The 144,179-nt window shown below is 36.3% G+C and overlaps 6 protein-coding genes, 4 long non-coding RNA genes, 1 other non-coding gene and 2 pseudogenes across 17 annotated transcripts; 8 read left to right on the forward strand and 5 right to left on the reverse strand.

The window, feature by feature from the left end:
• Positions 1-21,614: 21,614 nt before the first annotated feature.
• On the forward strand, positions 21,615-23,392 carry LOC142623585 (UDP-glycosyltransferase 91A1-like). The gene has a single exon (XM_075797024.1). It carries the CDS (start codon positions 21,666-21,668, stop codon positions 23,085-23,087), a length of 1,422 nt encoding a protein of 473 aa, XP_075653139.1. The 5' UTR covers positions 21,615-21,665; the 3' UTR covers positions 23,088-23,392.
• A 16,646-nt stretch (positions 23,393-40,038) lies between these two features.
• Positions 40,039-42,339, forward strand: LOC142626275 (uncharacterized). The gene is made up of 2 exons (XR_012842485.1): positions 40,039-40,431; positions 42,017-42,339. It is a non-coding gene; the product is annotated as an uncharacterized LOC142626275 (long non-coding RNA).
• Positions 42,340-42,804: 465 nt separating this feature from the next.
• Positions 42,805-49,809, reverse strand: LOC142626021 (uncharacterized). The gene is made up of 2 exons (XR_012842439.1): positions 49,499-49,809; positions 42,805-43,084 (listed from the first exon to the last, which is right to left on the reverse strand). It is a non-coding gene; the product is annotated as an uncharacterized LOC142626021 (long non-coding RNA).
• Positions 45,003-46,221, forward strand: LOC142626398 (uncharacterized; annotated as a pseudogene).
• Positions 46,997-47,629, forward strand: LOC142624034 (uncharacterized). Its single transcript, XR_012842263.1, has 3 exons — positions 46,997-47,014; positions 47,107-47,338; positions 47,417-47,629. It is a non-coding gene; the product is annotated as an uncharacterized LOC142624034 (long non-coding RNA).
• A 1,425-nt stretch (positions 49,810-51,234) lies between the features above and the next one.
• On the reverse strand, positions 51,235-53,064 carry LOC142623471 (UDP-glycosyltransferase 91A1-like). Its single transcript, XM_075796896.1, has one exon. The coding sequence runs from the start codon at positions 52,877-52,879 to the stop codon at positions 51,461-51,463; it is 1,419 nt and encodes a 472-aa protein (XP_075653011.1). The 5' UTR covers positions 52,880-53,064; the 3' UTR covers positions 51,235-51,460.
• A 5,078-nt stretch (positions 53,065-58,142) lies between these two features.
• On the forward strand, positions 58,143-61,641 carry LOC142624169 (uncharacterized). Its single transcript, XR_012842295.1, has 3 exons — positions 58,143-58,401; positions 59,618-59,679; positions 60,979-61,641. It is a non-coding gene; the product is annotated as an uncharacterized LOC142624169 (long non-coding RNA).
• Positions 61,642-64,032: 2,391 nt separating this feature from the next.
• Positions 64,033-66,603, reverse strand: LOC142625285 (uncharacterized). Its single transcript, XM_075798969.1, has 4 exons — positions 66,245-66,603; positions 65,214-66,180; positions 64,610-64,955; positions 64,033-64,448 (listed from the first exon to the last, which is right to left on the reverse strand). The coding sequence occupies exons 1-4, from the start codon at positions 66,601-66,603 to the stop codon at positions 64,033-64,035; spliced, it is 2,088 nt and encodes a 695-aa protein (XP_075655084.1).
• Positions 66,604-75,806: 9,203 nt separating this feature from the next.
• On the forward strand, positions 75,807-83,133 carry LOC142624719 (RNA-binding KH domain-containing protein RCF3-like). 4 transcript variants are annotated; one of them, XM_075798438.1, is made up of 8 exons: positions 75,807-76,482; positions 77,003-77,407; positions 77,504-77,776; positions 78,069-78,269; positions 78,380-78,462; positions 81,225-81,320; positions 81,534-81,645; positions 82,595-83,133. In XM_075798438.1, exons 1-8 carry the CDS (start codon positions 75,922-75,924, stop codon positions 82,736-82,738), a joined length of 1,875 nt encoding a protein of 624 aa, XP_075654553.1. In that variant the 5' UTR covers positions 75,807-75,921; the 3' UTR covers positions 82,739-83,133. The 4 variants fall into 4 exon arrangements, with proteins under 4 accessions (XP_075654553.1, XP_075654555.1, XP_075654554.1 ...); XM_075798440.1 differs by having other exon boundaries at positions 75,827-76,482; positions 82,602-83,133; XM_075798439.1 differs by lacking the exon at positions 81,225-81,320 and having other exon boundaries at positions 75,829-76,482.
• A 6,036-nt stretch (positions 83,134-89,169) lies between these two features.
• LOC142625286 (putative mitochondrial protein AtMg00310) lies at positions 89,170-89,976 on the forward strand. Its single transcript, XM_075798970.1, has one exon. It carries the CDS (start codon positions 89,170-89,172, stop codon positions 89,974-89,976), a length of 807 nt encoding a protein of 268 aa, XP_075655085.1.
• Positions 89,977-90,117: 141 nt separating this feature from the next.
• On the forward strand, positions 90,118-94,999 carry LOC142623764 (uncharacterized). 4 transcript variants are annotated; one of them, XM_075797218.1, is made up of 4 exons: positions 90,118-92,116; positions 93,164-93,227; positions 94,254-94,518; positions 94,648-94,999. In XM_075797218.1, exon 1 carries the CDS (start codon positions 90,247-90,249, stop codon positions 90,760-90,762), a length of 516 nt encoding a protein of 171 aa, XP_075653333.1. In that variant the 5' UTR covers positions 90,118-90,246; the 3' UTR covers positions 90,763-92,116; positions 93,164-93,227; positions 94,254-94,518; positions 94,648-94,999. The 4 variants fall into 4 exon arrangements, with proteins under 4 accessions (XP_075653333.1, XP_075653331.1, XP_075653334.1 ...); XM_075797216.1 differs by having other exon boundaries at positions 94,254-94,498; XM_075797219.1 differs by having other exon boundaries at positions 94,254-94,474.
• LOC142623763 (1-deoxy-D-xylulose-5-phosphate synthase 2, chloroplastic-like) lies at positions 92,815-96,977 on the reverse strand (annotated as a pseudogene).
• Positions 96,978-102,425: 5,448 nt separating this feature from the next.
• LOC142626601 (small nucleolar RNA R71) lies at positions 102,426-102,534 on the reverse strand. Its single transcript, XR_012842588.1, has one exon. It is a non-coding gene; the product is annotated as a small nucleolar RNA R71 (small nucleolar RNA).
• Positions 102,535-144,179: the final 41,645 nt, after the last annotated feature.

Here is a 144,179-nt window from a genome sequence, read left to right on the forward strand (position 1 = left end):
TCATCCACCCATTCTCCTGGTGACGAAGTGGAGAGTCATATTGGAGAGAAATGTGAGGAAGTAGAGGGTGACAACAATAATGATGAAGGAGGAGAGGTTGAAGAGGACGCAGGAGAAAATGACGAGGGAAAGGGTAGTGGTGACGAGGGAGCTCCTAAGGAAGGAAGCTCTGGAAGCCCTGGTGATGGTCACACTCATCCCTTTATTCTCCCTAAGATTTGGACTGTGAACGACTTTAACCCGACAATGACGACCAAAATATTCAACGGCTTGAGAGATCGTTTCCAAATTCTTGATAACATTCCAATCTGTCTACTGGGGAAGTATGAAAAATGCTACTCTAGTAAGACCACGGACGTTGATATGTACCATGCCATGTTCGCGACAGGATTGAGACTTCCTTTGATGGCATTACATCATCAGTCGGCCACCTACCTGGGTTAGTCCGTCAGTCAAATTGCCCTAAACGCTTGAAGTAATCTAGGGTCATCTTAGTGGAAGGAACCGTCAGTTAACCCTAGACGACTTCTTTTGGTGCTATAAACCCCAACACATCTCCTCGTCCAAGGGTATATACCATTTTGCAGCAAGGCAGAAGACATTTAGGCTAGTGTTAGATACGCTTGACTCCAATAGGAATTGAAAGAGTTGATACTTTTTTGTTCAAGGGACGGATTGGGTGTACCGTTGGGATGAGTGGGTGACGATGCCTCATGGTTTTGAAAATACTTGAGGCATCATCAAAGATTCAGGTTTAGTACCGTCTATGTCTTATAATGCCATCCACTTTTCCTAACTTATACCACATATATGTTGATTCATGGTTTTAATGTCATCAACTTTCTCTTATTGTCCAACCAGCATTTGTCCACATATTACAGGCTAGCAGGAAGCCTTTATCTATCAGGTTCTAGAGATCCCTCTTGACGAACATAGGTGTCAGGACATAATTACCCTTGACACTTTGCATGCTTTCTGTAGTGGTCCCGATTCGACACTTGTAGCTTGCAGACTAGAAGCTTACAACCATCAGTGTAAGTAATATTTTTTGTTTCTTTCTTCCTGTTGTCTTTGCCAGCATCTGCCTATCTAACATTCATCTTTTGTCCTTTACAGAAATGAAGGCAGTGAGGCAAAGGGCCTTGGTGAGGGCAGCTGCCGCAAACAAGAAGAAGAAAGAGAAGGATGGAGCTTCTTTGTCTACTCCCAAAGGCGTTAACAAGGTGGCGCCCAAACGGAAGAGCGATGGGAAGGATGACCGTCCTTTGAAGAAAGAGACAGACATTACTATTGGTGATGTGAAGCAGAAGAAGCTGTCGCCTCTTAAGCCCACCCATGCAGTTGGTAAGGGCCTGATGACAGAAACCGGCCCCGTCAGTAAGGGCACCTGTCGTCTTCTCACGCACAAAGGCTACGCTGTCAAGATGGTCAAATCAATCATCAAGGAGACGGACATATATGTTGATTCATGGTTTTAATGTCATCAACTTTCTCTTATTGTCCAACCAGCATTTGTCCACATATTACAGGCTAGCAGGAAGCCTTTATCTATCAGGTTCTAGAGATCCCTCTTGACGAACATAGGTGTCAGGACATAATTACCCTTGACACTTTGCATGCTTTCTGTAGTGGTCCCGATTCGACACTTGTAGCTTGCAGACTAGAAGCTTACAACCATCAGTGTAAGTAATATTTTTTGTTTCTTTCTTCCTGTTGTCTTTGCCGGCATCTGCCTATCTAACATTCATCTTTTGTCCTTTACAGAAATGAAGGCAGTGAGGCAAAGGGCCTTGGTGAGGGCAGTTGCCGCAAACAAGAAGAAGAAAGAGAAGGATGGAGCTTCTTTGTCTACTCCCAAAGGCGTTAACAAGGTGGCGCCCAAACGGAAGAGCGATGGGAAGGATGACCGTCCTTTGAAGAAAGAGACAGACATTACTATTGGTGATGTGAAGCAGAAGAATTCGTCGCCTCTTAAGCCCACCCATGCAGTTGGTAAGGGCTTGATGACAGAAACCGGCCCCGTCAGTAAGGGCATCTGTCGTCTTCTCACGCACAAAGGCTACGTTGTCAAGATGGTCAAATCAATCATCAAGGAGACGGACGTGGAACTGTGTGTTGAACAAGAGACAGGGGACTTGGTGGCGTCAGGCCTTTTCGACCTCTTAAGGGTATGTTCTCAAACTCTCTTACCCCTTTGTTTATCCGTTGGATGATAGTTATAACTCATTTTCAGGCCCTGGTGTGCATGAAGGCCCTACAAGACAAATGCATCGCTGAGGAAGGGGTGATTGCTTACCTTAGGAAGCGTAATGAAATGCTGACTAACGAACAGGATCAATACAAGGACGCCCTTCATACTCTCAATAAGAAAGTGATGAAGCTAGAAGAGAAGTTGAAGGAGGAGACCCATCAGCGAGAAGAGGAGCAAGAGGCTAAGGCGGTCGTGGAGAAGGAGCTGAAGGCTCTTCTGGGACAGGTCAAGATGGCCAGGGCTGACGCCGTAACAGAATTCAAGGCTTCACAGCCTTTTATCGGTGCCTGTGCCATCTATTATAGTGACGAATTTGAGGATTGCCTGAAGTAGGTCAAGTCTGTCTACCCACACTTGGATTTATCCAAGGTCACCGTGGACAACCCCCTGCCTTCTACTCCAACTGGCAACACCATCCTTGAGAAGAGTGATGACTCCACTCAGTCAGAGCGAGATCCAAAAAATGATGGCGTTGTTCTGGCTCAGCCTGTTGTAGAGAACCCCGTCACTCCCTTGATCCTGTCCACTAAAGCCAAAGATGCTAAGAACCTTTCTACCCAAGACCCTCCACCTAAAGTTGACGAGGACCCTTTGGCCAAGAACATCCAGGACCCATTAGTTTAGCTTTTTTATTTTTTAGCAACAATTCATGTACTTAGTCCTATTTTCAGACAATATTAAGTGCCTTTCTGTTTTTGGGCGTTGTTTGTAAACACTTAAATTTATTTATGGTGCATTATTTTACATTCGTCGCTTTTAGCATGTGTTGATTTTTTGTCTTTCGATATGCATGTCCATTCATCCCTGATGCACTTGTTTCTCAAGGGACTTGGTGATGGACCCGTCTACTTTGGTGCACTCGTCCACCAATAGGCCGATTAATGAACTCGTCCACTTTGTTGGTTTACTTGTGGACTTAAACAATTTCAAGGTATCCTTGTGGGGTGAACTTGTCCACTTTGTGGACTTGAATATTTTCAAGGTATCCTCATGGGATTAAGTCGTCCACTTTGTGGGCTCATCCACTTTGTGGATTTTATAGTAAACTCATCTACTTTGTGGATTTTTTATTTTTCAAGGTGTCTTCATGGGATGAACTCGTCCACTTTGTGGACTTTGTATTTTTCAAGATGTCCTTAAGGGATGAACTCGTCCACTTTGGGGACATTATAATCAACTCATCCACTTTGTGGACTTTGTCACTAATACAGTTTTGTAGAAGCAAACATAAGTTATGTCTAAATAACTCCTCTTATTGAGATAAATGTATGCATAAGTAAAAAAATGGTCTAAAATGAATAAAACTCAGCCCTTTGGGCTTAAAAAGTACAGTAGATAAGAGTTAACTAAAGAAATAACTAAAAGAAATAAGATGGAAATGAGGAATAGCGTCTTTTATGCTGTCTTCTACTGGTAGTACAACCTGAGATGCTCGGCGTTCTATGGATGAAGTAACTTCTGCCCGTCTAATGTCTCCAAGTGGTAAGTTCCTTTCCTTTGCCATAACGTGACTCTGTAGGGTCCTTCCCAATTAGGTCCAAGCTTTCCCTAAGATGGATCTCTTGTGGCACCCGTCACCTTTCTCAAGATGAGATCTCCGACTTGGAAGTCTCTGTGTCTAACCTTGGAGTTGTAGTGCTTGGCCATGAGGTCTTGGTATCGAGTTAGCCTTTGCTCAACTGCTACCCTAACTTCGTCCACTAGGTCAAGCTGTAGACACATAGCTTCATCGTTCTTTCATTCATCATAATTGTCTATCATGTAGCTTATAAGTCCTATCTTAGCTGGGATAACTGCCTTGCTTCCATATGCTAGTCGAAACGACATCTTTCCTGTAGGTGTTTTGGCAGTTGTCCTGTACACCCATAGTACACTTAGCAACTCCTTTGGCCATACACCCTTCACCCCCTTGAGCCGAGTCTTGATAATTTTAAGCAAGGATCGGTTCGCGACCTCAACCTATCTGTTGGCTTGAGGGTGGGCGGGAGAAGAGTAGTGGTTTTTAATTCCCAACTACGAGCAAAAAATCCTAAAAGAGTCGTTGTCGAACTACTTCCTGTTATCTAAGACCAAGACTCTTGGGATCTCGTAGCTGCAGACGATGTTCCTCCAGAAAAAACTTCGCACGTTCCTTTCTGTAATGGTGGCTAAGGCTTCAACTTCTACCCATTTGGTGAATTAGTCTATGTCGACTATTAGGAACTTCAGCTTGCCTCATCACTATTGGGAATGGGCCCATGATGTCCAACCCCTATTGAGCAAAAGGCCATAAGGCCGTCATTGGGGTGAGCTCTTTTGTCAGCTGTTTGATAATGTTGCTGAACCTCTGACACTTGTTGCAGGTTTTGACATACGCCTAGGCATCCTTCTGCATAGTAGGCTAGTAGTATCCTACTCGAATTAGTTTGTGTACTAACGACCGTGACCCTGAGTGGTTCCCGTAAATCTCTTCATGGACTTCTCTCATGACATAGTCCGCTTCTGCGTGGCTCAAGCATCTTAGGAAAGGTCGGGAGAAGCCTCTTTTGTATAAGATGTCCTTCATTAAGATGAACCGTGCTGCTTGGACCTTCAGCCTCCTTGCGGCCTCTTTACCATTGGGTAGTGTGGCGTTTTTCAAATAGGAGACCAAGGGTGTGGTCCAGTCAGTTTTGGAACCTATCTCTTGCATATTGATGGAATCTATTAATGGTGAAGACTAGATAAAGGAAAGTACCTCTCTAGGAAGGGTCGTGCGTTCTGTTGATGCGGCATTGGCAAGATGGTCGGCTCGCTCATTTTCTCCCCTTGGGACTTGAACGATTTTGACCTGCAGATCGTCCACCCTTTTCTTCACCTATTCCAGGTATTTCTTCATCCTCTCACCCTTACATTCATAATCACCGTCACTTGGTTTGTAACAACTTGGGGTCGCAATGAACAACCGCACTTGTGGCCCTTGCAGCTTTAGTGAGATTAAGTCCTACTATTAGAGCTTCGTATTCCACTTCATTGTTGGTTGTCGGGAAGTCTAGACGAACCATGCATTCAATCTCGTCCCCCTCTAAAGAAGGAAATACAATACCCGCTCCTCCAGCCTGTTTGTTGGACGAACCTTCCATATGTATTCTCCACTAAGGATGCTTTTCTACCCCCTGGCCCTCCATGTTAGTGAATTCTGTAATGAAGTCGGTGACCACCTGCCCCTTAATGGCAGTGCGCGGCTTGTACAGTATGTCGAATTCGCTCAATTCTATTGCCCACAATGCCATCTGTCCAACAACTTTGGGATTGCTCACTGCTCTCCTTAGGAGTTTGTCAGTCAGGACGATCATCGTGTGGCCTTGGAAGTATGGTTTGAGCTTACGAGCTGCTGTAACCAAAGCGAAGGCAAGCTTCTCCATTGGTGGATACCTTCCTCTATACTGTGGAATGTCCGGCTTGTGTAGTATACGGGCTTCTACACCCTGTCTTCTTCTCTGACCAAGGCCGCACTAACAGCAGCTGAAGATACTGCCAAGTAAAGGAAAAACTCTTCCCCTAGTTCGAAGGGACTTAGCAATGGTGGGGAAGAAAGGTAGGTCTTCAGATCCTCGAAGGCTTGCCGACACTCGACCGTCCATTCAAACGATTTCTTCAACATACGAAAGAAGGATAGGCACTTATCCGTCGCCCTTGACACGAATCTATTCAGCACCGCTATCTTGCTGGTGAGGCTTTGTACTTCTTTCACATTCCTTGGTGGTGCCATCTCCATTATGGCCCGAATCTTGTCCGGGTTAACTTCAATACATTTTTGAGATACCATTAATCCCAAGAATTTTCCAGGTGTCACCCCAAATGCACACTTGCTTAGATTAAGTTTCATGTTGTAAGAGCATAGGGTGTCGAAGGTTTCCTGGAGATCATCCAAATGGTCATCCTCTCTTCAACTTTTTACCAGTATGTCGTTAACATAGACTTGGACGTTTCTTCCGATTTGACGGGCAAACATCTTATTCATAAACCTCTAATACGTTGCACCAACATTCTTAAGGCTGAGCGGCATTACTTTGTAGCAAAAAAGGCCTTGGTTGGTGACGAATGAAGTCTTTTCTTGGTCAGCTTCGTCTAATTTTATCTGGTTATAGCCAGAGAAAGCATCCATGAAACTCAGAAACTGGTGTTGAGCTATCGAGTTTACTAAGATGTCAACCCATGGGAGAGGGTAGCTATCCTTAGGGCCTACCTTGTTCAGATCTGTAAAGTCTACACACATCCTCCACTTCTCGTTGGCTTTCTTGACCATCACCATGTTGTCCAACCAGTTGGGATAGTAAACTTCTCTAATGAAGTCTGCATCTTGCAATTTGTAGACCTCTTCTACTATGGGCGAACACTCGCTTCTTCTGACGGACGGGGGAAAATTTAGGCAATACATTCAACCTGTGCACCAGTACTGATGGGTCAATTTCGGGCATGTCTTCATGACTCCAGGCAAAGACATCCTGGTTCTCTCGTAGGAATGATGCTAGTGCTTAGAAAACTGATAGACTGGCGAAAGTGCCGATCATGGTCATCCGTTCAGGCCTAGAGTTATGAAGGGGTATTTCCTCTAATCCTTCAACGGGCTCTATCATTGCCCCTACTCTTCTATGTTCATTGTCAATAGATGATCTTCCATTTCCAGCATTGTTATGTAGCACTCGCACGCAACTACTTGGTCCCCCCGCAATTCTCCTACTCCATAGTTGGTGGGAAATTTGATCATCAGGTGGTAAGTCGAAGTTACGGCCTTCCATAAGTTGAGGGTGGGTCACCCTAAAATGGTGTTGTAGGCGGATGAACAGTCGACACAAGGAATGTAACATCCTTAATGTTCTGCTAAGGATAATCACCAACCGTTACAGGCAATGTGACTGCTCCGAGGGGGTATACCTTAGTCCCTCCAAATCTAACGAGCGAGGCATTGGTCGAGACCAATCGTCCTTTATCAATCCTTATTTGCTGGAACACCGGGTAGTAGAGGATGTCGGTGGAGCTTCTGTTGTCAACCAGAACTCGGTGTGTATTGTAGTCTCCTACCCGTATGTTGACGATGAACGCATCGTCATGCAAATGGTGGAGATGTCGAGCATCTTCTTATAAAAACTCAATGATGGGATTGTCGATCTGAGCCATCTTTGGCACGAAGCCTGTCAACTAGATGTTCTGAACCATCCTGAGGTAATTCTTACGTGCCTTTTTAGACAAGCCGAAAGTCATGGTGCCTCCCACAATCATTTTTATTTCTCCTATTAGTGGCCTAGGACGCTCGTTTTCTAGTCGAAAAGCCTGCTCTTTTGGTGGGTTTGCTCCTTCCTTGTTGACGAATCTCTACAATTTTTTTTGCTTAATATGAGCTTCAATTTGTTTCTTCAAGTCGTAGAAATTGGATGTGTCATGACCATGGTCGCGGTGGAAACGAAAATATTTGTCGACCTCTTATTAGGATCTCCCTTCAGCTTGCTGGGAAACGTCAGGGTCCTTTCGTCTTTGATTTGCATCAGGACTTGGTCGATCGAGGCGGTCAGTGGAGTGAAGCTTTTGAACCTCCCTGTGGGGGGCTTGGAGCACTAGTCCTCCTGTCGTTCTCTGATCCTGGCCATCTTCCACCCCTATCTTGCCGGACGTCCTCCTACCTTTCCCTCTTCTTGAGCCTCTTTTCTCAGGCCAGCAGCGCATCTTCCGTGTTCATATACTTAGTTGCCCTGTATAGTACATTTGACATAGCCTTTGGGTCATTTTTGTATAGGGAAAATAGAGAGGGCCTCTTTGTTGAAGCGGGTAATGTAAGACTTCAGCGTTTCTTCCTCTTGCTGCTTGATGTTCATTAGGTAGGCAGTGGACTTTTTGTACCTATGTCCCCCGATGAAATGCGAGGCAAACTATGCGCTCAACTCCTTGAAGATGCTAATGGAGTTTAGCGTCAGCCTGCTAAACCAAACCCTTGCGAGTCCCTTCAATGTTGTGGGGAAGGCCCAGCACATGATCTCATCCGCCACTCCTTGCAAGTGCATCAAGGTTTTGAAAGTCTCCAGGTGATCTGAAGGATCCTTAGATTCGTCGTAAGCCTCCACTTGTGGCATGTAGAATTTTGGTGGAAAGGGGAACGAGGTAACGGACGTTGGGAAGGGTGAATTCGTCTGATGGACCAACTCGTCAAGGTCGCTTGATACCCATCCTCTAAGAGCGTTCATCATGAAGTCCATCCGTTCCTTCATCATCTGCATCTCTACTACCAAGTGCGGTGGCGGAGCCATATTTGTGGCGAATGGTCGACTTGTATCCTGTCGTTCTTGCCTAGTTGGGCGTTACTGCCCTCCGGCCCTTCTTGGTTCCTCCTCTCAGCGTTGGTTCCTTCCTAGTCCTCCTCCTGAGTGTTCAGTGCTGCATTCCTCTAGCACAGTTGCTCCTCTAAGTCATGATTCTGCTTAGTGAGGCATTCTACAACTGCCGCAAGAGTCTGAACCTGTCTTTCGAGGGTAATGGTACATGGTTTGTGACCTTGATTTTTGGTGGTGGTTGCCATTAAGTGAGTAAGTACCATGCAACTCTTTGTCTCGAAAGCGGTAGTACGGCTTACTTCCTAATTCTTTCCCACAGACGACGCTAACTGATGATGCCAAAAATTGTCAATAAGCTACACGGTCCTCATGTGATCCAAGCAAGACCTGCATAACACAAAGAGACTAAGAAAAACCTACGAAGAGTACCAATGTGGTACCAACCAAATACCCTTCGACGGTCAAGTTAGAAAATTTTCATAACTCTAGAATGCTAGAGTTGAGGTGAATTATATGTACCTTAGTTTGTGAGGGCTCTGAGGTTTTTATATTAGAGTAGGGTTGACATTCATTCCTTGGCGAACAAGATCTTTCCTTGTAGAGAAAATTTTCAGTAACGCGCGTATCTTATGGGACTCTTTCCTTGTAAAGATCTTCTCGATTAGGGTTATTCGTGGGGCACAAGATGTTTCCATTTATACCAATCCGTGGAGTCCAAGCAAAGTCATATTGGATTCGTCAGGAGCTTCCTCGTTCCCGTCAGCTTACCCCGTCAGCTTTTCATCTCGTCTGGATGCTTAAGTTGTCAGGTCCAAAATGCCATTTGCTAAGAGGACAAGTCGATGGGTAAAGATTAGGATCGTTGGCCTTGTGTACACGCCAAGGCATAGCTGATGAGTCTATTGAACCCGACGGGCCCATCCTTTTGATACCTTTCCAAAAATTACCCTTGTCAGAAATTATAATCCTAACTTGTTTCACCCTTTCTTAAAAGTTACCATGACTTTTGAGTGGAGCTGTGGTGTGTCTTTATGTTAGAACTCATTTCTTTCTCCCTTGTGTGTGTGTGTTTTTGTTTCTCAAAAAAAATATATATATAATCTCTAGAATCTAATATTATTTCAAGTCTAAAACTCAAAGTTGCAGATCCATAAATATTCATAATATAGTTTTAAAATTGTTACAATTGAATACTTAATAAGTTTATATTAATAGCAATGAAAGAAAAAAAAATTCACTCAAATGAATCTATTATCCAATGTGGCAATATCAAGATTGGAGCCAAATAATATATTTGTGTGCCAACAAACATGTGCTTGAGCATTTGTCTCTATATATGGGTCCGGTTAATGTGTACTCTTAGGTCATATATTAACCATTCATTTTGAGAATTTTTTTATGAAAAATTGAAAAAATTGTTAAAACAGTAAATTACTTTTTCGTTTTTTCATAAAAAATTTCTTAAAATAAATTACTAATATATACTTTAAGAGTTACTAATATACATCTTGAGAACACGCGTTAATGAATTCCTATATATATAATGTTGCCTGGGATGTGGTTCTTCTGCTCCTATGCATGGAACATGGTGCTAGAAATATAGAAATATATAGAACACAGAACAAGGTACAACAAACTGATAGATATTATTATATTGAACAAGTTTTTTACAGGACTGGAAGACATAAGCTGTAAAATATTACACAAACTGGCTGACTCTCTAAACTCTCTAACTTTTATTCTCTTTTCTGCTTTCTTACTCTCATTCACTCTACTGAACTAATGATACAAACGGCCTATTTATAGGCAAACATTTTACAAGAGGACGAAATAATTTACAGTAACAAAGTGTGAATTCTGATTTCTTGCAAAATTATCTTCTGACAATATGAATCATGGAACTAAAGGAAAGGACTAGTTATCATGCATGGAAACTTGAAAGAAGTGTGACGGAAATGTAGGAAGAGAGGATTATGGTAATAGGGATCATCAAAGTCAGAGCAATTCTAGAAGCTATAGGGAGTCATATGCTTTGTGATACTTGGACCATTGACCATCATGAGCATCATTTTTCAAAATTTCATGCCAGGATTTGTTAAAATATTTATTGTCATGAAGAAAAGTGTATGAGTAGAATCGTGGTTCAAAGTGAATGCACAAGTAGTACTCATTGAGTAAATACCACATGTAAAGATAATGCACAACATTCCATCGTGTTATCCAAAATGCAAATGGGGTTTTCCATGGTTGCTCAATATCTGGGAAAATGGCAAGGAAATGGCTCTGGTTTTGTTTGAGGTAATTATGGAGGACTTGGATGATTCTTTTGGATCTGGCTTGGAGGGTTAAGGTTTTTATTTGATCTTTTATGTCTGGGGGAAGGGTTTCTATTATGTCCATGATATCATTAGAGGATGAAGTAGAAGGGTCAGAGGATGAAGAAGGACCTGAGGATGAGGATGGATCTATTATTGGGTATACACACAAGGGTGGAGGAATTATTGTGGTATGGAGGACATTACCGTCCATTGATAATGGTGACTGCTATGTGAGGCTGCAGAGTGTACTTTGCTATGGATCTTGTCAATTTTTGAAAGAAACTTTCTTTGATTGCATAGTTTTTCCAAAGCAATAAGGACATGCTGGGACGAAACTAATGTAAAAGACTAAAAGACGAAGGATAACTAAAATACAAAGAAGGACAAAACTACAAAAACTAACTTAATTCATGAAGTAGGAAGCTACGGGAGGAATGTGGAATTGGTGGAATGTGAATAAGGACGACTTACAACTACAAGACGAACATATGAAGGTGTAAGAAGATCATGGAAGCTTATTAATGACATATATTGCTAAAATACTATAGAAAATAACTGCAGAATATGAGATAGAACACAGAACAAGGTACAACAAACTGATAGATATTATTATATTGAACAAGTTTTTTACAGGACTGGAAGACATAAACTGTAAAATATTACACAAAGACGAACAGAGGAGGGTGTAAGAAGATCACGGAAGCTTATTAATGGCATATATTGCTAAAATACTATAGAAAATAACTGCAGAATATGAGATAGAACACAAAACAAGGTACAACAAACTGATCACAATCACAAACACCCCACCATATATGGCCTGTGGGTGATTTTCCTTCATAAACAGGTTTTCCATTTTCTTGGAACGCTTTGATCTGAAGACCATCAAGACCTTCATATGAAACTGGCTGGATCATAGCTGTTTAATGGTAAGGGTTGGGAATATTCTAACCACGATTCTACTCATACACTTTTCTTCATGACAATAAATATTTTAACAAATTCTGGCATGAAATTTTCTTTTCACTTGATGATGATTATTCTCCCCAAGCCTTGGCAGCCACGGCTTATTCAACCTCAGAAGATGAATTAGATTCAAGCATTACTGATGATTCAGATCCAGAAATCCAAACCATATACACATCTCAGCCCCTTATAGCCCCAATAATTGGCCCCGCCCCAATAATTGGCCCCACACCAATAGCCCAAGTTCACATCCTCCTTGATACCTACTCTAGACCCATTCCAGTGATAGCCTTGTTTGACACAGAAGCAGCAGCAACAATCATTCCAGACCACCATTATCAATGGACGGTAATGCCTTTTGGCCTCAAAAATGCTCCATCCCAGTTCCAAAAAGCAATGGTAACTCTTTTCCAACCACTATTGTCAAATGCAAGCTAGCACTGATTCCTCCACCAGCCTTCGACAACTGTAAAGCAAGAAATCAGAATTCACACTTTGTTACTGTAAATTATTTCGTCCTCTTGTAAAATGTTTGCTATAAATAGGTCGTTTGTATCATTAGTTCAGTAGAGTGAATGAGAGTAAGAAAGCAGAAAAGAGAATAAAAGTTAGAGAGTTTAGAGAGTCAGCCAGTTTGTGTAATATTTTACAGTTTATGTCAGTTGCCCAGATATAGTTGCCCAGATAATTGCCAACATACTCTTTGACACTAGAGGGTTGAGAAGGACCTAAAAATTTTTTTATGGATTTATTGAAAGTTTTTTGGGGTTTATCAAAGGGACAAAACTAATGTAAAAGACTAAAAGACGAAGGATAACTAAAATACAAAGAAGGACAAAACTACAAAAACTAACTTAATTCATGAAGTAGGAAGCTACAGGAGGAATGTGGAATTGGTGGAATGTGAATAAGGACGACTTACAACTACAAGACGAACATATGAAGGTGTAAGAAGATCATGGAAGCTTATTAATGACATATATTGCTAAAATACTATAGAAAATAACTGCAGAATATGAGATAGAACACAGAACAAGGTACAACAAACTGATAGATATTATTATATTGAACAAGTTTTTTACAAGACTGGAAGACATAAACTGTAAAATATTACACAAACTGGCTGACTCTCTAAACTCTCTAACTTTTATTCTCTTTTCTGCTTTCTTACTCTTATTCACTCTACTGAACTAATGATACAAACGGCCTATTTATAGGCAAACATTTTACAAGAGGACGAAATAATTTACAGTAACAAAGTGTGAATTCTGATTTCTTGCTTTACAGTTGTCGAAGGCTGGTGGAGGAATCAGTGCTAGCTGGCTTCTGCAAAATTATCTTCTGACAATATGAATCATGGAACTGAAGGAAAGGACTAGTTATCATGCATGGAAACTTGAAAGAAGTGTGACGACAATGTAGGAAGGGAGGCCAAGACAAGAGTGGGTCCAAAGTGGGTCCCACGTTTTTGTTTTTTTGTTTTTTTTTTTTGCATATATCTTTTGTACATAATTTTCTCTAATCATTTCTTCCTTGAAACCATTCTTCATCAATGTCTGCATCTGGATCATGATTATGGTAATAGGGATCATCAAAGTCAAAAGGACTGGGCATTTCCCAATGATGTTGATAAGGCCATTGCTGTCGGCAAATATCTGGATCTGCTGGCACAATCTCTGGGAAGATTCTTTGATTGAGGGATTTTGCCATAGTGAGTGAATAGTGACAGGATATCCAAGATACATCCGTGTGTCTGTGAATAGTTCCGTCGGCATTTGTTACCCAATGAACATCTAGAGGGTGGACAATTCCTTCTGCTTGAACATTATTTTTGGAATTCAACTTTGCAACTATACATGCTGAAGTAATTTTTTGACCAAACCGGGGGTGATCTACTTTGTGATACTTGGACCATTGACCATCATGAGCATCATTTTTCAAAATTTCATGCCAGAATTTGTTAAAATATTTATTGTCATGAAGAAAAGTGTATGAGTAGAATCGTGGTTCAAAGTGAATGCACAAGTAGTACTCACTGAGTAAGTACCACATGTAAAGATAATACACAACATTCCATCGTGTTATCCAAAATACAAATGGGGTTTTCCATGGTTGCTCAATATCTGGGAAAATGGCAAGGAAATGACTCTGGTTTTGTTTGAGGTAATTATGGAGGACTTGGATGATTCTTTTGGATCTGGCTTGGAGGGTTAAGGTTTTTATTTGGTCTTTTATGTCTGGGGGAAGGGTTTCTATTATGTCCATGATATCATTAGAGGATGAAGTAGAAGGGTCAGAGGATGAAGAAGGACCTGAGGATGAGGATGGATCTGTTATTGGGTATACACACAAGGGTGGAGGAATTATTGTGGTATGGAGGACTGGAGGCTTTCTAGAAAGGTAGTCAGTGATAAGGTTATCTGTACCTTTGATGTGTTTGACTTGGAAGGACCATTGTGAAAACCAATTTGACCATCTGAGTAACTGGGGATGGGGGAGCATTTTTCTTTTGAACTGGAGCATTTTTGGGAAGGAAGACATATCCATCTCTACAAGAAAATTGTGACCAAGGAGGTGAAACTGGAACTTTTCAATACCATGTTTAACTGCCAAAATTTCTTTGAAAGTGGAATGATAATGGAGTTCTGAAGGCTTGAATGCACCGCTTTTGTATCCACAAATGATTCTTTTTCCATTAATTTCTTCAAAGAGAGCTGCTGCCCAATACTCATCACTTGCATCTGTCTGTAAAATCATTTTTCTTGTTCCTGGGATCAGCAAAGGGGGAAGCTGTTCTGCTAATTTTTTCAACTGTTGAATTGCTTCTGTATGAACTGAATTCCATGCTGGAGGAGATTTTTCAACAACTTGGACAAACAATCTCTGTGTCTGGAGATTTTTGGAATGAAATCTGACATGTAGTTAACAATTCCAAGAAACTGCTGGATCTGTTTGGTGCTGGTGACTGTATCTGGAAATTCACTAAGAGAGACTGCTATGTGAGGCTACAGAGTGTACTTTCCATCTAAAATGTTTACTCCTAGGAAATCAATAGAGGATACTCCTATGACCATTTTCTTTTCTGAAAGCATTATCCCTTGAGCTTTCACTAAATTGTAAAATTCAGTGAGCAATTTTTCATGAGATTCTGCATCTTTTGAGAATAGGAGGATATCGTCTACATAGATCAGTGCATTTGACAACAGTGGCTGGAAAAGAGTTACCATTGCTTTTTGGAACTGGGATGGAGGATTTTTTAGGCCAAAAGGCATTACCATCCATTGATAATGGTGGTCTGGAATGCAAAAAGTTGTCTTGTATCTTTCTTCTGGATGGATTCCAAGTTGCCAAAATCCTGATTTGAGATCAAACTTTGAAAATACTTTGGCATTGGAAAGATGCTGGAAAAGAGCACTTTTGTTTGGCAGTGGAAACTTGTCATCAGCAAGGAAATGATTAAGATCTTGGTAGTTGATTACCAATCTGAGCTTTCCACAAACTTGTTCTGCATGCTTGTTAACATAGAAGGCTTCACATGCCCATGGAGAAGTTGTGGGTTCAATGAGGTTTTCTAAGAGAAGGGTAGCTAACTCTTGCTTAGCTAGGGACAAGTGTTCTGGGTTCATACCTCTATGACTAGCTTTTGTAGGGTTAATATCTTCATTCTTTTTGAAGGGAAGGGTTATGAAAAAGGCTGGGTTTTTCCATAGTGGTTTTGGGTTTTTGAGAAGGAATTCTGAGTGAGTGGCTGCACAACATTCATTGATGATATGGGCTTTCAAGGAGTCAAAGGGGTTTATTGAAAACAAGTGTGGTACCTGGGTCCATGTGAAAAAGTGTTGTTTATGCAAGAGGCCTTTTAAGGACCATCTGAGGTTGGGTATCTGGTGAAGGAGGTCAAATCCTATGAGGAGATCTCTGCCTGTGAGAGGGAATCCAAGGACTTGGTGTTTAATGGTAAGGGTTGGGAATATTCTAATGTGAATGGGTTTACTTTTCTGGGTAATCAGAAATGTTTCTCCATTGGCTGCTCTGAACATTTGATGATGGGGTATCCAAAAATCTTCTGGTAAAATCTTAGGATGAAGGATTGTTGCTGCTGCTCCTATGTCAAACAAGGCTATCACTGGAATGGATCTGGAGTAGGTATCAAGGAGGATGTGAACTTGGGCTATTAGTGTGGGGCCAATTATTGGGGCTATAAGAGGCTGAGATGTGTATATGGTTTGGATTTCTGGGTCTGAATCATTAGTAATGCTTGAATCTGATTCATCTTCTGAGGTTGAATAAGCCATAGCTGCCAAGGCTTGGGGAGAATAATCATCATCAAGTGAAAAGAGTGATTCAACATCTGAAAATGGGGTATCATCTGCATGAATCTGGGCTTGCTCTAAAAGCTTTGCTGCTTTTGCTTTCTTTGGACAATTTTTTGCAAAATGACCGAGCTTTCTACATACAAAACAAACTTTTGAAGTTTTTCCTTTGAATTGCTTTCTTCTGAGAAACTTCCATTTCTTTTTTCTGAAAAACTTCTTCTTTGGATGAGAATGCTTCTTCTTTCAAAAATACTTTCTGTAATGATCTCTTCTCTTGGTTGGACAAGAACAAGTTTTATCATAGCATTTAATCTGCAAATCTTTCCTTTTGCAATTGTCTTTGAGCTTGCTATGGATCTTGTCAATTTTTGAAAGAAACTTTCTTTGATTGCATAGTTTTTCCAAAGCAATAAGGACATGCTGATAGATTTCTCCAAGAGAGGCTTGCTGCAAGGTGATTTTTGAAGATTCATCATGCGAAGAGTTTCATCACCAAGTGGTTCTGGGAACGAATTCAAGAAAGTGTGCTTGGAATTGGCATCATCCATGCCATTAAAGGCATACTATCTGCTTGACATTTTGTCAAAGTGTTTCTCCAAATCTTTTCTTTCAAAAGAACAACATTTCATCAGTAGGAACTCATCTCTGGCTACTTCAATGTAATGTGCTAATGAACCAAGAAATTCATTATGGAGGATCGTGAAAAAATCCTCGAGTGTGTTACTCTGGGCTGCTTGTCTTTGCCTGTATTCTCCAAGATTTATCCACCATTGTCTCAGTCTACCTGTGAGTCTTGCTACAAATTTGGCAATTATCTGGCAACTGTATTGTTTGGGGCTTGAAATTCAGCTGTACACCATGAGTACATATTGAAAATCTCGTCATGCCATTTTGAAGGAGGACTGTTATCAAGGGTGAACAGGTGTTTTGAATCTGTGGTTGATGAGTAGGTTAATCTTGTGTGGTGATCAGGGATGACAGGTGGTGTAGGAAATATTGGTGGTGGTGGTGGAGGTTGTTTAGGGCGAAGGACATCATCTTCTTCTACTACTTTTGGATCAGTCATAAAGACTTCATCTAAGTCAAGATCAGACAAGTCTAGATCTGCTTCATCACTGACTGGAAGAACAAAGGGTTTTGTCGGTTCTTGAAGAGTTAAAGTTCTGAGAAATGATGATATCGAGTTTGGAGGATCAGAATTTATGGCTAACAAGTTCATATATGGGGGTCTGGAGGAAGCACCAATGGTTGGATCTGGTGGTTGGTATAATGGTTCCTTGTCTTTTTTGATGGGAGGAGGTTCATTTTGTGGTTTGGTTGGAGGTTCAAGTCTGGATTCTGGTTGAGGTAGTGGTGTTGGGTTTGGTATGTTGGGAAAAATTCCACATGGTTTAAAAGGGTTTTGAGCTGGATGTGTCATGTTTAGTGGCTGGAGGTTTTGGTATGGGGAAACTGGGGAGAATAGTGAGGGTACTGGTATGGACAGATCTTTATACAATGATTGGCGAGGTTGGTATGGCATGTAAACTTGCATTGGAAGAGCTTGAGTAGCTGCTTTTTGTGAGTTCTCCAAAGACTGGAGTTGTATTAACAACTGCTTTTTTTCTTTTTCTTTTTGCCCAATGAAGGGAAAGGATACAGACAAATCCTTTACTGTAGAAACAATTGTCTCCAATTCTTGTTCAATTGACTTTATCTTCTTCTTCAAATCTTCAATGAGGGAATTTGAGGATGAAAATGTATTGGTTACCGCTTCAGTCAACTTTTGTTGGTTGTCAAGAATTTTTGAAAGGATTTGATTCTGTGCTACAGCAATTTCTGCCTGCCAATTAAGGGCTGCTTCAGCTGATGAGACCTGCTTTTTACTTCCATCTAGATTGGTTCCAACAGGATTTTTTATCTTCCAAACATGTTTAACATTGACTTGTGGGTGGTCAAAACTTTCTAAATGAGGAAAATTTTGTGAGTATGAGGGTGATGCATGGTCAAACATGTAATAAGGTAAAGGCTTTTGTGTATGGGTTTGACTGGGAGGCTTGGGTCGACATTTTTGTATTTGGGGAAGGACTTTCTGGTAATATGGTTTAAGGGTGGTTTTTGGTTTTGTTGGTTTTGTTGGTTTTGATCATGACTTTCTTTGCATGGGGAAAGGGATGGAATTTTTTGTTTTCTGGATCTGGGGTAAAGGACATAGTAATCAAACCTTCCTAAAGGTTCTCCAAGGAGGTCAACTTCTGGGTCTCCTGCTTCATATCTTTCTTTGAGAATCTGCTGGGAAGACTTCTTCTTTCTTCTTTTCTTATCTTCTTCAAATATTTCTTCTTCTCTGCATTCTTCACAATCACAAACATCCCACCATATATGGCCTGTGGGTGATTTTCCTTTATAAACAGGTTTTCCATTTTCTTGGAACACTTTGATCTGAAGACCATCAAGACCTTCATGTGAAACTGGCTGGATCATAGCTGTTGGAAAGACTGTCACTTCTTCTTTTTCTGGTGTGGTTGTCATAAACCTGACTTCAACATCACCATTTTGATTTCTGATGAAGAAAGGAGTGTTGGACTGGATTGGCTGAGATGCCTGATGGAGAGTCTCATATTTTGTAATCCATAACTCTAGAAAGAGTTTTTTCATCTGTTCTTTGTCCAACTGTCTTGGAACAAATGTGCACATAGGCGTCATGCTTGGATCAACTTGGATCAAAAGAGCATCATTGGACTGGGCTATTTTTGGTATAGCTACATCAAAAGCATGGTTTTGGAGTCTGTAGGCAAACTGATAGTGGAGTGTGGCTGCAAAAGTATCAGGTATTTGGGAGGCTCCTGTAATTTGAACTTGGACTTTAAGAGCATCACAAAGGTGAGGGTCTCTGAGAGACATGTTGAAATTGGGAAAAAGGGTGACAAAGACTGTTCCTGCATTAAGTGTGGTTTGGACAGTACCTATAACTACATTGTGATATTCCATAAATCTAGAATCAAGAAGAGCAATTCTAGAAGCTATAGGGAGTCCTTTTCTGCCATGAAAGGTGAGTGCAAGTCTTACTGCACCAAAATGGAGGTGAGTATAACCTTGTCTTTGCCATGGGATGACAAACTCTCTAGGAAGGGCAAGAGTGATGAAATTTTCTTTCTCACTGGCTGGGATATTAAACTGGTCAAATTTTGAGGCTTGGACATACTCTTTGACACTAGAGGGTTGAGAAGGACCTAAAAAAAATTTTATGGATTTTTTGAAAGTTTTTTGGGGTTTATCAAACACAGTATAGGGATTTACAATGGGAAAATCTGTAATAGGTATTTTACTATCTTCAGGAATATGGGATATTTCATATAAGTATTCTAATCTATTTGCAGTAGATTTTCTAAGGGAAAGATCACAAGAAGTGGTAATGGTATCAGTGACTGCTGAAGATGTGACTACTGAGGATGATGAACTGGAACTGGCCATGATTGTTTCTAAAATGAAGAACAATTTTCCTAAGATCTGACAGGACTAAAGCGCCACTCCTAGGCTCACATCCACTTGGATAACTCAGGAAAAATAATTCTTTGACACTTTTAGTACAACTCCTTAGTTTTCTACTTGATTATCAAATCCCGTTTTCTGATGTGATTATCACGGAGGATCCACAATAAGTGGCAACTGTTAATCACAAAGCATACTAATCAGGACAATAATTCAAGTATACTAATCGAAGGAGAGAGAAACTGATTCTGAGGCTTTAGCAGTTTTTGTAAAAGATTGCATGTGTATGGATGATGAGTGCAACATGTCCCATGCATAGGAGCAGAAGAACCACATCCCAGGCAACATTATATATATAGGAATTCATTAACGCGATATATATATATATATATATATATATATTTTAATTATTTGTGATAGAGTACCTGACCAGTATGACTGCAACGATGGCTTCTGCTGGAAAGTAAGCAACATTAAAGAATCTCAACCCCACCACCTTCAATAACATCAAGTAACTTACAAAAATATATTCTTGTATACCGTGTAACGTCACGTTTTCGGTTTATAAAAATACAGTGTGTAAAAGAAGCACCCCCAATCATAAACTGTAACCAAGGGAGAAATTATAAAAGTAGCACGATCTTCATTCAGATACTTGTCAAATATTGATATCCAACCATGGATTCCATGATAGTGAGCAAAGGTATTTTTTCAGTATTAATTTCAAAGCGATTTGAGCACTTTTGAGTTGCGATTACTTCCAAACTATTGTGAACTCTTTAATTATCCTTGGTGACATATGTCAGGCTCATCATTGGGACAAGGGACCAAAATTTATTAATGAGGTACAAAATGAGGTGTCTACAATAAGTTCCTGTGAAAGCTTCTAGCTTGAAGTGCTAATGTGGAAATTTAAATAAAATTTCTCCTATCATGAAATAGTGGAAATTTTTAGAGCAAGATAAAGAAAATTATTGAGAAAGTAGTGAAAATTTCTTCTATCAAGAATGTGGCTTGCATATGTCATTATGGTTTGCATTAAGTCACTACAAGTTATATAAATTGGGGATCAAATCATTCTCCTCATCTAACATTGACAATATCACTTTATTTAATTGCATTAATATACATTAAGTAATGAAATGTCAAACCAAAAGATTTACAAATAGTAAATTGTTCTCATAAACTATCATGAATTGAAATACAATTAGTTTTTACCAAAAGTAAATTGTTTCACAAAAAATAACATATAATAAATCAATAATTACATTTTTCTAGCAATATAAACTAAAAAACAGGTATAATGCACTATCGCTATCCTTAAAAGGATGGGTATCACTAAGCAAAATATTAAACCAAAAGGTTGATTTTCTTCTAGCTACCATTAAATCTTGGTCTTTCTCTTGTCCTTCTTGCTTCCACTAGTGCTGAAATATTACCTCTTGGCAAGCGTGCTCAATAATCTTGCACTCTAAAGTGCTGTGTCCTTTGGTCTTGTTCAGCCAACTGAAAAGAGACGAAAACAAACAAGGAAAGTAATTGACCATTTTAGCCATTAACCGGCTGCATTTGTTTGCGATTATGACTATAAATAATTTTTGTTATGCTCAAAACTCTCAGAATTAAAAGGATATTAACAAGTGGCATTAAGTACAATTTATTTGCTTAATTTATTTTATTCATTCTTTTTAAACAAATTGTCATTGATTTGTTTTTGTAATTGAAAAAAAAATTATTTGAAATATACGGGTTAACTTGACTTGACCCGCAATCCAATTGACCCATTTTAACCCGTAACTCATTTGATTCGCAAACCTGATTAACCCGAAACGCCTATTTTGCCACGTTTAATCATATGCCACGATACTGTTGTAGCAAGAAATTTTTTAAAATTGTGTTCAAACTTTTCAATAATTGTGAGACAGTTCCTGACCAGTATTAAAGAATCTCAACCCCACCACCTTCAATCACCGTTCAAATAATCATATAAAGTGCAAACAAGGGAGCAATTATAAAAGTAGAACGATCTTCATTCAGATTTCTTGTCAAATATCCAACCATGGATTCCATTTCAGTGCCTTGCGTTTCCATGCCCAACGACAAGAAGCTTCACATAGCCCTTTTCCCATGGCTAGCCTTTGGCCACATGATCCCCTACCTAGAGCTCGCCAAGCTCATTGCTCAAAAGGGTCATCGCATTTCCTTCATATCCACCCCGCGAAACATTGATCGCCTCCCAAAACTCCCTCACAATTTGGCTCCCCTCATAGATTTGGTTATGCTTCCATTACCTCACGTGGACAACCTCCCAGACAATGCTGAAGCCACCAGTGATGTCCCGTTAGACAAGGTTCCGTACCTCAAGAAGGCCTACGATGCTCTCCAAGACTCCATGACTCAGTTCTTACAAGACTCAAAGCCAGACTGGGTTCTTTACGACTTTGTTCCTTACTGGTTGCCAGGTATTGCCCGCAAACTAGGCATCCCAAACGCTTTCTTCAGCATATTCATTGCCGCCACGCTAAGCTACATTGGGCCAAAAGCCTATTTTAGTGAGCGCAAGAACCCCGAGGACTATGCTTCGCCACCCAAGTGGGTCCCATTCCCAACCACGGTGGCATTTCGGTTCTTTGAGGTTATGAAAATATTTAATGGCGGCATAACCAGCGAGGAGTCAAACGTGACAGATTTTTATCGTTTCGTGGAAGTGATGGACGGCTGTGACATAATGGTTGTGAGAAGCTGCATGGAGCTCGAGCCAGAGTGGCTACAACTGCTGGAGGATCTTCATCGGAAACCGGTTATTCCGGTTGGTCAACTTCCCACTACAGTGCACGACAGCGGGGACAACGAAACCGAAACTTGGCTGTGGATGAAAGAGTGGTTGGACAAGCAAGCCAAAAGTTCGGTAGTGTACGTAGCATTTGGGAGCGAGGCAAAGCCTACTCAAGAGGAACTCACCGAGATAGCTCTTGGGTTGGAACAGTCCAAGGTACCCTTTTTTTGGGTACTAAGAACTCGATGTGGGACAGTTGATACTGGGTTGATTGAGTTGCCAGAGGGGTTCGAGGAGCGAACCAAAGGACAAGGGGTGATTTGTACGAGTTGGGCACCTCAGCTCAAGATCTTAGCTCATGACTCTGTGGGTGGCTTCTTGACTCACTCCGGTTGGAGCTCCGTGGTGGAGGCACTTCAGTTTGAGAGACCTCTCATAATCTTAACCTTTTATGCAGACCAAGGAATTAATGCTAAGCTTTTGGAAGAGAAACACATTGGGTATTTGATACCGAGGAACGAGCAGGATGGTTCATTTACTAGGGACTCGGTGGCAAAGTCGCTAAGGCTGGTGATAGTAGAGGAAGAGGGGAAGATGTATAGGGACAAGGCTAAGGAGATGAAGGGACTGTTTGGAGACAAGAAGAGTCAGGATAAGTACTTGGATAGCTTCCTTGACTACCTAAAAACCCATCGTCGTCTCTAAAATGGGATCTGAAAAGTGAAAACCTTTGCAGTCGAATAATTTCTAGCCAGTAGCCACCAGTGGGCGAAGATCTCAAAAACTTCAATAATTATCTTCTTTTCTTTACGGTAAATAACTGGTGGTAACTGTAACTTTGTTTCAATGTTTATTTGTCTCAATCACTCGTATGTGTTTCAATTACGAGTGGGTTTGTTTTCCATTTCAAGTGTATTTGCATAAAAATTGAGGTTGCAGGAGATGGTGAGGACCTTGTAGCGGACTCTTTTTGTGTTACTCATAAAAGACTAGTACTGGATCTCCTGAAATTTGTGTTGTAGTTGCAAATTGCATGTGGATTGTTTTCCTCCTTTTCCAATACAAATCCAACTTACCACCATATATTCCACCATTTTGTGAGAGACCTCGAAAGTGACTCTAAAAAAAGAGAGATTTCTAGAGTGATTTTTAAGTCACTTCTCTTTTTGGGTAAGTAGGATAGAGTTGTCACTTTTTTTTTGCAAGTAAAAAAATAAGAAAAAAATAAATATAAAAATACATGACTAGATGGTTCTTTTATCGTTGATTGAATAAAAAAGTACATATTTAAAAATTTGAAAATTACATGGTTTTGGATCCTAATTAAAAACTACCAAAGATACATGATTTTTTGTTCTAGTTACAATCGATCCAAAATAAAAATAAAAAACAAAAGACAAGGCATAGATCTACCTATTCAAAATGACTAAATTCGGAGGTTAGGTTACCGAATAGGAAAATGTTAGGCTCTCATTTCTATGCATGCTATGAATGACATATTGCGTATATGAACAAAACTAAATCACATGAATTTATTTATGAATGCATCATCTTCTTTGTACAAAAAATTTAGATCAATTTTTGTGATTAAAATTGATTTTGGTTTAGAAAAATTAGATCTGTATTTGTATATGTAAAAAAAATAGTTTTTGTGAAGAAAAATCATATTTGTTTTATTAAGTAAGACAAATTTTTTTGCTAAAAAATGTCAGATCTGTTTTGGAGCTAAGTAAAAAAAAAAAAAAAAAAGTTTTTGGTTTGTATGTAAAAAAATCAGATCTATTTTGTAATAATAAAGAAAAATCAAATTTGTGTATTAAAAAAATCATATTTGTTTTTATATGTTCAAAAAATACGAAAAGATTTCTTGAGAAAAGAATTTCATTCATGAAATAAATTAATGCTACATCAAATTTGGAATGTGATTTACTTCCTTGTAGTACTTTAGTGTCATACGTTTGTAAATAATAAGGTTGTTTGTTGTTTGTAGTTAGTTACTAGCTTTCTCAACTTGGGGCAGCCAAGCAGGTAGTTAGTGTTCATTTGGTTGGAAGAGTGGAAAAGTAGGAGAAAAGAAAATGGTGGGAGGATGAAAAAGTGGGAGGATAGAAAATATTTTAATTTCTCTCTTTTTTCTTTTCTTTTTTTGGTTGGGAATGGAAAAATGGAGGAATGGAAAAAGTGATTTTGTATAAATTTACTCATACACTATTGTTAAAAAATGATAGTCAATTAAAACAAAAAAGTGACAAAAAAAGTAATCACCTAATTTATTAAAAAATAAAAATCATGTACCCATAAAAAATCATGTCTAGTTAAACAAAAAGAAAAAGAAGAAAAACAACACAACTATCACACCCACAGCCCAAGAAAAAAAAAAAAAAAAAAAGGAACTAGACTAATTGCCTATGTGCAAGTGCACATGGACATTTTTGTCAATTTAGTAACCACATTTTCTCCCTTCAATTTGCTCCCTATTTTGGGGAGAAAACTTTTTGGTGGATCCGGGAAGAAAACACTCAGGCCTCTCATTTATTTTTGTTCCTCCCCACCCAACCAAACACACTCTAAAAGAGTTTTCTTTCTTATTTTCTCTTCAAAGTTTTCCATCCACCTTATTTTACCTACAAAGAAACACATCCCTTAGGGACAAGTTATTAGTTTTGTCACGAAATTCTAACATACTTTCTTAGCTGTTAGTTTGGGCTTGTGCGAGCTGGCAACAAGCCATGTATTAATAGAGAATCTGTGAGTTCTTAAATCCAGCTTGTATAAATAGGAAGCAACTCAGTTTTGATGTAAATACATATAGAAAATGTTATGGCTACAAACTATTTTACAATTTTTTTATACAGACTGTTGATGTAGTGATTGGTTATTGGTAAAAAAAAAAAAATGTTATTAGCAAATCCAAATGGGAACTAATAAGCCTAGTGCTTTTTCTAAGAGAGTGCTCTTGAAGAGTTCAGGGACGGAGCTAGCTAAATGCTTAAAAAAATTGTTATAGCTTTAGTTTTTAATCTACTATCCTTTTGACCCAAAAAAAAATATATATATATATATATTATAGCCTAAACCTTCATATTGTAGCTCTAGATTAACCCAAAGATAACCATATTTTTTATCCAAGCGATTTATAAAAGAATATATGTGTGTGTGTTTATCCCAAGCTTCTTTGGGGAACTTCATCAAACACTTAAAACTGCAATTATCTTATGCTAATACTTTAAAATAAATTTCATAAATCAATTAAAACCCAGACAAATAACCACAAAAAGAATCAAAATTTAATGAAAATTTGAATAAAGAATGTGTTCCTTTTGTGAAAGCATGAAAGTATTGAACAAAAATAGAGCATGAAATTTTTTTTAAAAAAAGCTTTATATATTATATATTATATACTTCTCTTTTTCTCATTTGCCCCCCCCCCCCCCGGCGGTCCAAGCATAGTTCCGTCCTTGGAAGAGTTGTTCTCTATTCTTAGACTTCTAAGTAACTTTGCATTTGATTTTATTTCAATTTCTGCTTGCCAATTGTTTTAGGTGCATCAATAAGGAGGTGTCATTTGAATTAGGACCCATTAGTTTGTTTTCTGCATGTTGGTTTTTACTTATTGAGAAATGTATAGTGTTTACTATTAAAATTTTGATAAATTCTATAGAAAGTTGAATTTTTTTTCTCCTCTTTGATTGTACACATCTTAGACATGCTAATTAAAGAACAGTAATAACAAAGAAATAAAAGATATTACACACATGTTGTTACACACACATGAAAAAGCAAATGAACGTCATCGTAAGTTTTCTAAATTAATTAGAATTTGTTTAGTAGTAAGTTGTTATATTAAAAACTGTAGGTTAGATTAACATAGTTTGACATTATTTGTAAGTTTAAAAACTCTATAAGGTTTTTATGGTATCTATATTCTATACTACTAGTAACAAGAATTCTCTGTTGGATTTGACTTTTCAGCTATATCAAAATGCCCCCCTTACACTACATTTAGAAGTATTTTTACTTGAATAGTAAATGCTTTGTAAGCTATAAAGTGATTAAAAAAAAGCATATTTTAATGGTGGATTCTGGATAGTTACATTATTCATTCAAGATGTTGGAATTAGTGATGCATGAATTTGTAGATAATTTAGTTTTGCTTTATAAATCATGCAAGGGTAGGAAGATCCGTAGATATGAATCTGTTCACCAAAATAATATAAAAGCATGCATTCCTATCAAAAGGGGGAAAAAGAGAAGAAATTATTGTCCCATTCCAATTTTGTTTTCCTTAAAAAGACATATTCTATATGTAAATTTATTATTTTGCCTAAAAAGAGTATAATAATGTAATGAAATCTTGTAATCAATGAAATTATAATCTCTAGAATCTAATATCATTTCAAGTCTACAACTCAAAGTTGCAGATCCATAAATATTCATAATATAGTTTATAACTCAAAGTTGCAGATCCATATATATTTTTGAACGTGAGGCGACGTATATGTATCATATGTGTCTGTCCTAAATTTTATAACTTCTAAATCAAATTCTAATCTGCCACTAGGATAGCTTATTGTAAGGGGTGCAACCAGTGATTAAGCCCAATCAAATGAGGAATGGGCTGAAAAGCAAGTCCGATGCAATTAATTTGTAGAGGTGAATTATCAAGGTCAACCATTCGTGCCTTAACAGCTTCGCTTGGATAGTCATTGATTCTTCCTTGGATACTTGTCACATCGTTGCTTTGCTAGTGGTGGTAGAGTAGGATGCAGGCTGTGGGGGCACTATTCAAGGGCTATTCTGCCATTAATGTGGCAGATTGAGTTGGTACAATGCATTTAATACGGAGGTTATAAGTACTTTATCTAGAAGTTTCCTCCTTCTCTTACTTGCACATCTCTACTTCCTTTCTTGGACCTCTACCTTATGTCCTTAGTAGTTTGTCTCCAATCTCCCAAGGAGTGTCCAATCCTTAGGTTCCTCGGGTAGGCTGTCTTCCTTGGATTCCTTGACTAGACTGTCCTGATTATGTTGGGCTTAATCTAATGAATAGTTGGACCCAGTTGCTCCTTAAGGTGAACCCATTTAAGGATCCTCCTTTTTCGGGCTTCCTCCTCCCACACTTATTATATGTAAAAAGTTGTTAATTAAGTTTTTATAAATTTAAAATTCTACTTCTATTAAAATTTCCTTACCAAAATTTTTAAGGTAATTTCAAATAAAATTTAACATTTATTTTAATTATTTCAATTATATATCATAATTTTGTATTATAATACAATAAAATTTACACATATATCACATATGGTGGGATACTTTTGATTATGACAAAATCATAGCCCAAGTCAAAAAAATGAATTCCCTCTACAAGGAGTTCGAATTCAAAAATCAATCTCATAGTTAACCGTTAAATCTGTCCTAATCCAAGGAAAGTCAAAATAAGATCTCAAAGAACTTGCTAGGCAAATAATGCTCCAAGTCACCCAAATGGGAGATGATCAAGACCGCTTCTCCGGCTTTGTCAGAGGCATCCTCCTCTAGTTAACAAGCTAGAAGAATTGAGCCCAACATATATCTCAGCTCGCTGTATCAAGATTCCCAAGACCCCTATGATCTTAGGGAAGATTGAAAATTTTGAAAAAAAATAAAGATTGTTTGTAGTTACTAGCTTTATCAGCTAGTACTTTAGTGTCATATATTTGTAAATAATAAGGTTGTTTGCAGTTAGTTACTAGCTTTATCAGCTTGGGGCAGGCAGTTAGGGACAAGTTGTTAGTTTTGTTACGGAATTGTAACATACTTGGTTAGCTGTTAGTTTGGCTTGTGCGAGCTGGCAACAGGCGATGTATTAACAGTGAGTCTGCTAGTGCTTAAGCCAACTTGTCTAAATAGGAAGAAACTCAGTTTTGAGGTAAATGCAGATAAAAAATGCTAGAGCTACAATTTATTTAAATTTTTTTTTTTTTACAAACTGTTGATGTAGTAATTGATTATTGGTAAGGAAAAAAAATTATATTTTTAGCGGATGAGATGGAATTAATAAGCCTAGTAACATATCATTTGATTTGATTTCAATTTCTGCTTGCCAATTGTTTTAGGTGCATCAATAAGGAAGTGTCATTTGAATTAGGACCCATTAGTTTGTTTTCTGCATGTTGGTTTATACTTATTGAAAAATGTATAGTGTTTACTATTAAAACTTTGATAAATTATATAGAAAGTTGTTTTTTTTTTCTCCCTTTTGATTGTACACCTCTTAGACATGCTAATTAAAAAGCAGTAATAACAGAGGAATAAAAATATTACACACATGTTGTTACACACACATGAAAAAGCAAATGAATGTCATTGTAAGTTTTCTAAATTAATTAGAATTTTTTTAGTAGTAAGTTGTTATTTTAAAAACCACATGTTAGATTAACATAGTTTGACATTATTGTAAGTTTAAAAACTATATAAGGTTTTTATGTTATTTATATTCTATACTACTAATGATATGATTCCTCTGTTGGATTTGACTTTTCAGCTGTATCAAAATGCCCTCTTACACTACATTTATAAGTATTTTACTTGAATAGTAAATGCTTTGTAGGCTTTAAAGTGATTAAAAAAAAAAAGCATATTTTAATGGTGGATTCTGGATAGTTACATTATTCATTCAAGATGTTGGGATTAATGATGCATGAATTTGCAAATAATTTAGTTTTGCTTTATAAATCATGCAAAGGTAGGTAGATCTGTAGATATGAATCTGTTCAAAAAAATTTTGTTATATTTGTATCTTATCATTATCATTACGATTTGGGAAAAATGTCTATACAACCCCCTAGACTTTTATTTTAGCTAATTTACTCCATAAATTTTACACAATTGCCAAATCATTACTTCTGCCAAATAAAATTTAGATTTTAAGTTTTTATTTATAAATTATAGTTAGAGATATTAGCCATGGGAAGCCATAAGTGTTAGTAAATAATGAATGACTAGGATGTTACAAAGGGTATATGAGAAAACTATATTATAAACCCAATTAATGGTTAAGGAATGAAATGGCAAAAGGACAAATAAAATAGTCTTAGTAGGACTCCAATTTACATGTGACACAAAGTTTTCCTTTTTTGAATCTTGTGGTGCAAGTACTAGGTTTAGGGTGTTCATTTGTTTCGTTTTGGTTACACTTACCTGTTTTTGGTTACACTTACCTGTTTTTGGTTTCTAAGTTGTGCATAGTCTAATAAATTTGTTTTTTATTTTCTCTTTTTTGTTATGTAGGATCATAATATGTAACTACTTTGAGTGGCATGATATTGAATTCATGCCAAGGATCAAACATGTTAATAACGGACTATTGGACTCTAATCGAAAGATGAAGAACGAAGCTGCAATGCATTATATAAGACGATCTCTAAGTGGGATTGTGATAGCCTTTTTGTTTGGGTCAAAGTGTTAATGATGGAAGTCGTCTTTACTTGCAATGACCGTCTATGTAGGATAGATTAAACAAAAAGGGGGCGTATGATGTAATATTCCTACATATTTAGATTAGATGTAGTGTAATATAAAAATGTTCACAACTATGTAATGTTCAACTTATATGAAATTAATGGCATTCTACTAATGTATAAGTTTATGTGAAAGCTTCTACTTGAAGTGTTAATGTGGAAATATAAATAAAAAAATTTCCTATCAGAAATGGTGGAAATTTTTAGAGAAAGATAAAAGAAAACTATTGAGAAAGTAATGAAAATTTCTTCTATCAAAGAGGCCAATATGTGGCTTGCATAAGTCATTGTGTTTTGCAATTAAGTCACTACAAGTTATATAAATTGGGGATCAAATCATTCTCCTCAGCTAACACTAACAATATCGCTTTATTTAATCGCATTAACATACATTAAGTAATGAAATGTCAAACCAAAAGGGTTACAAATAGTAAATTTATCTCCTTAAAATAGGTATAATGTACTATCACTATCCTTAAAAGGATGGGTATCACTAAACAAAATATTAAACCAAAAGGTTGATTTCATTTTAGCTACCATTAGACCATGGTCTTTCTCTTGTCCTTCTTGCTTCCACCAGTGCTAAAATATCATCTTTTGGCAAGCGTGCTCAATAATCTTGCACTCTAAAGTGCAGTGTTCTTTGCTCTTGTTCAACCAACTGAAAAGAGACGAAAACAAACAAGGAAAGTAATTGAAGGCATTGAAAGATGAAGGTTTTAGCCCACAAAAGCTAGTAGAAATGCATCAAAATAAACTTGAATTATCATCTAGAAGGAAAGGAGAAATCAATTCAGTAGAGACTGCAATGCCATATTTCATAATGTCCAGTAAAATTAGATTGGAAAGAACCTTAGTTTAATGGTAATGTTGCATTACAACAACATAATTAAGCTCATCTACTCAAGTAATAGCTAGATTTTTTTTTTTTTTTTAATGGTAGCCTAATTTCTGATGTTTAAAATAATATAGGTGACAATGCGACAACTCAAATTTTCTTATGTCGTTGTTCTTAAAAGAATCAAACATTAACAAGTATCAAATTTTAAGAAGTTTACATGTTTTAAGAAGTATCAAATTTTATTAGAAGGCAATAAATCAAGATTCAAATCAATTTGCATGGTATATGTAACAATTTGTGAATGATGCAATTATATATCTTGTAGCTTAGTTCTCTTTATACTCAACATTCAAAACTATAGTCGTATTGTTTGCATACATTAGTGGTAATCATTGGTGATTGTATAAGGTCAAAAAGAAATCAACTCAAGTTAGTCATCCGACTAAACCCCAATCATCCGATAGGGTTTAGTTGTTCAACAATAAGAACTAAACCAACAAGGTTAATCAAATGACCGACTGATAGGCATCCAAGTCATTCGACAACCCAAGTAGAAGGATGACATTGGGCATAGTTCCTCAAATATACAACACTCCTCACTCCAAGCTTGGTTATGTGGAAAGTCTAAGACATGAGAGTTGTTATGTCACCAAGGAGGCGTCATGTACCAAGGGGTCGTCAGGTACCCTTCTTGATTATGTGGAATGTGATTTTCCACTCCATGTTGTACTTTAAGTGTCATACGTTTGTAAATAATAAGGTTGTTTGTAGTTGGTTACTAGTTGTATCAGCTTAGGGAAGGCAGTTAGGGACAAGTTGTTAGATTTGTAACAGAATTGTAACATACTTGGTTAGCTATTAGTTTGGGCTTGTGCACGCTAGCAACAAGACCAAACTAACAAGAGTGCTTAACCCCCACTTGATGTAAATACAGATTTATGCCTAGTACTTTTACCAAGGGAGTACTCTTGAAAAGTTGTTCTCTATTCTTAAGCGTCTAAGTAACTTTGCATTTTATTTGATTTCAATTTCTACTTGCCAATTGTTTTGTGTTCATCAATGAAAGAAGGTATCATTTGAATTAGGACCCATTAGTTTGTTTTCTGCATTTTGGTTCTTACTTATTGAGAGAAGTATTATAAATTTGCAATTGATTTAGTTTTGCATTATAAATCATGTAAAGGTAGGTAGATATGAATCCGTTCACAAAAAGTTTGTTCTATTTGTATCTTATCATTATCATTAAGATGTATTTGTTAATGGCAAAAAAAAAAAAATAGAAAAAAGAAAGTACTAAGATTTAGAGCCTGTTTGTATAAACTGTTTCAAACCGTGCGTTTTAAAAACGAGCGTTTTTAAAACATGCGTTTTGAAAACACTATTTTAAAACCATATATAAGTGTTTGGTAAAAATGTGAAAATATGTTTTTCTATTTTTAAAGCCACATTAAGCATTTGGAAAAGCCGTTTTTTTTTTAAAAATAAAACTGTTTTGGGTGTAAATTCCAAGAAAGGACTTAACTATTTTGTTCAGATTATTTTGTCATTTTTCCAATGTTTTCTTCAAACTCATGTACTATTTAATAAGAAAAAACTAATCTTATCCAATCCAAATGGTTTTGATCAACCCCATCTATCTGATTTTTTTTTTTTTTAACTTCACAAACAGTAAAGAAACAGTAGCCACACCAAACATCCAACCAAATTTTATTCTAGTACCATCACCTACCTCAAATTTAATGAAGCAAGAAAACTTTGTCCACCCTCTCTGAATATACTTTCATAAGCTAACCCATACGGCCCATTAATAGACTTGGTACACCACCCACCCCCCACTGAACCATACGTTTGGTTTAGAGACTTGGTATACCAACAAAAAACTACAAGAATAAATAAAAAAGGCATTTAACTGTCACAGTTTTGAAGCATGCTAAAAGAATACCACAGGGACAACAACCTTGAAGACAATAGGCACTATTACCATCCCATCTAATGTGCTTCTCATATGTGTGATACAACCATTCCCCTAGGGCCATGTCATTGTTCAAATTTTAAATAACTAACTTTTAGACAAAAGTTTACAGGATCCAAACAATGGTGACCATTCACCAATGCATAATGCCAATATTAGATGTAAAGAAAATTTTAAATTTAACTTTCTCTCATGATAGAAACACAAATTTTACGCCATCTATAAAGCATCCACAAGTAGAAAGGATATGACCAGCTGTAACATAAACTGACACCACCCAATCATTAAATCTGTCTATTGCTTTCAAAAACCTGCATAAGAATGTAAGGAAGGAGATTGTTAGGAGGTACACTGATGACAAAAATAGGTGCAACACTATAATAATAGAGCAAAAGCATAGTTGTTATCACATTGACATATTTATATCATGAGGAACAAAACTCACATGGCACTAGTAGTCCATGCAAGGTCCTGAACAATACCCAAAGCGGCATGTGATATGAACTGATGCAGCTGAGAAACATCTTCTCTCTATTACCAAGAAATACAACACAACAAATAACTTTAAAATGGCCATAATATACAACTCATATGGTAAGCTCCAATAAAAATATTAAAATCAATTAAATAATAAATAAATAAAACCAAAAACGAATCAAATTAATCATGATGATTAAACAAACCACGCTTCATACATTACTCTCATGGATTCACCCTAGGCTCTAAAAAATGATAGTTGCAACTATTATACCAAGGGGAATTCATTAGAACAATCAACCAAGGTGTCTTAGTCTGGATAACTTTTGGTAGTTCCTCTTCAAGCCATTTGTATTGAGGGGTATATTTACCTAAAAAAATGGTAATGAAAAGTAAATTTATTATTTTTGCTTTTGTTGCATGAAATCCCCAATTTAATTGAGACAAAGCCTTAGTTGAGTTGAGCTAAGCTACATTGAGTTTGGCAAAATGAGACACTAACACATGCCATCATCGGATGCTAGCTTAAATAAAACACTATGGTAGCAATCTTGCCATTTAACTTAACCACATAAATTAGGAAGTCTTGATCATTACATTCTGTCATCCCCTGTAAAAACATTATTTTGTTTGTTTCTTACAGCATTTTGGGGCGAAACCGCATCATTGAGGATGTAGTCCTAAAAAACTGATATACAATGTCAGCGAAAGATGCTTGTAATGTTATAAACATTGTATATGATGTCATTATGGAAACCAAAATCAAACAAGATCCCATATTGATAATTGAGGGGCCAATATATATATATATATATATAGTTAGAAAATTTTGCCAACATTTGATCCCAAGGTCATGACGTTTTTCTTTGTGTCTATACCAATTATTCATTATGATAAGCCAACTAAAGCATTAGAGGCTATTAAAGAGAGGAAGGCCAGACTTGACCTTGTTCCGATAGACGTCTATATGCCCCTTTTTTATGGCAAAAAACTAAGATTGAAACATATGCATAATAATATGACCAAGAGGCATGAACAATTATGCTTACAAGACAAAGCCCAACATACTTTCTCTACCCACCACTTATAAACAACCACAATCTAGAATTTCCAGCAAATTGTTTGTTTCAATAAATAGTATTCTTGCTTTTTTCCCCTTTGTTATCAGAACTATGCCCACTACAAGCACACAAAGATACACATCTAACCCTCAACTCCCCAGTAGCACACATAAATAGATTCCAAAATCTGTCAAACTCAGAAGAGCACTTCGCATAGACTGGACACAAACACTATACTAGAAGTGCATTTACAATACCCATTAAGCTTTTTTATCACTAAAGAATGTTAAAAATTGAATTTTTATCAAAAGCCCATAAACACAATCCTGATTCTTAAATGAGAAACATAATACAGAAAACTCCTGTATCCATTTATTCCCAACCCACCCAAAAAAAAAAACACAGGGGTCTAATTCCAATGGTATCTATGTGTCTACAAATATAAAGAAATAATTATAATCAAAACCCAAAATGGGCAGGTCTCAAAAACAGCCAAAAACCCAAATAAATCCACAATCCATGAAGAAACAAAAACAGCAGCAACAACAAATCCCTCAACCAAAGTAAGTTCCAAAATTTTGATTTCAAATTCAAACAATCATGTAACCCACCATGCAAAAAAACCCAAATCTATAACATAAATTCATCAAAAGAGAAATAGAGAATTGTTACCTGGCAAGTGAGACGAAGAACGAAGACCATAAACAAAGCAAAAGTAGGAACAGAGAATAGAGAGCCCATGGAGATTGAGAGAATAGAGTAGCATATATGCATGGAGGAGTATAGACTGACGAAGAAAATAAAGGAGGAGATATACATGGGGGAAGGGATAAAGCTGATATTTCTTATGGTATTGGCGCTATTTTGATATTCTGAAGAAAAAAATAGCAATAACTCAATTTGCGTTTTCTAAAAAAGCAGAGCTTCACAACCTATCCAAACAGGCTCTTAAAAGAAATAGAAAATCCTCTAAACATAATCGACGGTCGTATTAGAAGAAACTAGTCTCTTAGCATGCACGTTGCACTTGCTTAAAGGTTTTTTTAAAAAAAATATTACCTTCCATTAATCTCAATTCAGGGTTTATATATATATATATATATATATATATCTCTAAACTCGGTCCATTTCAGTCTATATTGGTCCACTTCAATCTATATCAGTCCTATTTAGGTCCATTTTGGTCTATATCAGTCCATTTCGGTCCACCATAGTCTTTATTAGTCCATTTCGGTCTACTTGATCCATTTGGTCCACTTCAGTCTATATCAATCCATTTGGTCTTTTATGGTCCATTAGTTCTACATCAGTCCATTTCAGTCCCTTTGGTCCACTAGCTTTATATCAATCTATTTTAGGTCACTTCAGTCCAATTTGGTCCATTTGGTCTATTTGGATCCTTTCTGTCCACTTTGGTTTGTATCAATCATTGGTCCAATTCGATTGTTATGAACCTAGTGGTTCCTAATGGAATTGGATAGGAATTATAGGGGGATTGATGGAAATTGTAAGAAAATTGACTTAATTCGAGGTAGTCACCCTCTAGAGAGAGAAAGAGATGCATTAATGCACTAAGAAATTGGTTTATTCTTCAATCATGGAAATATGATTACATGTAGGTATTTATAGAACCATAAAACTATTCTATTAGCCCACATGCCTTATCCTAATGGTCCTATTATTCTTCATGTACATTAATAATTCCAACATGTGTTAAATGTGAATATGTGATTAACATGCTTAGGATTGTAAGTAACCAACCAACTAACTAATTAAATGCATTCTATATACAAATGTGGGTTCCTAACATTGGTCCATTTGGTCTATATCAGTCCATTTGTTCTGTATCAGTCCATTCAGTCCACTTTGGTGCACTTACTTTTTTTTTTAATCAAAAAATTTTCAACCTATGATGTCCACTCTACGATAAATTTCTCTTTATTATCGGGTTAAGACACCTAACGGTTAATGGTATAGGCACTGTTCAAATGTCAAATCTCTTATTCAATAACAAGATACTTTACTAGTTAAGCTAACTATAACCCTTTCAGTGCACTTACTTAATATTAGAAAATTATGATTTCAATGTTATTTCAGTGTTTATTTTTTGGAGCTATTCTCATAACACTTTTGGTTGTATCAATAGTCTGTAAGTGCGATTGGACAAACGTGTAAATCTCAAATTAGAATGAATGGAAAATTATAAGACTAAACAAAACAAAAAATCCTAAGAGCGTATGCGAAGCACATATAATGGTGCTAGTTTAATTATATAGATATAAGCATGGATATGAATAATGTTAGGGGCATTACTTTTTACGCCAATGTTAACAATATTGTGATTGGAGCACTATTACTTTCATTTTGACCTACAACTAAAACCATTTTTATTATGAACAAATCACGATAGAACATATTAGTAGTTGTAAATTATATTGTGTGTACTTATTGTATAAATATATAGAATCTACTTTTTTTGGGGAGGGGGGGGGGAATTTTACTTTAATTTAAGTAATACAAAAAATTTTAAAAGTTTAAATTGTCCTTGGATTAAAAATTATTTCTATAAGTTTGTAATTTTGAAATGTGTGAGCATACTCTATTACGATTAAAGTAACGTCATTTTTACTTATTCAATTATTGACACCGCTTTTATTATCCATAAATCACAACATATCATATTAACAATTGTGAAAAATATTGTGTCCTTAAATATAGATTAATTCGACTATAGTTGAAGTTCTACCAAATTTCAAGAAGTTTAGATTATCTTGGAGCCCGTTTGGATTGAGGAGGAAGGGAGGGAGAATAGAAGGGAGTAGAGTAGAGTTAGTTGAAAATAAATTAATTTTGGGCCAACTCTATTCTACTTCTCTCTCTCTCTCTCTCTCTCTCTCTCTCTCTCCAAATGAATCATAGAAGTTAAGTATAGAAGTTTGAAAAATTTTGAAACACACAAGCAGTCAACCAGTTTTCATATAAAATAAAACATGAGGTTAATTCTCATTAAAAAAAATACGAATGAGGCAAATTTGTTTTAATTAGTTGCTATTCCTTCTTTAACTTTCCCTCCGCGAACAGTTTAGGGATTAATATACCTTATCACTAGTATATACCTTTTGCCTTTTCTAGGGTTCGTCTAATTGGAAGGGTAAAAAAGTGGGAGAATAGAAAATGGTGAAAGGATGGAAAAATGGGAGGATAGAAAATATTTTAATTTATCTTCTTTTTGTTTGGTTGGGAGTGGAAAAGTGGAGAGATGGAAAAAGTAAGTTTATATAAATTTATTCATACACTTTTGTCAAAAAATGATGTCCAATTAAAACAAAAAAGTGACAAGCAACCAAAAAAAAACCTTCACCCAATTTATTAAAAAATAAAAATCATGTCTAGTTAAACAAAAAAAAAAAAACTATCACACACAAAGCCCAAAAAAATAAAAAAAAAAAGAGGCAACGTGCCACCCTTGCCCAGCAAATCAAAAAATTAAAAAACCAACGTGCAGAGGAAAAAAAAAAAAGATAGGAAATGGACATGGACATTTTTGTCCATTAAACAGCTTCATTTTCTTCCTTCAGTTTTCTTTCCATTTTGGAGAGAAAACCTTTTGGTGGGCCCGGGAAGAAAACGTCTGGATCTCATCATTTATTTTCCTTCCTCTCCATCCAACCCAACACACTTAAAAAAGTTTTCCTTTCTATTTTCTTTTCAAAATTTTCCATCTACCCTATTTCACTTCCAAACAAACACATCCTAAAAACATGGTTTTGAAACCCGGACTGTTCATTAAACCGTAAAAATGAGAAGTTCAAAGTTTTTTAGGTCAAACCGAGATTGAATCGTAATGACGTCATAATTAATTTAATAATTAATTAATATGAAATAAATATATACAAGTTAAAAATCTCAATTAAAATTTTATCTAAAATGATTTAGTGAAACCTAATGCCGGTTTGGCAGCATAATTTTAATACAATTTAACACATTTTAAACAACATTACACACTTTTTCACTCACACGTATATCAAAAATACTCAAACAACATAACTCAAACTACTCTCTCAAACACCCCCATAAACTACCACTTAAAATTTATTTTGAAAATATTGTAATTATAATTTATGTCATTTCTCTTTCAAAAAAACACTTTTCTCATATAACAATATCTTTAAAATTATCACATTAATATATTTTAACTCTTTAATATTGGCAGGTACAATTACAAAATTCCAACTATCAAGGTGGCTTAGCTGTAAACCATTCGGCACAATACAACCTGTACAAGTACAATCAAAACAAAGACGTGTTGGTGTGGAAGGGAAACAAGTCTCAAACATTTTCGGTCAAATCGGCGAATGGAGTAGCACAGAGGGTGCTTAACCCGACGGATCAGTGACGGAACTATATATGGACTTAGGGGCAGTGGCCCCCAAAATTTTTCAAAATTTTTTTTAGTATATATTTTATATTATATATATATATATATATGTGTGTGTATGTATGTATGTATGCATTAATTCTAGTAATTTGTTTCAGTAAATCTGCATTTTGCCCTCTCAACAATATTATTGATCTTTTTAAAGGATATAAAAAAATTTATTGATCTAAAACCTAAGAATAAATTTCACAAGCTCAACAACAAAACAAACCATGCAAGACATAAACAAAAAATAAAATAAAATAAAAAATTCCTAAGCCAATTCTAACTAGTCTAAATGAACACCCACACACATTTGACACTACACAAGACACCCAATTTTTTTTTTTTAATCTTAACTTTCTAAATTGAGAAGTGCTACATCCACAATATTTTCACAACAAATCACATGTTGTAAGTTGTTATTGGTTATAATTTGAATCCACAACTTAAATTACTTTTTTCCCCACTTATAACAACCAATAACAACCTATCACTTCTGATTTGTTGTGAAAATGTAGTGAATATATTGTGGATATAGTATTTCTCTTCTAAATGAATGCTTACTTAGACTTTCAAAAAAAAAAATTGTTTATATTTTTGCCCCCCTTAACTCTAAGTCCTAACTCTGTCCCTGCAACGAATGGTGATCACTTTGTGGCGTCTGCAGATGAGCGTTTATGGAAGTCAACGTGGTCCCTTAACACTCTCCCAAAGGTACGGAATTTCCTATGAAGGGCATGCTCAAATATGAGCACTTCTGGTGCCACACCATTGGCCACAAGTCGCCACATGTAGCGAGTTGTGGTTGATAGAGGGGTGATGGTGGGACACTCCTCTACTAACCATAACTCACCACATAGGCGAGTTGTGGCCAATGGTGATCCCAGAATTTTTCCCCAAATATCTTGCCAACCCGAGACCACTTGTGCAAAAAAAAAGTGCAGTTGTACCCTCTGTGCAGTATGCCACCAACAAAGCGAAACAGTGTGTCACATTCTGTGGGAATGTCCTTTAGCTCGTAATGTGTGGGCCCTAGTCCAGGGAAAGATCCAGAAAAGCTGTGCTCATGCCTCAGACTTCTTCATCCTAACGTGGGCAAGCCTGTGTCTCATCAAAACAATATTTGTTACGTGCATGCCATATACTCCAAGCTATCGTTGCCCAGTGTTCCATCTCTCTACGAGGAAGTCTCTCGAGCATACTCCACGTTAGCGAAAAATATATCTTGTACCCGGCGAGAAAGTATATCCTGTTTCAGTAATACCAAGTCAGCATCTAGTTTGGTGTTTCTTCTCCAGTAAATGATTGACACTTGTCCAACAAATCCAACTCAGTTTACTCCACCAACAAAAAATGAAAACACAATCTTACCCCTGAAATGTTTTCAAAGCCCGCCACTTATTACTCTTTTAGCTCCTACAGTCCTTCTTCCTCTTTCAAAATTTTTCCCAAAATCAAACCTTGAAATTTTTTCAAACCCTTGCCACTTCCAGACTCTCTCTCCCTTTCAAATCTAATTCCCAAAATCAAATGGATTACTCCTCAGTCCTCTCTCTCCCAAGCTCCCTTCCAACCACAATTACCTCTTCCGTTCCCCTCCCCCCACCTCCGCTATGGGTTCTCACAGCCACTACCGAGCATCACCGATCCAACGAGATCGGCCTTTGTATCTTCTAAAAACTCTGAAAATCACCTTTACTCTTTTTCTAGCGTCACCTTCAGTTTGGAGAACCTACCCATTTTCTCACCACCGATTTCGACACCCAGCAACGCAAATGGGTAATTTTTCCTTTCTATCTGTTTCTTTTAAGTGCTTATTTCACATCTTCTTCTTCATTTTCTTCTTATTTCTTTGCAATTAATTACGAGTTTTTCACTTATCACAAAGACTAAAAAAAAATAAAAGGCAAAGGAACATTTGAGCGTGGAAAGGAGAAAGATAGGAATACTAGAACTTGAAACATGTTGAATATGTGATAACCTGAACAAGATATTTATTTCTGATATATATCCCAGCTTTTGTGAAACAAACAGCTGAAAAATACTCATCAGGGTATTGAAACTAATCTGTATCTCTTTGAATTTGGTATTGGTACATGGACATGATGCTTCTGTTCTGTTGGGTTTGCTGAAGGAATTCATTCCAATAAATAGTCTCTTTCTAAGAGTCTGCTCTAAGTTATTCAGTCTATCTCTTCCTTTGTCTTTTCTTAGCTTAAGTCTCTGGTTCTGTTATTATAAAATTATGAGTTCTGTGTGTTCAAGTTGTTCATTCACAATATTCTATTTTTCATTATTAGGCTAGACTAGTAATGAATTTATAAGAAAATGCTCTTGATTTAGCTGGTGACAATGATTAAAGTCAAAATCATGAGAATGTAATTTTGGGTGAATACTATGAAATTAAACTTGGAGTGCAACTGAGTTCTGAAGAAAACCCTTGTGATCTAAAAAGTACAATAAATTAAAAGTTCTACCATTTGGACAATTTGAAAATAATCTTGGAGATGGCCTTCGGATTTTACATTTTCTTTTGTTTAATTTTAACCTCACAAAGGACTTCTTTTGTTCAATATTGGCAAAATCATATTCAATTTTTTGATGGTAAAGGGAATGCTAGTTGTGGGGCCACTTGCTTCTTACTACTAATAGTATATTTTCTTTGCCTGAAACCTTGATTTAGTCATGCTGTGGTCTATTTAATTTTCTTGATCATGAACTTAAATACAATTTGATATATTAAGTCCTTTAGGAACAAAAGCAGCTCTAGCACATATTAATTTTCTTGATCATTGTTAGAATTTTCAAATCCTGGTCCTTAGTAATAATTATCTTGTTTGTGGTAGTTTGTGTTCCAGCTCTTTATTTCTGAATTTGATCTCTATAAAATTTGAATGTCATTGGTGCAAGAATGTGATGTTTTTGTTTTGTCGAGCTTGCCAAAGTAATTGATTCTATGAGATAGTGTCTTTCTAAGACCTTCCTCTAAGGTATAAGTGCTCAACAACAAAAAATTTCCAGTCTTCTCTTTTTAGTGTTAGCTTGGTTGTTATTATGAAATGATTATACCCAAAGAATGGGTATGAGATCTAGTTGAGTGTGCATGTGTTCATGGTTGGTTGAGTTATTATGGAAATTAATTATGAGAAATGCTAACGAGTGCTCTTAGGGCATTCGTTAACAATCCACTTAAGGAAAGTTTTGACATCATTTTTATGAGAAATGAAAAAAAATGTCAAAATATTTTTTTTTTTTCCTTTTTCCATAAAAATTTTCTTTAAATGGATTATTAATCAATGTTCTAAGGGCATTCGTTAGCATTTTCTAATTATAATATTTAAATTTCAAGTTGTTCGTTTGTTAGGATCATTATGGAAAGCATGCTGGTACATATGTGTGGTTGGGATGATTGCTGAGATGAGTTGCTGCCTACTGCTGAGTTATGTCCTGTGAGCTTTTGTGCTTGTGATGCTTGAGTTGATGTGCTGCGAAGCATTAGCTTATCTCTACCGTTACTTGAAAGTAATTGACTAAGTGGCTATTGTGTACTTGACTTTGTTAGGGTGATAGTCATTGTAATTGTAACAAGTTGCTATAATTGTATCAACTAGAATATTAGTTGTGTATTTTTATTGTTGTTCAGAGCAAAATTTTGCCAACTAATTGCATATTCTCAATTGAATGTTTTTTTAGTTGAATCATAATTTATTGTATTTTGGTGTTACAACGATGATTTGACCAAGCTTAAATGCTTTCTCAATTTGTTGATGTGCAATCTTATGACATTGGAAAAAGGAAATGGAAGTTTTTGAGTTTGCTTTCTGCTGAGCATAATTGTCTAAGATTGTTGGTTTCCAATAGATGATTTGGTCACTTGTCCAAGACCTTTTGTGATTGAGAAGTTAATGCTTGGACATTATGGATAAAGAACTGAAAGGTTTTAGAGAGTGAAAATGAGTGATTGTAAAATTATTATAGAGAAATCAAATAGTTTTTTTTCTTAATTGTTGCTCCCTTTGCCGCAACTACAACATCTCATTATACAAGCTGCATCCTGTAAAGAACCTAATTGGTTCTTGATGAAAGAAATGGTTCTTGGAAGGAACCAAATTCTACAAAATAGAGAGTAAGAAGATGGAAAAGTGTTTAGAATAACAAGGAAACTTAACTTATTACATTGATATTTCTTTATTTACAATGCAAGACCTTCTATACATATCATTACTAAAGCCCAACTGGGTAGCAATTTCCATTCATTGCCAAAAGATCATTACCCACATTTCTTTCCATATGATCACCATAATTCTGCATTAGGAAAATTGATCAAACAAAAAGCTGAAATGCGTAGCAAATTTTGTAAAGGATCAATGAACAACTTTCATTAATAGATGACACTTGATCAAATTAATTGATGTCGCATTGAGTATATCACCTCAAATCACACAAAATAATAAATTATAAAATGATCCTACACCACTTCTAAATAAAACAACCACTTTTTGTTTGCAAGGACCAAGAGAAGGATCCATCCCCACATGGGAGACATGAAAATGAACAAATTCATTCCTATTCACTTCCCCAGCTCAAACCTTCAAACTAGTAAAACCATTCTCATTGAAAAGAGTAAGGGAATGCCAATCCAAGTGCCCGTTTGGTTGGGCTTTTAGGACCCAAAACGCATCTTTTACATAAAGTTAGCAGTGACTGGGTGTTTGGTGAAGCCTAAACGCAACTTTTAGATAAAAGTTGCGTTTTAGGCAAAGGCAAAAACGCTGATTTCTAAAATGGTGGTCTGGAGGTCCATAAGCAAAACGCCTACCAACGTTTTCAGGTATCCGTTGAGCTGAGACCTAAAATTACCGAATCACCCTCTCATCTCATCTCTCTGCTTCACTGAAATTTCTGTGTAATTCCTCTCATCTCTTCTCTGCTCTGCCTTCTCCATGCTGCTACCGATCTCCCTGTGGTAAGTCATCTGTGACTTCTTCTTCTTCTTCCTCTTTTGCTTTCTTCTTCCTCTTCTTCTTCGTCCTCTTCTTCTTCTTCCTCTTCTGCTTTCTTAGTTTTCTCTGATCTATAATTTTTTTTTTTTAATTTTTTTTTCTTATCTGAGACAGTCTTTTTGAAGGTACGCATTTGATCAAAAAAGCACCAAGCAAGTAGTCCCTGCTACCAAAATCCACCAAGTACCAACAGTGATCCGAATATATATATATATATATATATTTTTTTTTTTTTTTAAGATCTGAAACAGGGTGTATTTGATCTAACTTTATTTGTAACTTTTTGAGTTTGTGAGGGTTTGGAGATTTAATGATGACCCATTTGGTTCTTTAGTTGATTGGGTTTTGAAATTTGTTTGTTGATTGGGTGTATTTGATCTAACTTTGTTTGTTTGTTTCGGTTCTTTAGTTGATAGTGTGTTCGGCCAAAATGAAATAAAGCCCCATTTGTTTCAGATTTTGTTTTGGATTTAGAAATTGTTGCAAATGGTTTTGAAATAAAGCCCCATTTGTTTGTTTGGCCAAAATGAAACCATATTATGATTTATTGATGTTCTTTTTTTTTTTTTATGTTTATGAAACTCTGCATGTGTCTGTGCTTAGCTTAGTGTGTCATATGTTTTGTTCATAGCCTGGAAAAAAGAGGGTTTAGGTAACAGTTTAGTCACTCTATTTTGAGTTTGTTATATTTGAGTTGGTTTGTATTGCATTTAGGGGAATTATCATTGTGAATGTGAAGTTACGTCGTGTGGGAAAAAAAATTTTAGATCTGAACAAACAAGGTTCCAGCCTCTGCCCAGCAGCAGCAGCTGCATTAGTGTAAATTGAAGTAAGAACAACCCAGCAGCTGCATCACTTGGTTTTTTTTTCATTAAAACACCATACATCAATGTAAATGTAAGAAGTAAGAACAACTTTTCATGAGTAATTAAATAAACTCAATGTTAATTGAAGTTTATATAGTGCTCTCATTGTAGCCATATAGTGCTCTCATTGAAGTTTATATAGTGCTCTCATCACGTTGCCGCCGGGCATGACCTATCAAGAAGAAGCGCAGCCAGCAGCTCATCACTGCCGTCACGGGTGTGCCGGGCATGCCCAAAGAAGTTAAAGAACTCGCTTCATCACTCGCTCGCTAAATGCACTGCATAATATACTTCATATATTCTCTAGGAATGCACTGCATAATAAAAAAATATGAACTAGTTACTTGAGCAAATTGACACATATTTAATTATTTTCACTCATTTACGTGTAAACTTATTTTTTATGTTATTGATTGTGCGTTTTTTGCATTTTTTACAATCTCCTATTTTTTGCATTTCTTATGGTTGGTTAACTTTATAGATGGGAAAAAATACCACTTCCAACCCCGAGGTAAAAAAGGCTAGAGCAGATTGGGATATTAATCCAACGTGGACAACTACTTTTTGTAACCTTTGTGTGGAACAAATTCAAGCTGGGAATAGAACAAAAGGTGCTGCCTTTAGTACCAAAGGTTGGTTCAATTTGGTGACCAAATTTTGTGAGGAGACCGGTCAAAACTATGATAAGGACCAATTAAAAAGTAGGTGGGATGTATTAAAAGGTGATTGGAGAGTGTGGGAAAAATTGAGGAATCTTGACACAGGTTTAGGTTGGGATGCAGTGAAGGGAACGATTGCCGCTCCTGATTGTTGGTGGAACATGAAGTTGAAGGTGAGTTGAGAATTTTATTAATATGTAGTTAGTTGGAGATATTTTTTTTTTTTTTTTTTATTCTTATATGAGTGAAATTACAATTACATTTTGTAGGAATTACACAAAGCTAAAAAATTCCGAGAGAAAGGTCCACAGAATCTAGAACAACTTGAGATAATGTTTAGGGATGTTGCAGCAACTGGGGTAGCTGCATGGACCCCTTCTTCAGGTACATTACCTCCAACAATGCCAACAGAGGGCGCTAGTGATTCAGATGGTAGCTCTGAATTTAAGGATAACCAATGTGACATGAGTTTAGACATTGGTAGTTTGCAGCAAGGACATACTAGTCAATCACGTAGTTCAGGACAAAAGCGAGCTAGTGAATCAATACCCTCACAGAAGAAAAAGAAGAAGATAGGAGGAGCTGCAATGTTGGACAATCGTATTAGTGAGTTAATAATTGTATGTTAGAATAGGTCTGAAGGTACTTCTCGACAGTCACCAAGTTCAATTGATAATGTAATGGCGATTGTGAGAGCACTTCCTGGAGTGGATTTTGCGTTTGTGGTTGAAGCTTCCATTATCTTACTAAAAAAGTCACGTAAGGAGATGTTCCTAACTTTCAAGAACCCAGAGTCACAACTGCAGTGGCTACAAACAATGATTTATAAGCAGCAGAAGTGACTAACCTGATGTGGTATTAACTATGTTGTATTAGCTTTAAACTAAGTTAGCTATGTTGTATGAACTATGTTGTATTTGCTATGTTGTATTAACTTTAAACTAAGTTATGTGATATTTAGTATTAGCTTTGGACTAATATATGTGTAATGCAAACATATTTGAAATTTTCATTACAGTGTTATGTACTTGATGTTGTGAATTGTCTTGGTATGTTGTGAATTGTCTTGATTGAATATCTATTATTTTGTTGTGTAGCTGAAACCAATATGGATGATTATAATGGTACTCATGAGAGCGGCCATTTTATGGAACTATTAATGGATGGGGATTACAGAAATTATTGTGATGATCATGATGGTAGTGATTATAACAATGTTGACAATAATAATGATGGTGCGGACAATAATAATGATGGTGATAACAATGATAGTGATGATGATGATGATGATGATGATGAAAGTAGTGACAGTGATGATGACAGTGACAGTGATTCTGACAGTGATGATAGTAATGACAATTCTAACGAGGAGTTTTACCAGCTTGTGACAGTTACCTGTGAAGCAGTTGTGACATATTTCAATAAGTACATTAATAAGACTCCTTGTTATGATTCTGAACAAATGGGGTGGGATTGGCTGAGACGCTGTATGGAAGCTAATGAGACTTTGTGTTACAATATGTTTAGAATGAGAAAGGAGGTGTTTCATAATTTGTGTCAAGTTTTACGTGACTTTGGACTTCAACATTCAAGGAATATAAGGTTAGAAGAGTTAGTGGCAATCTGTTTAGTGATACTTGGTCATGGAACATGTAACCGAATGGTTCAAGAATTATTTTAGCATTCGGGTGAAACCATAAGTAGACATTTTGAGAAGATGATCACTATGTTAGGTGCTCGCTTTGCAGAAGCATATGTAAAGCCTTCGGATCCAACTTTTAGTGAAGTTCCAACCAAAATATAAGACCATCCAATTTATTGGCCACATTTCAAAGTATGTGTACTATTGCATATTTGAATAAGTGTTATTGTCTATAAGATAATACAATGCATGTGGAACTGAAAACTATTAATGTTTTTTATTAGGATTGCATCGGTGCGATTGATGGCACACATGTGATAGCGATTGTACCTACTGAGAAGTCCATTCCATACTTTGGAAGAAAGGAATATCCAACCCAAAATGTGATGGCTGCATGTGACTTTGATATGTTATTCACATTTGTTTTGCCTGGATGGGAAGGTGCAGCACACGACACCCACATTTTTCTTGATACTATTCGTACACAAAGTAACAACTTTTCGCACCCACCACCAGGTTTGTAATTGGTTAATCAATTGTTCATTATAATGACATATTGTGTGTGTGTTAATACAATTGAATTTCTTTGTTTAGGGAAATATTATGTAGTTGATTTTGGATACCCAATGATGCAAGGCTATTTGGCACCATACAAAGGGATATCATACCATCTTCAGGACTTTCGAAAGAGAGGTGGAGGCCCTAGAACTAGACATGAAAAATTTAATCATGCTCACTCATCTCTTCGATGTGTGATTGAGCGCACTTTTGGTGTGTGAAAGAATAAATGGAAAATTATTAGAAACATGCCATCTTTTCCATTCCATATCCAAATACTTATTGTATCTGCTACTATGGCTCTTCATAATTTTGTTAGACTAAATGATAGGGATGATAGGGAGTTCATAAATGCCAATGAAGATTCAATTTCTAAAAGAGAACGTAATAGTGAATCATGTAGCAGTTATGAGCAGAACTCAGGATCTTTAATAGATCCTGCAATGGTGGTTCTTCGTGATTCCATTGCAAATTTTATTTGGGGGTAATAATTAGTAGTTGTTTTTTTTTTTTTTTTTTTTTGTATAATATCATTTAGTACAATTTATATTTGGGTTATTGGTATGTATTTTATATCTTTTTACATTTTTATATAGCACAATTTAAACTTGGATTATTGGTGTATATTTTATCATCTTTTTACATTTTCATTTTGTGCTTCATGATGATGAAAATTATTTAGATTTAATTAATATTAATAAGAAGTCATTAATAGTAATAACAAATAATTATGCCACTAAAAAAGAATAATTGCCCAAACATTATTAAAATAATACCAATAATATAAATTTATTATTATTATTATTATTTAGTAAGTATATGAAGTAGTGGAAATATAAGTATTTAAATAAACTCCCTTATATATACATTGTCCTTTACGTAATTTATCCCTCAAACCGCAACTTTTATAGCTTTTAGCCAAACACCACCTTTTTCAAAAGACTTTTAACAGCTTTTACCAAACACTCAGCTTTTTGAAAAATCACTTTTTCATTATGCACTTTTTCAAAACTTAACTTTTTCATTATGCACTTTTTTAAAAAGCCCAACCAAACTCACCCCAAATCACATGGAAAACAAAAACAATATTTCATTCTCAACTTACTCCATAATTCAATATCTTTATATATATATATATATATATATAAAATTCTTATTCAAAAAATAGGAACATCACGGTCCAAGAACACAATGTATCCAAGACACTTCTAAGTATAACCCAATGTATCCTAAACAAAGAAAACACCAGAGACCATAGATTTTGTGCATAGTGGCAATGAAGGAGCAGATGGACAATATCTATCTCACCACCATCACAACCCTCCATCGGTTCCTATATGCCCCGCCACTATTTCCTCCACTGCCACCACTACAATAATCCATCATCTCTCTGTTACCAAGTATCTCTTCACCTCATCTCTCTATTTTAACTAAAGTAAATGCATTACTATTCCAATTCCAATTCCACTACCAGTGGTATACTAAACAATTACAACAACAAAAAACCACTACAAAGTATCAAAGTTTGAAACTTTCAAGTAAACCAGCATATAATACAAACTTAGATACATATAAAAGAAACAACCTTTAAAATGAATAGCTAAAAAAAGCAATCTTGCCCTAACAATTTAATGACTGAAACTCAAGCACACCCACCAAATACTTGTAATCAACTAATAAACAAAGAAACTTTATGTTTCTACACATGAAACTACAACAAAAACATAACTTTAATCTAACCCAAAATAACATCTTTTGAAAAAAGTAACCCCTTACGCTCTATTAAATATTTTATAAACAAAGGAGTCATCATCTTTAGTTGAGACATTTTATCAAACATATACAAGTGAATCTCACTTCCAAACGAATGTGTAAGGAATATAATTATAAAAGCTAAAACTAGTGAGAACGTAGAAATACGTCCATAAAAGAAAGTGGAAAATTAGGAATGCAATGTTAAAAATCAGACACGCATGTTATCACGTTGGCATCCCTGTGATTGTTCAAGATTCCTTTTCTATACACAAATGTGCACCTGTAATTTCAGAGAAAAAAGAATTATAAATGAAATATGTTAAAAATGAAACCAAAAGGCAAAAGAAAATTAGAGAACAAAACCTTCTTGCATGTCTGGTGTTGGAGAAAGTATATCCTGTTTACAAATGCCGATCTCTTTGGATCGGTGATGCTCGGCAGTGGCTGTGAGAACCCACAACGGAGGTGGGGGTGGGGGGGAATGGAAGAGGCAGTTGTGGTTGGAAGGGAGCTTGGGCGAGAGAGAGAGAGAGGACTGAGAAGTAATCCATCTGATTTTTTGAGAATTAGATTTGAAAGAGAGAGAGTCTGGAAGTGGCAGGTGTTTGAAAAAATTTCAAAGTTTGATTTTGGGAATAAATTTGAAAGAGGAAGAAGGATTGGGAATAAGTGGCGGGTTTTGAAAACATTTCAGGGCAAGATTGTCTTTTCATTTTTTGTTGGTGGAGTAAATTGAGTTGGATTTGTTGGATAGGTGTCAATTATTTATTGAAAAAGAAACACCAAATCAGATGCTGACTTGGTATTACTGGAAAAGGATATACTTTCCCCTCGCCCAGAGTTTATCCTTCGTGGGGCCACAACTCTTCTGCATGAATGCCAAACCCTTGTTGCTAATCAACAAACACGTTAAGCTGCATTGGGCTTTTAATATTGTTTTTGTGTTTACTTTGGCCTGCGGCTTTTAATATTGCATTTATGCTTCCTTTGTCCGGTGGCTTTTATTGTTGTATTTGTGATTCCTTTGTCTTGTGGCTAGGCTTGAGCTAGTGAGGTTAGGCCTGTGCTAGTGAGGCTGTAGGACCCCTTTTTTATATTGTTGTACTTTTTGTTCATTTTAATATACCGATTCTACCTTTTCACTAGAAAAAAAAAAAAAAAAAAGTCCAATCCAATCCCATTAAAAGAAAAAAAAAAAGAGAGTCCAATCCAACTATAAAGTGGCTTAGCTGTAAACCATTTTGACCGTTACTTTTAATCTAACGGCTAGTAACTATGTTGGGTTCTTCAAAGTTCACACCAAACCTTAAACCCTACATTATTGTCTTCTTTTCTATTTTGCTTTCCCCTTCTGCCTCCCCCTCTCTCTCCCTCCTTTGTCATCCTCTTTTTTACAATTTTCAAACAAATAGAAGTCGCTCTTTCACAATTTTCCAATAAACAAAAAAGAATCATATGCATATGCAGAAGCCAGAAGCAGATTTGTAGTCTCTCTTCCACAGTTATCTATTCTTCTTTGTTTTTTTTTTTGTTTCCTGGGAAGATCTGATGTTGGGAGATTCATTCGGCAATCTTTTGTAATTTTTTTAAGGACCGTCAGACCCGTGCCCGGTTTTGAAACCAGGCGGTTTGACCGCGGTTCAGAAGGTTGACTAAAAAATTAAAATTTTCAGTTTTGGTGGTTTAAAAAACCGGAGTGGTAAACGGTTTCTGGTTACCATGGTTCGACCGACCGGTCCGATCTGAATTTCAAAACCATACCTAAAAGACAAACACCACGTAAATGATCAAACTAACCACAAAGCCCAAGACTGGTACTGTTTGTTAGAACTGTATCATAATTTTACATTTTTTACTACGAAAACCAAATTACTTGTTAGAAGCTTTGGAGTTATATTCAATTTCCTGATTTCTTTTCTAACATTTTCCTCCATTGCTCATGTATGATTGGTTGGAGTGGAAAAATGTCATGAATTGGTTTCTTTTTTTTTTGAACAATGAACCAAAAACTAACATGCATGGTTATTAGAACGTATGAAATGCCTAGATTTTTTATATTTTTCAAACTAATATTTGAAACCAAACACAAATTTTTCACAAGATCCACAATTTTTTTTTTTTTAATTTAAAATAAACGAAGACAACTTTATTTAAACAGAAAAGCAATAAGCTACAAGGAAGCTTAACCATAATCCCTCGAAGCTGGTACCTTAACAAACCCATCTTTAATGAAGCAAAGTGCTGAGGAAAAAAAAAAAAAGAAGCAAAGAAAAGTACTAACGATTTCCAGATGTTGTTGGCTACAGGTATATAGCTAGGATTTAATCAACTGCAAATGTTTTCAGATGGCAATTTGGAGAGACGTTGATGGGTTTTCAGGTAATCAAGGAAACTTTCCAAGTATAGATCCTGACTCTGCCTGTCTCCAAACAGACCCTTCATCTCCTTAGCCTTGTCCCTGTATAGCTTACCTCCTTCCTCTACCATCACCAGCCTTAATGACTTAGCCACCGAGTCCCTTGTAAATGAACCATCCTGCTCGTTTCTCGGTATCAAATACCCAATATGTTTCTCTTCCAAAACCTTAGCATTAATCCCTTGGTCTGAATAGAAAGTCAACAATATGAGAGCTCTCCCAAACTGAAGTGCTTCCACCACTGAGGTCCACCCAGAGTGAGTGAAAAATCCACCAATGGAGTCATGAGCTAAAATCTTGAGCTGAGGTACCCAATTCGTACAAACCACCCCTTGTCCTTTGGTTCGCTCCTCGAACCCCTCTGGTAACTTGATCAACTCAGAATCAGCTGTCCCACGTCGAGTTCTTAGTACAAAGAAGAAGGGTAACTTGGACTGTTCCAAACCAAGAGCTATCTCAGTGAGTTCCTCTTGACTTGGCTTTGCCTCGCTCCCAAATGCTACGTACACTACTGAACCTTTGGCTTGCTTGTCCAGCCACTCTTTCATCCACAACCATGTGTCGGTTTCGTCCTCGCTGTTGAGCACTATAGTGGGAAGTTGACCAATTGGGAGAATCGGTTTCCTGTGAAGATCCTCAAGAAGACATAGCCACTCTGGCTCGAGCTCCATGCAGCTTCTCACAACCACTATGTCGCAACCATCAAGTACTTCCATGAAACGGGAAAAAACAGACACGTTTGACTCGTCGACCTCTGTGCACTCGAAGACTTTCATAATCTCGAAGAACCGATACGCCACCGTGGTTGGGAATGGGACCCACTTGGGGGGCACTGTATAATCCTCGGGGTTCTTGCGGTCGCCGAAAAGGGCTTTCGACCCTATGAAGCTCAGTAAGGCAGCGATGAATATACTGAAGAAAGCGTTTGGGATGCCTAGTTCACGAGCTATTCTTGGTAACCAATAAGGAGCAAAGTCGTAAAGAAGCCAATCTGGCTCTGAGTCTTTTAGGAACAGAGCCACAGAGTCTTGGAGAGCATCGTATGCCTTTGTGAGGTACGGGACCTTGTTTGTAGGGACATCAATGGTGGCCTCGGCATCTTCTGGGAGGTTGTCCACGTGGGGTAATGGAAGCTTCACCAAATCTATGAGGGAAGCCAAATTGGGCGGGAGTTTGGGGAGGCGATCAATGTTTCGAGGGGTGGATATGAAGGAGATGCGGTGACCCTTTTGAGCTATGAGCTTGGCGAGCTCTAGGTAGGGGATCATATGCCCAAAGGCTAGCCATGGGAACATGGCTATGTGAAGCTTTTTCTCGTTGCTGGTCATGGAATCGGAAGCTCAAGGCAAGGCACTGCGATGGAATCCTCCAAGGTTGTTGGATAGCTGAATGAAGAAGAAGAAGAAGAAGAAGGTGATTAAATAATACTCCAGCATATTTTGACGTATGATTGCACTTGATGTCAGGTGTGGCAGTGGACAGCTTATTTTGATGTTTGATTACACGTGATGTCTGGTGTGGTGGGGTTGGTGTTGGGATTGAGATAAGGGTCCGTGCCGATTGAAGATATTGATGAAAATTAAAAACGGTGGTAAAATAATTTTTAAATATATAAATAGTATTGTGAGATTTATTTTTGATAAAAAAATTATTGAAAAGTAAAGTTTATAGGTTCTGAGAATAGTACACAAGACCCACTGATGGGCTGAAAAATTTACTATTGCAGCTACTGTTCGTGCGCAATGCATAAACAGTAGTCTTTGTCCTTTAAAAGCTGAAAAGCTATCACCAAAAAAAAAAAAAAAGCTGAAACATGAACATGGGAAACGTAAACGCAATAATTTGTATCGACGTTTACGTTTCAGCTTTTTTTTTTTTTTTTTTGTAGCTTTTTAGCTTTTAAGGGACAAAGGCTACTATGCATGAACAGTAGCCGTAATAGTGGACTTTTCAGCCTATGAGTAGGTCCCGTGCACTGTTCACGGAACCCACAAACTTCACTTTTCAACAACATTTTCATTAAAAATGAGTCTTATGGTACTATTCATACATTTAAAAATTATTTTGTTATAATATTTTCAGTTTTCAATTTTCAATTTTCAGTAATAAGTTCTATCCAAATGAACCCTATGTATTGGTATTACACATGATGTAATTGTTTTTAATAGTTGAGATTGATAGTAATAAAAAGTAACTTTCAATCTCAAACATTGATTAAAAAAAGTCAAAAAAATTTATAACTATCAATCTCAACCAATGATAAAAAAATAAATTAATAAAAAATTATGAGAAGTAAAAACTATAAGTTGAAAAAGTAAAAAGTAAAAAAAAAAAAAAAATTATGAGACAAATGAGGTGAATTGCACCGGATCCTAATCCTTGAAATTCTTTAGCAGAAATCACTTTTTCGTCCCTATATTTTCAATCAATTCTCACTTTAGTCCCAGCATTTTATTTTTACCAGATTTAGTCCCTATCTTGAAAAACGCTTCCCGGTTTGGTCTCTGCCGTTACTCATTTAACAGAATTATCCTACGTGGCAAACGGTCCAACAGTAAATGCTGATGTGTCCATTAAAATAATATTAAAAAAATTATTTACATTTTTAAAAATGCCACATCAGCAATTTAATTTTTTTTTTTAAAACCACATTAGATAAAAATAATATAAAAATTTATAACCTAATTATTTTTTAAAAAAAGAAAAGAAATTAGTTAAATTATTTTTTTTCTTTTTTTTGGAAAAACATGAAGAACTCAGCCCAGAAAATGTGTTCTTCCCCAACTAAGCTTGCTCGGAACTTTTTAACCAATAGAAAAAACCCAACCGACCCATGAACCATGAACCCCACCACCACGAACTCCACCACCAAAACTGCCACATCGACCCATCCCAACCACCACAAGCTGACCCACCAAATCCACAGCAACCCATGGCCTGATCAAGAGCCCACCACCACCACAACAACCCACAACCCAATCAGAACCCATCCCAACCGCCACGAACTGACCCACCACACCCACAACAACCCACCACCACTGTGACCAAAACCCATCAAGGAAAGCCCAAGCGTGACCCACACAGCCTAACCCACGACGTGACCCACCATTTTCAAGACCCACGACATGATCTACCTTGACAAGACCCATGGAGTGAGTTTCATTTGAGATGAGAGAGAGTCAGTCTGGTTTGATCTTGAGAGATCGAAGGGCGGAGGGTGAGGGTGAGAGATCAGAGGGCGAGGGTTGAGATTGGACATGGAGAGTGAGGGCTTGAGATCGAAGATGGAGGGTGAGGGCTTGAGAGTGACAGATAGATGGTGAGGGCTTGAGATCGGAGAGATGGAGGGTGAGGGCAAGCTTAGTTGGGGAAGAACACATTTTTCTAGGCAAGCTGAGTTCTTCATGTTTTTCCAAAAAACAGAAAAAAAAAATTTTAATTTAACTAATTTCTTTCTTTTTTTAAAAAATAATTAGGTTAGAAATTTTTGTATTATTTTTATCTAATGTGGCTTTTAAAAAAAATTAAATTGCTGATGTGGCATTTTTAAAATTGTAAATAATTTTTTTAATATTATTTTAATAGATACGTCAGCATTTACTGTTAGACCGTTTGCCACATAGGATAATTCTGTTAAATGAGTAATAGCAGGGACCAAACTGAGAAGCGTTTTTTAGGATAGGGACTAAATCCGGTAAAAATGAAATGTAGGGACTAAAGTGAGAATTGACTAAAAATGCAGGGATGAAAAAGTGATTTCCGCCAATTCTTTAACTTTGGGTTTTTACTTTTTGCAGAAAAAACATAAAGGTGGTTGTTATATGAAAGTTAGCTGGCTCTGACAAGGGTCAAAAAATACGCCTAATTTAACTACATAATAATTATTCTTATAAAATTAAAAATAAGATTAAAATTGTAATTTAAACAAATTAAAAAAATATCAGAGAAACTTTTTTCTTAAAAAGTAGCACACTTTCTTTCTAAACATGTCTCACGTACATTTGATACAATTTTTTTCTTAAAAGCTATCACACACTAAACCTAACAATTTGCTCCATTTCAAATCCTAAATTTTAATTTTATAAAAAATCATTTCCTGTATAACTTCACTAACAATAGATAAATTCAAATTGAAAATTTATATTAAACTCAAATAAAAAAAATAAAAAAAAAAATCTCATCACACGAGGCTAGTATTTATATTCAGGTAATAGTTCTCCCACAAATTATATGTGGAACATGAAAATGAATTAATATATATGCAAACCACGTGTGTGTGTGTGTGTGTGTGTGTGTGTATTGCTGAATACCACATGCATATATGATCACCGTTAGGACATATGTGAATTATGTTAGGAATATATGTCAATATTTTATGTAATTGGCTAATTCTTTGATAAAACGCGTTTTACTTGTAATTGGGTAAATCTAGGATATGTTTAATACTTCAAGAAACAAGGTTTCAAGTTCAAGTGTTAAAATCATACAAGTCTGTCCAAGAATTAAGTGAAGAAGTGTCGTTCATTAAAGCTTGACAGCTAGTATCTATCGAGGCTTAAAAAAATGTTTCAACTCGAGGCTCAACAACTATTCAATAAATAGGGTATCTGTTGAGATTTATGAAAAATAGATTTCAAGTTCTGATTTTCATCCAATCCGTAAATTTATGTTTGAGCTTTCTTTTCTTACAACCCTAAACATATATAAGGATTATTTTAAGGGCCGTCACAGAAAGCACAATTGCACAAGTGTGAAGCAAAGTGTTGTTCATGCAAATTGTGACCAGAAATTTAGTTTGCCCTAGTTCATCACGAAGAAGCTGTTGTGTTTGTACACTGTAGGGTTTTGTGACCAAGCAACTTCGTGATTTTCATCATGTGATGAATTGAAGAATTTTGCAGCCAACATCATTTTCAAGTTGGTGATTAAGTCGCGTATTGGGATCCGCGCATCTTTTTGTTAGTCACGTTCTAGGAGCCGTGCAATATAAGGAGAGATTGTCACTATAGAACAAGTTCAATTGGGTATTGGGGTAAGGGTTCAACTATAGGTTGGTATAAAGTATTAAGATTCCTTTACTTGTAACTGCTTATTGTGATAATAGTAAATTCTCGGGAGTGGTGACCTTAACATCATTCGGTGGGGTTTTTACCTCGGACGTTTTTTCCCATTCATAAACAAATCATCGTGTCAACTTTATTTTTCGCTGCATTATATTTTAGTTGGTGATTTATTTGTGCTGCCACGTACATTGCATGCTAATTTGATTAATTAATAAATTTAGGTAATTAATCAATTAATTCATCACAAGGGATTAATAAATTTTTGGCCTATCAATCACTACAATTTTGGCATATGATTATAATTTTTATTTTAAAAAATAAAATGTTTTTAGTCAAAATATCTCTCTCCCTCTCTCTCTCTCTCTATCTCTCTCAATAGTGCAAAGACAAGAAGCCAACATCGACTTTACCACCAATCATACATTGTTGGTCTTTGATTTAAACATTGCGTCGTTACTGCTCATAAAGATGGATTAAGATCATGTATTACACCCGATGCAATTCCTTTAAATGGTTGAGATTGATAGTTGCAAAAAGCAATGTTATGAATACCGTTTTGGACTCGTTTCAGTTTGTCCAGTAGAATGGAATATTTCGGTGTACTATTTCAAGGTGTTTTGGGGTTCCTAATATATATATATATATATATATATATATATATATATATATATATATATATATATATATTGTGGGGATGATGATCCCACGTCTAAGTAAATCGATGATCAAGGTTATTTCCAATGACGCACATCGAACCTTGGGGACGAGCACCAGTTATGTGAGGTGCATAAGTTAAAATATCAAAAATGAGAGAAAGCAGACTTGGCCCGGAATACGAGAAAGATGAAGAAAGAAATGTGTAGAAGCCATCCCTTTCGCATTAAATACAAGACAACCACTACTCTGGTCACATTAATGAGGAAGTGACCATGAATAGTGATGTCACAGCTAAGAATGCAGGGTAAAGCTTGCTAGTCTGCTCTGGATGGGACAAAAAATAACACCCCGACTCCACTTTATAGTTAAACTATGTGTTTGAGTGGTTAATTATTATTTTTAAGCCGTTTTCTTTCTATGATTACTTTCTTTCTATAATTAATAGAAAAGTATTTAATAAAAATATTATTTTATAATGTCATTGAATAAGAATTGTAAAGATTATAAATAATTGAAATGGCTATTTGTATTTTATACACACACACACACATAGTATGTACAAACTATATTAAGCGGTTTAAGTTATTAGATACATAGTTGGTGTTTTAATTAGGTGTGATGCATGAGATGTTATAGTAGAAATTCCACCTACACATGCAACCAATTAAAATTAAAGACATGTAAGGCCAAAGCATCATGCATGTTGACACATGTTATCCCCTTAAACCCCAAAGACCAAGACTTGGCCGGTCATGCAATGAACAAGCTCCACCTAATCTCTTCTTTGACTTTTTCAAAGCAACTAGAACATCCAAGAAGCTATTGCCCTCTCTATTCCTATGGGTCCAAGTAAATCAGAATTTTTCTCACCTCACTTCACTCTCTTTTCTCTTAAGGAAAGAGCTAGAAGCTCTCTTGAGTCTCTTTTCTCAAACCCACGGGTCCACCCATCCAAAGAAAGATAAGTTCCATCTCATTTATTCTTCATACTCTCTCAAAGAAACTAGAAGACTAAAAAACTCTCTCAAGCTCTCTGCCTCTCATACTTTCGGGTCCAGCCACTAGGAAAGGGAAATCATTTCATGCAAGAGTGAATCTGCTTCTATTTTCCCTCAAGAACCAAAAACTTGGTAAGGGTTTTAGCTACTCCCATCTTAGAATCCATGATTTCTTCAAGGAATTTTTAGTAATGGTATTTGTGGTTTGTAAAATTAGGAAATCATGAATTTGTGAATCTATATATATGTGCTGTTTGAAGAAGCTTTGAAACTATGTTGGTGATTTGCTGAAGGTAAATTAGGGTTTTTACTAATTAATGATGGTATATGATTAAGGAAGTAAGATAAAGTTAGGGTGAGTACTTTTGATGTTATTGCTAGGATTTTTGTTGTATTTAATTTTACTATAAATGGTTAAATGACTGTATATAAGTGTTTTCTAACATGCCTAATGAGTGTATAAAAATCTCCATATGATAATAAGACTATTTGCAATCATTTTATAATTTTACAAGAAAATGTTTCAAAACTGTCACTATGACAGGTTTGGTGTTTACAATAGGAAAAATCTGGATTAAATCATATTCTATGAATTATGATGCTAGGAGTAATTCTTATGAATTATAAGACACATATAGTTGTAATGGAAGTGGTCTCACAGAATTTTGATCAATATAAAAATAATGGTTTAATTTCTAAGTTGCATGAAATTATGTCAGGACAGATTTGAGCATGCTGTCTTGTATGATTTTTAGTAAATCATGGTTTTATGATTTGGCTCCAAAAATGATATGTAATCTCCTAGACATCCATAGGAATGGCTCTGTAAAATTTCATGAGGATTGGATGTGTTTTAGATAGCCCATTTGTATTTTGCAAATGAGACATATATTGCTGAAATGAGCAGTAAACAATAAATGATAACTCTGACTTTGAGGATTTAATTCTAAAGTTAGGGTGAATGTTTTGAGCTATAATTTAATATGCTTATCTTTTGATATGTCTAGATCATAGATAAATTTTGCATAACTTGGTTCAAGGTTTAGTGCTCAAATGAGGGGTTTTAAACTACTCAACTGTTGTTTTTATATGAAGCTATTTTGTTCATGTTGTAGTTCGCGTGCACCATTACTTCCAATCTCAAACACATTCTGGATATGAACATTAAAATAATGGTTTCTATATGATTTGGTATATCATGTTGTTTGATGACTATATCTTGTGTTTGGGGGAACCTCGTTGAGGTGAGATTATGATTTCCTTGATTTTAAGATATAGGTTTTGAGATGAATGTGTAAGTTTATGATAAGGAATAATTGATAGTAATAAGTTTTAATATTTGGTTTAGGTGTTACCAGCCCTCAGGTCTGAGCTCCTTCAACTTTAGGCTCTTTGTTCCTCTGCTTTCAGGTAATGGATAAGTTATATGAGCATTCGGTAAGTCATGAGGTTATTTTAAAGTGTAATATGCATTAAAGGGTTTTTGATTAGAGATATGACATATAATCATGTTTCAGACAAAGATATGTTCGTGAGCTTTCGAAACCTATTTTATATGATTTAAGCATATTGATGCTATTACTAATTTCACAAACATGATGTTTAAAGAAAACAATGGAAAAGCTTTTATTATAAAATGTTATGCAAACTTTGAATTTCAGTATGATGCATAAGTATGAAATGTTTTCGGATTATGTCCTTTGATGATCTAAACTTAGCCAGTATGGGTTTAATTACTAGCTTTCCATGGAAAATGTTATCTGATTGGCCATTAAAAGTGGGACTGGCTCTACTGTACCTGCCCTTGTTGGTTACGACCAACTCGTGGAGGATGCCAACCTACCCCCATGGTTGAAGATATGTATTATGATATGATCTCGGGAATACTTGGCATTGTGAGGAATGTTGGATGCCTAGCATAGTGGTGTTTAAAGCCTCCCAAATAAGTACAGACTTATCATAAATGGACTAACCAATATGTTATTTATGAATAGCTATATTATGTTATTGATCATGAGAGAATGATTTTGTTTAAAAGCATTGTGAAAAGTTAAAAGCTCTCATGATATGAATAATCTAATGAAAAGAAAAGTTCTTCTTTAAAAATAAGAGTTTTTGAAGTTCTATTGTACTTTAAAGATAAAACTTCTGATGAAAGTATAAGTTTATGTGAAAAAGTTATCAGATATCTGTTCTTTATGAAATGTTAGGTTTTATGACTGTTAAAGTTATAATATTTTAGGAGAAGAAGTTTATAAAGAAAAGTCTTCTTATTCGTCACGATGTTTCTAGTTGAAGACAAAGTTACCAATTATCAAATTTAAGTTAAAATGATTATTTTGTAATGTGAATATATATATATATATATGTGTGTGTGTGTGTGTGTGTGTGTGTGTGTGTGTGTGTGTGTGTGTGTGTGTTTGATTTTAAACAATCAATATTATATTTGGTGACTTTGTAAGAAATGAAAGAAATTCAATCCGAAAGGTTTTCGTAATATTATTCTGTTAAGAAAAGGGAGAACAATTAGCTTCCTACGAAAAGCGTATAAGTTATTATTATAAATAGTATAAAATACTATGCATGAAAAGATGTTATCCTATCTGAACATTTATAAAATGAAATGATTTGATTTACATGCATTCTTATTAAATTCTTATGTATCTTACCCTTACTGAGCTGTGGAGCTCATCCCTTCCACTCTTTCAGTCAACAGGTTTTATTTTGTAGCAGAGGGAGCCTTAGTTGAGTTTTGGAAGGAGCTGGATTTAGTTCTAATGTATAGATCCCAAATTAGCAATTTGATGTTTAAATTTGTAGTATTGTGTATTTTAGGATCTAATGAAAGTTGTGTACCTTAAGGTATTAAGAGATGTATTATGTGAAAGTATGGATATTGATTAACTGGTGGGTTTCGTTATCGGTTAAAGTAAAATGTAAATGCTCTAAATATAAAGTGAAAAGTTATATCAAAAAGTAAAGAAATGAAAAGAAAGAGGAAAGCTTTTGTAAAAAGATTTAGTTGGTTCTTGTTAATACCAGGTTTAGGCTTGATATTAACATGTCGGTCATGCTCTAAATTCTGAAGTACAGGTTTGGGTCATGACACAAGAGTTCTAGGAGTGCAATTTCAGCCCTCCAAGTGTAAGATTCAGATGAGTTGTAGCTGGATATAAAAGCAAGAGGAAGCTCCAGACGCGGGGGGAGGCAAGAGAGAGAGAGAGAGAGAGAAAAGAATCTATTCATCTGTAACCAGAACCTCGGACTAGACCCGAGGTCCAACACTTGTATTTTTTAACCAATTCTTAAACTGTGAAGTAACAGAAGAAGCATTCTTTTAAATTCAGTCCTATGACATAAACTTTCTTTGTTCGCGCATTGGATATCATAATTAGATTTGACTTCCCATCTCTAAACAAATTTGTTGTGATAGAAAAGCAGTAAAGTCTTCATTTAAGCCAAAAAGTTAATTGGCTGCTTTTTCGCCATTACATACATACATACATATATATATATATATATATATACAACATAAAATTATCAATTAAAAGAAAAGACACCATTTAATTGTATAAAACTATACATCAAACACAAATCTACAAATCAGAAAGTGTCAAACAACATTTTTTTAAAAATTACCCAAAATCAAAATCATTACACAAATCATAGATACCACAAATCAAAATCCAAAATCAAATGTATACCATTTCTTTTAAAAAGATATATATATATACACACACACTATTATTTATTACATATATATATATATATCAGTTTAATATCAATTAATAGAATATCTTATATATTTTATAGTCAAAATATATTTAAAATAAAATAAAATAGTATAATAAGGTATAGTGCCTGGAGAGTAAAATGAATGATAACTTGACAAGTTCTTAGGCTTTTAATTTTTTAGAGAAAGAGAAAACAAATATAAAAAATAGAACATTGCTGATTGTTGCATAAGGCAGAGAGTAAAGAAAAGACAAATGAGAAAGAAGTAAAGAAGAGGCACTAAAGGAGAGGAAGAGTAAAAAGTAAAGTAGTAGTATCTAAACCACCGTGCACCCTTGGTGCGGTGGTTACTCCACAAGTATGAATGCTTGTGGGGTGTGAGGGACAAGAGTTGGGGTTCAAGTCTCCAAAAGGGAGTTTCACACACATATATACTTAGATTATGCTAGAATAGAAATTATATATTTTATATATATATATATATATAAGTAGTACCTGACAGTATGACGTGGACGGGAGAAACAAGTAAAAGAGTAAACAAAGTTAAAAAAAGTAAATTGATAGTGTTACATTGTTTTGCTCAAGTTTTGGCTGGAATTGGCTGAAACAATCCGGAATGGTTGGAATGCACCGAAATTCATTGGAATTGAAGCAGAGGTAAAACAAGGGGGTTTAGTGTGTGTTTGGATACCAATAAAAAATTAAAATTATTTTACTGTTCAGCTTATTTTTAATACTATTTATGGACTCTACTGTACTTTTTGGTACTATTCATAGGCCTTGCTGTACTATTTCAATTAACTTTTACTTTTATTTACAATACTTTCAGCAATAAATTTTCAGTTTCAGCAAAATAAGCGGTATCCAAACAAACCCTTAGTGTGCCGGTTTCATGACTGGAATGGAGTATTCCGTTCGTTCTAGCCAGAACGAAACGAAATTCACAACAATAGCAAAAAGTAACTCTCACTCTCAACCATTGATTTTTAAAAAAAAATTAAGAAAAAAGTTTAAAGAAGTAAAAAGTAAAAGTTAAAAAGGTGAAAAGTGAAAAAAAAAAACGGTGAATGGCACCCGGTACAATAAAGATGGCTGACATATCTACTTTTTTTTTTTTTGATGAACAACATAACTGCTTTTGTTATTTACCACAAGATTTGTCATTTATATTATCTCGAGTCTCAAAAAACAAAATAAAGGGAAGAAAATTTCTTGAAATGAAAAAAAAAAAAGAAAAAGAAAAAGAGAAATTACAAAACAAAATCCTTGGTAGAGAGTCAAGGCAATGCCTTTCAGAGTACAATCCTTGGCAGTCAGCCACTAAAAGAGGAACCAGGTCCACAGGTGGACTGGTATACAAAACAAAATCTAGCCTTTGTAGGCGAACAATATTAGCTAAGCAATCTGCACACGAGTTTGCTTCGGGGTAGATGTGTCTAAAAACAAGCGGGGGAATTTGGGAAGCCAACTGCTTGCAGTCATCAAAGAGAGGTGAAACCATAGAGTTATTAAAAGCTGGGTTATTCAAGGCATCAACAAGAGCTTTTGCATCTAATTCAACAATAACACTTGACAGGTTCAGTTGGTTGCAAAGCACAAGTCCATCCTTGAGAGCCCAAGCTTCTGCAACAAAACTATTGGCTTTGCCCACTTTCCTGGTGTACCCCGCCACCCAATTTCTTTGGTCATCTCTGATCAGCCCACCCCTCCAACATTTCCCAATAAATCCTCAAAGGACCCGTCGGTATTTAGCTTCAGCCAACCTGAAGCTAGTTTTTCCCACCCGATTTGCTTTATGACCATGTGACGGATACCTTTCAGGCGATTAATACAGAGAAAATATTTAGTTGCTTGCATCTTGATCAGCTTGGTGAGGCACGGGTTGGGGCTTTTATGATTAAATACCACTTGGTTGCATTGTTTCCATATCAACCATAAAGCAAATGGGAAAAAAATATTCCATGGTACTCCATCAGTGTTGTGGGAAGCCTTGGCCTTAGCATTTGCCATGAGCCAATCTTTGATGCCTTAGGAGAAAAAGTCTTGATTCCCTTTTTGCTGCCCTAGTTGCTGCCATATAGGCTTGACAAACTTGCAATCCCGAAGAGCATGGCTGATTGTTTCAGGCTTAGTGTGGCATAAAGGGCAGTCGAGAGAAATGTGAAGACCTCTCTTGGCCAAATAGCTCCTCACCCCCACGCTATTATGCATGCATTTCCAAATAAACATTTGAATCTTGGGGAGTGTACATGTTTTCCATATCCACGAACCCGGAAAGCAAAAGGCTTTTAGAGACTGAGTAGCAAGTCTATAAGCACCCTTTGAACTAAAACCACCTTTGGAGGACCCTTTCCAGGCTAGCTTATCAACACTTCTAGCTGCAATTGGGAATGGAACAGCTTGAATGCTCTCCTTGATCTCAGGGGGTAAATCAAAAGGAATGGCTGACCATAACCAACCATGGGGGGAGATGACATCCTTAACCTTGAGGTTGGAGGATTCTAGAGGGATTGGGCTGTAGAGAATGGACCTTAGGGGACCCAATCCAACCAGCTATCCCGCCAAAAATCAAGTTGACTTTCGTGCCTAGGAATCCATTTCATACCCTCTTTGAACACTTGTTCTCTTTTCTTTAAGCTCCTCCAAATTGGAGACCTTGGCAACTTGGTTTCGTCTCTGGAATTTATACGCTGTCTAGTCCCATATTTCAGCTTAAGCACCTTGGCCCACAAAGCATTACCCTCCGAGGGGAATCTCCAATTAAGCTTAGCTAAGAGAGCCATATTCCAACCCTTTGCTAATTGGAGCCCCAAACCTCCCAACTCCTTCGGGGCGGTGACTTCCTCCCAACTAACCCAATGCATTTTCCTTGAGTTATCAGTAGACCCCCAAAGGAAATTCCTGTTAACCCTATCGATGCCCTTTAGGATCTTTTCGGGAAGCTGAACATTCTGCATAACATAGGTGGGTATGGTGGATGAAGAAGCTTAAATAAGAACCCTTCTGCCCGCCATGGAGAGTAAACTTGCTTTCTAGCCAGCCAACTTCTTTTTGACTCTATCCAAAACAAAACCAAAGTCTTACCCCCTACTACCCGAATGCTTAAGTGGAAAGCGAAGGTATTTACCCAAGTTCGGAGTTGTTCAAAAACCAAGGATGTCAGCTAGGTTCTCCCTAAGATTAGGATTGACATTGGGTGAGAAATATACCTGAGATTTTGCTTCGCTCACAAATTGCCCAGATTTCCTACAAAAAACTTCAAGGACCTCCTTTATGACCTGGAAATTAACCTGATCATCCCTTGCAAAGAGGATAAGATCATCTGCAAAAAAGATGTGAGAGAAGGCAGGGCCGCTTCTAGAGGCTTTAGCCGGGGACCACAACTTAGCTGCACACTTTTTCTCAATAAGATAGCCCAAATACTCCATGCAGAGGATAAAAAGGTATGGGGAGAGGGGATCTCCCTGCCTAATGGCTCTAGAAGGGTAAAAGGACTCCAAGCAGCTCCTATTAAAAAGGAGAGAAGTGGAAACAGATGACACACAACTCATAATGAGGTCAATAATATTCTCCGAAAAATTGAACTGAAAAAGTATTTCTCTAATAAAGGCCCATTCAATCTTATCGTATGCCTTTTCAAGGTCAATTTTGATGGCCATATAGCCCTTTCCCCTTTTTGTTCTTCCCATGGTGTGGATTAGCTCTTGGGCTATAATAATGTTATCCATGCCCTTTCTTCCTGGGATAAAAGCAGCTTGGTAGGGAGAGATAATGCTATTCAAGTGAGGTCTGATCCGGGCAACAATCAACTTCGTAATGATCTTGTAGATCGTGTTGCAAAGACTAATAGGCCTATAATATCCTAGTGTTTCCGGACCCTGCATCTTTGGGATGAGAACAATAAGGGTTTTATTGAGATAGTCTGGGGCTCTTGAAGTAGCAAAGACCCTCTTAACTTCCCTACTAATAGAGTCACCCGTTATGAGCCAAAATCTTTGAAAAAACCCCGCATGCAAACTATTAGGCCTCGGGGCTTTGTAAGGTATCATGGACCAAAGGGCACCTTTAATTTCCTCAATAGACACCATGGTACTGAGGGAGCATTTAACCTTCTCTGACATTCGGCCATGCCACTGAACAGAGAGGTGAGGGATGCGGTTGGCCGACCCTAGAAGCCTAAGTCCATCATACAACACTTGTCCAAGTAGTCTTTAAAAAGGAGAGATCGGTTTATATTAACCCCTTTGCCCCAAATTTGTCCTCATCAATTAGAGGCTCATTAAAGTCCCCAGCCATTACCCAAGGTAAGTTATGAAGATCGGCTACTCTGGCAAGGTTTTCCCACAGAATAATTCTTTCTTCACTCCTAGGGCTAGCATAGACAGCAGAAAAGATCCAAGTAAGGTTAGAAGAGCGTACCTTAACTTCAACATGAATCTCCTGTTCCATGTTTACCAAACTTTGAATCTCCACCATGTTAGAATGCCATAACAACCACAGCCCACCAGCATACTTAATCATATCAGTGTAGATAGCCCCATCAAAAGGAAGACAGTCTGTGATCTCTCTAGCCCTGTCCCCTCCCAACTTGGTTTCCATAATCACCAAAATAGTCGGATCATGGTTCAAACAGAGGTGAAAGCTCCGCCTCCGTCCTCAAAATCCATCCGGTTTTCCTCATTAAAGTCGTGGACAACCGTACTTCCTTTGGTGCCATCTAGCTTGACAGCATCCGCCACCAAGGGTTTACCATCAGCCCCCACTCCGGACTTGTCACAGGTGGAAGCCCGGTTATCCTTACTTCCTCCATTTTCGAAGCAATTACTCTCCATGCTTCCCTGCTTTTGAAGTTGAGCTCTCCCGTCACAAACAACAGATTCACTCGAAGTACCGCGATGAAGATCCCCGGTAACACTAACACTTCCTCTCCCAACCTTATAACCCATCTCGACATTCTTAGTAGATTTGAACTCAAAGACATCATTGAAAAAAGGCTTGGAAGCAAGGTAGGTGCAAGGAAAAGGGTTGGGTGAAGACAAGGGTGAGCTGAAGAAGGCATCTTTGATTTGAGGGGCAGCACTACTCTTCATAAAGGGACCTGAGGGATTAGCACGCGCTAGGGCTCTCTTTCCTTTCACTGAAGTGGGTGTGGGTCTAGCTGGCGAGCTGGGCTTGTGAGTTGGGCTAGAGGACCTAGCACTTGGCCTTTGGGACGAGATAAGCCCGTTAGTGCCATCCGTCGCATGGGCTAGGGCCGCGGGGCTGTAATTAAAAGATAGAGAGTTAGTGGGGTTGGGCCCTTTACGTGTTGGGCCTTGGGATTTAGTCCCTTGGTTGTTATCCAACTCTACCCGGTGCTTTGTTCTCTCCCCAGGTTGATGAGGTGGAGCTCCCCAGGGAGATTTGCTTAACCCCACCAGGTTAGGCTCCTTATTCATACCTCTGGAATTGTACATTTTCCTGGTCACTACCATCCAAGGGCTGTATGGTCCTCTGTCTTCACTTCTCCATTAGCACTAGTCGTGGCGCTGTCAGAAGAGGCCATTGGTCCTCATGCTTATCGCATGAGTTGCCAGCTACATCATCCCGCCCATTTTTCGCCAACGGAACCGGGTCATTGTCACGCCGAATCGTATATGGGCAAGCCTCCGCCCTGTGACCAACTCTACCACAGGTGAAACAAAGTCTATGAATACCCTCATAAGTCACCAATTGCTCGAAGCGTCCAATCAAGATCATATTAATCAGAGGCTTGTTAACATCAATCTGAATACAAAGCCTGGCGTATTTCCTATGAGCTTCCATGGCCGTATACCTATCAATTATCAATACTTTGCCCAAGGACTAACCTAACTCTTTAAGAACTTCAACCTCATACAATTCAATAGCTAACTCATAAAAGCCTAACCTAGACTGCAATGGAGGACACGTTTGCCGTTGATGGTTTGAAAAACGGTTCCCACGATCTCAACGAAAGGAAGAAATCATCTATGAACCATGGTCCCTTATCCAACATGGACTCCAAATCCTCTTTAGCATAAAAACGGACCTCTGGACTCCAACACTAGGTTAGACTCCTTATTTGTACCTCTGGAACCGTACCTTTTCCTAGTCACTACCATCCAAGGGCTGTACTGGCCCTCTATCTCCACTTCTCCATTAGCACTAGTCGTGGTGCTATCAAAAGGAGGCCGTTGGTCCTCATGCTTATCGCGTGAGTTGCCAGCTACATCATCCCGGCCATTCTTCGCCAAAGGAACCGGGTCATTGTCACGTCGAATCGTATATGGGCAATCCTCCGCCCTGTGACCAACTCTACCACAGGTGAAACAAAGTCTGTGAATACCCTCATAAATCACGGGTTGCTCGAAGCGTCCAATCAAGATCATATTAATCAGAGGCTTGTTAACATCAATCTGAATACAAAGCCTGGCGTATTTCCTACGAGCTTCCATGGCCGTATGAGCATCGATCCTCAATACTTTGCCCAAGGACTCACGTAACTCTTTAAGAACTTCAGGCTCATACAGTTCAATAGTAACTCATAAAAGCCGAACCTAGACTGCAATGGAGGACACGTTTGCCGTTGATGGTTTGAAAAATGGTTCCCACGTTCTCAGCGAAAGGAAGAAATCATCGATGAACCATGGTCTCCTATCCAACACGGACTCCAAATCCTCTTTAGCATAAGAACGGACCAGGAAGAAACCATGGGTAAGATCCACACAATTCATATGCCTCGACGGTCTCTAGAGTTGCGTGAGTTTGTTTTGCATGTAGCTGAATCCTGTTGACCTTCCCACCAGTTTCACGATGATGGTTTTAGACCAAGGTTTCTTGATACGATTTTTAGTTTCTTTGGTAAGCTTGACCGCCACCATCCCTTCTCGTTGCACCCTAGGTACTTCAACCACATCATCATCAGAGTCTTCGTCCTCATCCATCTGGTCAGCAAAGTTGAAGGCTTTAGCAAAAGCCCCTGGTATAGCGCCTATAAGTGTGTCTTTGAAAGATGTTATGTTGGCATTTAGAGGGTTTGAACAATCAATGGGTGGGGAGCTCTCGCCTGACCGATCATTACGCCCATCCTTGAACCCCTTATGGTGCTAGTCCTTAACCTTCTTGTTGCTGTGGGCTAGCTCAACCTCTTCTTACCTAGAGAGCGCTTTTGGTTTCATACTCTATACAATACTGTACAACACTTTCTTTTAAAATTTGAATATGAAATTACACTTTAGAGTAATATATTAGTCCTTCTATAATTTTCTTTCTATTTTACAATAAAAGACTATTTTTTTCTAAAACACCAACTTCTAGATCATCTCTTATACACTATTTCCTTTAAATAATAATTTTTTATAATACTTTTATTCTTTCCCTATGCGTCAGAAGTCTCTCTCTCTCTGAAGAAACGCTTTCTCTCTCAAGTTTGAAACATCTCAGATCTCTCCAATCAACTTCCATGGCTCAAATTTGAAAATCACGTCTCTCTACCTAACCCTCCATTGATAAGCACTTGAAAATCAAATCTCTTTTTCTCTTATATTTCTTTAAATTTACTTCTTGTTATTGATCTAAAGTTTATGTGGTGAATTCTCTAGGTGTTCAAATTGGCTGGGAATGTGGCGAGAGGCAACAACAAGACTCAGATAGTGCTAAAAAAAAAGGTGTTGGTTCCAAACAGTGGTGATTTTGATTTTTTCTAAGGAAATTAATGATGATTCTGAATGGGTTTTCTGCTTGGTTTTGTTTTGGGTGGTGGGGTGGTTGGTTGCAAACTTGTAGTGATCTTCTTCATCTTCTTTCTTGATCTTCTTCTTGTTCTTTTCGTTTTTCTAGACATTGAAGAGATCAAGAGTGTAGGGGAAGAGAAGTCATCTGACAAGGGGAAGAGAAGTCATCTGACAAGGGTGAGAGATGAGAGAGAAAAAAATATTAAAGAAATCGGATAAAAAACTGTAGTAATTGTATATATTTTAACGGTTAGAGCATCCACACCAGTTCTTTTATTTTACACATCCATTTTTACACTAAAAACTTACTTTTTCTATTTTACACATCCATTTTTACAAAATACCCACATTAGTTCATCTATTCTACCCATTCTTTTAATTAAATAATCAATTTTCTCAAATTTTTTATTATTTCTCACAACTGCCACTTATATACGCGCGCTCCCTCTCACTCTCTACCCATTTCTGATTTGGCTCTCTCTCTCTCTCTCTCTCTCTCTCTCTCTCTCTCTCTCTCTCTTTCCATCTCTTTTCTGATTTGGCTCTCTCTCTCTCTCTACCCATCTCTCTCTCTTTCCATCTCTCTCGATTAAATCCGATCAGGCAAGACCTATCTTGGTCACAGCTCCAATCAGGCAAGAACCGATAGCTCCAATCAGATCCATAAGCACCGATCCACAACTCCGATCAGGCAAGACCCGACAAGCACCATTGTTCCGATCAGAGCACCATCGTTCCGATCCAAGCACCATCGTTGCGATTAAGCACCATCGTTCTGATTGGAGCACCATCGTTCCAAACAAGCACCCTCGTTCCGATTGGAGCACCATTGTTCCGATCTAAGCACCATCGTTCCGATTGGAGCACCATTATTCCGATCCAGCACCGATCTGTGTTTGTGTATCTCTGTGTTTTTTTTTTTTAGCAAGTGTATCTCTGTGTTGATCCTGTTGATTTGTCTGTGTGGATGTATTTGTGTGTGGGTGTGTTTGTATGCATCTGAGGAAAAAGAAGAAGATGAGGAGAACTGAGTTTGTTGAGCATGGACAAAAGAGAGAAAAAAAGGAGCGAACGGGAAAACAATAATATATTGGATGAATGAGCTACAGTAGCCGTGTATATTTACACTATTACTGTAGCTCGTGGATGGGTTTGCAAGATTTTACACAGTTTTATAATCACTGATGTGAGAGTTTTTTTGACCAAAATGTGTAAAATGAAGAATTTTTTGTATTATAAAAGATTATAAAAGAACTGGTGTAGATGCTCTTATGGTAGCAATATGTACGGTTAGAAAGCTACAGTAAATATGCACGGTTACTGTAGCAATATTGTATATATACAGTGTTATAGGCTCACTGATGTGAGCTGTTTTTGAGCAAAAATGTGTAAAACTTATTGTTTTTTCTATTTTGCACACATGATGCAATTGCTCTTACCACCCTAAACTATACCTCATCTTACGTTTTGCACCCTAAACTTTTCAAATGCACTTTTTGCACCATAAACTATGACCCTTACTACACTTTGCACCTCGACGTTAAGTTTGTTGTTAACTTAGATGGAAAAATATGACCCCACATGAAAAGACCTAATAGCCCCTCTTCTTAATGCTTTAAAAACAAAAGATAAATTATACTTTACTACCCTAAACTATTCTCTTTATTACACTTTACACCCTAAACTTTGAATTTTCATTCAAGTTAACAACAAACTTTAACAGTAGGTTACAGAGTGTAACATGAGGTATAGTATATAAAGTGGTAAAGTATAATTTAAAAAAAAAAAAAAAAAGCCAACTCATATGCTTGAAACATATCAATTGTTGACACTGCTACCAGATTTTCAGTATTACAAGAACTTCATGTGTTGCTTAGCTTACGCAGGTCTTTATTAGATTGAGGTGACAGTGGGTGTGAGTATAAGTGTAAAGTACTCTTTAGACCGCAGGGACGGAGGTATCGTTGGACTAGGGGTAATGACTTTCCAAATATTTGTAAATAAAAATATTATATATATATATATGTAAAATAATTTTAGCAATTTTGATATATAAAATTGCATTTTGTTTCTCTTAAACAATGTCGTTGATTATTTTAAGCATAATGTTATACTCACAAAATTTTTATAACTTTTTTATAAACTGTTTTAATAGCAAATTTTTATTGGTTCATATAATGGGCTTACCACTTACATCATTTTTTTACTTACCACTTATCGTATTAGTAATTTATAAAAAAGAAAAAGAAAAAGCATGTAACTCTACCATTTTCCTCATTTTAGTGGTCATAAAAAATTTATAGATCTAAAATCTAAAACAAAATATATAAGTAAAAAAAAAAAAAAGCTCAACAAGAAAAATTACTAATAGTAAAACTAAAAAAAAATTAAGCTCAATTAACTCATTTTATCCAAAATAAACAACTTTGCCCCTTTAAAAAATTTTAAGTAAAAATAATTTTTTTTCTTAACCACAAAAAAAAAAAAAAAAAAAAACTCAGCAGGTAAGTAGTGACAAAGTCAGAGGTTGAAACTACTGCACATAGACAACAATAAAACTGGCCCCTAATTCAAAGTTTTGGCTCCCTTCCCTATCATTCTATAATTAATGTGGCTGGTCTAGTAGGTAGATAGCATTTAATTTGAAGGTGATGTTTGCTGAATGTGGATGCTACATCCCTTTGCTTCCCACACATGCTTCCCCTTCTCATTGATGTTTATTAATGGGCCAATGAGCTAATTATTTTATCAAGCCCACGGGTGAGGCCGGCTCTAAGCCTAGGCCACTTAGGCCATCGCTTAGGGCCCTCTATTAAAGAAATGCCCTCAAATTTTAGGCAAAAATTAATTTTTTTTTTTTGAAGATATAGGGAAACAAATAGTTTTACATTTTTTTTTTCTACTTTTAAAAAGTTCCAAAAAATTGAGTAATGTTAGAAATAATACAGCTTTAAATATGTGAATTTTACGAATTTGTGTCATTAATTATAAAAAATAATTCAAATAGGAAAATGTTAGAAATATTATAAATTTTACTTCTAAGCCTTTACAAATTGATATAACAATTAATATGATTTGTGGATGTAAACAACATATTAAATGCATTTTTGAATTACTTTTTGTAATTTGTGATATATCTTTATAAGCCTCGTGTTATAAAATTTATAATACCCTAATATCATTCATTCAAATACTTGTTTATTATTTTCTTGAGGTGTCACTTATCACATTCATTGCTACATCGTTTATAAGTTTTTTTTTTTTAATAAAATTTGTTATAGTTTTAACATTTTTTTTTCAAAAAAGAAAGCATGTTACAAAACACACACACACACATACACATATTTTATTATAAAAAAATAATGATATTTAATACTTGTTAAATATTATTTAAGTGATAACAAGAAAGACTTATTAAAAAAAAGTGATATAAAAAAGGTCTCATTTAAATATATCGTCTTAGATCTTCAAATTAGTTGGCTGTCGGAGCCCATGGGCCTATAATTTTACAAGGTTTGAGGTTCAATTTGTAATAGAAATAATGACTCTTGTAGGATTGGTTGAAGCAAAAATTTCTGTTGAAGGATTTTTTGGCAGCAAGAATTGTAAGGATTTTGGGATGCTATAGTTACGATTTCAAGAGTAAAAAGGTTTGGAAAATTAGAGAAAATTCAGGATTTCTAAAGTAAATGGAAATAGGTACTGGTTGGAGTTGAAAGGTACTTGAAATTGTTCAGGTGTTTAGACTGATAAACTTGAGGCTCAAGTACTAATCAAAGAAAAGAAAGAAAAATATGGCGAAAGCTTGGATTGCGGATGAAAGGTTTTTGTAATGTAAATTTAAATAGATTGTCACCACAGTTTGATTGCTAAGCCTCTAACCTTATTTCCACAATGGGAGTCCCGATTAGAAGGCATTGGAGAATAAGCTTTTAAATCTGTTCTGTACTATTGAGTTTTGCCATCCTTTTTTATTGTAAGGGAAAAATTACTGTCATTCACAAAAGACTGAAAAGAGGAACATTTACATCAAAAGACAGAGCTTCTGAGACAGGAGGAAGGAACCTTCTATCCAAATTACATAATCAATTAGAAATAGATTTAGCAAACTTAACTAAAGAATGTGCCACTGAGTTATCAGATCGTCTGTAATAGAGAAAAAACCATTGCAAAGACCAGCCACCCACCAGCATCTTTATTTCTTGCAAAATATGCCCAAGTCGTGAACAGTCCATTTCCGGTATAGAGAGTTTGCCCATAACATTAACGCTACCCCCCTCAAGGATGAGATCACAGAATCCAGCTCAATTGCAAAAGGCACAGCCTTCGTAAGGAAAGTATTTCCACTTCTTCAGCATCACTCACATGGGGACCTTTTGCATTGAGAGCTGCCATGACTTCTCACCCCTTTCGTTTCCATTAGTTGCTCCAAAACCCGAAGAATGATTATTTGAGAAAATTGCACCATCAAAGTTGAGCTTGTAGATGAGAGCTGGAGGGGGTTGCCACAAGTCCACAAGACGTGAGTTTGGTATCCTAAGAACTTGAATTTGTTCACTTTGAAATTCCTTTAATAACTCTGCTGCACTTGTATTCAATGTACATGGTTCCTTGGAGTTTTTCACCTTTTATAAAGCGAATTCGATGATTCCACAACAACCAAGCTTGCACTAGAAATAATTCTAAAGTCTCAAAACTATCTAATAACGCAACATTTTGGAAATATGAATGGAGTTGTGTATACGTACACGTATACTCGGCCCACCAAATATGCTCATGGGAGGAAAAATTTATTGTCTTAGATTTTTTTTTATTTTTAAGAAACACACATATATATAAGAGAAAGGATGAGATAAGAAAATACACTCATGTCTCAGATATGAGATTGATAATTAGATTTTGTATTACATATTTTAATATTCATTGTCATTATTTTTTACTTGGACTGAAAGAATGTTATAAAAAATTTGGTACGTATGAGATATAATAATTACCTTCATTATTATGGATCATGGTAGGACATTATCGTCTTCTGTGAGATTGGTCACACACTCATAATTAATATATTAAATCATAAAATATATCAAAGCATCATATAAACAGATGATTGAATAGCATGTTAGTGGTGGTAAAGTTTAATAGAAATGATCAAGTCTATTACTAGTATATGTACATCATAAAAAAGACAACATGATTTTTTTTTTTTGAATTTCCTATTATTTCTCATATTTTTGTGGATGTACTTTAATTTTTAGTATTCCCAACCTCTGTTTGGGGTGAGGTATTATTGGGAAACAAACAGAGATTTAGAGGGGTATTTTTGTCTTTTTAACTTTGAGAGGGGAGGAATTGAGCACTAGAGCTCAATCAATGGTTCCAAAAGTAACGTGCATTTCATGTGCTTTCTTTTTTTGTTAGTGTTAATAGCAAAACAAATGACATGGGTTAAGTATAATATATTTATAAAATTTGGGGTGGATCGTGAGTTTCAATAGTTTAAAGGTGAAGTGTAATTGATGAGATAACTTTACGGTAGAAAAACACAATTTTTCTTATTTAATAAATGATAAAATATTTACATGTTTCACCCAAATCAAATAATTTTTATTTTATTTTGTATGTCTTTTTAGGAATAATTAATTTAAATTTCTGATAAAAGTGTGTTAAAGTATATTTTTACATTGAAAAAGATAGAAAAAAAAAAAACTCAAAAATAAGAGAAAATAAAATTTTAAAAAGTTGTAAATAAAAGTTAAATAGTCTTAAACTCACAAATAATAACTTATCACTATCACTAAAAATATTGGCAAAACAATATTTAAAAAAAAAAGATAATTAAAGGTACCCCAAATTCCTTTGAAGGTAAGTAATCAAAACTCCTAAAATAATTACTTAAAAAAAAAAAAAAAATTTCCTAAAATAATAATAAAAAAAAAATTAAAAAAACCTAAGAAAATCCACAAAAAAAAAAAAAAAACGTTGCTTATCTATGCGTCCAAACAGTGAAAGGAATTTAGGTTGTTTTGCTTTGCTTTCTGCTCCTTTCATATCATATATACGTGTATATATATATTTTATATATTAGACTCGGTCCTTCCTTAGAAGCGATTATTCGCTACTTCCGTCGTGCGCTTTGGCGCACTCTCCTTCTAACGAACCTTTACAAAGTCTTCTCTCTCTAAATATGGATGATCCGATTTACGCTCGACCGGTTATTACCCACCCCGACGACGCCGACAACTCATTCAATCGCAACCGCCCGAGGCGGCCGGCGATGAAGCTCGCATCTGGACAGGTATCCTTCCTGGTCCTCATCCCGGACTCCCCCGGCGGCGGAATCATCGGAAACGACGGAGCCGTCGTGTCGCACATCCAGCGCGAAACGGGCACCCGGATCCACTGCGACGTGCCGGCTCCGGGATCCGACCACCGGGTCGTGAGCGTGACGGGATCGGGTAGCGTGGACAGGAGGATCGCCTTGGTGCACGGCGGCGAGGAGCTGCGAGGCGTGTCGAGCGCTCAGGAGGCGGTGCTTAGGGTATGGGAAGCGGTAGCACAGAGCGAGGGTGGTGCCATGGGTGGGGAGGTGTGTTGTCGATTGTTGGCGCACAATTCTCAGATTGGCGCCGTGATGGGAAAAGGAGGGAAGAACATTAAAAGAGTGAAGAGTGTTAGCGGTGCTAAGTTTATCAGAATCTTGCAGGCCCACCCACATTCCACCGCTAACGACCACCAATTGATTCAGGTGAGCTCACACCACCTTCTTCTTCTTATTTTTTTTTTTTTAATTAATTAAAATATCGTATTTAATGCCCTATATATACGTTAATCTCCTCGAGAGACGCGTCCATTAACGAACTGCTTAGCCTGTCAGTCAGGGTAAATAAGTTTTGGCAGGTGGGGTCAGTTGATCGGAGGATTCACTGTCTGGATCAAATATTGTATATAAATATTAATCTCTATGATCAATTATTTATGACTATCAATTTTGCCAAAAGATTGAGGTCATTTTTCAAGACATGTAAGTGATTTATCTGTGTGGACGGACGGAGGATGTGTTTTTTAGCTGAATGTAGCTGAGTTAATGTTAATGAAATTCTGTCTTCTTCTTAAAAAAAACTTATTTATGACGAATATTCAATTTATCATTTGCTACGGCTATATTTTTTGCTTTCCTTGGGGGGTGGTTTGAATTTGATTATATTTGTATTTAGAAAATTTTAAAAGAGCTGTCTTCTGAGAATTTGTGTATACTGTGAGGTCAGATTGTTGGTGGCATTTTGGCTGTGAAGAAAGCACTGATTGATGTTTCTACCAGTCTCCAAGACAAGTCCCCAACCCCTTTAAATAGACCTATTGGAGGCTCTTCTTCTGGAGCCTCTCCTGATGAGTTTTTCCCAAATCTTAGTGCATTGTTGCCAGCTTTGCCTGGTGAAAACAGTTATTCGAATGGCAATACTTGGTCATCTGATGCAGTTTTGGGCAAAGAATTGAATGATACACAAGAAGTTACATTCAGAATGCTCTGTTCTAATAATGCAGCTGGTTATGTGATTGGCAAAAAAGGGACTATAGTCAGAGCTATGCAGAATGAATCTGGCGCTTCTATAATGTTTGCAGCTCCTTTAACCGAGTCCCGTGAGCGTGTGGTCACCATCTCTGCGGGAGAGGTTTGTAGTTTTATCTTTATAGCATGCAAACCACATGCATGCACATACTCACACTCTTATTTATGATTGATATGTGTGTGACTTAATCTGTTGTAGAACATTGAATCATGCTACTCTCCTGCACAAAAGGCTGTAGCTCTTGTATTCAGTAGAATTATTGAGGGAATCGTTGAAAGGTATCCAACAGGCTGGAGTCAGGGAAGACCTGTAACTGCAAAGCTTCTAGTTGCATCAGACTCAGTTGGTTGTTTGGGTGGCAATGAAGGTGAGGTGCTTTCAGAAATGAGAGGACTCACTGGTGCTGATATACGGATACTGGGAGGGGACCACATTCGGAATTGTGCTTCAGTGAATGATGTAGTAGTACAGGTGTGATTAGCTTCATGTTTATCCAGTGAGGTATTATAACCGTTAGATGCATACTGATTTTTCAAAAAAGAAAAAATGCACCACTGTGCTAGATTTTTGTGCATGTGAGATGTTATACAGCAAAACTTGGACTCTAATTGCCATAAAGAATGGAACAGTATGTCTTGTAGGCGACTTGTCAAGCATTTAGGGAGGACTATATGTTCTTATTTCTAAATTCAACTCATAGCAAACTTATGGTGCTACCTGCTAGCCTAATTAATGCTGAAAAGAAAACCTGTAATTTGTGCAGATTACAGGTGAATATAGAAGTGTACAGGATGCTCTGTTTCAAGTCACTTGTAATCTAAGGGATAATCTTTTGCCGGGTGAGGTGCGCAAGGCAGTAAGAGCAAAGTACCCGTATATGAGATTGATTGTGGACCCTCTGAGAAATGATGCTGTTCCTCACAACATAGGTGCTCTTTCTCCATCAAGGTTGCCATTCCCAAAGGTCAAACTTCCCCTCTTTTTGTTTTGTAGTTGTCATCTCTTTCTCCAAATTCTTCAAAAATATGTAGTTCGCTCCAAGGGCCTTAATTTTGAGGGTGGATATAATTGCAGACCTTGGGAAGAGGACAAACAACAGCAATCTCAGATAGTGGAAGTGGCTTGAGAACATTTGGTGAGGATTTACAGCATGGGAGGTCAGTATTTTGTGACAGACTATTGATGTTTTCTTTTTATTTTTTCTGAAGTAAGGGAGTGGTGAGATATCATTGCATACACATCATATTATATGCAATATAAAGAGAGTTGGACTCTTTTTTTTTTTTTTTGAGAAGGAAGACGTTGAACTTTTATTAAGTAATTCCAGTTAAATCAGCTTGGATGACAGGAAAACAATGTGATGGAACACTCTCCATCCATACAACAAAGTCAGAGATATGCTTAGCATACCTAGCTAAACAATGAGCAACCTTATTACCTTCAAGAGAGTTGGACTCTTAGAAACCATAGTTGTGTGAAGTGACTACCTTCTTTACGGCAAATGGCTACTCTTTATTAAAGATGGGTAAATTATATAATTCTTATGTAATTTGAAGTAGTTTTAAATTCAACCCTAAATTTTAAAAAGTATCAAGTAAAAATCTAAACCTTTTAAAATTGTTCTAATTTGCGCTCTCATTAAGTCACTATTAACTAAAATTAACAGAAATTTGCATAAGACATGACTAAAATATTTATAAACACATAACTTGAAAGAAAAAAAAAATTCTATGTGAAATTATAAGACCTCTAGTACACATTATGAGAGTGTGGGATTATGTAATAATTAGCAATTTAGTTTTTTGATTAAATTTGACAATTACAACAATTGGGGGTCAACAGAATTGAACACTGATTGTTCTAATAAAGGAGAACAGACTATTTCACTGTGATTGTGCCAACTATTCGCCTTCTCCCTTTTTTTTCAAAAAAAATTATTTTTTCCTTATAATAAAAGGCTGTTTTTATCTAAAAATATTGTTTTCGTCCCTAAAATTTGCATGAAATTTGTTTGTTGGTCTGTAAACTATAAAAGTTTTTTTTGTTGGTCCCTAAGCTATTAAAAACTTTACACTATTTGTACTTAAACTTTAAAAATATATTTTTTCCATCCCTAAACTATGTAATTCTTATTTTTCACCTATAAACTATTGAAAAAAAGAACCCCTTTAAAAGGTTTTGGAGCAACACATATTTTATTATTATTATTATTTTTAAGTTTAGGGACAAAAAAATGAAATTCGTACAAACTTTAGGGACAAAAACAATATTTAACACTTTTTAATGAGTGAGTATGTTCAAATTTTTTTACCAAAACAAAAACAACAACAAAATCTTAGTTCTAAATGTTTGGGGTCGGCAATGGATCCTTAAAAAATTAGTCTGGGTTGGCCAAATGTATTATTTTTTGTCTTTCTATTCTATTTGAAGTCACACTCTTTGCTACTTCTCAAATAGACATGTCCTTTCTTACTACTATTAATGTTATTTCTTATATTCTTTTTGTTTTTGTCAATCCGAATCAATTCACTAATGCATTAATCTCTCACCTCAGAACATGAACAAACCATCTCAAGCCATTTTTCTCTCATCTTTTTATCAATAGGGGGATGCTTTTGTCTTTAAGTGAATTTCCTCATTTTGAATAATTTCTTTTCATATATTTCCACTTTTCTATCATAACATTTTCATTTCAACTACACTCATTGAGCATATTTGGTCATAAAGCAGTCTTATAAATCTTTTCCTTTAACTTAATAGGTATAAATCTTTTCCTGATGTGTTTCTCCACTTCATCCACCCAGCTCTTATTTTATGAATCTCTCCACTTTGCAAATTTTTGATTGAAGATATTAAAAGCTCTTGCCTTTTGGTATCTCTTTGATTCTTATAACCGCTTTATCTATGTTTTTATATTTATTAAACTTACATTCAATGTACTCTGTTTTAGTCCTATTTAATCGAAAGCTTTTGGATTCTAAAAGTTTGTAAAAATTTGAAAAAAATTATTTATTTTAATAATAAAATTTGGATCTCACATGCATCTTCCCTGAGTGGATCAACATATTATACCTAGCCAAAATGTACTATAAAAATACTAAAATTGGTAATATAGTTTGCTTAAGGTGAGATTCTATTGCCAAAGTTTCAACATGTTTAAAATTTTAAGTTAATTAAAATTTAAAAGAAATTTTATTATTTATTTTGTATTATTTTTAATTATCTATCATAATTTTTATTTTAATAAAAAAAATGTTGTCTTTTTTAGATGTCAGGCTTGTAATGTTTGGTTCAACATAAGTATCACGCATCATACGATATGCCTTTTCCATTTATTGCAATCTAAGTACATAAAAATTATTAATATAGTTTATTCTAAGTGAATTAGTATTGCCAGTGTTAAAAAAAATATAAAACACTGATATGGTTTAAAATCAATTACTAATTTCAAAAAATTAAAAGGGGTTTTATTATTTGTTTTCAGTTATTTTAATAATCTGTTGTAATTATTGGTTTTGATAAAAACTTGATCTTAATTTAGGCTACTTTGTGTCTTTTTTCATGAAGTAGCCTCTTTTCAATATAGTTATTCTTACCTATCTAAAAAACAAAAAATGAAATCTTGATCTTACACAATGCGCTTGCGCCACATAATCTAAAAGTAATTTGTGTCATTTCAGTTTTACACTTTTACTTTCTATTTTATTGTTCAATTATAATCATAGTATTGAATTTTCATTTGTTTAAATATGATTTTTGTTTAATCCCTGCATTTGCATGGGCTAGTACTAGTTCTGTTATGATATTGATGCAGGATGTTTAGAAATTTAGCACTAAATTAGGTTTCTTGATAGATTCTTGAAGGATTCTTAAATTGGGTTTGGTGCTTAAGGATTTATGGAGGACTTAATCGTTTCAGATTAGACCATGAATTTTGGTGGCACAGGGGTAGTCCTCAGTATTCTGTATCCTCATCCAAATATTTGAAGTCCAAGCTTGACACCTTTTCCTCTTGGTAAAATGTAACGGGTTGATCCAAAATCCATCAGATGCTTAACCTGACATCCTTATATGCAAATCATTTTCATTTTAACAGTGATGTATTTGGTGCCATCAATTAAATTAATCACCTTTGATATAAAATTAAAACATTGAGCCTTCTTCAAGACCTATTTAGCTGCAAATATCTGCCCTCTCAAACATTGTGTTTTCTCCCCCCTTCATGCAGTGAACACAATCTTACTACTGTGGCAAATACAAGTGTCGAGATTTTGATTTCTGAACATGTCTTTAGCTCTGTTTACGGTGAAGATGGGAGCAATTTGGATCGCATAATACAGGTAATTAACTACACTGATAAAAGGAATTATCACTGACTGTGTTGTATACTGTTTTATGCCTTATCATCTTGTGAATAGAATAGCTTGGTTTGGTCAATTGGTGGCCAGAAAACTTTCTTCTCTTCTTTAAAAAAATCTATATGAAAATTATCTTAAATTAGCATGCAAAACAAAGTTGGAAGTTTAATAATGTTTAGGACAAGTAGCTTATCTTAAACAGTTAAATGAGGTTTACTATCTCTGTGCTGGTTTTAAATTTGGATGGTGATTTAAATATTACATTTAGACCAATGCTTAGTTACTTAATCCTGTGTAGTTTTATATTCTTTTTTCTAGTGTTATTATAAACAATGTATTATGATTTGTGAGCAACCACTTCAGAGTGGTGATTGTTAAATCTATGAGCAAACCATTTTTGCCTGCTTCTTCTCACCTTATTCTCAATTAATGGTGCTGTTAACGTCTCATCAATGCAGTGATTGTAGGGTAAAATTATGTGATTTCAAAAGATAATGTAGATTAAGGAAATTAATTGAAACCTTAAAAGAGTTTATGGAAAGATCTCATATCATAATACAGTTTTTAAAACAGTGGAAGAATATTTGTAAGTTATTAACATAGCAGCATTTTGGTATGAAGACAAGTTGCAGATGCTCTCTGATGTGACTTCTTGATTCAAATAGACTGCCTCATCTTCATTTTTGGTACCGTGAATAAGTCGATAAGACAAAGGGGGAAAAGAAAAATTGAGTCTGCATGCATACAGGCATAGACATGCATATATGTATCCACATACAAATATAAAAGCATTTTATACACTGTACTAATCCTTGCAGTTTGTTAAATCTTTGACTTCTTGCAATTCTACAGTTGCTATTTTTTCCCCTACCCCTCCTGAAGTTATCAAATTTGTTCATGGTATCAATTATCATTTGGTAATCTGAATCAGATTTCAGGTGCAAAAGTTGAAGTGCATGACCCTCGTCCTGGCGAAGGAAAGGGGAGGGTTGTTATATCAGGGACACCTGATAAAACCCTTATGGCCCAGAGCTTGCTTCAAGCCTTCATCCAAAGTGCAGGGAGAACACCATAGCATTAGTCTCATAACATTTGATCATCGAGTTAATGGCAGATGGTTAGACTTTGTTGCTCACGTTAACTGTCATTTAGGAGGAGCGAGTTCCTGTGCGTTTAACATACTTCTGTGTAGATTTCCAGTAATTATCTCCTGTACCTACTCTAAGGAGCGGGTACAGGAGATACCTCCTTGTAGATTTTACTTAAAGGCTAAAAGAAAATACACCAGTTTTTTTTTTTAAAATATATATATATACATTTTTAACTTGTGAATTGGACTGATCTTACTCTTAGCAAAAGGTTTACTAACAAGGTTTAATACTGACCTAGATGAGGGCATCCTAACGTGTAATCAGACTCACCATCGCATATATGTACTTTGATGATTATATTAAACCAAGTGTTTGTTTTTGTTTGGTTTTTCTGGTTTTTTACTTTTTGGGCTATATTCGTCTGCTTACTAGAGTTATTTTACTTTTTGACTGCTTATATACAATGTTGTAAGAGAGATAAGGCCTCATTTACATGATTTACCAGGGTATGGGTAAGGTTTAACTCACTCATTTATATGATTTACCAGGGCATGATTTACACGATTTTATCAGATGAAATAATTTAGGATAAATTACCATTTTGGTTTCTAACGTAATTTTGTTCCTTAGGTTTCAAATGTGTGTTTAATTTTTAATCTTTTGGTATTGTGTCAAAATAATTCTTACAGTTTAGTGATGGGTGATGGATGGTAAATGCTGATGTGGTTAACAACTAAAATAAAAAATTATTTTTATGCCACCTAAGATGCCACATGTAATGCCACATGAATTAAACTTAAAAATAAAAAAATTAAAAACCCCTCACGTGCAAGCCACCCTTCTTTCCTCATACACCCTTGAACTTCAAGCCATGGCTAAATCTAGCAGGCTCTCTCTTGCCCCAGTCATGGTAAATCATGGCCATGGCCAACCTCCATGGACAGTCACTGAGTTCCGACACAACAAGCTGCCACTCCAGTGGCTACTTCTCTTCTCTCATCTCTCTTGGGTTTTCGATGATGACGTATTTGGGCATTTTTTTTAGAGGAGTTTTGGCAAATTTTAGGTGAGGGTTTGATTTGGATTTGAATTTTTGAGTTTGACTTGATTTTTGGGTTTTGGATACTCTTAGTTTGCTGAAGGGAAGTTCAATTAGCATGCTAAAGGAAAGTTCAATTAGCATGAGAACCCTCGTTGCTTCTGTTGAATTTGGTCACTTTACTACTCATAGTTTTCTGACTTTCAAATTCTAAGTTATTGGTTGCTAAACCTTTTTCACAGTTGCAAAAAGAGTTCTAGTTTTGGGCTTACAAGAAGGTAAGTTTTCTTTGAGTGTGTATTTATGCTGCTTTTTGCATTATGTTTAATATTTGAACTTTGCTCAATTGGATTAGAACCTGCTGTTCGGTTGTTGAAAAGAATTCGTAACATTTAGAAGAGTTTGAATTAAAATATGTTAAAATTTTTTTGTTGAAAATGTGATAAAATATACTTGTATCTTAAAAAAATTTTAAAAAGTGAGTTTTAAAAAAATTGTACATAAAAGCTAAAAACTAAAAACTGGGCTTATAAGCTGATGCCAAACCACATGTGAATAATCGGCAATGACTTAGAATTCGATTGGATCTGAGAAAAGAAGAGGTTTCAGAATTTGACCTAACTCTTCGTATAGTTAACTTTTTTTTTTTATTTTTTAAAGAACATGTGGCAACCACATGACAGCTAAGATGACATTAAAAATAATTTTTTATATCACTATTTGCTATGTTAGGATTTTTCATCCATTATTTACCGGTGACTATTTTGACACAATATCAAAATGTTAGGGATTAAACTAAAATATTTGAAACGTTAGGGAGTAAAATGGTAATTTGCCCAATATTTTCATTTATAAAAAATACAAGAGTTGAACTCCAGTTTTGGTTGTTTAAAAAAGGTCCGGGGTTGTTCAAAAGATTAAAATTTGAGTTTGGATTATCGATTTTTACTGTTGTGAACCGTATTATTATAATGGACCAATCATCTAAAATAGAGACCAGAGGAAGTGAGGGCCTTCCCCAACTTTTTTCTCATTTCCCCCCACCTTGTCAATAGAATCTTACATCTAATGCTGTCAGTGTAATGGTTTAGTGGCACTGGTTTTTCCTACTAGAACTTATGTTTGAATATTTTGTTACCCTGTATCAAAAAAAAAAAAAAAAAAAATTGTTACCCGCTTGATTTAAAAAAAAAAAAAAAAAAAACTACATCTATGCAGTGCTGCCCAGATTAAGAAATACTAGCTTTTAAAAAGCCAAGAACTTCTATTCCTGAAGAAGAATTGAGGAGTACTCTTCTGAAGGTTGTTCAAGGTGAACAAGAAAAGAATATCGATGATCTTTTATGGCTTTCTGTCATTATTGAACCTCACAAGAAGTCTTCTTTTATAAACAAAAAGTATACCAAAAACTTTGTGCTAGGCTTTTGTAACAAACAACAATGTTCACTGAATTGGGGCAAAGGGGAGCCCAAAGACTAGGCCTCTTCACCACATCCAAAAAGGCAGGGTGATGAAGTCATGTTGATTGAAATATGAAAGGTAGTAGGGAAAGGGTGCAGGACAAAGGCATCTCTAGGATTTAAGCTTAGGCAATTCTTATTAGAGACATATACCTTTGAGTTCTTTACCCCCTTTACAAATTACAGAGGTTTAACCTAGTACCTGAATTATAGTAACTCAATAATTAATGGGCTATGTTCAAGTTTCAATTAATGTCACTTTTTTCAATGTCATACTATTCAATAATTTTTTATTGAATGTGTTTTTGGACAAATTTATCATTGGATTATGTTTTAACCTTTTACCCTACATGTTTGCAAGTTTTCAAGATCATTAGATTTTTATTATTATTATTTTTTATTATTTTTTGAGAAAGCAAACCCAGAAAGGACCCAATCATTAGAGATTAATAACCATCTCATCCAAAAAAATTTTAAAATTCAATTTTTTTTCAACTTTAAAATTATATACAAAATATGAAGTAATGGGTTGAATAATAAATAACATCCAATTAATACGAAATTTGACATGTGTATTAAAAAAAAAGTAATTCAATGGTAGGAATTTTAAAATATTAATTAAATAAAAAGTTATTAAGCGGTGTAACAAAAATTAAGAGTTATACCAAATATAACTTGATCTAAATTGGTAATTTATGAGATGCAAATTGTTTTTATTAAAATAATAATTAAGGGGAAATTACACTTTGCACTCTAAATTATTTAAATGTACACTTTGCACTCTAAACTATTTGAACGCATACTTTGCACCCTAAATTATCACATTTTACACCTCAGTGTTACTTCTCCTATTATATTTAACAAAATCCTTCTGCATATGACAAACACATGTATTTTGCTTAGGTGAAACAAAATTAAAAGACTGAAACACCCTTCTTCAAAATCAATTAAAACAAAAGCCAATTTTTTTCCACATCTCTCTCCTTGTCTCACATGCTTGCTAGTCTCTTCCTAGTTGGGGATTTAGGGCTTACAAAATGTGAATTTTTTCAGGATGATGAACACGAGCCACGTTTCAACACAAAAAGCCAAGCAAGTCCCACACATATAATCAAAACAGTGAAATATGATAGTAAAATTAAAGAAATCATGCTTCCACTAAGGTTGTCTTTTTCTTTTTTTTTCTTGGTACATCAACTCCTAGAGGTTTTATTATCCTTCCACTGTTTCCAATGGCCAACATATGGCCCATCATCTATTTCAGAAATGCTTGAAGGGGCTGATGGGGGAGATGGGGGAAGACCTATATAGATGAAAGAGATTCAGAAGTAAAAGTAAAGACACTGGAAGTAAAAACGAAAAACAAAATATTTTTTAAAGTAACTTCAAGATAGATACAGTGGACTGCTATTTTTCTCGCCGAGCTTAGTAACTTTCATGATTGTAACAAAAAGAAAAATGCTAAATCCCCATAAATAACCTGGGTAGTGAACATAGAATACATAGTAGGCACCAAAAACTAATGCCTTTATGGAATCCTATATGTGCCAAAATCTTTTATAGATAAAAAGTGCAGCAGTATCATTGAATTTTAATCTCTTAGGTACCAGAAGGTTTTGGGAAGAGGTTGGCACGCACATGAGACATAGTGAGAGAGACAAGGAGCAAGGTTGTAAATGAACCAAGCCGTTCATAAACAGCTCGGGCTTGGTTCGATAAAAAGCTCGTTCATGTTTGTTTGTTTATAAATAAGCCAAGCTTAAGCTTTCATTTTAGGTTTGTTTAATAAACGAACCGAGCCCGAGTAAAAAATATTGTTCATGAACAAGCTCGATACAAAAGTAATAAAACAAGTTGAGCCTATGCTTATTTATGAGTTTGGTAATAAAATTGATATGAATTTGAAAGTAAACTCATATCCTTTTAAGACTTTAATTAATTATAAGTTAAGACTACTCATCCAAACCAAAAATAGCGTAGAAAATAAACTTGATATAAGCTTGATAATATACTTATGTTGGATCTCAAGCTCAAAACCATGATATTAAGCTTGATTTTGGGCTTAATATAGAGTTTGAGCTTGGCTCGACTAATGAACCAAACCAAGTCAAGCCAAGCCGAGCTCAAGTTTTTATACTTAATAACAAGCTCAAGCTTTTATACTTAATAACAAGCTCAAGCTTGAACACTATTTGTAGGCTCATATCAAACTTAAGCCAAGCTTGAACATTTTACTTTTGCTGTCGAGCCGAGCTTGAACATTCACTACTCAACAAAGCTCAGCTCATTTACAGTCTTAAAGGAGAGAGATGTGGAAAAAATTGGCTTTTGGTTTAATTGATTTTGAAGAAAAGGAAAGAGATGTCGAAAAAGTTGGCTTTTGTTTTAATTGATTTTGAAGAAGGATGTTTCAATCTTTTAAGTTTGTTCCACTTAAGCAAAATGCATGTGCTTGTCACATGAAGTAGGATTTCGTTAAACATAACAGCAAAACTGACACTAGGGTGCAAAGTGTGATAAGTTTGATAGTTTAGGGTGTAAAGTGTGCATCTCAATGACGAAGACGGAGTTCTCCAAAGGAGTTCAAAATTTAGGTTTAGTTCAAAACTCAGACCATGTCAAACACTAAGTTCTTCCATTCGAAAGCATCTAAATGGCGAAGACGGAATTATTTTAAGGGCATCATGAATCCATAGGAGCAGTGGGTGGAAGAAGTGGAGGATATAGCCAGAGTTGCAATTGATTATTTTGATAATCTCTTTTATGCAGGTTCATGCAATCAAATGAAGGAATTCTTAAGCACAGTTTTGGCCAAAGTAACTACAGACATGCATGATATGCTTTTTAGGGATTTTACTGTTGCTGAAATCAAGGAAGCTGTATTTTAGATGGGGCCAACAAAGGCACCTGTACCTGATGGTATGAATGCCTTATTTTATAAAAAATTCTGGCATATTGTGGATGATGATGTAGTGAATGTCGTGTTAGATTTTTTGAATGATGGGGTTATGTTAGCTGATTTAAATCATACCAATATTGTGCTCATTCCTAAAGTGAAGAATCCAAAGAAAATGTCTGAATTTAGACCAATTAGCTTTTGTAATGTCATTTACAAGACTATTTCTAAGGTCCTTGCAAATAGATTGAAACATGTGCTTCTTGATATTATTTCTCCCACCCAGAGTGCTTTTGTGCCAGGTCGACTTATTACAGATAATGTGATTATGGCATATAAGGCTTTGCATTCTATGCATGCTAGGAAGAAGGGTAAAACAGGTTTTTTGGCTTTGAAGTTGGATGTTAGCAAAGCTTATGATCGAGTGGAATGACTATTCTTACAAGGTGTTATGCAGAAGTTAGGTTTTCCAGAAAAGTGGATTGGGAGAGTGATGACATGTGTCACCACCGCATCATTCTCTATTCTACTCAATGAAAGTCGTATGGGAATGTGCTTCCATCTAAGGGAATCCGTCAAGGAGATCCTCTCTCATCATACTTATTTCTGTTATGTGCAGAAGGATTTACATCTTTGTTGACAAAAGTAAAGACTGATGGGAAAATTCATGGAGCTTCCATTTGCAGAGGGGCGCTGAAAGTTTCTAACTTATTGTTTGCAGATGATTTCCTTTTGTTCTGCAAGGCAACACAATATGAGGTTGTGGTAGTCTTTGAGGTACTCCAGACCCATGCCAATGCTTCCGGACAATGCATAAATTTGGAGAAGTCTTCGGTCTTTTTCAGCGGCAACACTTCAGCTACCCAGAAGCAAGACATTTTAAGGATCTTGGGAGTGCAGGAAGTGAACCGGTTTGAGTCTTATTTGGGGCTGCCTACCTTAGTAGGGAGAATAAAGTATCATACGTTCTCATACTTGAAGGATAGGATATGGAAAAAACTGCAAGGATGAAAAGGAAAGATGTTATCTAAGGCTGATAAGGAAATTCTTATTAAAGCAGTGGCCCAGTGTATTCCTACTTACACCATGAGTGTTTTTCGACTCCCTTTAAAAATTTGTGATGAACTGGATGTAATGTGTGCTAAATTTTGGTGGGGACAGGTGGGGAATGAAAGGAAAATTCATTGGCAAAGATGGGAAAAATTGACACTATCTAAAAAGGAGGGAGGAATGAGTTTTAGGGATTTAAGGGCTTTTAATTTAGCTATGTTATCTAAACAAGGGTGGAGGTTGTTACATGATAATAATTCTTTAGTATTTCAATGTCTCAAAGCTAGATATTTCCCAAGAACTCACTTCTTTGATGCCAAGGAGTCCTCAAATTGTTCATTTGTTTGGAAGAGTATTGTGGCTGCTCTTCCTATCTTGAAGTCTGGGTGTTGTTGGAGAGTTAGGAATGGCCATTCAATTCGGATTCTAGGTGGTAAATGGACTCCGAATTATCCAACTAATGCGCCTTTGCATCTAGTTAAGGATGAAGTTCGAGAGGTGACTGTTGTTGAATTAATTGACCAAGAATTACACACATGGAGGGCTGATTTTATCATGGATATGTTTGAGAAAGAAGATGTCGAAGCTATATGTAGAATACAACTCAGCCAAAGACATGTGGAGGACCTTATGATCTGGATGCACCAAAAGAAAGGGATGTTTACTGTGAAATCTGCATACAAGGTAGCTAGGGAAGTTTTGAAAGGAGGAAGGGTAGCCGAGAGTTCAAGGGGCTGTATTGGGAAGGGAATTTGGTCTGCACTTTGGAAGCTTTGAATACCTAATAAAACTAAGGTATTTGGGTGGAGAGCTTGCAATGAAATCTTGCCAACAAAGTTGAACCTGTCTAAGAGAAGAGTCATTGATGATGCGTTGTGCCCAATTTGCTTGAGGTTTCCAGAATTAGTTGTCCATGCTCTTTGAGAATGTGATGCGGCTAGAGATGTGTGGTGGGGAAGCTTAAAAATTCTGCAGAAGGGAGGGTCGGGTATGGCTGACATGGTTCAATTAATGGAGTATTTGTTGGATCGGGTTGAGTCTTAAGATATGGAGGTAGTGCTTGTCCAAGCATGGCTGATTTGGAATCAAAGGAATCGGGTTGTGCATGGAGGTAAGTTCCATGATCCGGGATGGTTGAACAATCGGGCAAGGGTGCTTCTTGAGGAATTTCGGACTGCTTCAGCTTTGATGGGACCTGCATATGGAAGGCAGTCTACTCGAGATACCTGGCAGCCCCCTCCATCTTTGGTTTTCAAGCTTAACTTTGATGTAGCCTTGTTCTCGACCCTCAACAGTTTTGGCTTTGGAGCAGTCATCCGGAATGAGAAAGGTGAGGTTACGGCAGCCATGGCAGCAAAGGGACCTGAGGTATTTTGCAGCGAGGAAGCTGAGTTACTTGCATGTAGAAAAGCTATTGAATTTTCTGTTGATGCAGGCTTCTCTGAATTAGTCATTGAAGGGGATAATAGCTCTGTTATGAAAGTTATTTCAGCAATGCAGGATGATCATTCTATGCTTGGGAATGTAATTGGAGACATTCATTATTTGATTGGGAATTTATAGTGGGTAAGGATTGAATGTATTAAGAGAGGGGGAAATAAGGTTGGTCATGAGTTAGCTTCATTTGCTAGGAATATTAGTCATGATTTGTTTTGGATGGAAGATATTCCTCCAATAGCTAGAGAAGCCTTGTACAAGATTCTAATTTCTCTGTTTACTTGAATGAAATGGTTCTGCTTCACAAAAAAAAAAAAAAAAAAAAAAAACTCCTTTGGAGTCCTTGTACAGTACAAAATTAACCTTCTGAGGCTTTACTCTTCTTTGATTCAACTATGTATAAAGGGAAAGTCGTTAAAAGACTTGGGGATATCGCAGACCCACATGGATGAGTGCGTTTAAAGTGCGGTAGAGTAGAGGATGCTCGTAGAGCGTTTGATGATTTGCCTAAAAGAAATATGGTTACTTGGAATTCAATGGTTCTTCTTACCTTAGTCATAGGAAGAGTAAAGAAACTATTGGGCTTTATAAGATCATGGTTTTGGAGGCCTTTTCTGATCTGCGTCTTGTATGTGAAGGCCAGAGAGCTCATGGGTTGTCAGTCAATTTTGGGTTTGGAGATTTTGAATGTGTTTGGTGGTTGATGGGATGTTCTGGGAGGCTTGAAGTGGCTGAAATTTGAGTAGAACATTGTAAGAAATCAGGATGTGGTACTGTGAAGAGCACCATTAGGTGAGTGTAAGATTCATGGGGAGGTGGAGATGGCAGAAAGAGTTGTGAATAGAGTGCTGACTCTCTCTAGGGGATGACAGTTATAATGCACTGCTTTCGAATTTTTACGCTTTGAGTGGTAATTGAAGCCACTATATTGAGGTGAAAAATGCAATGGAAATGAAGTTGAAGGAGTATTTAATGAGTTCCGCTGATATTATTAAATATGTTCATACTTCCAAAGTGGAAGATTGATCCCACGAAAGATTAAACAGATATGCAACAGGAAAAAAAAAAAATCAAGACTATGTTCCTGATACAAGATTTGTATTGCGGGACTTGGATGAGGAGGAGGAGGGTGTTACTTTATTATGATAGCCTTTGCCCTATGGAGGACCAGTGAGAAGACTTTGTATTATAATCCTTAAGAATCATTGAGTTTGTGAATATGCTCACACTGGGATTAGATTTTCCTCCAAAGTAATCGGAAGAGATAATTGCTAGAGATGCTGAGAGGTGACATCATTTTTAAGATGGACATGTTCCTGTGGAGAGTATTTGTGAATCCCATTTTTGATTCTAAGCTCCACCATGACATTTAGTCAATTCTCCCTTTAAATCTCCAGATATTATTGATTCATGAACAGAGTGTAGAAAGCTGCTGGCTAATGATTGATCCACATGAATCCGTTTCTCAGAATTGAGACAGGTAAGAACCTAAATTTGAAAGGTTTTTCATACTTGATTGAAGTTGCTCATTAAATTAATGGAAACTAGATAAACTTATGGAAGTCTTAAGTATGATATGCTCTTATTACTTATCAATAAGTACGTACAACATGCTCCTTTGGCCATAACTGAAACAAACAAAAAATTATAGAAGAAAAGGAGGCAGTGCTGAGCATGTCCTCCCTTCTTGCATTTCATATGATTTTGAGCAATTTAATGTTTTATACTTCGTCCAAAGTATAGAAAATAGGAATTCATAGAATCATACATTATGCCTGTATTCCAATTATAACCAAGCAACATTTCATTGGATCCTTTTATTTATTTATTTATTTATTCTTAGAGTTAAGTTCTCTGAATTATTTATGCATTTATAAATTAAGGAACAGAATAAATGAAGCCATATGTGAAATTTGGATTCATCTTAGATACCTAAATTCAGTAACATGCTGCAGAATTGTAAGTACTGAAGATCTCAGAGTTTTGGAATTTGGGCTTGTTGCACCCTTGTATTTCGATATTTGCTTAAAATGGTAGCTCGTTTTTGCTGCCCTCAGAATGCTTAAACAACCGTCTGAAGATAAATCAAACTTGTGGGGGAAAAACAATGCTTATGCATGCACTAAAGGGTGAAAGCCCTGAATGTTAAAATCATATTCTTTGAAAAGTAAGCCGGAAAACAAAATAGTAACCTCATTACAAACTAAATACTTTAAATTTATGAACCAAAAACAAATATACAATTAGACCTCTGAATGGACAAAGTCATCCTCGCACAGAAGTCATCCGCTAATTTGTCATAAGGTGGTTGTTGGTGACGTGAAGGGATTCCTCATTCTAGAAATTTATGTTTTTCTATGTAGATCAGTGATGAATTGATTAATGATGTCCTCATCACTTTCTCAATCCCGGCCCTATTGTTGACATGTAGCCATTTCTACTATTTAGTCTGTAGATATGCCTACGATTTGGATGGTTGGCTGATCCACCAAGTAGTTCACTTTGGAACTTATTAATTGATTCTCAGGAACATTGTAAGCTACTGGCCAATGATTGGCGTACATGGATGTGTTTCTCCGTATTGGAAACAGGTTAGGACCCAAACTTATGTTTAATCTAGACTTCAGTTAATTGTGTGATTGTAAATGATCTTTATGTAACTTCATATGTTCCATCTGTTAAATAACAACAGAAACAGAAAAAAAAAAGTACATTATGACCTAAACGAGTTTCACTGAGTTGGATTTTCACAAGCTGCTCCACCAAGAGACCTAAAATCATTCCTTCTAGTGATCTCAATAACTTTTAACTCTCTCTCTCTCTCTCTCTCTGTCTCTCTCTCTCTCTCTCTCTCTCTCTCTCTCTCTCTCTCTCTGAGAGAAAGAGAAGGGGGTTTGGAAATTTTTACAACTCTCACGAATGGAGCTTCGTTCTATGCGTCACTTTAATTGAAGAGCTTCTTTTGGCCTTCCCAAGAGAGATAAGATTGTTGCTGAGATATGACTTGCGGAGAGACCAACTTCCTCAATCTGATCTTATGGTGATCCATGGTCAATATATCTATCAGGAAGCACCATTGCTCTCAACTGCAAAAAAAGCTCTAAAAAAAATTAGAACTCGAAAAAAATAAAAATAAAACAACAGTAACAACAAAGCTTTAGTCCCAAAACCTTGATAGGGAGTTTGAAGTATCTAACATTGAAGGAAATTACCTTGAGGGGTCCATCTAGAATACCGGTTAAGCTTAGGTAGTGTGATACATGAGATCCAAAACCTCCAATTGAACCCTCTTCCACTGTAATTAGGATTTCATGTTCATTAGCCAATTGCTTGATGAGATCTGTGTCCAAAGGTTTACAAAATCTTGCATCAGCCACTGTCACAGATATGTCTATGCTTTTCAGAATATTTGCTGCTTGCAGGCATTGTTGAACCACAGAACCATATCCCAAAAGAGCAACTCTGCATCCTTCCAACAGTATTCTGCCCTTTCCAATCTATTCAATATTTGAAAAATTAAAAACGGTTAATTTATTTGTTTGTTATGTAAGCTCTCTTTTATATGTTAAATGGTTAATTAAGCTAACCTCAAGAGGTGTTCCCTTGTTATTAAGCAGAAGAACTGCTCCAATACCATTGCCTCTTGGAAACCTGAAGCAGCTGGGTCTGTCATCTATGACTGCCGCTGTGGCAACCATGTGCATCAGTTCAGCTTCATCACAGGGAGCCATGACCACTATGTTAGGCAAGCAAGCCATGTATGTAATATCAAATGCTCCACAATGGGTGGCTCCATCTGCACCAACCAAACCAGCTCAATCCATTGCGAAGCGGACTGGTAGTTTTTGAAGATCCACATCATGTACCACCTTCATTCCCATTGTAAAATATTAGTTTGAAATTCTGCAATGAAAGTCTGAAAACACAATAAAAATTTAAAAAGAAAACCAATCCTTGTCAATTTTGTCTACTGTAATATTATCACCTCACCTGGTCATACCCGCGTTGCAGGAATGACGAGTAGATAGCACAGAATGGCTTGAGGCCCTCTGTGGCCAAACCAGCTGCAAATGTCACAGCATGCTGCTCAGCGATCCCCACATCAAAGCAGCAATTTGGAAACTTCTTCTGGAAATAATTGAGACCAGTCCCACCACCCATTGCTGCATGGATGGCTACAATCTTGTTGTCTGCTTCAGCTTCTTTAATTAGAGATTCAGCAAAGTACTGAGTATATGCAAGTGTTGTGGATTTGGTTTTAAATTGCTGGCCTGTTTTGGGATCAAACTTGACAACCCCTGTAAGCATAACAGAATAAGAACCTTCTTAAGAACTCAAATAAACAAGACGATGGATTATAAAATTTCAGTCTCACAATGCATTTTATCAGGTGCTGCCTCAGCTGGTGGATAGCCCTTCCCTTTCTCTGTCACTATGTGGATCAAAACAGGCCCTGGAGCAGGCATTGCTTTTATTTTTTGAAAAATGGTGACTAAATCTTCAACATTATGACCTTCCACAGGACCAATGTAATATAGTCCAATTTCCTCGAAGAGAGTAGACCCAGAGGCACTAATCATACCCTTGCATATTCATCTACCTTCGCAGCTACTTGATGTGCTTGCCCTCCAATTTGCTTTGTGATGCTCTTTTAACATATAAAGTACTAGTGATTATCTTTTCAGATATTATAAGGGAGATGTATGGAATTGGAATAGGAAGGCAACATGTTTAAGCTTAGAGGTTTACTTTTGCTGCTTCACGAAGTTTGCGGAAGTTGGTGCTTGCTTGGAGCTTCGCTAAAGCACTGCTGAGGGCTCCCACTGGAGTTGCAGGGCCATCAAGTGTAGCTGTGGGTAAAGAGACTTGCTTCTTGTCATTCAGTACAACGATCAGGTTAAAATCAAGATATCCTGCATTGTTCATGGCCTCATATGCTTGCCCTGCAGTCATGGCTCCATCTCCAATCACTGAAATGACATTGTTCTTCTTCCCTAAAAGATCCCTCGCAACTGCCATGCCTGCCATTTTTATTTTTTATTACAAGAAGATGATCATTGAACCTAGAAATTTTCTTGTATGTATCTCAAATTTACATTTATATAATAGAGAAAAGGAGTGAAAAAAGAAAAGGTGAGATCCTACACACCAAGGCCAGCAGATATGCTTGTAGAACTATGCCCTGCACCAAAAGCATCATAAATGCTCTCGTCCCTTTTAGGAAACCCTGAAAGCCCAGAAGTTTTCCTTATGGTGTGCATCCTTGACCTCCTTCCTGTAAGAATTTTATGTGGGTATGTCTGCAAGACTTACTTTTTAGAACCTTTGGCTCAGCACATTGAAATACTATTTTCTAAAAAAATTGTTCTGAATAGAACAAATCAACTTTTTTAAGGAAATAAAATTGCTTACCTGATGCCCCACATCCCATATGATTTTGTCTTCAGGGGTGTTAAACACATGATGCAGGGCCACTGATAACTCCACTACTCCTAAGCTTGAACTAAGATGCCCACCTATCTTTGATACTGTGTATACTATATCTGCTCTAAGCTCTGCAGCTAGTTGTTCAAGATCCTGAGAATATATTTTAATTAATTAATGATAACCAAAAACAAAAAGAAGTGGAAAGAATAAAAAAGACAAAAAAACTTTGGGCAGGCTGTGAACAAGTAGACTAATTAGCTAGTCTTGATTTATTGAATTCAACATGCAAGTGACCGGATAAAAAAAAGAAAAAAAAAAAAGAAACCCATTAACAGAAAAAGATGATCACCATGATGAATGATGATACATAATTACAGTATAGTTTACCTGTGTGGATAGATTCTTCATGTGAGCCGGGTAATTAATAGTGTCCAGCAATGGCGTGGTGGGTTTTTCGCCTGAGAAATTGATCTTCCGTTCGTCTTTTTCTTTCCATATCATCTTCCCTCCCTTACCATCTGAGCTATTAATTAGAGAAGCTCTCAAGCAGGACTGTAACACATCATTAACCACGATTGCATCATTGATAATCATGGCTTTGAGATCATAAAACTCACAAATAGAAAAAGAAACACTAAAACAATGATCTTAAGATAACTTCAAAAGTGAGAAACATTATGCTTATAAAGCACCAAAGAAATGAAACCATACTTGGCAAGAACTAGCTAACAGAAGAGGGAACGAAAGGAATATGTGATTTTTATTCACCTGGTTTCTGTAACTAGGATTTGGCCTTGGTGACTTAAGGTGTTGAAAGATAGATTGGTTTGGTCTAATGAAACACCCAGATACCGCCATAGGTAAGCCAATATTGCCAGAGCCTAGAGAAATGAAGTGGGACTGAGAAGGCTATGTGCACTTCAGAGTTTAAACTTTTAAAGACGGGGGTACAAGAATCAAGTTTATATATAGTAGGCGAAGGACAGAGAGAGAGCCACCTACGTGGCATAATCACTTGAACGATTTTTTTGAGAAACTAAGAGTAAACGGTAATAATAATAAAATTTTAAAAAAATTTATCAAATAGATTACATGTTCTCTGTGCTTTTAATGTCAAATTTCATATCAATCAGATGCTATTTATTATTCGATTCAAAAACTTATATTTTATGTATAAATAGCATGTAATCCATGCAAACGCATGAATATATTTAAAATTAAATACAATTTTTATTATAAAATCAATATATATATATAAAAGCAGAGACCTCATGCAGAAGTGCATGAGGTTCTGCCACGTGGCGCTTTGTATGAGTACTTTCTCATTTAGCTTTTCACCTCTCATCTTCTTATTAATAATTAGTTTAAGCCATAAATGTAGAAAATTAAAAAATTTGGTTCTACTCCCTTTTTCAACTTCTTGAACTCTTCACTTTTAATTTCATTAATTTAATAAATGAAAGGTTTTCTCCATTCAATGTTATTTTTCATGTTATTTTATATATTCCAATTTCACAAAATATCAAAAGGCCAAAAGAAAAATAGGACTGGAGAGATAGACAGACAAAGAGTATGAAATTGCTTTTGGCTTCAGGTGCATATGCTCTAAACTCCTTAACAACATTATCAAAGCTTGATACAATGCTTTCACAACATATGGGGTTTCTAAAAGGTATGTGTTTTTTGTTTTTATTTATATTTTTGGAAAGTGTTTAATCTTTGTAAGTGATTAAGGTACTCAGATGTAAGTATAATTAAACTTAAGATACGAAATAGTATAAGTTTATATTTCCCTATTCAATTATTGTTTTTTTTTAATCTCTTCATATGTATATTTAGTTTTAAGAATTAGAAACCTTAAATCTTAGATGTTTAGAATTCAAAAGTTCATGTGTTTTCTTTAAAAAAAAAAAAATAAATACTTCTTAAAAAAGAAAATGAAATAATAAAAAAATTTATATTGGAAACAGTCAAATGTAAGAACTATATACATGTACACGTGATCAAACAAAAAAGGGCATGTAGTGACATTTTTAGAGTCTAATTAATTATTGTTACTTATGAATATATTGTGTTACAATTTTTTTTCATTCATTATTTTAGTGATGTATAATACATAATTGAAATTAATTTTCCAAACATTATAATACACATGAGTATTATAAAATAACTAATAACGAACACGCGCATCGCGCGGGACATCCGCTAGTTATAAATAATTAGTCAAATTATTATATAAAAAAAGCATGTAGCACATGCATATATATGGATACTGTGGGGTACAGAAATTCCAGTAAAGTAATTGCACCACGTGTCATACCCATGGCCGAGAAGGGTCATTATCCTACCGAGGAGGCCACGCCCTCGAATAGTAAGGTCACATCAATAGCACGACATTAGAGGAGGTCGTACTATAGAGAAAGAGTTTCGGGGAAGGAGCTAGCACTGACATGACTGAAGGGTTGGTGACTACCACTACATTTAATGCATCCCACCAAACCTCCTGGCTGCATTTATGTGAAGAAGACCCCTAAACAGTGTTGCCTTGACTGCCGCAACTCACAAGGGGTTTGAGAAAGCGTCTGATGAGACAGACACTTAAGTAGTGGCCTAGATAATCAACAAATGAAAGGCTAGGCTAAGATCATCTAAGAGGAGATATATAATATAAGGGATCCTCCAAAGGAGAGGGGGGGGGGTAACAAAGTGAAAGAAAAGACTGTAGTAGCAAGAACTAGACATGTAATCAACTTCAATAAGGAAGTATATATAAGATTCAGTCTCCTCGGATTATGCCGATGACGATTTACTTTGAGCATAACCATTTTATTCTTGTTTACTTATCATCTGGGCTCATGACCATTATTATCTGATTCATTAAAGCCTAATTTTTCAGCCCACTCTCTAGAAATTCATTGTATTAGGCTCTTTGGACCAAGATCCTTTTCCCTTTAGGTAATGGTACCAAATTGTGCCCCTACAATTGGCGCCGTCTGTGGGAAATTACTTGAGCTTTAGTGAAAACAACATATAATCATGGTGGGCTCAGGGCCAAATTGGGAAGAGTCCGTTGGGTCCCAGCGTCAAGATCCGTTTCTCAACCTTGAGCGAAGGAGGGACCGGGAAGTGAGCGTGCATACCACACACACCAGTAGGAGCCAGTCTAGGAGTGGGAGCCATGTCTCCCATGAGGCAACTACCAGAAGCATGCAATTAGAAATTGATCGTTTAAGAAGAAAGCTGCACTGAGAGCGACGTAGAGGAACTCCTTCAAGTTCTAACCATTCTTCTGATGGTGATAATGATCATAGTTACCGGCACAGGTCAAGGACTCCTCCTAGCGCATCTTTTTCATGCGACGAGAAGCGTCGTGATAGGCGGGAGTGCAGCTGGAACTTTACGAATATCTGGAGGGTAGTAGACGTTCTCAGCCTTCCTCTACTCCAAGGTAGCAGGGACTCCTGCCAAGTTGAGGGCTTCTATCCACACCACCTGGCAGTAGTCCCTGTAGACGTCAGTCAGCTTCTCTGCCAAGCAGATTTCGGTCTCTTCCACCCCAACGTTATAGTATGCTTGCGCCGAGGCCTTCGTAGCTTCCTTGATCATTTGAGCATCTTCCTTGGCCCTGGCCAGTTCAGCCTTTAACTCCAAGACCTGTTGTTTTGTTGTGGCCAGCTCTATCTCAATGTGATAGAGCTTTTGCTCCTTAGCTTGGTCCTGGGCATTCTTCAGGCCAGCCTCAGCACTCCTCTGCGCCTTCTCCTCAGCTGTCAGCTTTGTGGTGAGCTCTTGGTTATTTTGCTCAGCGGCTCCCAGGGCCTTGTCGGCCTCGGCGTGAAAGTTGGCCTCGACCCTAGCCTCATTCCGGGCATCCTTCACCCATTCCTCAGCAGTAAACACCTCTTGGATGGCCTGCACAACAACGACAGACAAGCATGCTATTAAAAAAAAGAAAAAGAAAGAGATAACCTAACATGATGTCAGTAAGGCAGTCCGAAGAACTTACCAAGGCTAGATCCCTTTTCAGGGACAGAAAGAGGTCTGGCTGCCTCATTTTATTCAATGCAGCCATGTCCTTAGGCAAAAGGAGGGGCTACTCTAGGGCGTCGACTAGGTAGTGGGAATTCCTTTTCTGGAACTCCTTGATGGTGGAGTTCCGGGGAATGGCTGCCCCGTCCAGCTCCAGCTAAAGGTCTCAGGCGGGGTTTTAGTGGCACACCTCGGCTACATCCTGATCCTCCCTACTCTCAACTAAGGAGGCCCGCACTTGGCCCTTGACCATTTTTTGCTGTTTTGTGATGTGCATTGATAATAGCTTAATTTTGCATATTTATATCATTGTTAGAAAGCATTATCATATTTATTTTGAGGTAATTCATGCATTTTATATTTGGTTTTGGAATAATGGTGAATAATCAATTTTGTGCTTAATTGAATCTTATTGCGTGAATTTATCTTTTGCAGGAGAAGGGAATTAAATAAGTGGAATTGTGCAAAGAAGAAAGCTAATGGACTTTAATTTTACAAGGGCCATGATGAAGTTAAAGAAGACCAACCCAATTAAATTTAAGTCCAATTGGAGCAGGGAATCAAAAGAAATTTGCATCAAATCCAAGTTCAATTCGGATTAGGATTTCAGCCTGCACATCAGTTAGTATTTTTGGCATAGCTTTTGGCTCAGATGTCCAATCGAGATGATCCAAGTTGGGTTGGAAAGTTAACTTAAAGGGCTACAACTTTGTAGTTTACCAAAAGTCCGAATTCTGACGTTAAATGGGCCAAAATTGTCGGTTAATTGAAGCCTAAAAATCTGGAATTTTCCCCAAACGGGAATTCAACTTGTAATAGGATTCCTTGACCTATTTAAAGGCTTTTTAGGGCAAAATTCAAAGGGGGCTAGTGCTAGGGCTGGGGGCTGAACATAGAGAGTGCGGCTACTTCTTTGGTTTTCTTCCATGACAGTTAGTTTTATTTTATTTGTCTAGTTTAATGTTTAGTATTTTATTATTGTGTTTTATTTTAATTACTATGAATAGCTAAATTTATAATTAGGGTTGAGGATGAAACCTTTTTAAGGATTATTAGTAATATTTATGTGATTTGATTTTTCCCACAATAGTTGTTCTTTAATGATTTAAATTGTTCTTGTTTCATATCAATTGACTAAGATGAGATTTTAGATATGAGTTCAATCATGTTTTTCTCATGATTTAAGATTTGTCTTAATTAATTGAATGCTTGGTTTATTAATTTTTGATTATAAAATTGGATATCGCTTGTGATTTATCTGTCAATGGATACAATTTATGATTTGATTTTTAGAATTGGATATATCTTGTGATTTGTTTGGCTATGGATACAATTGATGATTTGATTTTATACTTAAGAAGCAAAGAAGAACATGCTTTTGATTTTTAAAATAAGGATTTTAATGAGAATATTTTCCATGATAGCAAGATTGATTTCTAGATTATCATGTAGTAGTTGGGAAAAATTAATGATCATAAATATATACTGATATGACTTACAAGGCGGATTCCAAAACCTTAATTCCTTTCCCTTGATTGTTTACATCTTTTTATTGCTTTATATCTTTTGCTTAGTTTCACTATTTGCTTATTTTATTTAATTTCAAAACAACCAATTTTTATTAAACTTGCTTAGGATTAATTTGGTTAAGATTTGATTAATTTTCCTACATTCATTCAAGTCCCTGTGGGTTCGACCTCGTTCTTGTCAAACTATACTTCGGTACGGTTCGTACACTTGCGAGTATTTTAAAATTTCACAAGAAGTTTTTGGCGCCGTTGCCGGGGACTTGGTTAGGAAAATAAATTAAGTCTTAATTGAATTTTTTCTTTTACTAGTTGTAGTTAATTTTTTTTTTTTAAACAAAAAACAAAAAATTCTTTGTGCATGGTGTATGAGAACTTGGATACGTGATAAAGAAAATCATCTTGTTAGTTTTGATTATTCATCCACAATGGGAGAAACAGGAGATGATTCAAAAACTCTTAGAGAGTTATTCTCACCCATAACCACCAACCCTCCATCTTGCATAGTATTGCCTACAACCACTGCTGCACATTTTGAGTTAAAGCCACAAATAATCCATCTTCTTCCTACTTTTCATGGATTGGATAGAGAAGATCCTTATATGCATGTGAAGGATTTTCTTGAGATTTGTGCTACTTGTGAGTTCCATAATTTCACTGATGAGTCCGTTTGCTTGCGTTTATTCCCTTTTTCCTTGAAGGAAAAGGCAAAAGCATGGCTTAATTCTTTGTCACCTGGATCTATCACTTCATGGGAACTATTGGTCACAAAATTCCTCTCTAAATTTTTCCCAATGGCCAAGACCAATGCTTTGAGGAGAGAAATTGCAGATTTTTATCAAGATGAACAAGAGAAATTTTATGAGAGTTGGGAGAGATTTAAGGACTTGATCTTAAAGTGTCCCCATCATGGTTTTGAAACATGGAGACTAGTACAATATTTTTATAATGGTTTGACTCAGACTAATCGTAACATGATTGAGTCCATGAATGGTGGTGGATTTTTGAGTCTTGTAGATGATGAGGCATACAAATTTCTTGAGAATTTTTCTGAAAGTTCACAACAATGGGATTTTTCCAACCGTAAAGAGAGATCTGCCCCTGGAATTAAGAAAGGAGGATTGTATGAAGTTAGTGAAGATTTAGACATAAAAACTAGGTTGGACAATCTCACTCGTAAGGTTGAGGCTTTAGCTTTAGGTAGAGGGATGAATTTTGTCAATCAAGTTCAAAGTGAAACATACTCTATTTGTGCAAGTCCTATGCATACAACACAAATGTGTCCTTCTACAGTTGGGTACCTTGATTTTTATATTGAGCAAGCAAATTCACTGAATAATTATGAAAAACCATTTGCTAGTCCATTTTCAGAGACATACAATCCAAATTGGAGGAACCATCCTAATTTCTCATGGAGGCAAAATCAGCCTCCCACAAATGTAGGTGGACAACAAGTGCATCAACAAAGTCAATTTCGTCCACCTACTCAAGCATATCCTCCCATTCCTCAATCACCTCCTCAGTTTGTAGCACCACCAAGACAACAATCATCATTGGAGGAGTCTCTCAAAACTTTCATGCAATCAACTAGTCAAGCCATTCAAGAGATGAAAAGTTCCACCCATTTGAATACTCAAGCTATTTCAAAGTTGGAAAATTAAGTTGGCCAGCTAGCAACCCAAGTTGGAGAGAGGGAAAAAGGAAAGTTTCCTAGTCAACCTATACCTAACCCAAAAGGACAGTATGCTATCAATGATTCTTCTAGTTCTACTCATGGACAAGAACATGTTCAGTCTATTGCTACCCTTAGGTCTGGTAAGCAAATTGATAATCAAGTGAAAATGCCAGAAGTGGAGGATGATGAAAATATTGTGTTAAAGGAAAAAGGTACTCATAGTTCACATAATGATCATGGGGAAAAGAAGGACAACCCACCCTCCATTCCAATTCAAGATCTTAGTTCCCCCCTTGATAAGAGGTTTGTTCCTAAAGCTCCATTTCCTCAAAGGTTAATCAGTCCTCAGAAAAGTGCACAATTTGGAGACATTTTAGAGGTTTTTAAGCAAGTGCAAATAAACATTCCATTTCTTGATGCAATTCAGCAAGTTCCTGCTTATGCCAAGTTTCTAAAAGATCTTGTGACAATGAAGAGAAAAACAAATGTCCCTAAAAAGGCATTTTTGACAGAGCAAGTCAGTTCAATTATTCAGAATAAATATCCAGTAAAATGTAAGGACGCAGGATCTCCTACAATTTCATGCAAGATTGGGGATTGCCTCATTGAGCGAGCTTTGCTAGACTTGGGGGCAAGTGTGAACTTAATGCCATATTCAGTTTATTTACAGCTAGGTTTGGGGGAGTTAAAACCAACAACCATGACACTTCAATTAGCTGATAGGTCTGTGAAAATCCTTAGAGGTATTGTTGAGGATGTGCTGATTAAGGTGGATGCATTCTATTTTCCTGTTGATTTTGTTGTGTTAGACACTGAGCTTGCTCTAAATGCCAATACACAAATCCATGTCATTTTGGGTCACCCTTTCTTAGCCACATCCAATGCTTTGATCAATTGTCGAAGTGGTGTGATGAAGATTTCTTTTGGAAATATGACTGTTGAGCTTAATATCTTTGACATAAGTAAGCAAGTACCAGATAATGAAAATATATGTGAAGTTAACATGATTGGGAACCTAGTCCATGATAATCTTATACAATCAAGCTGTGAGGATCCCCTAAAGGATTGCTTAACCCTTTTTTATTGCAATTCGGATATTGAAAAATCAATTAAGGAAGTCAATGCATTGTTGGATTCTGTTCCTCTCTTAAGTACTGATAACTGGCAACCAAAAGTGGTCCCTTTTCCACTTTCTTCATCCCCACTCCCATCTATTGTAGACCCGCCAAAGTTGGATACCTTTTGGGAACACCACTTGATAAGTATACCTCAAGAACACAAGGAAGCTATAGGTTGGAAAATTGCTGATATTAAGAGTATTAGTTCTTCTATGGTTATGCAAAGAATTCATTTGGAAGACACTACAAAAGCTTCCCAACATGTTTTTGATCCAGGTAAGTTACAATCTCATTGGACTAGTCCATTCATAATATGCATTATTTATCTCCATGGTGTTGTTGAGGGTTGGATGGTCCTGTTTATCAGGATTGATCTTTAGTTGTGTTGAATTTTTGAGAAACTATATGGTGAAGATTTATGCAACGGATTTATTTACAAATTATTGTACACAAATCTTCACCATATAGTTTCTATATATATTTATTTATTTGTTTTCGAGCAGGTATTCTTTTGTGGCTTGATGCCGAAAAGGAAAAGGAATAGCTCTTTGAAAAGTGAGTTTTTAAATTGATATAACTCTAACAATTTCTTTGTCCTTAACACCCCTCAATTTCCAGGAATTAGCATTAAGGATTATAAATTGACTTATTATACTATTGACTCCTTTGGTAGAAGTAATTCTTTCCGGTAAATAACTCATTTTGGTACTAAAGGTGGGAGCATTGGTTGTGACGTTCACAAAGGGTAAACCCCCCAAATTTTATAGACCAGTCAAGTTACTCCCACGCCTTGTGGTGGTGGCATCTGTCTTTTAAGTTGAGTCATTTCCACTTCCATAATCCATTTTATCTTTAGAAAATTCACTTCAATCATTAGTGTCAAATAAATAATACAATTTTGTGGGTAGAGTCTGATTTTTTGGGGGTGATAGTGGAAAAGTGGACAAATAAATAAATATTATATATAGCTGTTAGATCATATAGAGAATCAGAGATCAAAACTGAATATTTAAAATTTACTTATAATTTTTAATTGCAGTGAATTGTATTTATCATATAATGCATTGTATGATGGCGTCAACATTTTCTGTGTTTAAGCCATTGTCTGTACCCAGCACAACATATCTACCAAAGTTTCGATCACATTCGTGAGCGTCGTTGTTTCACGGTCTTTCTTTGCGGGTGGTTGCACGCACAAAACAACAAAGGTTTTTAGTAAGCAAGTTATGGCTGACCTCTTTGTCATCAGAATGTGTACGTAAACTTTGTGTATAATATTTTTTAAATATTCATGGGGATCGAACGTACGTTGAGTTTGTCCAAAGAGCGCAAGCATCAACAAGACGGCCTATATGTCCAGATACCTCTCCTACCTGACCATGGCTTGTCTCCTTTTGCACTATTTCTATCTAGAAACAAAATTCTCATCACTTGGGCTGCGTTTGTTTGGACTGAAAACAGTTTCAGGAAATCATTTTCCGCGTTTTCGTATGTTTGGCAGCCACGGAAAATTCGGTCAACGGAAAACCATTTACAGTTTGACCGGAAAATCAGCCCTTTCCAACGGAAAATCATTTCCACTTTGATTTTACCTTCAAACCATTTCCGAAAATCACACTGAAGAGAGAGCTCCTCACACAGTCCAAAACTCATCTCCAAGCTCACCTCAGCCAAACTCCGGCCAGCCAGCCAAGCTCCGGCTAGCCCAAACGCCGCACAATCTCGCCGTCCGAGCCATGCCTTGCACCGCGCGATCAAGCAAAGACCGAAGCCTCCACCGCGCGATCTCGCCTTCGCCGTCCACCGCGCGATCGAACCTCCGCCACGTGTCTCGCCTTCGCCGTCGATCGCGCGATCGAACCTCCGCCATGTGTCTCGCCTTCGATCGCACGATCGAAGCCTCCGCCGCCTTCGATTGCACGATCTCTCCTCTCTCTCTCTCTTCCTTCTTCTCTCCCAAAGTTGATGATTTTTTTTTTTTGGTTTTGTTTGTTCTGTGTTTATCTCAGAAAAGATTTTTATATATTGATTGGAAGCTAAGAAAATGTGAGAAAATGTGAGCAACAAATATAAAATGCATTTTCTATAATATTTTCAAGATGACAACCAAACACCTGAAAAAAAATTTCAAAGTATTTTTTCAAATGTTACCAAACACCTAAAAATATTTTCTTTTCCCGAAAATGTTTTCAGCTGAAATCATTTTACACCCGGAAACTATTTACTGCCGAAACAAACGCAGCCTTGAACTCAGCAGGCCCTCTTCTACCAATCTCGTGATAGCCTGATTCATTTAGGAAAGATACATTGTTGTTTAATAAAAGACAAAAAAAAGTATTATACTAAGTCTTTGTTACTTGGCTTTGGACAATAAAAAAATAGATTTTTTTTTTGGGGAGAAACAAACACACACACACACACACACACACACACACGCGCGCAAGGAGAGTAAAAATGATTCTAACACAGTGACACGATAATTTTAGTAAACCAATGTTAAGAGTAATGTAACATACATAATAATTTTCACACCAATTGAATTGTTAGGTTTTCATTAATTCTCATTAGGATTTACTACTAATTAATATCATTTTATTATCTATTATTCACAACTTGTCACTTTCACAGTTGTAAAACTTTTTACAACTATAAACTTATTGATACCTTAAAGGTCCGCGACAAGTGATTTACATATTATTTGGGAAAAGGGGAAAATAATAGAATAAAATTAATTTAAATGGAATTTTAAAGTACTTCAACTATTCTTTTAGTTGAAATTTTAGAGGAAAGAAACAAAATGACAAGAAAGAAATTCTCATTTTATTCATTCTTTCCTAAGTATTCATTTAGTGAGATAAATTAAAGGAGTCAATTTCGTACTGGCCGGAGACTATTTCAGTTTGGCCAAGGGAATGAAATATTTCGATACTAGATGATATTGGTGTACCGTTTCAGGATTACTGCTATTTATATATTTTTATACATAAATATATATTTGTATTATTTATGTAAGTATGAATTTAATAATTTTTATGTTTATCAACATAAAATTTAAAATCCACATATTTTATAAGCCAAAATATTAGCTTAGTATATTAACCAATATATTAAATTAAATAAATAAAAATTTAATTTTTTTAATGTACCGGTGGAAACGCCAATACCAGTTGGTACGGCCTCTTCAACTCAGTATTTTTTCTGATACATTTTGAAGGAGTATTGGAACCGATTTAATAGCCGGTATGGTATATTTTCTCAGTATAGCCAATACTGGTACGATATTGACTTTCTTGGGATGAATACTCACTTAAAGAGAAATATCAATTTTATTTATATTCTAAAAAAAAAAAGAGAGTAAAGATTATTATATGTGTTTACTATTATTATTCCCGTGCATTGCACATTTTTAACTACAAACTTTTAGAATAATTTTATTGAGAAATAATAAATTATAATCACTTGATTCTAGATAATATAAATTCGATATAAAGTATTATTCTTAAAAATCACAAGAAATCACACAACATATTTATATGAAAAAATTCATAAATTTAATAATTAAAAACCTATGGAAACTTAACCAAAGGTATTTCATTTTTCAAAAAAAAAAAAAAAAAATCCTCTTCTAACTTATTGGTTGTCTTATAATGGCATTTGTACGTAGCACGCATACATATACTATTACTAACAACAAAAATAAAATTGAGAAATAGTAACATAAAAATTTTACCATTCAAGAAAATTAATTTAAGCTAATAATACACATAAAAATGTAACACAAATACAACCTAGAAATAAAAAGGATGAAACCCTTGTTGTAGGAGAGAATACAAAATTTGATAATTCTTAAATAATAAATAGATAAAGCCTATGAGAAAAAAAAAAGATAAGTACAAATAATTTATAAATGCAAAACCAAAAAAAAAAAAAAACATATTTTTGTAGGATAAAAAAGAAGAGTATGGCTATAGAAGGATAAATCTCCATACCTTTAAGTTTAACTCAAATAATAATTGATGCTGACAAATCGTGATGGTAAAATATTTATAGAGGTTTATATAATGGATTTCATGGATTTAAAATTGCATTTTATGACTTATAAGCAAAAACATAATAAAACACACACACACACACACACACAAACAAATAACAAAGAAGAGGAACATACTTGTAATAGTACGGATGGTGGCTTTGATAATGCATTTTACTACAAACAAAACCAACTCAAATAATAACTAATGCTAGAAAAATCATAAATGTGAATATTGAATTTCAAGAATTTAAAATTGCCTTTATGACTCATAAGCAAAACCATGAGAAACGAAAACAAAAACAAAGAAGATAAACATGCTTGTAATAGTGTGGATGGCGGATTTGATAAAACATTCTACTACAAACAAAACAAACTCAAATAATAACAGATGTCGTAAATGAAGAAGAAGTTGTGCATAAGAATATATACGAATACACTAAAAAAACTCTATATATATATATATATATATATATATATATATATAAGAGAGAGAGAGAGAGAGAGAGAGAGAGAGAGAGAGAGAGAGAGAGAGAGAGAGAATTTTCAATTGTGAGAAAGTTAGATTTCTAATCAATCTAGAAATTATAAGAAAAAGAGAATTATTGGGATAAAGATTTGTATTAGAAAATAATTGTCACAATTAATGTTAAAAAAAAAACAAAGAACAAAACATAAAAGTCACATAACTTAGGATGCATGTTTATCCAAAAAAACTTGGAAGTTAGGACTTGGGAGAGTTCTATTAGATGTAGAATTTCAAATTATATTGAAGTTAAATTATAATGGAAAGTATTAGATTGTTTGGAATCAAAGAAATACCTATCCTAGGTGAAAGTCTAATCAAATATATATATACACTATATATAAGTGGATTCTCTTCTTTCAACTGGATTTTTATGTGGTTCAAAAATACCCTCATTAATGAAGGGTAACTTCTTTTAGAAATAGGATCATAAATGTCAAATAACAAATTTCATTTTGAATTCAAAAAGAGAACTCCTAAAATTTAGAATTTTTTTCCCTTCACCTTCATCTTTTTATTCTCTAAAGTTTATTATTTTTATTTGTTTGAAATTTTAAAAAAATAATTTTTTCAAATTATAATATATGCAAATTATTAACTTTTACTCAAGAAACATAGAAGAGCCTCTGAGCATGCCCCAAGTGCATGCTTAGAGGCTAGTGTGTGTGTATGTGTATATAAATATATATATATATATATATATATATATATATATATATATAACTATTTTAATTTTAACTAAAACTATTTTTTAGTTATCTTATACATGTTTCCAAGTTATACATCTTGTTAGTTTATCCAAAAAACCAAAGCAAAAAATAATGAAGAAATACGACAAAAAAGGTAGTATGTTTTGTTAAAACACTAAATGGAAGTTTATAAGAACAAAAAACCTGTTATTTCTATATTAAAATTTTATGCAATTTGGTGAAGCCAAATGGTGCAGCCACGGCTTCTAATCCCAACTTTTATTATATAGTATATGATGATATGATGATCTAATATGATTTTTTTTTTCCATATTTTCTTTTATAAACTCACAAATACACAAGAAAAAAAATACACTATATTAAATTCTAGCACAGACTCCCACCCCATACCAATCTTTAAAAAGTTCAGATTAAAAAATATATATATATTTTTATATTAAAAAACTTAGATTTGCACCCTTTAGGTTTAGGATAATTATTATTTTGGTCTGAAATATATTTCAAGTTTTTAAATTTCATCCACAAATTTCGTAAATATTGTCAATAAGGTCATTCTGTTTGCAAGGTTAATGGGATAGCTGTCAATAAATTTAACAAGGATCGATAACTCCAAAGTCCAAACTCTCCGGTGAGTTATATGCGTGTCAATGACTAACACATTCATTCTCTTGAGACTTCCTAAAGGCAGCCATCAATATCTGTTTCAATGCCTAACGCATTCCTTCTTTGGCTGTGTCTCACTCTCATCTTCTAACTAGAATATTGTTTTAAGATACTTCGCCATCTAGACGAGAGAAAAAACAGCCCACCTCAACCCCATCAACCTCGACATATGACTTATGCTCTATTTAGATTTTTTTTTATTTCCTACTTAGTGTAACTCCCGTCATCCTATTTGGAATTTTGGATAAGAGGTATCATTATTAAAAATAAATAATAAATAAGTAAGATGCTTCTTTCTTGCTTTGACAACAAAACATCACATGAGATCTTTATATATGTTAGAGATGTATTAGACATATTAACCAAATGTAATAGGCCCAAACCTACTTTGTGCACAACTACTGTCATCCTATTTGGAATTTTAAATAAGAGGTATTTTTTATTAAAAATAAAAAAATAAAAAAGTTAGATGCTTCTTTCTTGCTTTGGCAACAAAACATCACATGACATCTTTATATCTGTTAGAGATATATTAGACATATTAGCTTAGTGTAACAAGCTTAAGTCCACCTACTTTGTGTGCAAGATAAATCTCATACTTGAATTAGAAGTTTAGAGTTTAGTCTATTATAAATACTCATGTTATAGTTCGTTGTAACACAAGTTATGTATTACACTTTTACATAATAAAGATGTAGCCCTTAAAGGTTTTCTCCATATGTGGACGTAGGCTGTCAAGACTAAATTACATAACTCCCGTGTTCTTATTCTATGCTTTATCTTCTACACGCACTCTAACATATTTAACATGGTATACACATCAATGCTAATATTTAACAATATCAATTTTTGGCAATCAAATATTTTTTTTATGGGTGTTCTACCATGCATTGTGACCATAAGTTCTTTCATGGTCATATATATATATAAAAAAAAAAATATATATATATATATATATATATATATATATATATATATATATATTTTATGGGTGTTCTACCATGCATTGTGACCATAAGTTCTTTCATGGTCATATATATATATATATATATATATATAAAAGGTAGCTTTAATACCATTTGTTGGAGAGACTTTAAATGAGTAGCTAATGTAAGTATTTAACATATAAGAACATCATTTTAACTCAAAAGCTGAAACTTATGAATTATGGGCTAAACTATGTTATATTAATCATTTGCTCTTTTCATTATTAATTAATGTGAGATTTTACTCTCATGTGTATACTCAACAGGCTGCTTGTTTATATGGTGGATTTTCCATAAAAAAAGAAATGGAGCAGAAATCTTCTAGCCTCGTCGATTAGCAATAAGCCCAATCTTTTGAATTTCAGTTCTTAGTACTAGAGGAGGCTCTATTACCTAGAGAAAATCCCCTAAAAATAATGCTTTGTACACCAAGATCTATCCCTAGCAAATCGGATAGCCTGCATTGCAGATAGTGCTTTTGCTTCAGTATGTGTCCTTTTTTGCACTAGTTTTCCACGCGGACTAAGGACTTAAAGCTGCAGGTAAGTGTCTTTTTTTCATTCCAAAGAATGCCACTGCAGTTATCTTCTTCCCAAAGAATCACATACCAAATGGTCTTACAGAACCAACATGGAGGAGGTGTCCAACTTGCATTTTATATCTCCAGATTCTCCACCATTACATTATGTAGTTGCTGTGAATTTTTTATTCTACTGATATTCCCGCAAACTTCTTAACACGATCCTTGATAATGGGTTCACTTTCACCAGCTGTCCTTCATGCATGTACATAGCAATTCCTACATCGTCATATATGTACCATGCTGTGATTAAAAATATCAATATTATGACTGTCTAACTTCTGCATTAAGGCTTGTGAAATCAGATTGCCCCTAACACATTTTTGGGTCCTGGTGTTACTGTCCAAACCCCACTAGCCACTGCACATTTTTGTATCTGGATACCCGTTTCACAATCTTAAAAACATTCAATTATTTGAGCAAAATGTGGTAAAGTGCAAAATTGTTGCGAGTTTGAATGTCAACGTGCCACGTGACATTTGAGAGCACCCTGATGTGAGCCCGTCCTAGCTAAGGGCCCATGATAAACTACTAACTCTAGGGTTGAGAAATGAGTCATCACGTACGCTTTTTGATTTAGGTCTGAGAACTATTTTGACTCAACCAATGTGTAGGGATCTAACACCACCACACTTTGAGTCCGGAGTTAGGGTATGGGTGAGAGCGCTTTGATGAAGAATTCCTGACTCTTGTATTTTACATTGGCTAATATCCAAAGTTCTTGATCCCAATTACGTAAAAGCGCTAATCTCATTTAAAATGATTTCAACTTATATGTCAAGCCCAATAGTGTTTCCCCAATACTCAAGCCCATTCCTAGCCCAATGTATAATTTCCCAATTAAATGGTGTTTGATGCCTTTACACCAGCGTACGCCAATTTGGAAGTGACGTACACCACTTAGGATGACCATAAAGAAAACACTACACACTATTGTCTTTCATTTTCTTTGGAGTTAATTTCCTTGATGGTGATAAGAATAGCCTTGAAAGAGAGAGATTCTAGTTGTTTAATTTCCAAAAGAATCATTTTGAAAAACAAGACTCTCTCTCTCTCAAGGTACCCATTTCCATTATATTTTCCTTTTTGAAATCACTAATTTTTTTGTTTTTTTTTTGTTTTGTTTGAGTCCATCTTGCTAGAATTCGATCACTATATGTTTATCTTGCATAATGAGCTTAGTAAAGATTCCATCGAGAAACATAACAAAATAAATGTGAAACATATGTTTTATATATACGTTTAATTATAGAAAAAAAAATTCATATTATTTTTGTTTTATACCATAAAGGGGAGAATATATATATATATATATATATATATATATAGACACACACACATTCACACACATGTAAGTGTATATGAAAAAGTATGTGTATTTTGCTATGATCGGAATCATGAAATAAATTTATTTTAATGGAACATGGACACAATCTATGTTTGTAGGATTCACCACCATACAAAAAGGAAGTTTTATGCAACTACACAAAATAATAAATCCTAAACCATAGGGTTAAATATGCAATCTCCCTAAACCTCTTTTTTATTTTTGTGACAAAAAGATAAATGGGCTAAAATACAAGTGGAGATCATCCCATCTCAATCTTAACACAGGACCCAAATGAAAATGGATGAGATGTAGATAGCCCCTCATGTGGAAGATCCGGAAGCCCAAAATGCCAGACAGTGGGCTAGAAAATTAGTTCGCCTATTTACAAAATAGAAATCACAAAATGGAAGTAAATCTCTGAGTGGGAGGAAGGGTCCGGGTTTAGGATGACATGGCATCGATGGCAAATTTGTAATCTCCTTCAAGGAGAAAATTTTTTAAGTATTCTCGGAGTATAGAGAAATTGTGCTCCCTCCTTTCACATTCATATTAGATTCCACCATGAATGTAATGAGTGGACCTCACTATGAATGTGAGAGAATAAAATATTATTCTTCGTGCTTCAAGAATACTTAAGAATTACTCCTTCAAAGATTACTACTTGTAGCAAGTAGCAACTAAACTCATTCACTATTTCCATCAAAGGATGCCAACAAGCAAGCTTTGGCTGGCATATTTATTATTTTTGCCTATCACATTTTTTTTTTTTTTTGGTGTTATTGCTTTTAATTAGATTTGTATATTGTTCCCTTTTACTTAAATATAAAAGTAAATTGTTGAAATCAACCATCTTAAGGCAGACTTGTTAATTTATTTTGTGATTTATGTGAATGGATTGTTGTGATTGAGTTTGCGTTGAAGTCAAGTGGATTTCTTTTAATATAGAATTCCGTTTTCAAAAGAATTTTTGTTTGCCATAGACTTCTTGACGTTATTATTTTATAACCGTCATGATAGAAGCAGGGAAGTTTGTTTCATACCGTACTGGCCGGTACGGCCGATATTTACCGTTCCGGCACCTTGGCCGGTACAGAAACAAGGTTGTTTCGTACTGGAAAATATACCGGCCATACCAGGTCATTTCGGCCATACCGAAGGAAAATTTCAGATTCCAGCCGGTAAATGCATACCGGACCGGAAAAAGAATTATGTTTCTTTGTCACTCTCACCTTCCATCGGCGAGGCAGCGATGATCTCGACATTCTCGACCTCAAGTCGAGGTCGTGGACTGATTTGGCTGCTGCTCCTTCATCTTCATCTTCTTCTTCTCTCTCTTTCTCTGGCGTCTCTGCTACTTTCTCTTCCTCTCTCTTTCTCGGTTTTTTTTTTTTGAAACTTTTCTTTTTTCAAACCTCTCTGCCGGTCTGCCCAAGAAAAGACTTCATAGCCTTTTGATATTTTCAATGCATCAGAAGATGGGTTGGCATTTATTGAGTGGGTGGGTCTTTAATTATTTAATAGGTTTTTTTTTTTTTTTGGCTTCTCACTTTTATATTAATGATGATAACTCCAAATATAAAAAAATAAAAAAGTTGTCAAAGTGATATATTGATTTATTAGAAATATAATTTTGTATATTATATAAAATAGTAAAAAATAGCGGTAAACCGGTATTGACCGGTACTCGAAATATATCGTACCGTAGGCCAAACCGGTACAACTTCCGGTACGGTATTGACTTTCTTGGATAGAAGTATATAACTTGTTCGAAACTTGACATTTTGGATTGTAGGCACTGTTTCGAGATAGTAATCTCATGGACCATGGTTGCATATTGTTTTTTTTGTTTTTTGTTTTTTTGATTTGGACTACTGCTTCATTAGACTAAAAGAGAAAAAAAAATTACAAGCCAGATGCATCAGAGGCAATAACAGTTTCTAAGGAACTAGGGGTTTCCTCAACCCATACCTTATAAGTAGAAACAAATTTAGCATGTTGTGCCAATAGGTGGGCAGGCTTCAAAACTGCAAAAAAATTAAAGATGGAAACGAATGCCTTCAGGAACATTCGCCACAGCAGGTGGTACCCTTGTGCTCCTAGCCAAGAAGTTGCAGACTTGCAGCGAATCCCCCTCAAATGTAATGTCCTAAACACCTAAGTCCCTTGCAAACGGTACAGCAGCTTCCATGGCCTTTACTTCGGCTTCTAAAAGACCAAGTGTAGCATGAAAATTCTGGCTCAGAGCTCCAACCACTCGGCCCTTGTCATCCCGAATTAGCACTCCCATACCAGCAGTAGAAAGAGCATTGAAGACAGCTCCATCTACATTTGCTTTGTAAGCACTTGACATAGGAGGAATCCATAAAGTAGGTAGAGGGTTTGTTGCTGGAATATGACTGTCCTAGAGAGCTTTGTACTCTTCAATGATTCGAGTAGCTTCTAAGACCAAATTGGGCACTGTTTTTGGTACCTCACCATGCCTCACCCCATTTTTGTCATTCCATAGATTCCAAGAAATTGCCATGAAGTGTGTAAGGTTAACATCTGCTAGGCCTAAGTCCTTACTCACCTTCCTTAACATATCCACAAAAGAACAATCCCTTTCCATCACCAAATTGCAGGCAACCCAAACTGAGGAAGACTTGTCACAATGAAGCAGAATATGACTAGTTGTCTCACTGCATTTTCCACATTGCTCACAGGTATCAGAACTGAGCATCTGTCTTCGACACAAGTTGGATTTTGTAAAGATTATGTTCTGACAAGCTCTCTAAACAAAGTTCTTTATTTTGTTTGGCACTTCAACACTCCAAATGGTTTTCCAAAGTTATTTTTGTCCACTAGCACCTGAGGTTCCTACTTGCCCTGTACCTACTGTAGCCATAGCAATCCAATAGGCACTCTTCACTGTGAAAATACCATTTGGTGTAGCTGCCCAAACCAGCTTGCCTCAAGGTAGATAGATACTTAGTGGAATGCTTAGTATATTTTCAGCCTCAAAGTTAACGATAAACAACTCTCTTACTAGATCAGCTCTCCAGGTGCTGCGTTCTGCATCAATGAGGATATCAACTATTGCATCAATTGGCAGTAAGGTCCTTGGTGAAATAACCCGATAAGTGGACGAAATAGGGATCCACTTATCCTTCCAAATCCGAATACTCTTGCCATCACCAACTTGCCACCGCATCCCATGATTAATAATAGGTTATGCAGCTAAAATACTATGCCAAACATAAGAAGGGTGTCTACCTATTTGTGCATTAACAAAGTCTGTGTCGGGGAAGTATTTGCTCTTAATAACTTTATAAAAGAGTGAGTTGGATTCTTGTTGCAACCTCCAACCTTGCTTTGCTAGAAGGGAAAGGTTGAAAGCTTTCTGGTCTCTAAAACCCATCCCACCATTCACCTTTGGAGTACATAGCTTTTTCCATTTCATCCAGGCCATTTTAAGCTCATCATTTTTCTGCCCCCACCAAAAGTTGCACACCATACTATTCAGCTCATCACACAAGGACTTTGGAAGAAGGAAACAACTCATAGTGTGAGTTGGGATAGCTTGAACAATAGCCTTGATCAAAACCTCTTTACCAGCCATGGACAAAAACTTTTCTTTCCAACCCGACAGCTTATGTGCTACTCTTTCCTTTAGTTGCTGGAAGGTATTTCTTTTATTTCGGCCCACCAAGGATGGTAAACCCAGGTACGTCTCATGTTGGCCATTCACCTGCTGTCCTGTTGCCTTGTCATACACCTTCAGAAGTCTTTGGATTTCTTCACAATCAGCCGTTGTAGCATTACAAAAAAAGTAAGCTGTCATCCGCAAAGAATAGGTGAGTGATGTGGGGACTACGTTTGCAAACCTGAAGCCCCGAAGAGTGCCAACATTTGAAGCTCTATGTATTAAGGTTGAGAGACTTTTTGCACACAAAAGAAACAAGTAGGGAGAAAGGGGATCCCCCTAACATAGACCCCTAGATGGGACAATACGCCCTTGAGGAACACCATTAATGCGATTAGAGTATGTGATTGAGGTGACACAATTCATAACCATAAAAATCCACCTAGGATGAAAACCCATCTTACGCATAATATGTTCCAAACAACTCCACTCTACTCTATCAAAAGTTTTACTCATGTCAAGTTTTAAAGCCATAGACCTCGTTTTTCCACTTTTCTTTTGGCTAATAGTATTCATAACCTCAAAAGCAACAATCACATTGTCTGTAATCAGACGTTCAGATAGGAAAGTACTTTGATTTGCAATGATAAGATATGGTATAAGAGTCTTAAGCCTATTAGCAATAACCTTAGAGGCTAGTTTATAGACAACATTAGATAAACTAATGGGTCTATATTCTGAGACCTTTGTGGGGCTCTTTACCTTAGGAATAAGAACAATATGTGTTTAATGAAAAGTAGGTGGTGCAATACCAGTACATAAAAAATCAAGAACACATTTTACTATGCTATCACCAACAATAGTCCAAAAATGCTGATAAAAGAGAGGGGGTATACCATCTGGTCCCGGGGATTTTAGAGGATACATCTGATCAAGGACCTTTTTAACCTTTGTAGCAGTAAAACCTCTGGTGAGCATGTGATTCATCTATGGGTCACACCCGGTTGTATAGCATCCAGAAATTCTTGACAAATTACAGGTTGGGATGTGGCAAAAAGTTTTTGGTAGTATCTTGTGATAATATCAGCCACCTTTTCTTCATTTTCATGCGACATATCTGACTCATCCATGATACCCATAATAGTGTTTCATTGCTTACGATTCGAGGCCTTCTTATGAAAAAATCTTGTATTTTTGTCCCCCTCTTTTAACCAAGAGTTACAAGACCTTTGCTTCCACATTCTCTCTTCCAAATCCAGCAGTCAATTAACCTCCGCCCTCTGCTAACAGACTTCTGAAGTGTTTGACATCCCCACTGATCTTGCCTCCAAAGCCTGAAGTAAGTCTTGTAATTTTGCTAGTTGTTTCCCAATATGGCCGAACTCCTTCCTATTACACTTAGATAGAGCCTCTCTACATCTCTCCATGCAACAAGTAAATTTATTACCCACACCTATCAGCTCTCCTTCTGTCCAAACTTCCTTTACAATATCACCACACTTTCCATCCTTAAGCCACATGGACTCAAATCTGAACATCTTTTTTGGTTTTTTGCATTGTACCTTTTGATCGAACCTCAACATCAAACAACAATGATAAGATGTCGAGGATGCCAAGTGGTAAAGTCTAGCGCTTGGAAACAAATTAATCCACTCTCTTGTTGCGAAGCCACAATCAATTCTTTCCCTAATCCAACCCAAGTCATTTCGAAACATACTCCATGTAAACCAAGAACCCACATAGCCAATGTCCTTCAATTCGCAAGAATTGACACAGCACCGGAAGCTATCAATCTATCGAGATGGCCTGACCAACCCACCCTGCTTCTCTGTAACACTGAGGACCTCATTGAAGTCTCTCACACACAACCAAGGGAGATTACTTGTTGCAGCAAGTTAGGATAGGCGTGCCCATGACTCTGACCTTCCATGAGTATCAGGATTTCCATAGAATCCTGTCAAGCGCCAGTGCCCCGTAGAACCACCAGAATCAATGACTGCATCAATATGCCAGTGAAAGAAAGTCTGTACCTCCACTTTAATCTCGGGCTTCCAAAGCAAAGCAAGACCACCACTCTTCCCCTTACTTGGTACTACCAGGCCCTGAGTCAATCCTAGCAAATTCTTTATATTGGACATTCATTTCATGGCTTTTTGAGGAAGTTTGATTTCCATAAGAAAAACCAAACTGGGAGCTTTAGCATGCACTATCTTCTTTAGTGCTTTAACTGTACGGGGGTTCCCAAGCCCCCGATAGTTCCAACTCAAAGTATTCATTGCTCCCAGTGGGGTTGCTTAGCAACCTCCGCCAATCCAAATTGATCCTCAAAGACTTTCTCAAGGACACTGCATCATTTAGCTTCAGCTTCTTCCCAAGCACTATATCTACGATTTTAGAATTCACAAAGTCACACAATTTCCTTTTAGGATCTTCAATCTGATCTCTTATCACAGGGGGTCAATAAGTTTTTGGCCTATCAGATGGTATCAGAGCAGTCACACTCTGATTAGGGTTTAATCTTTGCTGTGTGATCCATTGACCCCTGTTGTCATGGAAACTCTTGATTTTTTTGATTTGCATGATCTTGTGTTGAATGATGATGATGATGATGATATTCAAGATGCCTATTGCAAGTTTTATAATTTTTGTATGAAATCTCTTGAATGTTCTACAAAATTAAAAGCTAAATTTAAAACGGTCAAGCTTGAAAAAGACGATTTGATTGCAAAATTGGATGAAGCCAATAATTTGAATGAGAATTTTAAAAATCAAATTTCATTACAGGTGGACAAAATTAAGAGTTTGGAAGAGCAACTAGTTGAATTTAAAACTGAAGTTGAAGAATTAACTAGTGCCAAACTTGTTGTTGAGCCTAGCTCAAAAGAAAAAGATTTTTATGTTCCCCCATTTAAAAGAAATAATGAAGAGTTGAAGGCTAATATTGCTAGGATAGACAAAGGTAAACAATCTGATGTTAACGCTAAAATTTCTAAACCTATGTCTAAAACTCCTCCTAGGTTGAATGAAAAATCTGAATTTGTCCTCATTTGTCATCATTGTCATATTGTTGGTCATATTAGGCCAAAGTGTCCCAAGTTGAGGTCTCTGTCAACCTCTAAGGTTAGACCTCCTTCTAGGAAGCCGAGTAGCTCTAAAACTGCTCTTGTTTGTTACCATTGTGGTGTTTTTGGACACACTCGTCCTAATTGTTTCAAATTGTTTCCTCATAAGCGAGTGTCCAATAAGTCTCATCCTTTGTCTAAAGGATTTGTACCTATTCTTGGTGAGTTATTAAAAGTTTTGAGCTTTTTGACTCAATTTAAGGAGAATTCTAATTCTTCTATGTCCTTTAGTAAACATACTAGGACACGTGCCTTTTCATTTTCACGGCCAAAGACTCATGTTGTAGGGGTGAGAAAGGAGCCTAAGACTTGATTGTCTTTTCTGTTTGTCCTCTGCTTTAATTCTTTCTATCTGAAGTAGGACTCTCTTTGCTTGATTTCTTATTTATTTTTGGAATCATGCTTTCATGCATCTATACCTTTCTATTATGCCTTCATGCATTCGCATCTTTCTTTCATGCTTTCATGTTGTTTGTCTTTTTTTGTTTGGTTGTTTAGTTTTTATTTTGTTTGTTTTCAAAACAAAAATAAAAAATCAGAAAAATACAAAAACAATGTGTGTTTATGTACATTGGTTCTTGTGAACCTTAAAATGGCCATTGAAACAGAGTTTTCTAAACTTTGTATCATTTGTAGCTTAGATGAGCATCCTCATGCACAACTAAGCAAGTGAGCTTTGTGGCTCTTTGTTTGTGATAAGTAAGGTTAAGTGATCTCTTGTACTTAACACTCGTATCACTCTTTTTGATGGGAAGGACTAGAAAATCCTGAGAGAAAGGCATAAATAACCATCTCACCACTGTTACCCGCCAATCATGACATGTCATCTGTATGCTTCGGCATAGCAAAAGTGCAATGTCAATGACATCCGTATACTTCGTCATAACAAAAGTGCAATGTCAAAAAGTTTAACATAAATGGGTATTTCTTTTCTCTCTCTTGTATACCTATGCATGATTTGCTTGATAAAATAAAATATGCAAAGAAAATACAAAGCAAAAAGAACAAAATGCTTTAAAACATGATTGCAAGTGTGTTTTTTAGGAGATGTGGGAGTTATAGGATAGTACCCATCAAAAAGTTATGATTATGTGTGAGTTAAAGTGATTTTCTCATATCTTAAATCGTCATAACATTAAGACACTTGTGCAATCTTGCGATGTTTTTCATACACAACGCGCAATATTCTTTGCTATTCTTGATACATGTGTAGATACAATGTGATTTGGCCATCACAAGGTTTACATGTGTTGATGTATGCTAACTAAACTGTCTCAACTTGTTTTTGAAATATAAAATTGGTTAGACTTGTTTAATGTGTGTGTGTGTGTGAGTTTTTGGGAGCTAAATGTTTAACTCTTGTTGTTTGAGAGGTTAAAATGTTGGTTGGTTCATTGGCTGAGTTGCATGTTTGATTGTATTCATATCTGTGTTTTTCTCCTCTTTGAAAAACTGTTTTTTTAAGCCATCTCGACATCTTCTCGAGACCTCTCGATACCTGACTTATCTGTCGAGATCTTCAGCTATTTTTTATCGCAATCTCGATAGCTTCTCGATAGCTGGTGGATCGATCGAGAAATCTCCTGTCCCCTCGATAGCTTCTCAATACCTCCTCGATCCATCAAGCTTCTGGTGTGAACTTTTCTGGACACCTCTCGATAGCTGCATCTATCAACGCCTGTGTTCTCGACACCTACCTCGACACCTGTCTCGATACCTCTCGACACCTTTATTTGTCGAGATTTACTGAGATTCTATATAAAGGTTCTCACGCGTTTTGGACTTCATTCTCTCGATCTCTCTCGATCTGTCCGCACCTATTCATCTCCCAAACACTCTCTTCTCTCTCAAAACCTTCAACCCACGTGATTTTTGGTCTCTTTTGCTTCAAATCACTTGGTATGATCTCTCTTTCTCTCTTTCCTCATGATCTTTTCATGCATTCATACCTAGCTTTTGAGTTTCTAAAAATTTTAGGGTTTTTCAAAATTGTTGAGTTTTATGAAATTTTTGGGATGGGTTTTTACCAAACTGAATTTCAAATCTCATACATTGCATTACATGAGCATTATAACTGTATTATCATGCATTTAGATGTGTGCAATTTGATTGTGTGCTGGTAGGATTGGATTAGGCGGAGCCCATGATGTCTTTTATATTGCATGTCACATGTTCATGCATTTTTCATGCATACGTTCTTTCCTTTCAATATACTTGTTATAGTTGAAATGTGTTGGGACTTTTCTGAGTGTTTCTTTCTTCCCCCTCTCTCTCTAGTTTACGTTAGTGCGTCAATGACACCAAAACGTAAGTCTACTCTGTCCTAGAACCTTCTGCATTCTAGGGCCTCTTCGTCCTCTGATCCTACTCTTTCTTCTGTTCGGTTCCGTGATGAGAAAGCCCAAAAGGATTTCTTGGAGAACTGCTCTAAACGAGGTGTTCATTCAGAACGCCAAGGTATTTTGTCGGATTTCGTCGACACTAACCTTCCCAATGCCATTCACAATTGGGAATGGGAGTCACTGTGTGATGTCCCAGTCACATGTCCTTCCATGCTAATCCAAGAGTTCTACTCCAACATGCATGGAACTGATACTTCAGTACCTTTCTTTCATACTCGCGTTCGAGGTATGCGCATAGTAGTAACACCGGAGTTGGTATCCGATGTGCTTCATGTTCCGAGGGTTGCGCATCCTGACTACCCCGGTTGTGAGCGTCTACGAACTGTGTCCATAGACGAGATGATCTCTACTTTTTGTGAGCACCCAGCTGATTGGGGTGAGCATCAGTCTACATCATGTCGACCTTTTGCTAAAGGTCCTAGATTCTTAAACATGGTGATGACTTTTGTGTTGTATCCTCTCTCTCTCACTACAACACCTTCTTGAGGATCTTTCTATAGATTTTCCTTCACACTTCATTATTTCTATCATAGATGTGTATAGGGATACGGCTACCCGTGATAAGCTCATCTTTTCTTCTGCTATCACGCAGATTTTAAGCCATTTTTCTGTTCATTTTCTCTCATCCGACCACTTTTCCTTTATGTGTGCCATTGACTACGCTACCGTTAAACGGAGGGAGGCGCAGTTTCATTCGAGGCGATCTGGTTCGGCAGCTTCTCCCACTCCTTCGGCTCCTTTTACGTCCGCTCCCTCTTCTTTAGCAGGAGATGTGACTTTAGATGCGATCATGGCGCAGCTTCAGCACATGGATGCTCGCCTTGATACACTTTCTACGGAGTTGTATTAGGTGAACACCCGTGTTGGCCGTATTGCTAGACGGCAGGCTCGCCTTGATGGTTTAATAGAGTCTCCCTCTCCTCCTCCCGAGGTATCCGAGACACCTGATGATGGTTCTGGCGATGATGATGATGAGGATGGAGATGCTAGCTCTTCCAGTTCTGACAAGATGTCTACTTGACACTTTTACCCTTTGTCACTCGTGACAAAAAGAGGGAGTAGTTTTGGTTATGAGAGTAGTCATTCTTAGGGGGAGAGTTAGGACATAGGAGATTTTTGTTAGGGGGAGAGTTTGTTTGTTTGTTTTTTGAGGGATGTAGTGAGGATTACATGTATCTTTTCTTTTCTTTCTTTATTGGAGCTACATTGTTCTTGTACCTAGGTCTTGTGACCATTTTTACATTCATGATGCTTATCAAGTGATATATACGATGATGTATGTTTTATTCACCTACCTCTACATGTGTTTTTTTTTTCTCTCTTTATACACATGTTTCTTTATTTTGTATGCAATCTATTATTTTTACTTCACACAAAGATGCTTTGATGTGTTTTGTTTAAAGTGTTTCAGAAATACAGGTTGTCAAAGTCTATTTGCCATAAACTCTCTTCTTGCAAAGTTTTTCAAGAGTTTGTGTTAGGATAGATTTTATTGTACTTAACAAGTGAGTATGAGTTGAGTGATTTATGACTTCTCTCATATGTTTATTTGTTTGTTGTGGTTTTTTCACGGATTGCCAAAGGGGGAGATTGTTAGGACATATGTGGTTCACTTGTTTAGAACATATGTCATTCTTTTATGTAATTGGTTAATCCTTTGACAAAATGCACTTTACTTGTATTTGGGTAGATTTAGGATGTTTTAATACTTCAAAAAATAAGGTTTGCAAAAGTCATTTAAAATGCAAAGAACATACTTCCAAAAATCAACTCACATCAACATATGCAACAACAAGACCTATATTTGATCTAGCAAACTAACCCTCAAATACCCATTAGGAAACTAATCAACCAAAACCTTTTATCAAAGCAAAAACTCTTCAAATGATATGAAATTTTTGGATTTTAACAAAACCGTTGCTATCCAAATCATCTTAACCCTCTAATCTAGCATTATTCACCAAAACTCATCAAGTATTTACTATAATAATCATTGAATAGAAAAACCCAAAGGATTTCATAAAAGAAATTGAGCAAAAAGCTTAGATTTTTACCTTAAATTCTTGTTGGGAAAAGGCACAAATAAATGAATATATGGTGGCTAGAGGGATGATCTAACGGGGTTGTTCATGAGAGATGAAGAGGGAGTAAGATTTGGGTGAGAGGAAGGGAGAGGCTGCAGCACAAGAAAAACAAGAGAGAGAGAGAGAGAGAGAGAGAGAGAGAGAGACCAACATGAAAATGAGGAAGAAAAGGGGGGGTGGGTGAGAGGAAAATATCTGAGACCAAAAATGAGAGGCCAAAGTGGTGCCAAGCTAAAAAAATAAAGAGGGAAGTCTGAAATTTTTTCAGTGGTACGAAGGACCTATTCCAGCGCTTTTTGACCCTATTCCAGCGCTTCAAAAAGCGTTGGGATAGGCCTTTCTCCATTCCCTTGTGGAGGGGCCCTATCCCAGCGCTTTTTGAAGCGCTGGAATAGGGTCACCCTATTCCAGCGCTTCAGAAAGTGCTGGGATAGGCCTTTTCTCCATTCCCTTGTGGAGGGACCCTACCCCAGCGCTTTTTGAAGCGCTGGAATAGGGTCACCCTATTCCAGCGCTTCAGAAAGCGCTAGGATAGGCCTTTCTCCATTCCCTTATGGGGTGACCCTATCCAAGCGCTTTTTGAAGCGCTGGAATAGGGTTACCCTATTCCAGCGCTTTTCAAGTGCCGGGATAGGATAATTTCAAATATTAAATTAATTAAAAAAAAAAAAGATTACCCTAACCTATAGCGGCGGTTATAAAACGCTGTAATAGGGCATCCTATACCAGTGTTTTTAAAAACCGCCGCTATAGGTCTCCTATTGCAGCGATTTATAAAGCGTCGGTTTTGAGCTGCTGTAATAGGGTTTCCTATACCAGCGCTTTTAAAAAGCGCTGGTATAGGCTTATTTATTACAACGTTTTTTAAAAGCGCCAGGAAAAAAACGCTGGGATAGAACGATTTTTTTGTAGTGATAGGGATACAGCTACCCGTGATAAGCTCATCTTTTCTTCTGCTATCACGTGGATTTTAAGCCATTTTTCTGTTCATTTTCTCTCATCCGACCACTTTTCCTTTATGTGTGCCATTGACTACGCTACATCTATCGAGCTTTAATAAGTTGTTCCAGCCCCGAGGCTCAACAGCTACTCGACAGCATCTCAACACCTCTAGTTGTCGAGGTTTAACAAAAACAGTTTTTTAGATCTGTTTTGATTCCAATCCGTGGATATGTCTTTGGACCTTCTTTTCTCATAACCCTAGAAATATAAAAGGATTATTTTAAGGGCCGTCAAAGTAGACACAAGTTGCACAAGCATTAAACAAAGTTTGTTTAAGCAATTTGTGACCAGAGACAAAGTTTGCCCTAGTTCATCTCTTTGTGAAGAAGCTCCTGTGTCTGTGCGCCATGGGGTTTTGTAATCAAGCATCTTCTTGTTCTTCATTGTGAGGATGAACTGAAAAACTTTACAGCCAACATCTTTCTCAAGTTGGTAATTGAAGTCGCGTACTAGGATTCGCGCAATTGGTTAGTCATGTACTAGGAGCCGTGCATTGAAAATGAGAGATTGTCACTACAAAACAAGTCCAATTGGGTATTGGGGTAAGGGTTCAATTGTAGGTTGGTAGAAGGTACTAGGATTCCTTTACTTGTAACCGCTTGTTGTGATAATAGTGGATTCTCAGGAGTGGTGACCTTAAAATCACCCGGTGGGGTTTTTGCCTTGGAGGTTTTCCCCATTCGTAAGCAAATCACCGTGTCAAATTTATTTTTCGTTGCACTTTAGTTTATTAGTGATTTGTTTGTGCTACCACGCTTTTGCATATGCATGATAAATTGGTTAATTAATTAAACTTGGCTAATTAATCAATTAATCCATCACAAGGGGTCAATACGTTTTTGGCCTATCACTATATCTAAGTTACCGCCGCTAAAACATATATATTGCGGCGGTTTTATGTCTCACCGCTGTAGGACGTTGCAAAAGACTCTACCTATAGCGGCAGTCCCAAAAAATGCAACAATAGACTACATTTAGCGGCGGTTTTTGTACTTGCCACAAAAAAACCGCCGCAATAGTATAGATTTCTTGTAGTGTAATTATATTGCAGATTTCTTTTTATATATTGAGTATCTATTTATTATTTTTGCCTATCACATCATTTTTTGTATTATTGCTTATAATTAAATCTGTGAAATATATCCAACAAAATATATCTTCTAGGAAATGGTGTGATGATAGGTATTATATTAGGCTATGCATGACAATAATGATCAATAGTTATTGGTTACTAATTACCTATAAAAGTCCAATGGTTATATTGTTCATTATTGTCCAACAGTTATTTTCACATAATTGTCCAACGGCTAAAAAACAAATAATAATAAATGCATTTGGAACACATGCTCACACCATCAACATCTACAAACATTAAATAAGATGGTATTATTGATGCAAAGAAGGATCATGGCCCAAGCTATTTACCCTCTCTACTTGCTTCCAAAACAATGAGCCCACGCAGATTAGATGGATCGAACTTCATTTTCAATTTCATCTGTATTGATGGAGTACTCTCGATAAAAGCTGGGACTCCACATATTATGGATTATGGATCAATTTCATTTTCAATTTTCAATTGCATCAATTATTATGGATTGTTATAGTGTTTCGGGCCACCACATACCAGTCCTTACTTGGATCAAATGCAGCTAGGGTCTCTTATCAAATCAAGGAGCAGTGTCAACGTGGGTGAGCAAGAAGGGTCTCGTACGTAAGTTACCATTCACGAAGCAATTATTGAGATATTTTTTATGATCTCAACAGCTTCCATTAAACTGGTACTAGGGATTCATGTTTGTTCTGTTCCTGTGGCCTGCGGTAACAAGATGAAAGCCGTACCATATGCCGTAAATGTTTTAAGAAGGACTCGTTGTGTTCTGCGCAAATTTGTGGTGGTGGGTTGCATCCTGTTCTGTACCATGTACCACACAGGCTGTGTCAAATAATAACATGTCACTGTATTCCTTTAACTCATGGTCATCGAGTAAGCTGGTCTTTTGTTCATAATTCTAGCTAGGTTGACAACGTGAGTGTCAGAGTTTGTTGGTTTTTTTTTTTTTCTCACTAATAATGAGAGTGTTCAAACTTGAGAGATTTTTGGTGAGAGTTTTGCTAATAATTTTCCACAATGGTATGATGATACTGAAGATCCGTTTGGATAGAACTTATTACTGAAAACTGAAAATTGAAAACTGAAAACACTGTAGTAAAATAATTTTTAAATGTGTAAATAGTACTGCGAGACCCATTTTTAATAAAAAATTGTTAAAAACGTACATAAACAGTGCGCGCACAGTATGCGCACAGTGCGCGCACAGTGCGCGCTTGTCTCCCCTGCAGCAGAAAAAAAAAAAAAAAACAAACAAACAAAACGCAGACGCAGCATAATAAGCTGGATCCAAACCAGCACTGAGTGCATTAGTTTTTTGTTAATTAATCTGTATTTTTATTTATAGAGGAAAAAAAATAGAATTGTAATAAAAAAAATGGAACTTTAAAAAATTGTGTATAAACAAATAAATTTAAAAGTTAAAAGTATTCCAAGCTTCAGACTACGCATTGTCTGTTTTTGATCTTCATTGATTGGGTATATAAAAGTGGTCACCCTTTAGCATATGACTATGGCTTAAATCTGATTAAAGTCTAGACCTAGAAAGCACGGGTTTGGCGATCAGGATCGTTGCACCTGTGTCGAACTCTTGGGGACGTGGCATGTGGCATGCGACATGGCTGCATGCGCATCCCTAACAAATCTTTTTTTTTTTTTCAGTTGGAATCTCGTTATCGCTCTAGCACAGAGGAGGTGAAAAGAATAAAAAGAAGATAAAAAAGATGATAATGATGGGAATAAGAGAAGAAGAGAGCACTATGAGACTCACAATCTGATGAGGAAGGAGCTGAAAGTCTGAACTTTGAATAAGAGTAAATGAAAATGAAGAAGGAAAAGACTAAAGAGAGTAGGTGAGAATATGGTGTTTCACACGTGTAGCAAGAACGAAACTAGAACTTTGAGTTAAAAAGGTTGGCTTTATTGTTAATTGTGTGCGGTGGTTTCAACCTCTGACTCTGCTATTACTTAACCGCTAAGAGTTTTTTTTTGTGGGTAAGAACAAAATTAATTTTGTTTAGAATTTTTTTAAAGGGAAGGGTTGTTTATTTTGGATAAAATTGGCGATTGAACTTAATTTTTTTTAGTTTTACTATTGATAATTTTTGTTGTTGAGCCAGAATTTTGAGTTAAAAATGATAGCTTTACTGTTAATTGTGTGCGGTGGTTTCAACCTCTGATTCTACTACTACTTAACCGCTAAGATTTTTTTTTTTTTTTTTTTTTTGTGGGTAAGAACAAAATTAATTTTGGTTAGAATTTTTTTAAAGGGAAGAGTTATTTATTTTGGATAAAATTGGTGATTGAACGTAATTCTTTTTAGTTTTATTATTGATAATTTTTATTGTTGAGCTAATTTTTTTTTGGACTTGTATATTTTGTTTTAGATTTTAGATCTATAAATTTTTTTATGGTCACTAAAACAAGGAAAATGCTAGAGTTACAATATTTTTTTATTATAAATTATTAATGTAATAAGTGATTATTAGTAAGTAAAAAAATAATATAAGTGATTGGTTCACGTGCAAACCAATAAGAATTTAGTACCAAAATAGTTTGTCAAAATGTTGTAAAAAAGTATGTAAACATTACTTTTAAAAGAATCAATGATATTATTTAAGGAGGGCAAAATGTAATTTTATAAAATAAAGTTGCTAAAATTAATACACATATATATAATAATTTTTTTTTTTTAAGAATTAGGGGGTCATTGCTCCCCTTAGTCCAACAGTGGCTCTGCCCCTACTTGTACAAGTTGTGAAATGACATAAAGCTGCTAAAAGGAAACTTCATGGAAGGTTCCTCATTTTCAATTACCCAAAATGGTAGTTGTATTTACAAAACAAAAAACATAAAGAAATATGTTTTTACTCACAATTTCACTTTATTTGAGTTTAATATATATATATATATATATATATATATATATATATATATTCAATTATAGTATAATAGTAATAATACATTAATATATATTTTATATAATATAAAAAATGCTTAACAATATATAGAAAATATATATTAAAATATATATAATAATTATAAATAATATATATATCTAGTCGCACCTGTATCTTTATTTTTCAAAAATTGTCATGTATCCGCACTTGGACTCGAACCCAAATCCGCATCCATGCATCTTAGGTGTAGACAATATATGTAAAAAGTGAGAACTCTAAAAAGTGAGATCTTTCTTTACAAGGTTTTCACAATTATAAAATGAGTAGCTCTATATTCATAATATTTTCACAACAAATTTTAGATGATAGGTTGTTACAAGTTTTAATCTAAATTCATCACAAATTTTTTTTTACCCACTCTAACAATAGCAAGTAACAACCTGTCATTTAAAATTTGTTGTAAAAATATTGTGATTTATATATATATATATATATATATATATATATATAACTAATCAAGTAAAGCTTTTGTACAGGGCAAAGAAACTGTAAGAAGAATTCAAGCAAAAAAGAAAAGAAAAGAAAAGAAACTGTAAGAAGAAGATGAACCACAGAGTGAGAGAGGATGAAAGTACGAAGAAATATAAAGAAACTGAAAATTATCTCACTTAATGAACAATTACACCGTAATTGAGTATTTATACAAGATTAAAGAAATCACTTTCTCTCTAACAGAATGATAACTACATTAACTTACAATTTTGCTACATCCCAAATGAAAGAAATTATATTTGTGGAAAATGGCAGCTTAAAAATATTAGTTGTCCATGCTTGTATTTATAGAAGTATCACTACAGAATGTGATAATTACAAGTAAAGGAAAAGATAAACATAAACTTTACAATCATGATTAGACCTATCTAGTATAATACTAATCTACTGGTATGGACTGCAATCTAGTGTTGGCTACAATCTTAGCCTGATTATCTTCTCTAACAACCTTGATTTTATCTTTAATGGTTATGCTAACATCCCCCCTCAAGCTGAAGGGAAGTGCTAAGACCCGAAGCTTGGATTGAAGAAATTCAAATCTATTAGATGTTAAGCCTTTTGTAAAGATGTCTGCAAGCTGTGCATGTGTTGAAATAATCGAAGTTGAATATCTTTATTAAGCATCTTCTCTCTAATGAAGTGATAATCAACTTCAATATGCTTAGTTCTAGCATGGAACATCGAATTTGCTACTAAGGACAAGACACCTAAATTGTCACACCATAAAGTAGGCATAGCAGAAAGTAATATATGAAGCTCACGAAGAAGCATGTGAATCCAATAAAGTTCTTAAGTTGCAAAGGCCATAGCCCGATACTCAGATTCAGTGCTTGACTTGGACACAACAGGTTGCTTTTTGGCACACCAAGAAGCAAGACAAGGTCCAACAAAAATAGCATATCTCGTTGTTGATCGATGATCATCAACACTCTCAGCCCAATCTGAATCGCTAAAAGCAGGTAGGTGAAGTGAGCCCTTTCCAAAGTATAAACCATAATGGAGAGTACCCTTAAGATATCTAAAAACCCTTTTTACTACTGGCCAATGAGCTGTAGTTGGGGAGTGTAGAAATTGACATAATTGATTTACTGTAAATGCGACCTTTGGTTTGGTGAGCACACAATATTGTAGAGATCCCACAATTTGTCGATAGGCTGTAATATCGTCTAGAGGGTCTCCATGAAATTGAGACAGTTTTGTGCTTGAAGAGAGAGGTGTGGAACATGGCTTAGCCCTAGCCATTTTTGCCTTGTGAAGTACATCTGCAATGTACTTAGCTTGGGATAAGTGGACTCCTTGATCATCTCGACTTACTTTGATACCCAAAAAATAATGCAGTGGCCCCAAGTCTTTCATGGCATAGTCTCTCTTTAAATAGGAGATAAGCTTAAGAATTAATGAAGGATGTGTGCCTATAACAATAATGCCATGCACATATATTAAAACAAATATATGAACATGAGAGGTATGAAAGGTAAATAAAGAATAGTCAACTCAAGACTCTATGAAACCAAGTGCAACTAAAGATTGTGACAGTCTATGAAACCAGGCCCTAGGTGCTTGCTTTAGACCATATATGGCTTTCTTGAGCTTGCAAACATGAGTAGGATGATGCGAGTCAATGAAGCCAAGTGGTTGTTCCATAAAGACTTCTTCCTCCAAAGTTCCATGTAAAAATGCATTTGATACGTCTAATTGCCTAAGTGGCCAACCAAAGTGAACAACAAGTGCTATAATAACCCTTATAGTTGCTGGTTTGATTACTGGACTATAAGTCTCAGAGTAATCTAAACCATCTTGTTGTTGAAACCCCTTTGCAACCAATCTTGCCTTAAATCTATCAATAGACCTATTAGCTTTCTACTTTACTTTGTAAACCCACTTATTTTTTTTTATCACATTTCTATTATGTGGTCTTGAACATAGATGCCAAGTATCATTAGACTTGAGTGTAGTGAACTCATCTTGCATCACTTGCTGCCACTCAGTGAACATTACAGCTTGGGAAAATGATGATGGTTCAATAAATATAGCTTGGTTGTATAAGGCACACAATGGATGCTTGGTTGATTAATAGATTTTGTAATCTAGAAATGTCTTTGGCTTGAGAGAGTTGGTTTTGGATTTGGTAACCATTGAATGAGAGGGTTGTAGAATACGTTGAGAAAGAGGAATTGGAGGTTCAGGTTGATCACTAATTGAGGTGGAAGGGAATACTGGTAATTGATTTTCTAGCAAAATGTTGGAAGATGAAGATTCTGAGATTTTTGGTTGATTATAATGCAATGGGATTGAGGGAGATTCATGTGTTGGTAAAGTGCTATGTGAGTGTGATAGTAAATGATCTATAGATGCAACATTATCAACGGGAGCATAAGATAAAGAGAGAGTAGAGGAAGTAAACCTTGGTTCAACTACAGTTGCTATTGTGAGAGAAGGATCATGGCTCTTTGGTGTAGACTTCTTTGCAAATGGTTCAAATAGAGAGTAGGTAGTATCCTGTGCTAGAAATTTGAACTCATCAAATACAACATTTCGACTTATGTAAACACGATTAGCAACTAGATCTAAGCACCTATACTCTCTATGATTAGAACTATACCCTAAGAATATGCATCTTTTTGACCTAAACATTAACTTATGATCATTATAAGGTCTGAGTAAGGGGTAGCAAGCACATCCAAAGACTTTGAGAGGAGAAATTTGGTTCTTTGTTCAAGAGTGATAGGCCAAAATGTATTGACCCATTGTGATGAATTAATTGATTAATTAGCCAAATTTTTTAATTAATCAAATTAACATGCAATACGCGTGGTAGCACAAACAAATCACCAACTAAGTTAATATGCAGCGGAAAATAAATTTGACACGGTGATTTGTTTACGAATGGGGAAAACCATCGAGGTAAAAACCCACCTGGTAAATTTAAGGTCACCATTTCCGATAATTTAAGGTCACAACAAGCAATTACAAGTAAAGAAATCCCAGTACCTTATACCAACCTACAGTTGAACCCTTACCCTAATACCCAATTGGACTTATTCTGTAGTGACAATCTCTCCTTTTCAATGCACAGCTCCCAGTACGTGATTAACCAATCGATGCGTGAATCGTAGTATGCGGCTTACTCCTTTGCACGAATCCCAATACGTGACTAACTCCACAGCAACCCTTTGATTGTTGTAGTTGATTTGCAGCAACTTCATAAAGAAACACCAATAAGATCCTCAATGTTGGTGCAAGAGACTTTGCTTGGTTACCAAACCCAAAGGTGTACAAGAAATGTAATAAGAACTCTTTCTTCTATAGGAGGAGGCTTGAGTTTCAAAAAGAAAACCTTATGAAGCTCTCTAAGGTTAGGTTTTTCTTTTTCCACCTCCTTTAAATAGGAGCTTAATGGGCTCTTCTATTCCAAATAGGTTTGCACAAACCTTGGGCTTTCCTAGTCCAATAAGGATTATACAAACCCACAAACAAATAGCCTTTTAGAGTAAAAACGTTGCTGACTATAGTTTGAATCCCGTAAGCTCAATAGATCGAGACATGTGTCGAGCTTTAATGAATCTTGACAGATCGAGCTTCTGTTGAGGAGCTATTGAGACTTGTAGATTGCACTTTTCTTGAGCAGTTCTTGAGTAATTTTCATTTCTTCAATTTAACCACTTGTAATGATCATCTTGAACCTTCGTAGATTTACCCAAATACAAGTAATGTGCGTTTTGTCAAGGTGTTGGGAGATTTAGACCCCAGTTGATAGAATTAACAAGTTTTAAACTCAAGTTGTTAATTAGGTTTATTAAGAATAAAACTTGTTAAAATAAAAAAAATCAATATCATGTCAAAATCATATTTAGCGGAAAAAAATAAATAAGACAATATATGATGACCCAGGAAAATCAATGAAACAAACTAATTTCACAGTAAAAAACCCGGGGGGAAACCTTCCCGGAAAGCAATTCACTATAGTAAAGAGAAGTTTCAGATCTAGTACAAAACCTTTGTTCCTAGATTCTATAATCTCTGTAGATGAACTTACAGCAGAAACCTTCTACCGCTTCAGAACCTCTGAACTCTTCAATATATGAATGCCACCCTTTTGATGCACGGATTCCAGTACGTGACTAACTCTTTTGCACGAATCCCAGTGCGTGACTCACTCACCAACTTGAGGAAGAAGAATGTTGGCTAAAAAGTTTTTCACTTCATCAACAATGAAGATGAAAATGCATTTGATAACAAAACCCTAAGGCGCAAAAACGCAGTAGCTTCTTTTTGAGAGAATAAGGCTTCGGTCACCTTTTGCATGCGTTCTCCTTGTATTCTCTTATGTGACGGCCTTTAAAATAAGCCTTATATATGTCCAGGGTTGTGAGAAAAGAAACCCTACACAAATACATAAGCATGGGCCGAAAATCAGATCTGAAAATTCTGATTTCCGTAACCTCGATAGATACCTCGATAGATAGTATCTGTCGAGCCTCATTAAACCTTGATAGATAGCTATCTGTCGAGCAGCTGTCAAGCTTTAATGAATTAGCACTTCTTCGCTTGTTTCTTGGAAAAATTTGCATGACTTCAATACTAGACTTGAACTCTTGTTCTTTGAAGTATTAAACACATCCTAGATCTACCCAAATACAAGTAAAGTGCGTTTTGTCAAAGGATTAGCCAATTACATAAAATATGTCCTTAACAATCTCCCCCTTTGGTAATCCGTGGCAAAACCACAACAACAAATGAACATATGAGAGAAGTCATAAATCACTCAACTCATACTCATTTGTTAAGTACAATAAAATCTATCCTAACATAAACTCTTGAAAAACTTTGCAAGAAGAGAGTTCATGGCAAGTAGACTTTGACAACCTGTATTTCTGAAACACTTAAACAAAACTCATCAAGGCATCTTTGTGTGAAACAGAAATAATAGATTGCATACAAAATATAAGAAACATGTGCATAGAGAGAGAAAAGAAACAACACATGTAGAGATAGGTGAAGAAAACATACATCATCATATATATATGTATCAAAGATAAGCACAATGTATGTAAACATGGTCACAATATCCTTGAGTTTAACATAGAACTCATCAAAGGTCTCATCCTCCTCCATCCTTATTTCTTCAAAACTACTAATGAGTCTTTGAAGCTTCACAGTCTTCACTGCCTTGGTACCTTCATACGTGGTTTCAAGAATGGTCCATGCTTCCTTGGCAACTTCTGTGGATGATATTCTCTTAAATTCCTCATTGGTCACTCCACAAAACAAAGCATTCAAGACCCTACTATTGAAATTTGCCGCTTTGATTGTTTCTTCATCCCAATCCACCAACGCTTCCTTTGGCTTAATCCAACCAACTTCAATAGCTTGCCATACCTGTTCACCTAAACGCGTCTAAGTGCAAGTCCCGGCTCAAAAAACCTAAAAAAAAGGAGTCCAAAATGCATTCAAACTTGAAAGTGGGATTGGCACTCAAAAGTGCCGAATGGCACACATGTGGGCCTCGGCCCGAGGGAATTGGGGTGAGCTTAAAACACATCCTTTTCGATTTTTTAGCAATAAGGACGCATCCCAGTTTGTATTCTGATCGTCTAAGCTATTTTTTCGAGCCTCCCAGCCTTTATAAATAGAGACTGAATCTCAAAATTCAGCACACTTTTTGACACTCTCAGATTTCCCCTCTTTCTGACTCACTTTGCTTTTATTTTATCTCTTACGTTAAAGACGTTTTGGAGGCTCTTGCTTTAGGAATTTCTTTATTGTAAGCAAAATATTTTAGGCTTGAAAGATAATTGAATATATTTCTTTGAATCCTAAAATATCCATTCACAACAAAGAGCACACACGCAAGAGGTAGTGAATTTCTTTCTTCTTAATCTTCTTTGTTAATTTTGATTAATGATGCATGAGTAGATTTAGGATTTTTTTTAATGTGGATGCCATGTCCTATTAAATTTCTCTTTGAAAACATGCCCCTAATTCCTTTGTTGTTTTGAATTTTCTTTTGAATTTAAAAAATATGCTTGTTAACAAATCTTTTTCTAAATTTAAAAACAGATTTGCATCTTCCTTTGGTGCAAATCTGAATTGTTTCTAAATCAAAAACAGATTTACATCTTCATTAGATGTAGATCTGAATTTTTCTCAATCAAAAACTGATTTACATCTTCATTAGATGCAAGTCTAAATTTTTCTCAATCAAAAAACTAATTTTCATCTTCATTAGATGCAAATCTGATTTTTTTTTCAATCAAAAAATTGATTTGCATCTTCATTAGATGCTTATTTGAATTTTGCTCAAGCAAAAAACTGATTTACATCTTCATTAGATGCAGATCTGAATTTTTTTTAACAAAAACTAGTTTGTATCTTCCTCAAATACAAATCTGAATTTTTTTTTAAATTTTAAAAAAAAAAATCTAATCTATATTTTCTTTAGATATAGATCTGAATTTTGTTAACACAACAGATTTTGAAATAAAAAGTAAGTCATGCGTAGTGTTTTTTTGTGTGTTTGTGTGTTGTTTGATGTAAGTAGCATAGGTTTATTTCATGAATGTAATTCTCCTCTAAAAATTCTTTTTCTTATGTTAATACATATAAAAAAACGGATCTGATTTTTTTTAGTTCTCTACAAACCCAATTTTTTGGTTCCCAAAAACAAATCTAATTTTTTTACATACAGACCCAAAAGCCAATTTTTCTCATTCCCAAAAATAGATATGATATTTTTTCTAACCAAAAGACTTTGTTTTACCTAATAAAAACAGATCTGATCTTTTTTACATATAAACCAAAAACAATTTTTTTTTTTATCATAACAACAAATCTAAATTTTTAAAAAAGAAGATGACACATTCATAAATAAACTTATGTGACTTAGTTTAGTTAAGTGTTTCATATATGCAACATGTCATTCATATCATGCATAAAGGGGTACATTGGTCATGAGAGTTTAGAAGACTAGACTCTGTCTGAGCAGAATGGGTACCTAACACCTTCCCATAACCTAGCCTCCAAATTTAGTGTCTTTGGATAGGTAGACCTAAGTTTTAATTTTATTTTATTTTTTGTAGATTGTAACTAGGACAAAAGGCCATGTATTCTTTTGATAGTTTGTAACTAGGACCCAAAGCCATGTAATATTCAATTTATCAAGCTTGTATTTATTTTTATCCAATCAATAACAATGAAGCATTTCAATCATATAAATTTGTATTTTCTTTTTTCTTTTTTCTTTTTTGTATAAAAAATAAGTGACGACTCCACACCACTTACCCAAAAAGAGAGATGCCCTGGAAAAGCACCTAAATCTCTTTTTTGAGAGCACCGAATTTCCCAGTCTCTCACACCTACATTGCTCATTTATCAACCCATTCTCTGCCAAACATGACTATTCCATCATCATCATCATCATCATCATCATTAAGGCCACAATTCAAATTCCCAAACCACGACTGGGAGAAAGATGGGCTTGAAAGGCCTTTTTTCACAATGAATTTGTAGAGGGTGGGTTTGTAATTTAGATTTCAAGGATGGTTTAGACAATTACAAAAAGAACGGGCTTTGGGCCCTAATGGAACAAAACAAAGAATCGTTTGCAAAGAGTAAGACTTAGAAATCGTCCTCGGATTGTTTCCGAGGATGGTTTATAATATTTCTCAAGTTTGGATACAAGTGTTGATTCTCATTTACTATTGACTCTATCTCTTCTCCTCCTTTTGTCCCTCTTTCTTTGTATGTCTTCCCCTCTATTTATATCCTTCTCTTTTCCTTCCTCACCTTCCACTTTCTCGTTGCAATCCTCATTTTTGGATCCTTGTCCCATCCATTCTTCCCTAAAGCCCGCTGGGATTAGGGACCAAGTTCCAAGCTCTATGCTCAGGTCCCATCCTTCCATCTAAACAGCCAGCGTATCAATTTACAGAGCTTTTAATGTATGGGCGGTGGTAGCAGCTTTATTTTTAGACATTCCACCGTTTTTTCTATCGTCCTCCACGTATACCATGTATCCCCATAATGGTAGGACTCTTTATAATATAACCCAGGGATACTAAATTTCTCTTCCTATGTCCTCGGCATAGTAATCCGAGGACAAATCTATTCCTCGGACGTATTTGGATACTTAAATAGTCCACGATCATTCTAGTGTCTTCGGATTTGGGTTTTCAGCCCAAAATACTTCGTTGGGCCATCTTTCATATACTATTGGGCCCAATACCCCTACAATAGCCCCTCGAGTTTCTTTATTTTTTCACCTCGGTAGAAAAAATAGAATCTCGACTTAAAAAGACCCATTTACCCTGCAGAATCTTGACAATATTGTTGACAGAAATACCTTCTGAATCACCCATCGCGTGTTCCCGATGCTTCGGTATGCGAAACGCCCCCGAATTAATTATTGGCGCTTCTATGTCCCCCACGTTTTATTAATATGACACATATCCAACGGTCGAGAGCGATTCCTGGGTTGAGGCGGGAATTCCCCCGCTTGAAAACACCTTCTGACATATAAATACTAATTTTCTTCAAAATTATTCACACTACAGAAACCACATAACGTACCCGCCACACTTTTCATCTCTCCGGACTCTCTCTCTCGTCTATCAAGTACCCCGTCCAGGTGACCGTGCTTTCTTCTTTTTTTAAAAGTAAGTTCTTCAATACTCTTCCCCTCCTTACCGCCTTTTTGTTTCTTTTTTGTTTCTTTTCTTTCCCATCTTCTCTTTTTCAACCGTGATCTTTCATCCTCGGCATAGTTAGTCTTCTCTACACTCCCTTTTTTTCAAAAAGAATGGGTAGATTTGCGTCCCTGTGGATTCAAACGAAAAATAGAGCGGTTAAGGTTAAGTACAAAATTCTCGATGTATCGATTAGGTACCGTAACGAGGAAGAGTATTATACAAAAAGAAAAACGGGGAAGTTGTAATCCCGATGATTGCGTTCATCGAAGGGGGAATGAAAATCCCCATGGAACTGTGACTAGGGATTATTTTAGGGCTTTTAGATTGGCTCCCACCCAATGTGCCCCAAATGTCTTTAGGATCCTAGGTTCCATAGATGCTTTAAACGAAAAGATGAACTTAGGGCTCACTCACCACGACGTGAACTGGGTTTATAACCTCCATCACCTAAGCAAAAAAGATGAATATTACCTAAAGTCTAGACACTTAAGTCAGGCTAATTCAATGTCCGCCAATCAAATAAGGGCCTAAAAAATGACTTCCTGATCATATCAGGAAACTGGCACGATGGCCTCCCCTGTCCGACAAGGGAAGGGACTCCAGGTGAAGTTTCTTTTACATACTATTATCTTTCGTCTTTTTACTTACTCTTACCCATTTTTACTTGGATAACTTTGCAGATCCACACACAGCGGATCGTCATCCTAACCTTGTGGATTTCGGGCGGTTGGATAGGATCCTACAAGCCGAGATCTTCGTGCACACCGACGGCCAACTCCGTGCGGCTCATCTGATCCTCGGCTACACTCCAATATCTAAAGCCTTTCGAGGCGCCGAGTGCGTGATTAAAGCCCGCGCGATCCTCGTCTTCCTCGGATTAGCGTTGCCGTGGAGGGTTTTTTGCTACCGGGGGGGACTACCATTCCTCAAGGTACTTTGGTCACCCAACCAATCCAACCGCCACCATTCGTTCCAGTTGGGATTCCCACAGTTCCTCTCTCCACAAGTTTAACCTCGGGTGAAGCTGCATCTTCCTACCTTACTGTAAAGGAAGAAGAAGAAGAAGAAGTTGAGGTACCAGATTCCGAGGACGAGTTTGAGGTTTTTAATCACCGCTACTCTCCTGAAGAGTCAACTTCCATCCTCGGCACTTCTACCCAAATCTCAAAGGTTATTACCGAAGAACTTGACGTTATGGGCATTCAACGAAAGATTAAACGGCCCACGAAAGATGTCCTTGAGGGCGCTGACAAGGACCCTAGAGTCCAAGAACCTCCAAAAGAGGTGCGCCCTCGGACTCAAGAAAAGGGTGCTGACAAACGCCCTGAAGCTAGGCTTCCTCCTCCTCCTCCATCCTCCCAAACTCAATGCACCAACATAGCTGATCTCAAAAGAAAAAGGGATCAGCCGAAAGGGAAGGAAGTTGTGGAGGTAGGAAAGGGTTCTGTTTCCAAGGAGCCCGAAGTGGAAAAAGGTGCAAAGCAGGCCCGCACCATACAGACTAGGTCGGAAAGAAGAACCGACCAACAGGCGGCCGTACGCGCCCCTGTATGGCTTCCTGACCTTTCTATGGACGACGAGGTCATTACCGTGGATGCGTCCATTAGAAATTCCGATGAAGGGACAGCGGCGTGCGTCACAGATGCTTTGGAGCAGGCACTGTTACTCCCCGAGGATATGATTGAGCTGAGAAAGAAAAGGGACCACACCGTCTTCATGACTTTGAAGAAGGAGCTTGCAATGGTGAGTTTTCTCTAAAACCTTGACTTTTATTCTTATTTCCTATATATATCTATATGTCTAAGTTTTATATGTTTTGTTCGTAGGCCGTTCAATTTGCCCACAGGGCAGAAGAGATTGCCATCAATTCCTACAAGTCTCTGAGGGCCGGCGAGGAGTCTGTGCGTAAACTCGCTCAAAAGATCTCGGACCTTCATAAGAAGAAACTGCAGGAGGTCACCGGCAAATTTGGCTAAGGCCGAGAGTGCTAAGGCGGGGGTTTAGAGGCCGATCCGAAAACGACGACTAAACAGGCCGAGGATCGGCGCCGTAATGCTTCGCCAAGCCGAGGATAACCTCTTAGTGGTACGAAGGCTCGTAAGAGGACCTTAAGAAATATCTGAAAGAGTATGAGAAAGACAAAGACGAACCCATCAGGTGCAAAGAAGAAGCCATTGAGGAGAAGAAAAGGGCTGAGAAAGCAAAAGAAGAGGCCGAGAACTCGAGACACCAAGCCGAACAAGACGGTTATGATATAAGCGTGAAGGAGGTCACTGAAACCTTCATGCTCGTGTTCCCGAGGGTAGGACCTACCGTCCAAGTGTGGAATGGCACTTTCCCAAGCTTGGGTTGATGCCTCTTACACTCTTTGGAAAGCAGAGAGTGTCTACTATCCTCCTGCAATCCGCGCTTCTTCCATTCCTGACGCTGCACAAGAAGCTGCCCAGGGATCATCCGAGGATAAGGGGGGTGATTTGGCTGAAGACTCAACTCTTCCTGAAGGTGCCCCTGAACAACTTGACCCTGCACAAGAAAAGGCACTCGTAGACGTACAGCCTTCAAGTGATCATCGGGAATCTTCAAAGGATGAGTTGGGTGATCAAGCTAACCCAATAACCTTGATAGATGATCCAAAAGGCAAAGGAATTGCCGTTGAGTCCTTGGCTCAGCTTCCATCTCCTCAAGACCCCAAAGGCCCTCTGAAGATTAAGCTGAAACAATGACTTGCTTGTTGTCTTTCCTTTCTTTATCTTTAATTTATTTTGTCTCTAAGTGTAATACCTAAGTATAGGTGCCAAAGTACTATTTTGGAATTTAATATAAGAATGAATGTTTGTCTTTAGATGACTCTTATATATATATATATTTATATATTTTTTTTTTATGTTGATCATATCATTCCATAAATATCATCTTTTTGTCTTTTACCCAAGTTATTGGCAACAACATGAATTGAAATTGATACTCCAGGAAGGCTTAATTATGCCGGGAACTGCATTAAGTGATGCATTTTGAGTATTTGACTCTTCATTTTGGATCTCTAGTTTGAACTATGTAAAGATAAGGTATATGGTTTATGCAAATATCTGATGTTTTTGACAAAAAAGAAAAGAAGTATTAATTTTTCCCAAGTGAATGATCCGAGGATCCAGGCATAACTTAGGTTCTGTTTAACACTTAGTAAAGAGTATTAATTTAGACGAGGTATGTGGTCCGAGGATCCAGGCATACCAAGTTTCAGCTTGATACTTAGACGAATAAATTTAAAAATGTTAATTTTCCCAAAGTAGATGATCCGAGGACGTACGTAACTTAGGTTCGTTTAACACTTAGTAAAGAGTATCAATTTAGACGAGGTATTTGGTCCGAGGATCCAGTGCATACCAAGTTTCGGCTTGATACTTAGAAGAATAAATTTAAAAATGTTAATTTTCCCAAAGTAGATGATCCGAGGACCGTACGTAACTTAGGTTACGTTTAACACTTAGTAAAGAGTATCAATTTAGACGAGGTATTTGGTCCGAGGATCCAGGCATACCAAGTTTTAGCTTGATACTTAGACGAATAAATTTAAAAATGTTAATTTTCCCAAAGTAGATGATCCGAGGACCAGACGTAACTTAGGTTCTGTTTAAAACTTAGTAAAGAGTATCAATTTAGACGAGGTATGTGGTCCGAGGATCCAGGCATACCAAGTTTCAGTTTGATACTTAGACGAATAAATTTAAAAATGTTAATTTTCCCAAAATAGATGATTCGAGGACCAGACGTAACTTAGGTTCTGTTTAACACTTAGTAAAGAGTATCAATTTAGACGAGGTATGTGGTCCGAGGATCCAGGCATACCAAGTTTCAGTTTGATACTTAGATGAATGAAGATAACGAATATAATGTAGTTTACAACAAAGAACGGCCGAAGTGCCTTTTATTTAGTAATAGTACCTTCGTAGATTATTTACATTCCAGGGGAGTTGTACAACATTTTCGTCCAAATCTTCCAGATTGTAGGCCCCTATTCCTGCGACCGAAGTAATACGGTAAGGTCCTTCCCAGTTGGGCCCAAATTTTCCCCACGCAGGATTCTTCATCGTGCCCAAAACTTTCCTTAATACTAAGTCACCTGGTCCAAGAGGTCTAAGTTTCACATGAGAATCATATCCCTGCTTGAGCTTATGTTGATAATAAGCTAGTTGAACCATGGCGCTTTCTCGCCGTTCCTCAACTAAGTCTAAGTTTCTCATTAATAGATCATCATTGCTATCTGAAATAAATGAGCTTTTCTTCAGGGTTGGGAACCCAGTTTCTAAGGGGATTACTGCCTCGGCTCCATAAGTCATGGCGAAGGGTGTTTCACCTGTGGATCTTCGGGGTGTAGTTCTATATGTCCACAAGACATGTGGCAGTTCTTCCACCCACCTCCCCTTGGCGTCACCCAACCTCTTTTTGAGTCCACTCACTATTACTTTGTTGACAGCCTCGGCTTGCCCATTTCCTTGGGGATAAGCCGGAGTGGAATATCTATTCGTAATGCCCAATCACAGTATTTCCGAAAGGCTTTGCTATCAAATTGTAAACCGTTATACGAAAAAGGAGTATGAGGGATGCCGAACCTCGTAACGATATTCTTCCATACAAACTTTTTTGCTTCCGTGTCTCCGATGTTTGACAATGGCTCGGCTTCAACCCATTTGGTGAAGTAATCTTTCCCACGAGAAGCCACCGTCCGTTTCCCGTTGCTTTGGGGAAGGGTCCAACAATGTCCAAGCCCCATTGGGCAAAAGGCCATGGGCTAGATAGGGTTCAGGACTCCACCTGGTTGATGTATATTTGGAGCGAACCTTTGACATTGGTCACATTTCTTTGCATAATCTTGCGCTTCTCTCTGCATATTTGGCCACCAATAGCCCTGAGTAAGGGCCCGGTGAGCTAAAGACCTTCCTCCCGTGTGACTTCCGCAAATCCCTTCGTGTAACTCTTCCAAAAGTAGCTCCGTTGCCTCGGGGTGGATGCATAGCAAATATGGTCCCGAAAAGGAACGTTTGTACAATTTTTGGTCCTTGGATAACCAGAAACGAGTGGCTTTTCTGCGAACCTTATCTGCTTCAGCTTTTTCTCCAGGTAGGACGTCATTTCTGAGAAATGTTACTATTTGATCCATCCAACTAGGCCCTGTCCTAATTTGAAGAATTTGAGTGGAGTTACCATCCGTCGCAGTGGGTTTTAACAGATCTTCAACGAGGATAACTCGTGGTAGACATTGTGCCGAGGACGTCGCGAGCGTGGCTAATGAGTCGGCATGGGTATTGCCACATCTGGATACATGCAATAGTAGAAAAGACTCAAATTTAGATTGCATATACCTGACCTGGGTTAGGTATTCTCGCATTCTGGAATCCCTTGCTTCTAGCTTCCCTTCTACTTGGCCTACCACCAATAGTGAATCCGAGAACATCTGCATCGTCTT

Source organism: Castanea sativa, chromosome 2 (genome assembly GCF_040712315.1).
Source record: "Castanea sativa cultivar Marrone di Chiusa Pesio chromosome 2, ASM4071231v1".
NCBI classification, from domain to species: domain Eukaryota; kingdom Viridiplantae; phylum Streptophyta; class Magnoliopsida; order Fagales; family Fagaceae; genus Castanea; species Castanea sativa.

Bases quoted from the DNA above. Each gene is read 5' to 3' on its own strand.
- LOC142623764 (XM_075797218.1), top strand. From the start codon at position 90,247: ATGGAGGTAGTGCTTGTCCAAGCATGGCTGATTTGGAATCAAAGGAAT.
- LOC142625285 (XM_075798969.1), bottom strand. From the start codon at position 66,603: ATGGAAACCAAGTTGGGAGGGGACAGGGCTAGAGAGATCACAGACTGT. The intron at 66,181-66,244 runs GTTAATATAAAC...TGATGGACTTAG, and splicing joins GACAAATTTGGGGCAAAGGG to GCTTCTAGGGTCGGCCAACC. The intron at 64,449-64,609 runs GTATGAAATGGA...GGTTATGGTCAG, and splicing joins AGAACAAGTGTTCAAAGAGG to CCATTCCTTTTGATTTACCC.
- LOC142623585 (XM_075797024.1), top strand. From the start codon at position 21,666: ATGGATTCCATTTCAGTGCCTTGCGTTTCCATGCCCAACGACAAGAAG.
- LOC142623471 (XM_075796896.1), bottom strand. From the start codon at position 52,879: ATGACCAGCAACGAGAAAAAGCTTCACATAGCCATGTTCCCATGGCTA.
- LOC142625286 (XM_075798970.1), top strand. From the start codon at position 89,170: ATGTTATCTAAGGCTGATAAGGAAATTCTTATTAAAGCAGTGGCCCAG.
- LOC142624719 (XM_075798440.1), top strand. From the start codon at position 75,922: ATGGATGATCCGATTTACGCTCGACCGGTTATTACCCACCCCGACGAC. The intron at 77,408-77,503 runs GTTTGTAGTTTT...AATCTGTTGTAG, and splicing joins TCACCATCTCTGCGGGAGAG to AACATTGAATCATGCTACTC. The intron at 78,270-78,379 runs GTCAAACTTCCC...ATATAATTGCAG, and splicing joins CAAGGTTGCCATTCCCAAAG to ACCTTGGGAAGAGGACAAAC.